The 130,545-nt window shown below is 43.0% G+C and overlaps 5 protein-coding genes across 7 annotated transcripts; 3 read left to right on the top strand and 2 right to left on the bottom strand.

Annotated features, from left to right (window-relative positions):
- Positions 1-14,852: 14,852 nt before the first annotated feature.
- LOC126394318 (zinc finger SWIM domain-containing protein 6) lies at positions 14,853-71,022 on the bottom strand. The gene is made up of 14 exons (XM_050051070.1): positions 70,530-71,022; positions 42,937-43,293; positions 40,173-40,321; positions 36,180-36,330; positions 34,403-34,582; positions 33,171-33,341; positions 32,894-33,040; positions 32,239-32,385; positions 30,272-30,532; positions 29,102-29,237; positions 21,230-21,387; positions 20,915-21,078; positions 18,701-18,782; positions 14,853-18,595 (listed from the first exon to the last, which is right to left on the bottom strand). The coding sequence occupies exons 1-14, from the start codon at positions 70,960-70,962 to the stop codon at positions 17,730-17,732; spliced, it is 3,402 nt and encodes a 1,133-aa protein (XP_049907027.1). The 5' UTR covers positions 70,963-71,022; the 3' UTR covers positions 14,853-17,729.
- A 3,442-nt stretch (positions 71,023-74,464) lies between these two features.
- On the top strand, positions 74,465-77,476 carry smim15 (small integral membrane protein 15). Its single transcript, XM_050051348.1, has 2 exons — positions 74,465-74,584; positions 76,794-77,476. Exon 2 carries the CDS (start codon positions 76,825-76,827, stop codon positions 77,047-77,049), a length of 225 nt encoding a protein of 74 aa, XP_049907305.1. The 5' UTR covers positions 74,465-74,584; positions 76,794-76,824; the 3' UTR covers positions 77,050-77,476.
- Positions 77,477-78,609: 1,133 nt separating this feature from the next.
- On the bottom strand, positions 78,610-95,990 carry ndufaf2 (NADH:ubiquinone oxidoreductase complex assembly factor 2). Its single transcript, XM_050051347.1, has 4 exons — positions 95,773-95,990; positions 84,300-84,389; positions 83,255-83,295; positions 78,610-79,248 (listed from the first exon to the last, which is right to left on the bottom strand). Exons 1-4 carry the CDS (start codon positions 95,885-95,887, stop codon positions 79,006-79,008), a joined length of 489 nt encoding a protein of 162 aa, XP_049907304.1. The 5' UTR covers positions 95,888-95,990; the 3' UTR covers positions 78,610-79,005.
- Positions 95,991-96,058: 68 nt separating this feature from the next.
- On the top strand, positions 96,059-114,702 carry ercc8 (excision repair cross-complementation group 8). 2 transcript variants are annotated; one of them, XM_050051489.1, is made up of 12 exons: positions 96,059-96,435; positions 98,026-98,121; positions 98,470-98,571; positions 99,072-99,195; positions 101,460-101,541; positions 104,096-104,164; positions 104,250-104,316; positions 105,032-105,135; positions 106,226-106,350; positions 109,412-109,609; positions 111,334-111,429; positions 113,119-114,702. In XM_050051489.1, exons 1-12 carry the CDS (start codon positions 96,359-96,361, stop codon positions 113,182-113,184), a joined length of 1,206 nt encoding a protein of 401 aa, XP_049907446.1. In that variant the 5' UTR covers positions 96,059-96,358; the 3' UTR covers positions 113,185-114,702. The 2 variants fall into 2 exon arrangements, with proteins under 2 accessions (XP_049907446.1, XP_049907445.1); XM_050051488.1 differs by lacking the exons at positions 111,334-111,429; positions 113,119-114,702 and having other exon boundaries at positions 109,412-111,324.
- A 1,437-nt stretch (positions 114,703-116,139) lies between these two features.
- On the top strand, positions 116,140-122,935 carry elovl7a (ELOVL fatty acid elongase 7a). Of its 2 annotated transcripts, none has more exons than XM_050051924.1 (8): positions 116,140-116,273; positions 118,702-118,791; positions 118,911-119,101; positions 120,186-120,266; positions 120,389-120,445; positions 120,618-120,723; positions 121,123-121,259; positions 121,385-122,935. In XM_050051924.1, exons 2-8 carry the CDS (start codon positions 118,728-118,730, stop codon positions 121,628-121,630), a joined length of 882 nt encoding a protein of 293 aa, XP_049907881.1. In that variant the 5' UTR covers positions 116,140-116,273; positions 118,702-118,727; the 3' UTR covers positions 121,631-122,935. The 2 variants fall into 2 exon arrangements, with proteins under 2 accessions (XP_049907881.1, XP_049907882.1); XM_050051925.1 differs by having other exon boundaries at positions 116,155-116,506.
- Positions 122,936-130,545: the final 7,610 nt, after the last annotated feature.

The raw sequence follows: 130,545 nt of genomic DNA, 5'->3' as shown, positions 1-130,545 counted from the left end.
TCGGAGCTGAAGGACCAGCGTTCTAAAAGTAACGGAAGTAACTGATGTCTTGTTTGAAAATGTACTTAAGTATTTGATTACTCAAACAGCAAACTAATGCATTAGGTTACTCGTTACTGCAAAAAGTAATCAAAGTACTCTAATGCGTTACTTTGTAACGCGTTATATCCAACTCTGCTCCTAACTATGGTTTCGATGCAAAAAATGCGAATGTACCCAAGTGTTTGGTTTGTCTGTTCTGGGCTACTGTAGAAACATGGCAGTGCAACATGATGATCTCCATGGATGAGAACCTGGTCCCTATGTAGATGTAACCAGTGGATTCTCGTGATGTCTGCGTCATGTTGATATGAAGACGCCCAGATCATGGATATCTTTGGAGGCGATCTTTGTTTATTCCTGAGAGCTCCGACAGCAAGAGGTAAAAACAAAATCCTCCGTCAATTACAACCATATTAACTCGAGCCCCTACGCAATTTAAGTGACACAGAAACATGTTAGCATATTATAGAATAAGTTCAGGCTGAAAAATGAACTTATAAACATAGCTTAACAGCACTGAAACATGGAAATTACTACAAGAGCAATGTCCCTTACCTCTCCCATGGAGTACAAAAGCAAAAGCAGAGCGATAAGGCAAGAGACACCCCTTTATGAGGGGTACTCTCAAAGGTGAAAGTAGGGGTACAGAAACTATCAAATGTTCCACATATTGAGTATGGAGGCCTAAGCGTGGTAATAACTGAAACAAAGTTTGTGTAATCATAATACTTAATATTACAAATGTACATTTGACTTTCTTAGACATATTACTGCTGTATAATCGACCCTGTTACATGGATATAAACAGTTAATTCCAAGGTAACTAAAACACAATTCTTATTTACAAGTCTTATTTCTACCAATATATTCCCCTAAATCCTACACACTGCACTTTAATTTCCACTTTATTAGGTACAGCTAACTAAACCTGATGCAGTCTAATACAGCAGTCCTGCAATAAACCCTCCCTTCATGCAGATTATAAGTTTTAATTTTTGTTGAAGCTGTTTCAGAGAGGTGTTGATCATTCATTTGGAAGTGGCAGTTATGGTGCTGTTGAATTGGATTGGATTAATATACTGAAGAGTCTTTCTGTCATTTGGTCATTGATATAGAAGGGATGGATGAAATATTAGAAACACAAGACATTTATTTGACTTATACTTTTACTTGTACTTGAGTATTTCTGCATTATGCTGCTGTTTTCACTTTCATATTACTTACACCACTGGCTGATGACACAGTTTCAGGTGGAAAAAGCAAGCATAACTGCACCCTCAGCTCCACCTGGTGTGCATTTGGTTCTACTGAGTTTTGCCTAGAACAAAGACATTTGGTTGTGTGTGTGTGTGTGATATAACAGGAAGGAATCTGTATGGTAAAACTTTTGCAAACTCCCTGAGAAATTTCATAGCTGAGATGATCAAGCCTACCCCATTGTGTCACCCAGTCCTTGTCTGCCACCCCCCACTGTGCCCGCATTGATATTTACACCACGATACAGCACAGGTTCTCTCAGTGTGCCCACTCGAAAATGAGTTGTGAAAAAGTACAATATATCAAGACTGCCAAAGCTTGCTGCTATCTGAACGCCCTGCTGATTTCCCAGATTATCAGGCTTCACACTGGCACCTCAGTTGTGGTAATAAACATGTGTAACGGAGGTGTGTTGGTGAGAAAAAGAGCAGCAACAAAGTGCGTCCAAGTGATTTTTTTCCTGTCTGAATTTCAGGATATAATTTGTAGCAATTAGAACAAAGATCGAGAACAGTGAGGGTGAGTTTAGAAACCAGATTTCTCTGCAGTTGGGTCATCGCTGGGTTTCCCTCCAACATCAAAAACAGATGGGAAGGAGGAAAAAAAGAGACTACAAATAAGCATGTAAAAGCAGCTGCATCTGAGGGGCCAACAGGAAAATATTTTTGCAGAATGTGGGCTTTAATCACATTGGAGACACTTTAATATTTGAGGTGTGGTGGAACTTCTGGAAAGACGTGGGCACGGAACAAACCTTGCTGGGTTTCTGCTTCAGCGCCAGAAGTTCATAATTTTCCATCATGCAGGGATCAGTAAGGATAATTAAATGCACGGAATATATACAGCTACATGGAATGCCCACACCCCCATCAGACAATATGCCTCTGCAGCCCATTATAGCTCTCCACAAATAAGTCCCAGTCATACACCACATACATCACATGCTCTGGATGCAAGGATGTAAAGTTCAAAGATCCGCAGTGGAGTCATGTTGAAGGCAGATGTTGCGCTGTATATCAAGATTTCCCGCATTACGTTCCTCCTGGGTAAGATGATAAGATGATAAGGCCAGGGCCGTCCTGCATGGGCCGGGGGGAGAGGTAATAATCGCAGCGTATAATTCAGGGTAATGAAGGCTCCGCCACTAGATCAGCCATAAAGAATGATAGGGGAGGCAGACGGGGAGCCGCTCACGCGTTTGACCTCCACTGGCATCCCTCCACCTTCTATAAATTTGTCCTGTGGTCTGACTTCAGGCGAAGGAAAGGAAGGGAAGGAGGGAGATGAGAGGAAGGAGATGGACAGATGTAGAGGAGAAGGAGGAGGTGGGAGAGAAGAGATGAGTGACAGAGTAAAAGAGAAAGAAGGTGTGCATGATTTAGCCTCAGCCAAGACACAGGTCAAATCTTATTCTCTGATCTCTGCAGATATATACTCAACTTCCTGTGTCCTTTGAGACTGCTGGTCCCAGAGAGCCGCTCCATAATGTATCGAGCCGCGTTGGAAGTCCTGTGAGAGGAGAGACAGATGAAAGGAAGAGCCTCCTTGTTTAATTTCTCGTGATTGCAACAGTTTAAGGATTCTGTCAGCTGTGAGTGACACATGAAAACATCCCCAAAATAAACTACGGCATCTATTACCATCAAACAAGCAAACAATGTGCCATCTCTCGCACAACTCTCTCCCACTCAGCTCGTCTCTCCCTTCTCTGTTTTCCCTCAAGTTCATCGGTATGCAGGCGGTGTGGTGGTGTACTGTGGGCAGACTGGGCTGCGCTGCTCTCCTCTACATGTCTGCTAAATGACAGTAATTATTTTCCTGGGCTGCAGGCGACTCATGCATGTTTTATTTCCACCTCCACCTCCCCCATCTGCCTGCATGGCGATGCATGGCACACACCGTGGTGGAATGAAAAAAGAAGAAGAAAAAAAAGAAACAGCAGAGCATTTTATTTCTCTCCATACCTTCCTATGGGTCCCCACTGGGTTCTCCAGCCTCGGTCCCTTTACTGAGGGGGCCCGGTCTTTTATGGCACCAGAGGGGGTTTTGCAGGGACTGACAGATGCTGTTAGGCTGGTCTCATGATGGTCTAGACACAGATAAAGGTGCCTAATGGTGGTTCACGTACACTGGCTGCAGTTGTAAGCATTTTGCCACAAAATGGCCACCGTGTTTCAATTCAGGTCCAGGTGTCACTTGGTGTTGGGGGTGACATCCATCAGTGCACTTTCTCTTGGACTCAACCCACAGTGGCTCCAAGATAGGGACTGTAAAACTGCACGACTTCACAAACACTCCTACTGAAACAATAGGAAACCAACGCTGTCAGAACTCAGTCAAGGTTGCCTGATGAATACATCCTATTAAATCTGGAGAAGGTTGTATCTTTTTCCCCCCTTCATGGCACCGTGTTGTGTGTCACGCCGTCCTGTGACATGCAGCTCGTTTGGTGCGACTCAGGGGATCTCTAATACCCCTGCAGCTTTCATAATGAACATGTGGCTTCTCTCTCTTGGGCACAATTTAGCGTAATTCATAAGCAGAGGACGGGGCATTAGCCAGATGGTGCTGTGGGTGGCATCCTTTCTCTGGCCATCCATTAGAACTGTGCTGGTGACAAAATTCCAATGTGAGGAGACGGACAAGGTATCCCATTTCCGTATCCAATTGTTTATGTTTGTGTGTGTGTGTGTGTGTGTGTGTGTGTATATGTGTGTGTATGAGCAGCTAGGATGTTATAAGAGGGTAACTGGGATCTTTGTACCCCTGGTTTTCTCAGAGGACACAAGTAAACTTTGAGAAATAAATAAACACACAAATAAATTCAGATGCAATAAAAATCTCTAGAAATATATGAGCAGTGTCGTAGCTAAACTACAAAATGTTTCTGAAGGAAAATTGAAAAATATATCTGCATGCCACAGGGACATGAAAAGAGTTTGAACTACCATTTCATACCAAATTAATTTAGGGACTGAAATGACTCTTCTTGTGTCCCACCTTTTTTAAATTGTGCTTATTTGTTTTGGTCACTGAAGACTTTCGCATCTTCACAGAGACTTGGTTATGTTTGGTTGGTTAGGGGGAAGGTATTAGTCAGAAATCAGCTCTTTAAAGCTGCATAAACAAATATTTCCTTATGAACAATGGGACAAATAAGTACCTGTGATGTGAAAGGGTCGTTTGTAGTGATTCACAGATAATTATGACCCAACTGTGCAGTTCCCTTCAGCTCTATATAGAGCGCTTTTACCATCTTCCAGCTTATTGTTAGGGTTTTGTTATGTGACTTTAATGACCGCATTTCTTACTGTACTACCTGCCAGCGCCAAACAGTTAACAGACAGAGGTAGCAACTAGCTGGTGATCATAGTGCAGCATTTAGTCACTAAAGAGCCAAATGTGACTCTCAGGAGTTAGTAGACTCAGTGCAGTTGCCGGAAGAAAATGCTGCCGTTGTTTGTGTCTGCAAGTTGATGCAGATACATTACATTTGCATATTTTATACGAATCATGTTAATGTATCTAAAGTAGCGCCATACCAGAGCATTGGGAGGTTTAGGGTATGGAGGATGGCATGACACCTGGGTGAGATGTCTGCCAACCTGCAGACCACTGTTCAAAACCAATAAATAACAAAACCGATTGTGATTTATCGAGTTATTGCTGTTTTTCCAGTGGCTAATATGGCTCACCCTTTTTCCCCTTTAAGAACGGTGGCCATGTGGGTAACCTGTGAGGGTGTGACGTGTACTTTATTGTGTGTATGGAGGGAAGCAGCTTCTCCATGTGTCATGGTGAAGACGCAGGCAGCAAAGGCCCGTTTCCACTGTTCCTGGTACTATTTGGGGGGCAGGAACTACTACAGGAACGTCCTCTTGCTCGGCCCTCTCAACCGCCGTGTCTCCACTGAGNCTGTCCCTGTCAGCTGATGCTTTCTAGACATCGTGATTTCCCAAAACTCAATAAATACCACACATATCAACACAAAACTGCTTTGCTAGCTCAATCATGTTGTAACTAAGATATAAAACTGCTTTGCTAGCTCAATCATGTTGTAACTAAGATATCCGCTGGGAAAAATATTTTTTCACGGGCCATTTAGTGAGTTTTTTTTAGATGGCGGCGGAAGCTATATGAACGAGCTAACCCTTGTCTGCTGAGTTTTAAAAATGCTGGCTATTTTGTTGCTTTGTTGTCGTCACATCCCGCCTTGAGTATATCCAATCAGCACCAAGTAACAGGGACTTGTTTAGCCCCTGTAAAAGTTCCAGAACTCTGTCCTTCAGGGGTGGTTCCTGCAATGGAGACACGCACCAACGGCCCCGGCCCTGTAAAATTACCCCGAAGTTCCTGCGGTGGAAACGGGCCTAAAGAGTGATGATAGTCAGCAGAGTTACTGTTAAACCTCATGAGAAGGCCATGTTTGTTGTTTTCTGGTCAAGACTGCAATAAAGCCACCCAAGCACCTCACCAAACTTCCTTTTGCAGAGTGGTCCAGAAGCTAGTTACCAGCTAATGACGAGCCAAGCTAATTTAATGTTTATCAGCCAACTACGGTTCAGAGCTGTCACTGACAGAGGTAACTCATTGGTCTTTTTCCTGTGAGGATATTGGTATAAAAAGCAATTTGTTCTTACTGAAACATTTCTTGTGACTGTTCCCCTGACATCAGGTATTTTAAGCCAAAACATGATCTTTTCCTAACCATGACAAAGTGTTTTTTGCGGTGAACCTAACCACACATTGAAACACAGTTGAAATGTAGCATAATAACATGGAAATATAACATATCCGTTGTTTGCAGAAACACACAATGCTAACATTTTTATAGCGATTGGGCTATGAGACAAGTCCAGAGCTAAAAGAAGGACTGTGAGAGTGACTATAAATGTTACCCTAAAACATATTACATTGATGCTAATGTTCCTCTGTGTCCTCTTGATGTATTACCTGACAACTGTTTGCCAATATGATATTCAAACTACATGGACATCTTGATTTTTAGCTTGGTGGGGCATTCTTTCATATGTTGGGACTAGGTGACTGTGCAGTTTCCCTTATGTCTGCATGGTAGCTGGTGTTTGACTTGGTTTTCTTTATTATTATAAACCAGGGGCATTGTCCATCCAGTGGCCCTCTTTCTTTCTTCCTTCCCTCCTTCTTTCTTTGTGATTGCTTAGGTATTTGTTTGTGGATTTTGCTCTAGTATTGGGGATTTTTCTGACTCAGTATACCATGTATTTCCAAAATGCACAATGTTGTATTTCTATTTTTATTATTATTTTTTTTTAGTACACTAAAGGACTAAGTATTCCTTTAGGCCTATTGGTTAATGGAAATTATCTGACTTTAAGCGAAATAGTCACTTTAAAAACCCATCTGATTATTTATAAAATGAAAAGAGAACTTTCAGTACTCATGAAAAGTTGACATTTTGGAGATATTTTGGAGATACAATGTCATATGTGTGTGTGGGTTGATTTGACCATATACCAGAAAAAGTTGCAAATAAAAACAATATTAAAAAAGCGAGGGGCTGATGAATAAAAATCAAGCACTTATATTAGACAAAGATTAGTAAAAGGCACCAATTATTTCAGCCTGTGCATAAATTTTGAGTGATACCTACACACACGCGCACACACACACACACACACACGCGCACACACACACACACACACACACACACACACACACACATGCACACACACGCGTGGGAGTGAATAGGCACACGTATCGGTAACAGACTAAAATGCATGTGCGCGCACACACACACACACACACACACACACACATTCTGATCAGCAACTCAGCCTTGCGTGGCTCTCACTTCGTCAGTGGAGGTGTCAGGGTCCCCATGGCAACTGTATAATGGGGCAGGCCTAATTCAATCCCAGGGGCGAATGGTGGGTCTGGCGGAGACGCAGAGGGAGAATTGGTCTGGGTCTGAAACCTATTCAAGTCAGAGCTGATGTGTTTTAGCTGCCGCATGCTCAGTCACCGAAGAGAAAACATTCTGTCTCCACTCATACCCAACTTTCTCATCCACTCTTAATCTCTTCTTTTGGCATAAGTCCTCTCTCCGCTCTCCTCTTCCTTTCACTCTCTGATTATTTTCACCATGTTCCTCCTCAGACCTTGCTCTCACTCTGTTTATTCACTCGCTTTTTGGTAACTATTTTCTCTCCTCACTTCCTTGCCTTTCTTTCTTCCTCCTCAGTCCCCCCTTCTGTCTCTCTCTCCCTTTGCTTTGGTCTCTATTCAATCAATACCTCATACACTCTCAGTCTCCCCTCTCTCTCTGCCGCTCTCTTTCTCTGACATTCAGACTCAGAAACCTGATAGGATTTCATTAGTACCTCTGGATCTTGTTGTATTATTGTTATCCCTCCCTGAAGAAGACAGGGATTAGCGCTGGGGCTGGAGACAACTTAAAGTAATAAGCCTGGAGCCAACAGTCCACTATCACACATACACAGATACAGCACACACACACACTCATACACCCACAAAAGGTGAGCGGGGAAGGGAAGGAGAGAGGAGGCGGCAAAGATCCACATGCAAAAGGGAGGAGGCAGCCGGCACACTATTCCCGTATTGTTATTACCGTACCAAACCAATCACACAGCCTCATACATGCAGCCCAGTGAGAGCGAGGCTCGCAGCTTGTTAGGGAGGGAACAGTTTGTTACAGGGGGAGAATGGTGCGTAACTCCTGTCACTGGTTCTGCATATAGAAAGGCCTGGGACTGGCCCGGGGCTATCTGTGTTTGCAGATGGGGGAGGGGAGGAAGGAAGTGGGTAGATTTGCATCCCTTTGACTCTATATCTCTAAGCACCAGGGGAAGAGAAAGAGGAGGAAGAGGAGGATGAAGAGGAGAGGAGAGGAGAGGAGAGGAGAGGAGAGGAGAGGAGAGGAGAGGAGAGGAGAGGAGAGGCTGTGTGAAAACACCAAAAAATGATACTGAGAAAACTGTTGGTTGGTAGCTGTTGCTGATTGGTGCCGTCGAGCTCTACTCATGCAAGCATTTAATCCAATCTGATTTACATATTGTAGTGTTCGCCACAGTTGCACTTGACATAAAGTGTTTTTCACTAATACAAGCCCAGCCACACTCATGAGAGGGAGAGAGAAGATGTAGAGCCGAGGCTGCGCTGTTCACACAACCATGCACACAGGCTCAGAGATTGGCCATTACATTGACTTGAATAGATTTCTTGTGTGCATGAATAGCCCAGTGAGAAAGAAAAAAAAGGACTATGTTTCCTCTCCATGGGTTCATATTGATATTCATAGTGGCTCTCCACACCGAGAGCACAAATGTCACTGAAAACGGCCTTGATATATGCTCTCATTCTCTCCTCTTCCTGTCGCTCCATCCCTCTTTCTCTGTGTCTCTCTTCCCCCTTCTTTGTTCCCCGTTCGCCGGACGCTCATTGCCTGCTGCTGCCGGAAAGAAGGAGGAGGAAGAAAAAAAAGAAGCAGACTGGATGATGGAGTGAGTGGGGGACATCACGCTGTTACTCATTTAGGCTTTTAATCAACCAGCGATGGAATGTTAAAGCTGTCTCTACCTGTGAAGCCCGCTAACCTTGACTATGGTGTTGTTTATTCCTGCAGTGCAGCCCCAGAACCTCTGTCCAGGCTGCGCTTGCTATTAAATGTCACACTACCTGGAAGCTCGTTTTTGGCTCTGAGGGCTACTCTGCAAGCCCTGAAAGAATGTTGAAGCTGGCACGAAGTCATTTTCAGCTCAAATTGCATCTCTATGGTGTCCTTATCAGAGTCTGTAACGTTTTTGCCATTGCCACACTGAAGAAAATTCACATGCATGCCCTCCTGTTGCATGTGTTTCACGTCTATGAAACATTTTAGGAGAGGAAAGGGGGAGTCAAGTGGGTTTTTCCTCTATTTCTCAGCATTCATTGTGACATTATAAACACTGGCAGGCAGATTTAGAGCCTTTGGACAGGCATCCGGCAGAGAGTTGGCAATAACAGTGAGAGATGAAGTGAAAGTATTTTTGGGTGGGAGCACTCGGGTCGCAGGTGCATAAATCTCTGTATATTTGTTAATTGTCCTTGGAAATCACTGGATGACAGCACTGTTGGCGCAGGTTTGTCGCTCAGCCTGGGAAGTGGGAGCAGTGTGGGGATTAGCGTTTGTTACAGAAAAAAAAAAAAATCCTAACTTGCTCATCAAGATGCTGACGTTCACACCAGAGGACGTTAAAAAGCTACAGACAAACTCTGCTCTAACAACAACCTGTTTGCCGTGAGGTGCATTTGGAGAAGAGGAAAAACGTTATCGTGCAAGAGTCACGAGTGTATCTAAGTTAAAATGATATGCATAAAACAAACACCAGATGAGGCCCTGCAGAGTAGCTGCATATTTCAGGGCACGGCTCCCCCGATCTGGTGGTAGTTCAAGTGACATTTGGCTGACTTGTTATACATAGCTCAATATCTTCCAATAGCTTATAATGATTACCGATATTGGAACCAATAAAACATTTGTGGGCCAGAAATTGTGAAAGAATAAAATTAAATGATGTGTGTAACTTTGTTCTAACATTTTATGTCCCTCCAAGGCTCGTTCCGCTCTGCCTGAAAACGGCGAGAATGTCAAAAGAGGTAAAAAAGATGGCACCACAGTGTGTGCTCAGGGTGTAAGTTATGGCCGTAACTTTCTCACTCTGTCAGGCGCTTTAACCGTCTGTCCTGGAGGACACATTAACTTGGTATCCTTAAATAAAGTCCTTTAAATAAAGCTGGGGGAGTTAAATAATGAGAAAGCTGCTCCCACTGTCCTTTCTGCTTTTAAATGAACCTCTGCCTTTCTTATTAATGTCCCCTTATCGCTCATCACGGCCACTGACCCGCTGCTGTAACCCCTTTCCACTCAACCACATGAGAAGCTCCGGCAAGTGGTCGCCGCAGAAGTAATTGAGGGCAATTTTCAAATTAAAATTTAAACCCCTCGTCCATCTTCATGCGGTGGGAGGGAGCGGAGGAGAGGGGTTTTGGGGCTGATGACTTGATCAGGTTTTGCGAGCTGGGCAGGTACTCAGGCTGGGCGAGGTGGGATGATGAACGAGGGGCATTAATCTCTGTGACAGAGAGAGAGGAGTTAGCAGCGGTGATAGCAGCGCTAACGGCTTTAATTAGCATTTAATCAGACGCCTCGGGGCCGATGGAGGGGGAGAGAGGAGATCAAACTCCAACGGCCTTCTGTAAGAAGAGGAGGAAAGGAAGACAGTCCCTGTGGTAGCCAGGCTGATGCTGCAGGCTGTGTTGAAGAACACATGCCTATGATCCTTTTTTTGTACTCCTGTAATGATAGCAAGCTCAATGCACCACAAAGGCCCTGGACCTTTTGCAGAGAGAGGTAGTGTTAGAAAAACATAAACCGCACTCTCAGATACTGTAAATGTTCAGGCTGGACTTTTCCTCGATAGTGTGACTCCACAAGATCATTGAAAGACTTATTACTGTCAGAGAGGGGCGATTAGAGAATGGGGATAAATAATGGGGTTCAAAGCATATTCATAGACCAGCGATTATAGAGTCTTGAAGTGGGAGGAGTTATATTTAGGATCTAGGGTCCTGGAAGTTTTGGTAATTTTCTGCACTGTTAGGTGACTTATTTAAGGGTTGGATGGATGTTAAATTTTCCGACTTAATCATTAGTACAAAAGATGAAAATATCAAATTAAAATTTAAAGGAATAGGCCCATATTTGCTAACAAAGACCTCGCCATTGGAGTTATGGATTGCAATTAGTTTATTATGTATAATGGATGATGGGGATGAGGGTTAAGGGGATGGAGGGATGATGGTCGAGGGAAGCAGGGAAGAGGATTGAGGGATGTGGGATGAAGGGTTGAGGGTCAAGGGATTTGGGATGAGGGTTGAGGATGTGGGATCAAGGATTGAGGGATGTTGGATGAAGGGATGAAGGAATGTGGGGACAGAGAAAGAGGGAAGGTGGGGGGAATGCTGGGAGAAATGAGGGTCGCAAACAGGTGGAGGATGGAATGGTGTTGGCTGAAGAGAGGAGGGCGCAACGGAACCAGGGAAGTTGAGATACAGTGGGGGAGTCATCTCTTCGCCTGCTCTAAAATGGATAGAGCCCCTTGGTGATTCCTGTATTCTGTGGAGGGAAAGAGAAAATGGAGAGATCACAGCTAAAACAACAACAAAGAAAAGGGGTTTTGAGGGAGAGGGATGTGAGAACAGAGTCAGAGGGGAGGGTAATGGAAAAGGTATGCTTAAATACTTTTAGTGCGGAAATAGATGAGATTGAGGCATAGTCTTTGTTTCTGAACTCAGTTGTAAAACTTCATAAAATGTAGGAAAAATCAATTGGTAGCTTTTAAAGAGCATTTCTGTGATCACTTAAAATTTTGTTGCATCCTCTAATAGGGAGCAAATGCCGGCGGAGATTGGAAGCTGAAGCCATTGCTCTATGGACACTAAAACAACATTCAGCAATCAGTCAGATCGCTTTCAGATTGCAGGTCAATTATGGATGAATTGTGCAGCTATGGTGCAGTGTTTTGTTACTAATTCTAACACTGAAGTGTGTAAAAGTTACAACAGGTCTGATTTGTTACTCTGACTGGTTTCTTCTCCATAGCAGTGCCGGCTCAGGCTCATGGGTATTGCAGTGTCTGGAGCCATCATGACCCACAGATGACTATCGTATACCGTGAAAATGGCATAAAATGAACATATGTTCCAGCAAAGAAGAAGAACAAAGCAACACATTCTGCGGAAGTTCAAAGTTAAAAGTATAGACATTTGTGAGATTACAAAACTGCCTTTGAAGATTCAACCTGCTGCTGAAAAACCAGCCTGGTCTCATTCCCAGGTCTTCAAATACAGACACTTTGTCACGTCCCCTCAGTGTCTGATACCAAAGCACGAAGCACCCTTTAGCATCTGTATGAGAGTCACTGGGCGTTCAACCGACTCCAATGTAAACACATCTGTGGTAATAATATAGAATATAGAGGAGAGTATAGAGGACCAGAAAGTCTGGAGGTGGGAGGTTGGGGTGGATAGATGGGTCAAATAAACACAGAACTTTCACCAAGGAGATCGCAGTTTGTGTCCCATGTGAAACCAAAAGTCAATGTTGACTTAATTTAAAGTTGTGTGATGTTATGCTACATCTAATCCTTACTCTGCAACAAACATCCTTATTTCAACCCAAGCCATGATCTTTTTTTACTAAACCTAACCAAGCAGTTTTGTTGCTTAAATTCAACTGTGACTGTTTCATGTGTGACATGTTTCACAGAGGAGGCTTCTGTGTGTCTAATACAGATGTTAAAGGGAGTCATGTCAGCATCAGACAACGAGGGGACGTGACAAAGTGTCTCTATTTGACGACCTGAGAATGAGAACAGGTTGCGAGTCCAACTATCTGCTTGGAGAGTGCTGTGTGATCAAATCAAGGAGTAATATCTGGAGCACTGAAGTCACAATGGGGCTAAAAAACTTTATCCAGGAGACTGTTGTGTTTTTATGTTGAGGAACATTGAGGATATCACTAAAAGAAAGAAAGGATAAATACATCCATATACAGTGCAGCTCTTTTGATTTTACTGTGTAAAGACTCATAGCTGTTATCAGGGGACTCTAAGAAACTGTACAGTAACACCCCTGTTTGCAGATCATGACTTTTAACATAAAGATAAAATGTAAGATACACTACATTTTGCATCGCGGCATTTGCCTGCCACTATAATCTGTCTTACAAAGCACTTTTGAAGCTCAGACTCAACACTTAGCTTTCTGGTTTGACTTGAAAATATGTTTTCTGTAGGTGAGACTATAAAGACTAATGGATCTACAGTTCTGCAGGAAAATGTCAAGGCCTTGATGTGTTGTGAAGCCATGGTGTGTGTGTGTGTGTGTGTGGTGTGTGAAAGAGATGGTGAAAGAGAGGGAGTGAATGCTCTAGATAGGAGTTTTGATGGTGATGGTGAGGAAGAGGGCTTTTGGCATGAAAGGGGCTGGTGTGTGATCATGATGTCATTAGGAGTATACAGTGAGACAGACCGGAGGAGGCTGCTGTACCGCGCTACACCCAAGGGACGTCATTACCAACTGGAACTGAGCAGGGACCTGAGCACAGGTCAGACACACAGGAAGTGGTCTCGCACACACACACACACGCACACACACGAACAAGTGTACGCTTACTTGCATGGATACACACATACATGTGTGCTTTCATGCTCCGACGCACACACACCATTTCTCATAGGCAGGCATCCGTCACATAACAAATGGACAGTCCTGTCTGGCCTCTGACAGCAGACGGCTGCTTTTGTTGCGAAACCTGACGAATTCCTCGATATCTAAGCGGACACCTCTATGGACAAATGTGCCTCATTAATGAGCGCACACAGATGGACAACGCGCACACAGACACACACACGCAGACGCGGACTGAGAGCTCGTGCTGTGCTAAGTTGCAGTGTGTATACCGGTGTAGCCGTCTGCGCTTCATTACTGTTCACACACAGACAGTTGCAGTGTTTTTGTGTCAATGTTTAATGAGGGGCTGGGAGTCTGGGGACCTTACTGCTGTCAGGAGCTCCTGTAGTCTGGAGCTACCACCTGTTCCCATTCACTCCCTAAAGGCCTTAACACACACATACACACACACACACGCACACAAGACAGACACACAGGCATGCAAACAAGAAGGAGCACGCACAGAAAACATGTCTATACAAACACACACACCTGACAAACTACATACACTGATTTAGTCATCCTGTGGCACCACTGTCAGTGTTAGACGCATGTAAACAGGTTATTGTGGTTGGCTGAGCCTGGCTGCCTGACAGAAGCTACAAAGACCATGGGAATATCAATTGATACATTTCATATTCCTCGTCAGCTCGCCTGAGATGACAGCGTGAAAGCTGCTGCCAGCGAGAGTGATCCCTCCCTGGCTTTTTCTGACACCGCTGTCTGATGGAGATCTGAGCGGTCCTGACTGATCGGCGCTCACCGATACGCAGGCCGGTGTGCAGCTTCAAGCTCACAGGCCGCGTCTCATAACAATCCATGACACACTTTCTGGGACAAAAGTGCAGCAGCACAAAAAATAAAATAAAATAAAAGAATTACCGCCTCCTGGTTGTATATGTCCAGAATCATATGTGTTTCGTTTGTCAGTGTTTTTGCAGAACAATATGATGTCACAGAAGTTTTGGGATATAAAGGTCATCACTATCATTTTATTCCTGAGACATCGGTGTGAAATTTTGTCATGATTAAGGCAGGAATTATTGACTTATGGCCAATATCATGTGTTGTGAGGTCAGTGACTTTTGATCTTCAGCTACAAAAATCGAATTAGTTCATTACTAAGTCAAGGTGGACGTTTGTGCCAAATTTGAAGCCATTACCTCACAATAATGGGACGAACGGACAGAGAAGGACAAACTGAAAACATGGCAATCCCTGGCGCAAAGGGATAAAAAACGTATGTCAGGGTGCAAAACAAAAAGCAGAGGACTTGAATATACATTTCAAAAAACTAACTTTTATTAAAACAAAAAAACAAAAACAAAAAAAAAATCAATTATTGACTCATTAACAAGATTATAAAACAGTGATTTAGTTACATAAATAAATTGATATCGGTGTATCAAATCTTAATTTCATAAGCATGTATACATGGGTCATTGTAATAAATAAAATGGGAGAGCAGAAGATTCCTACACAAACGAAAACAAACAAAAAAAAAGATAAAGAAAAAATAAACAGCTAGAAAGACTCGGAGGAAATTGTTTCTGAAGAGAACAAGAGACACTGGACAACGTATTTTTTTTTTCACCAAACACACGTGAGGAATTGCTTTGTTAAAGCATGAGTTACACAGCCATTCACTTACTAATTAAGGACACTAAAGCTGGGACCAAGGTGGGTTGTCTGTCACCTCTTAGAACGCGTTTGGTTGTTAGATAGATCTCCTGTTTGGTTACTTTAAAGCGTTAAGACAAGGCAAGAGAAAAGGCTGCTTTTATCTTTAATGAACACAAGATAGAAAAAAGATGCACAGAAAAAGAAAAAAAAAATCAGACATATAAAGAAGGTAAAAAGGCAAGTAATGACAGGACAGCTGAACATTGCAGAGGAGACACTGGAAGTTCTGCGGCGAATGAAAGGGAGAACTGAGGAGACTTGTTTTTGAATCTTGAGCCTGTGCTTAATTATCAATGTGTTGAGTTGCACGACTATTAGGTTACTCTGAAAAGGGTTATATCAATGCAACATGAGGACAGCCAAAAGATGTCCTTAAATGCATGTAAGGCCGGACACATAATACATGATTTTCAACCAGATTCATCCCCAATTATCTCCTGTATATAAAGCACATTACAGTTTTTTTTCTCCATAGCATCCTATGGAAAACTAGGCTAGTGCAACCGCTTACATGCATAATGAAGTCCTGTATTGTGTTTTCAAACATTTACCAACCAATGGCCTGAAGTAGTCTACCTCCGCCCCCTTTCTATGCTTCAGTCAGCAGGAATGAACAACAATTTTCTCCACCATCACCAATTTGACTCAACCTGCGTTTCACGATGGGATCCAGCGTCTCAAGCACGAGGCCTTGTAAGTCCAAAAAGCCGTCGACAAGGTCAGTCTAGTCCTTCTGATATGTTCTGTTTTCAACAAAAGTGGAAAAAAACAAACAGAGAAGACAAAAGAGAGAAGGAGAGCGAGAGAGAGAGAAAGAGAGCAAACTACAGCGGCTTCAAGTATTTCACATTACATAGAATACTCTGTATAAATTAGTTAACATATACTTTCAGATCCTCCATATTCAGACATATACTATGGCATATATACAGAGTACAATAAATGCTCGCTCATGTTGTGTCGTGTTTTTGTCTTTTTCCTGTAGTCAGTCGTTCATTTGTTCCGCCTTGTTTTTTTTTTCCTGTGTAGAGAAATCCCTGAGAACGTTCTGGTTGACAATTACTGAAGGTTCCACACAATGAACTTTAACAGTAGAGAGTCTAATTTCTATGATTCACATGCACAGAGGGAAATGACACTGGCCTAGTCTGAAAAATACCGTACAATGGTGGCTGTTGGGAGATGAGAGGGGACTGACATACTGACACATCTTGGAAGCGTGTTAGAGCCAATTGTTTCAGGGGGTGTAAGTACCGATGCCGGGGCAGTGACGTACAGCAGAGCCGAGCGCAGACACACTCAGCAGGACTCCACATCTCCTCATAACCTTGGTCTCACTCTCCTGTTTGATTAAAATGGTCAGCTATCATAGATGATACATATCATGATAGCATAAAAAAAGTAAAGAAAAAAAGGGAGCAGGTTCAATACCGTATCATGAGGTAGTCGTCTCCCTCTGGGTATCTACTTCAACTAGAAAACTTTAACGGTTATTTAGTCAAACTTGGGCTGTTAAAGATCACAGCTGTACTACATTACATTAATGTAACAATAATACTCATTATCTTTGTGTAATGTGCCGTCACTGTAGTGCCTGCGCACTGCCTAAAACAGGTACTCATTACGGAGGTGGGGGAGATTACAACAATAACAACAACACGAGTTAGCTAAGAGCATTGTTGTGTGTAATGAAGCTAATGCCTGGGACCCAGAGAAAACTAATGGCTGCTCAAGTGCTGCTGCTGCTGCTGCTGCTGCTGCTGCTGCTGCTACTGCTGTGTCTAAAGAAATGCTGATGGCGGCTTTCTGTCAGTGCTAACCCAAGCTGTGCCGAGCCGAGCCGAGCTAAGCTGTGCAGTGCTGCCCAGCGCCCGCCGGTGCGGGCCTGGACAGAGGGAGGTGCTCTGTGTGGTTTAAAGCCTTTAGTTTCTCTTTGAGGATGCCGAGACGTTTTTTTCTTCTTCTTCTTTTTTATGTTTTTACATGAGCGCTATTGTAGAAGGGCTTCAGCCACTTGACAACATATAACTCAATATACACTGAAAAAGGGAAAAAAGATGCTTTAAATCATAAAAATAAAAGGAACCAAAATTTAAAAAAAAAAGCCATTTCACTTTTCATTTTCCTCTCGCACACATGTAGAGAAATACACACAACATTCACAACGTGACAAATTTCCTCTCTTCTGAAAAATAAAAACACTTCTGTACACATAGTAGTAATAATATTATTAATAATAATAATAGTAATAATGTTTATAACAATAACAACAGCAAGAACAATAATACCGTGTGTGGCTCTGTTGATTTTTTTGTCATCTTTTCCTTTCTCTTTTTGCTTCATTCTACAAGTCACATCCCTCTTTTTACTTGTCTATTTTATAAGTCCAAAAGAAGTTCAAAAGGCAGACTCAAGTTAATAGAAAAGTACTAGAGTGGCGAGGGGAGCTTTTGGGCGACCCCCCGGCCTCACCCTCAGCCGAACCGCTCCCTCACCAGCATCATCAGTTTCTTTTTGCCCTTGTAGATCTGTTTCAGGTTGTCTATGAACTGGGTGAACTGAATGTGTCCGTCGTGCGCCATCATGAAAGTCTCCCGGGCCTTTCCCAAGAACTCGATGAACTCGCTGTAGTGGCGCGGGCTGATGTGTGTGAGCCGCGAGTGCGTGGTGTTGATGTAGGCCCCGATGGTTGCGTCCAGCAGCTGCCTGAGCGGCGCTTTGTCCAGGGACATCAGCTTCCCAGAGTTCCTGCGGCTGTGCAGCGCCGACACCATGCCCGGCGTGGTCAGCGTGCACCGCCGCAAAATGTCCGAGAGCACGGTGGCACACTTCACGCTTTTCACCACCAGGGGGATAACTGCAGCGAGCTCGTTCTTCCCCAGCGAGTGGCTGAGCGCGCAGGCCCAGAGCACGTCGTTGATGGCCGGGTGCGTGTCCTGGTTGTAACTAAGGTTCAGATGAGCCATGGCTAACGTCGCCAGCTTATACGCCCTCATCGGGTAACCGCGGTGTTCCATGTAGCGTGCTATAGTGAACAGCTGTGTGTAGCTCATCCCTGTCGCCGCCGCGTCCAGTACAATCTGGTAGGCTGTCTCGAAGGCAATGTGGTCCTTTTCACAGAGTGTAAGAGCAGAGAGGGCGCAGTTCTGGGGGTCCTTCATGGCACACTGCAGGGCGAGGGTGCGGGCGGATGAAGCCAGGTTCTCCTGCTGGTGGCAGTCCAGGTGGAGGCGGACGATGGTGCTGTTGGACATGACAGTGGTGGCCACGATACTGGTGGCTTCTGTGGGCGTGAAGAGGGTGAACCAGCTCTGCATGATGCTGTCCAGCGCGTACACACCTGGCAGATTCAGGTACAGAGTGAAGAGAAAGTTGGAAGATTAAGTGATTAGATCAAGTATATCTTGAAACAATCAGACACATTGAAGTGGCCGGGCACACTTACCCACTTCAGTGGCACATGTGACTAACCAGCGCACCATCTCTCTCCTCCTCCAGTTTAATGTGGACAGAGTTATTCTCATCACCTGCGGACGACAGCAAGAAAGGGGTGGAGGAGGGGAGTGACAGGTGAGTCTCTTTTACTTGAAACAAACTGCACAAAAAAACTGAAATATCTCTCCACCATTCCGATAGAGGACTATTTTATTTTCCTCAACAGTGTGGCTGAGAAACTGTAAAGGCAAAAACTGTATTACATTTTCAACAATCATTAAACAGGGACTCATTTCTCCGTGGCCGATTTGTCATCAAAGACACTCAAACTGTCTTTCTGTTTCACTTCACGTTTGTATCTTGTAACTTGGCTGAAAGACACAGCTGCTACGAGGATGACAAACCCTCGAGCAAACCTTCAAAGTAAATACTTATATAATGGAACGTATGGGAACACTACGAGGAATGTAGTCTGTCTAAGATCAGCTTGATTTACTGCAGCAGTACAAGTGTGCTTGAAAAATGTCGAAGGAACTTTTCAAGAATTCATCGTAACACTTTATGAAAAACAATTTCTGTAGGCTCACGCACACCTTCGATAACTTGTAGACAGGTGCATGGGTGGAGAATGTCCGTAGGTAAGAGAAGAGAATTCCCACACACTGTCCTATTACTTGTAAAAAACTTTATTTAAATACACATTACTTGATAAAGGTCTAAGGATGGAAACGTTGTGTATTTAAATTAGGTTTATTGCGAGTAATAAGACAGTCTTCTCATATTTTTTGCTTAAAATCCAATTACGCAATCAAGCTTTACAAAGTTCAGCCTTAACTCTACATCTTCATGTGCCCGTCTGAGTTTAATTCAGATTTTGGTCCTTCATAGAGTTCATTTTACAGAAGCTAGGCTTAGTAGGTGGTTTCCAGGTACAAGGGACACATGTGATAAGCGTGGCTTGTTACCCAGGAGATCATTCTCATGTTTTTTTTCTCCAAAAAAGGCTCGAGGTGAAGCCCACTCCTACCCGGCCCCTTGATAGCCATCTTTGGGGTACCTCTTTAACCGGGCGGTCTCACTGAGAAAGATTCTGATGTTGTTGCTTTTGCTTCACTCACAGCCTGTAGATGTATTCTGTTACAGTTGGAAAATCCCAAACCGAACTTCTTCTACATCCTGGCTGAGTGATTTAATGTATTTATTGTCATTAGAGAAAGGTAATATTTTCATTAACAGGTTCATCTGTCAATTTCTAAAAGAAGAGGGCAGCCTATTATGTCACATGTACACACTCTTACCTCTCTAGACCCCAACTGATTCTCAATGCATCCATTTTTCAAATAAGCGCCTTGAGCTTCCTTCTTATTGTATTTCTCTTCCCTATATTGTATTTGTGTGTGTGTGTGTGTGTGTGTGTGTGTGTGTGTTTCTTCTCTGTCTCTTTGGGATCAATTTTGTAGAACAAAAAATTTGGGGCACAGATATGTTCTTTGTATTTTTCATTTGTATAATAACGGTTGCCAACAAATTAAACAAAGTGCACAAACAAAATAAACACTCATTGCAAGGAACAATTATGTCATGAGGTTTTGTCTGTGACATAGAAAAAACAATAAAGTACCAAGTTTAAACCAGTCTGATGATCACTTGTATCCAACACCAACTCTCAGGGTGTATCTGAAGTACACAAAAGTAGACCATTAACCAGGAAATAGTAACGTGGTCCTTAGAACCACCTTCAACCCTTTTCCAACACCCCGTCAGTAAGGACAGAGGCCAAAATCATCAGCAAAATTATTGGAATGACCAAATGACGAACCGGCTACGTAACACAGTGTGATCCGCATCATACACTGCCTCCTGCATGCTCTACCCAGGTGCTACCCCTTGCCGAAACCAAACGGAGTATCTCAAGTAAGTGAGAATGTGTGAAAGGGAGACTCTAGAAAGGGAATATCTGTTCAAAGAGAAACAGTAGCATTATATCTGAGTATAATATCCCTATCACACACACATAACAAAGGGATGTTATGGAAATTTGTCGGGTTTTGTGTTGTCATTCTTCTCCAGACTAAAAGGGTGATTCTGCTGAACCTTAAAATTTACAAGGCCTGACGTAAACACGCATAAACATTTACAACCCGACCTGACAACCTCCTAAAAAGGTACCAATAAATAAACAGCGGCACCCATTTTGACAAACGATGTGGGCGTGTTTACTCACCTGCAGTCCCAGCTCCAGAGAGACTTTGAGAAGTGTGATGTCAGGCAGGCTGTCCATCAGAGTGGCGATCTTGAATGCATCTTGTGCCAGTTTGAAGATGTGAGACGAGGAGTGAATGTTTTTCTGGATGGACTCCAGGACTGTCTCCAGCCTGCGACTGTCACCTAGAAGGGATTCGAACACAGGGATTACATTTGTGTATTGCTATCTGAGAGTCTTCACTACCATCCAGTGAGCTAGCAGCATAGACCTTTCTCTGTGTACAGTTTGTGTTTGTGTCTGCTCCTGAGTGTATTTACGAATAAGTCTATGCACCTTTGGCAGCAGTGAGCATTGTGGAGGCCAGCTCACACTGCTGAGACTCTATGTGGCTCAAGGTGAACCAGCGAGGGTAGCGGTTGGGCACCACGGACACGATGTGGTGGGGTCGTGACAGGTCACCAGACGAGGCCGTCGACTCCAACACCGGCAACCTGATGGAGGAACAGACACAGATGATGAGATATTCTGGAGAAAAACACAATACCTTGAATAATATTTATTCTAAAGGAGCAGCGTTTTGGATTTAGTGGCATCTAGTGGTGAGGATTGCATATTGCAACCAGCTGAAACTTCTCTCGTGTGCTGTGTGAACTCCCAGTTAGGATTCCTTCAGTGTTCATTGTTCAGGAAGTTTTTAGTGAGAGTCCAATTATCCACAGAGATCTTTTCCTCTCCAAAAACAAACTGAACTGGTCTATTAAACTGGTAAAAACACTGAATTAAGCAGTTTCACATTAAAATTCAGTGTTTTTCCGACACTGTTTGGTTCATTGCAGAGGGGCTACTAACTACAGGGGCCCTATCTAGAGCTAGTGTTTGGTTCGTCCACTTTTGCCAATATAGCCCCTTAAATCCTACAAACCGGACCTTTAAGTGAATATTAACCAGAGTATAAGAAAAGAAATATCGGATAAGAACGACAGAGCGGCAAAGAAATTGAGTGAATGATAATCAGAGAAAGGCACAGAGACACCAAAGGTCCACGAATCATCCAAATCAAAGCGAAATCAGACAGACAGAAATACTGTACAGACAGAAAAAGTCTTCATTATGATGGTCTGAAAGTGACTTCAAAATGAAAATGACTTTAGTGATCACAGGGGGATTACAGTTAGCCGATCCCTGCAATTTACTTCCAACCTAGTATTTAATCACCTAGAAACCAAGGTATAATTAGTATTTTCTTCACTCTAATTGGTCATAATGAAGTCAGAGCCGCGCAACACCTGCTAGTGGATGAAGAGGCTTCACTAGTTTCTCTCTCTCATTATAATAATACTGACAGGGCCAAGTCTTCGCCAGCACCACGAGCACCACCACCATTACCACTGTGGCCGGCTCATCTCCTATTCTGCTTCACTTCTCTTCCCTCCGCTCCCACCTCAGTTTCAAAGGTCTTCTTTCCTTCAGAAGACAGCACAACCTGGCCTTCTCTCAGCCAATCACAAAGCTAATTGAGTCCATGGGGAAATTAAGGAATTCACCTTCCAGCCCCGTAAGGCTGGACACACATCAAACAAATACCGACACACATGAATGAAAAGAGCCAGCACACACACACACACACACACACACACACACACACACACACACGCATGCATGCACACACACGCTCAGATAGACACACACACACCTGCCCTTTTGAAAACACATCAAAGCAACCCGGTAAAAGCAATGCAATGCTAAATGCCAGTTTCAATTTCAGAGCAAAGTGCATGTGATACTGTTGCCACCTGAGTGAAGGCATGCACAAAAACAGCCTCTTCTTCACTCAGGTTTTGCCCAAGAGGGGCACAAGCAGGGCCCGTCTCTCGCAGAGAGGGAGAGAGCGAGGGAAGGTGACAAAAACCCAGTCGAGATGCGTGCAAGTGTGAACACTGACACTTGGTGTAAAATGGAGATGTTTGGAAGCCTTAGCAACAGCCGGGTTCACTCCACACACATCTAAAGAGCTGCTAAAAGCTTCCACCACACTGGGGCCTTCTGGAAGATTCCTGGGGTGTAGCAAAGCAAAAAAAAAAAAACTTCCCTGGGTAAAGATGGAGGCCTCATCAACATTCCTGTCTTTGTTTGGTTTTCACCAGAGAGCCAGAGGCCTCCATTGGATAGGAGCTTGAGAGGCCTGGGTTGCTGAAAAATAACCTCCTAAAAATGTTGGGAGGAAAATCCATACTGGGCTATTGTTCCATAAGAAACAAGCAACAAAAAAAATGGCCTAATGGACTGCTCTGAATCATTCAATCAAAGCACAAGTACAGTATAATTCCTGCTATGTGTGCGTTCCCATCCAATACCTTGTAAACTGCTGTAGAACCGCGCACGCTGGTTATAAACATGATCATCTTCTCCATGCAATAACACTATACAAACTCTCAACTCAATGTCGAGTGTGCTTAAAACATCAAATTAAACTCATATTTCTTTACAGCACTGCCATGGCTGGGTACAAATGTGCACTATCAATGATATATAAAACACTAACAGAGAGCTGGAAGAGGCAATCAATCCATGCATGAAGCAGTGAGGGGGGGGGGCAGCTCTGGTGTCAAATGGGTCCTGTGGCACTGTAGCACCCTGTCACATCTGAAAGGGACACAGCAATACTTAACGCACCAGAAATATTCAAGGGTGATGATGCGGAGGGAGTCTGCAAGGAAGGCAGACGTCTCATAATCAGTAGACACAGTTGGGTAATCAGATATTTAGGAATGACTCATAGTTGATTCCCCATTGAATTATTAAATGGACAGTTCACCCCCAAATCACCAATACATCTTTTTCGTCTTACCTGTAGTGCTACGTATCAATCTAGACTGCTTTGGAGTGAGTTACTGAGTGTTGGAGATATCAGCAATAGAGATGTCTGCCTTCTCTTGAATATAATGGAACTAGATGCTGACTCTGCTAACAGAGCTAACAGAGCTAACAGTGGTTGAAAGTAAAAATGCTAAAGGGGGTTTGCGGCTCAAGATTGAGCAGCTTACTCGGCAGGGTGACCTGAAGGGAGACGGGACGGACGGACATGTGTAACCTATGGAAAATCTGATCGACATCCCTACTCAATTACTTTCCAGAGATCATGACTCTGTTAATCAAGATAATCCACAGACCTTGTTGTGAGCAGTTTCACTCAGGGACTATTTTCTGTCTACCAAACTACACTTGCCAATCTCATCACGTAGAAGGAAGTGTGCATCTACTCATGGACAAGAAGTTTGTGCCTGACAGAGCGCCATGTAAACATTAATGGCATCCTTCTTGGCTGAGCTGTAGCTAGCTTAGTTGTGCTATGTGAGCTAGCAGTAGATGCACGCCTCCTTCTGTGCTGTGATACGGTTGGCAGGTGCAGTTCGAGCGACAGAAAATAGTTCGTATATGAAACAGCTCTCAACAAGGTCTGTGGATTATCTTGAGTAACCAGGAAAAAAGACATTGCTGTTGAGTTTTTCAAATGTATTTTTTTGGTGCTTTGAGCACCACAAGCCAAGAGCTATCTCTTCCCATTATATTGGAGAGAAAGCAGACAACTCTACGGCCGATATCTCCAACACTCAGCAGCTCACACTGAAACAATCTAGACTGATAAATAGCACTAAAGGTGAGAGGATAAATACGTATTCTTGATCTGGGGGTGAACTGTCCACATATGCGAAAGGTGCAAAACAAGTGAAAGCGAAGAAGTAACAGAGACATTGATGAAAAGCAGTCCAGCCAGGGTTATACTTAAATCCTGAGGCCCTCTGGGAGTTCTGGTCAGCATCACCATGACGACTGACCTCTCTACCTCATGCTCCTTTCCCCCTGACTGTAAACACCCGTCACTTCCATAATCTATCAAGCACAAATCCATCAGCTAAGTGTCACATCCGCTGGAGGACCTCCAGTCTATACACAAAGTTAAAAGTTGGAAACCTTCATAATGCCTGACAGGAGGGATCAAGTCGTACCTGACCCCAAACACAACCCCTGATTTTGGTTCACTCCTCTTAAGTGCCTTGGATGCTTGAAATGACATCTGCTTTGGGTGAAGCATTGTTTTCCACACAGCGAGTACCTCATCAGAAGCTCCTCGCTGACAGGTAATCTCAAAAAATATCTCAGTCTCACTTCTCAGTAATATATAAAAATAGCCTCATTTTTTAGCTTGACCTGTGTGTATTCCTTTTGTTTGTTTGCAGAGCACAGAGTATTGTAGGATATTCTACTACTTAGAGGTTTGTGTGCGATCCTTCAATTGAACTGAAACATGGATATGCACAAAGACGTTGAGCTATACAAACTGTGGTCAAATCCAAATGCTTAGATAAATCTAAAAAACACAGAAGATGCTGTATGCTATGATATGGCTCCACTGTCTGAGAAGTGGTCCAATTATTATCTCTATGTGTCTAAAAGTACGCTCCAGTTCACTCAAGTTCAATACCTAGGAACAATTTTGAGGTACTTGCACTTTACTTGAGTATTTCCACTTCATGCTACTATTTCTGACAACGCCACTGTATAAAACTCCACTGCACTTCAGAGGGAAATAATAGTTTCTGGTAACATATCAGATAAGGGTTCTAGACAAAGCAAATGATCAGGTTATAAAATATGATGCACTGTTACAGATGACACTACCCATGATTATGTATTAGCAACCAGAACACGACAAAGCTGCTTATGTTTATCACTAGCAATGATTAATTAATAATTAAGATTTTAGTTTAGTATTTTTACAGTGTGATATGGCTACTTTTACTAAGGGTAAATAATCAAAAGCAACTAGAACAACAAACTTTTGGAGCTCAGCACCAGGTCATATAAGAGAGTTGAGAGTTGCAGATTGCTGATTTTAAATTCAAGATGAAATCATGGCCAAATCGAACCCAATCACGTACCCATCACACATAACAGGAAACACTTGATGTGTCCTAATGTTGTGAAATGTTGGTGTTGATGATTTTGCAGTTGTAAAGTGAATATATACTGACCTATACTTGAGTTATTATACTGCAGTTAATTTTCCTGAAGCTACAGTTGATAACAAATGAAAAATGAATGTCCTCCTCCTGCTACTGCCTCTGATGCCATTTGCCAGAATCTACCACAGTACACTTAAAACAACCAATCAGAGCTGAGCAGTCTCTAACACAGCTGTCAATCATGTTGATCCCTGCTCGTGAACCAGGGTCAAACTCTCTAACTAGGCAGTGCTGATTAAATATGAATCAAAATTCTGTTGCTTCATTGCCCTTTTTTTGCCTCAAATGTTTTCAGAAGCATATTTTAGTGTACTGTTTAGCTGTAAAATGAGAAAGTTTGTGACCAGGCCGCCATGTTGGAGACAGTCCAGCCAAAACAAAGCAAAACTTTCTCATTTTACAGCTAAACAGTACATTAAAATATATTTCTGGAAAAAAAAAAACCCACAAGGCGAGAAATATACAACACAGTAACAGCATCTTCATTTCATTTTGATTGACATGATTGACAGCTGCATTAGGGACTCCTTGGCTCTGATTGGTTGGTTGGTTTCTTTCATGTGAAAATGCCATTTTAAAGCAACGTGAGAGGGCAGAGAAATACAATTTTTCTTCACAGATCATCAGTCTCAAATTTCTGTTTGGATATAGTGACAGTTTCAGCAAATATGACAAAATGTTATCTCATAGCTAACTCTGTGTGCAAAAACTGTGCATTGTCAAATAACAAATAAATAAATAAATAATTTCCCCAATACTGCCACTATGGATTTTGGTCTTTTTCATGTAAACATTTGCATGCTGAAATGAGGAAAATATTCAAAAATTACTGGTGGGGATGTATGCCAATTACAAACTAGCGGTCGGTCAATCAGTCTGTCAATTTACGGCTGGTTGGCAGTCATCAACATACACGTGTCTATGATCAAATCCAAGTTTTCCACGACATTCATGAATCCGGTGTAGGTTTTAGTACCAAAGTTTTGTGCAAAAACATTTCATGAATAAGACAAACTGTATTTTCAGGGGGTGTCAGACTGTGTAGGGCTACACAGATTGACCTAACATGAAGAGAAAAGGATGTCATCTACCTGTGAGTGTCACTGGTATGTTCCAGTTTATCCTTAGTCCACAGTTATGATATACAGTGCTGTATATATTCAAAGATTATGGATTATGCAGAGGACCAAAGGTTGTGGATTACAGCGAGCATCTACATTCATTAGCATTGGAAGACTCCTATCGCATATGGAAATCTCATATGATAACAGGCGGCTGGGATTTTGTCTCTTTGGCTTCCAAAGAGTTGCGATAAGGACAGTCTCCGGAGAGGCAGCGAGCGTCTTCTTCTTCTTCTGTGGCTGCAGTCAAATTCTGGGCAGCCCGTGAAACCAGTAGGCAGCTCCTCTGTTTTTGTGTTGGCCGCTCACACCAAGCCATCTCACAGCATATGCTGCTCTCGCACGCTTTAATTAACTTCATGCGCGGCACAAACACACACACACACACACACACTTTAAAATACTGGATATGCATTTGTGTGTGGAGGCAGTCCAGACTTCCTCGCATTTAAAAAAAAAAAAAAAGCTGGTTTGAGAGCAACTGTGAAGGAGAAGACAAATAGAGAAAGCAAGTGGAAAGTGAAAAAGTGTGTGTGTGTAAATGAGCAAGAGCGCTACTTTCTCTCTCTCCTTGTATCAATGATAGTGTTATAATGGGTCCATTAAAATAGCCCTGGTTCCTTTACCTCCTCCTCTATATTTAACTGTCCGCCGTCCCGTGGGAGCGGGGAGGTATATGCTATCATATTACACTACGCTACATTACACACATTCATTATGTGCTGAGTAGACACCCCTGGCTCCCAGGAGCGCCCATAAGTGGCCATATTATTCTAAATCGCCGGTTTCACACCACAGGAGTGAGGATGGAGGAGGTGAGGGGAGGATATGGGGAAGGTGAAGGGAAGTAGCGAGGGAGGGAGGGGAGTGGCTGACTCAGGGAAAACAGGTTTGGGACTTGGGTTTAGAGGCAAAGAGGGGACACTCAGCGGTTGGATGTGTAACCTTGAAACCACACAGCCCCCTCAATGAGAAACCCAACCATGTTGTTTTGGTTTTGTGAGCACGTTATTTCAGTTCCCGACGCCTCCTGACTGGTTAACTGGGAGGAAAAGTGTGAATGAAGTGTTTGTTGTCTTTTTGTTCTCCGTTTGTCCAACTGTGACACACGCCGGTACGAGCCAGAAATAAAAACTCACTTCTCATTCATTCACTAATCATTTGCCAGTTCCTCAGCGATGGACTCTGAGAAGCTTTGTAGAAACACAACAAACATCCTCCCCACACTGCCCTCTCCCTGTTGGCCCTGCATATGTGTGTGCTTCCTCCTCATTACAGCCACACTAATTACACTCTCATTAATGTAATTAATATTCACTGATCCAGCTCCCACTAGTCACAACATCAAAACACAGCAGCGCAGACTGATTAACACACATACACATGTACACATTGTCCACAGATGAATACACACAGGAGCTTAATATAGAGAGATCACATGGAAAACACAGTCAGACCCACAAACAGGATGGATCGCCGACTAAACACAGACCCACACGTGAAAACACAGACAAAATGCTCTACATCTTAACCATTCTTGCATCTCTAAAACCCTCTAAAAATAACCACGTTTTCGCAACGGTGCCTGACTTTAAAGTTCAAGGAGAGCGTGCATTCGTCTGCACAAAAAAGGAGAGATCGCTACTTCAGTCGGAGGTCGCAATACCGAACATTTTTACAAGTTTCAGAGTTGGAATCTGGACAAATCTGTGTGTGTGATCCTCTGGTTTCAGATGGTTAACAGCTACAATCTGCCAAAGTAACAAAACAAACGATGCAGAGTCTATGTGCAGTCAGATGATTACAATAAGTCGAGCTTCTATTCGCTGCTTTACTGTAGAGAACAGACACATTCTGCGAGTAACCCTCCCGTTTACGAGTTTTCCGTTGTAATTTTTAAAAGGCTCCATTAGCCGAACTTGGGAGGATTTTCTTAATCCAAAGATCAGCATTTAAATCTTCAAATGAAAATCAATAAAATGTGATTTACAAGGTTTTGACATGATTACAGGAACACACTCACACACACACACACACACATATACACACTTAAGACCTACCGCATGGCTCTCAGTGCAATTTTGTACGCCAGTTCAGCGTCGTGAGGTAGGAGAGAGGTAAAGAGATAGCGGGCGAAGGTGTGCATGGGAACACTCTCTCTGTGGACGATCTCTCCGAGGCCAGAGTACGGACCAGCTGCTCAAAAAAACACAGAAAACACACACACACACACACACACACACACACACACACACCCACACACATAAAAAAGGGGGCTTTTTTTAGTGATGGAACAAAGAGTAGGAAGACATTCAGTCATAAAACAATTATCTGTCTCATCAGGTCAATAAATGTTATGGTATGGTATTTAAATTGATAGTATATGCAGTATAAATAGACAACAGAAAAAGCAAGTGCATTTTTATTTTGCTGTATATTGAGTTGTGCTTTTTCTATGGCCCACTGAGGACAGACCTCTCCCTCCCAGCCAGGAAGAAGCAGAGCCACGCGGCATTAAAACAAACTGTGACGTCAAAAACCATATGGTCGTGTGTGTGCAGACTGCCTCGCGCTCCCTCCTCCCATCTCTCCCTGCACTTCCTTTAGTCTCTGGTGGGTTATTTTAAACCCCAACAGGCTCCTAAGCCACAGACCACATCACACAGTGGCGCGGCTGCTGCAGCCTCCAGGGGCCCGCAGAGGCCTCGGAGCCCGGCGCTGTATTAGTAACGGAGCCAGAGGTGGGTGGTCGCGCAGGGGCCGAGGCAGGGCTGGGGTTTGGGTGGGGACTGGAGTGGAGCTTGACTGGGCCAAGCCCTTCAGGATGTGTCGCCCCCCCCTTCTCCTCCTCCACGTCCTCCTCCTCCTCCCTTTCCCATAACCAAACCTCATTCTGCGCCAGCCCCAGTCCTGTAAATGTACACACTGTTGTGTGTGCACGCATGTGTGTGCTGACACAATACCCCTGGTGTTACTGTGTAAAGAGCTCATTTTGGTCTGGCCCAGGGCAGCCGAGCCTCTATTTGCACCACAAAATGAAAGGATAATAAATACTGAGACAGAGTCCAATGTGTTTTTTCCTGTTTTAGCAGGAATGTGTAGGTTCTCAGAGCGTGGGAGGGAGAGAAAAGAAAAAAAGGAGGCGTGTCTTTGTGTGTGCGTGTGTGTGAAGACTGCTGGGAGATGTAAATGGACAATAAGGAAGACATATTATCTGTCAGCTCCCTCACCCTCTAGCAGAAAGACGGCCTGTTTACGGAAGATTTTGACCAGGGAGTCGTCCAGTTCCACTTCCTGCAGCTTGGCCAATAGCTGCTCTTCGTTCCGACACACCTTCTCTTGAGCGTACAGCCCGTCAGGCATCACCCGCTGCTGGCCTAAGCCAATCAAAGCCGTCTCCACCGCCAGCGCCACGTACGATTCACCGTCTCCTAGCAATCGCTGCACGGGCATTCGCTGGAGGTCTGCTCGGCTTACAACACTGGAGCAGTCTGTGAAGAAGAGGGAGAGAGGGATACATAGGAACTGAGTTGGCATAAAGTGGTAGTCTGGGTTATTCTCTGAGGTTTTGGACACTAGATGAGCCTGTCTCCTATGGAAAACCACTGTGTCAGTCACACAGCAGAGGTCTGGACCCAACGACCATCCAAAATAAAGATCAACGCCTCAGGAGCATTCCTCCGTTCGCTTCTCTACCTCAGAGGAGAGGGCTATTTCTGTGAGCAGAGGAGGCAATGAGGGACAGAGCGATCGCCAAGCGTAGGAGAGGAGAATTGAAAAAAGCACAGGAGGAGGCATGATAAGATAAGACAAAAAGACTGAAGGTGAAACTGCAGTTAAACTGCGCTTCCTCGCATCTGTATGCCAGTAATATGAAAGACCTGAAAAATACGTCTTATTATGCAGCTACATGAGCTAAAAAAGACTCAGCTGTAGTCAGCAAGGCAGGAATGTGAGTTTAAATCATGTGTTTTGTTGTCTCATTAAAAATCAATCTCTGTGAATAAAAAAACAGCATGTTTTTATTTTGTATAATGTTATACTCACTGTTGTGTGTGTGGTAGCTGAAATGCAATCTCAGAACCAATCAGCTATTGCCTGATGACTAGTTAGCTTTGTATTAGCCTTTTAGAAATATTACTCCTTTCACATGTAGATATTTGCTTTTTAGAGATTAGCCGAAATGACCGCTGTACAGTACAGGAAGTCTTCGCTTAGATACCTGCAGGCTACACCGGATCAGCCCTAAATATTGTCCCTCGCCCCCAGAGGCCTCAGACAATAACCAATGGGCTCTGAGACTGAGAAAACACATTTTTATTTAACCTAAATTCAACCAGGAAGTCCCATTGAGATTGAAAATCTCTTTTACAAGAGAGACCTGGTCAAGGTAGCAGCCAATCAAAACACATTCAGAATGTAACAAATAAAACATATAATAAAAAATCCACAATAAAACAACAACTATTCAAACATAGTGACCTCTCAAGAAAAACAAGCGTGTGTCACCACATATTTACATATAGATATAGGCTACAGTATCATCTTTTTGGATTTGTGTCAAATTAATTTCATGTGCTGCCATAAAACCAGAGCTAAATTTAAGGATATGTGCACATTTTATTCAGGCTGCAAACAGAGTTGAAACGATTAATCAATTAGTATTAATCTTTTCAATAATCACCAACTACTTTCCTTTTACCGATCAATCGGTTTGAGTAATTTTTTACGTAAAAAAAAATCCAAACTCTCTGATACCAGCTTCTTAAACGTGACTTTTTTCAGACTCTTTACTCCTCTGTGGCAGTTCACTGAATATTTTTGACAAAACAGGACATTTAGGATGTAAACTTGGGCTTTGGGAAACAGCGATAATTTTTTTCACCATTTTCTGACATGTTATAGAGCAGTGGTTCCCGACTGGTCCAGCCTCGGAGTCCATATTGCTCCTTAGTCACTAGTTTGAGGTCCCACAGTTTCATACATTCAGCGCCATATTTGCATTTGGCCATGTCATTGGTCTAGTTTGCTATCTCTGTCAAGTAGCTGTCTGTTAGTCACTCACTCTACAGCAGGAAACGGCACTTCAAAATAAAAGCTCTATAGTGGAAATTTACTGTACTTAGACCTAACAACTAATCGGCTATGAAAACAGTTGGTAGTTGCAGTCCTAGCTGCCAGTTACGTCAGCAGGTACCTGAGAGGTCTAAGCAGGTGTTGGAGCCCTCCTCTCCCCCTCGCCCCGACTCTGTCAGGGTGCTGAACAGGGTGCCGATGGGATCCAGGGGGTGTCCCACCCAGCCTTCCATGTTGGTTATGGAGGTATGGCCTTTATGGAGCAACTCTGAGACAAGACAGAGCAGATAATGACACAGTTAACGAGTGCAAAAAGAGAGATTCTGTCAAAACAATGAACTTTAAAACACAGATATTCATCGATGGCCACCAAACAGAACAGCTAAGACAACACTATAAAATGACCCGCACTAGGCAAAGGAGCAGTTCTTAAATCAAATGATAATGGCAGTGAATAGAAAATAAATGAAAGATTGTCTTTTGGAAAGAGAGAAGAGGGGTTTTTTTCAACAACTACAAAACATTTTTTCTTTGCTGCTAGCAATTAATTACTCCAGCTTCCAAAAATTGATGAGTCAAAAACAAGCTTCACAGCTGGAGGATTTTTGGAGAGTTTTCTCCTCCTCTCTTCTGTCCACGCTTTTATTTTCCCTTGATATTTTAGAGTATTTCTGTATGGGATGGATGAAGGATGCTGGTGTTTGTATGCATAATAATTTGTGAAAATGGTTTGCTTTCTAATTTGTATTCTGTCAATTAATAGGAAAAAAAAAAACCTTTCTTGTGCCGACGGAAATGCTCCAGTTGCCTCTGCTGTTGCCGCCGTAACGTGTTCACCACGGCTATGGCCAGTCGGAGGGCTTCTCTCGGGTAACCATGCGAGCGCAGAGCATCCACCCTGGCGCAGGCCGTTGGGACATGTTCTGAAGAAAAGACATTTTTTTTTTAACTCCAGCACTCTACTGTGCATTCTCAGCCCAACTTATTGTGTATAAATAACTCATCTGACACACGGGCTCGCACACGCATACACCTACATACACACAGCCTCACCGTGCCACAAGGGCCAGCCACGTGAGTCAAAGAGGGAGCCCTCCTGGTTGTCATGGTAACAGTAGTTGGCATAGAGGTCACTGGCGATAATGTGCTGGAGGTGTCGGTCCTGCCAGTGCAGGTCACAGGCCTCAATGGCCCGTGTGAACACAGTCCTGTGGGGGCGCATCTCTGCAGAAGAAGAAGGAGAAAGGGGGGGTGAGAGGAGGAGGTGTGAGAAGATTTAAAGTGCGATCACCTTCACGTGGTGAGAAAGGCCATTTAGTTATTTTTTTATTTTAAAGGTCCAGTGTGTATGATTTAGGGGGATATATTGGTAGAAACCACTGCAGTTAGCAGCCCTTCTGCAATGAGAGCATCCGAAAAACACAGATTTTTTAAACCTGAAACTGCTTCATTCAGTGGCTTTACCCATTTAAATCACTGAGTCCACTTCTTTTGCAAAGGAAGAGACCTCGGTGAATAATTTGGGGGCACACACATTTGGGGGCACTGGGCTAATGGCTCATCTGCAACATGCCGAACAATGTAGGAGAAATACTAATTTATAACGTGAAACTACTTTACTCAGTGTTTTTAAGGGTTTAAATCACCAGATCCGTTTGTTTTGGAGAGGAAGAAATCTCTGCAGATGATTTAGGTCCTGGTAAAAACCTCCTGAACACTGAAGGAACTCTAACCAGGAGAAGTTTCAGCTGGTTGCCCTCTGGAATCCCCACGGCTAGCTGCCACTAAATCCCCTCAAATCTTACACACTGCTCTATTAAATGCCTGGGCATTTTAACATCTATTAATAACATGTTAATTTTTGGGGACATTAGCATAATTACCATCTACAAACACAACCATCACCTACAAGACTGGCAGCCTGTACCAAGCTTCTACGCTGTAGTTATTCTGCTCGAGTGTTTTGAAGAGAGAAAGACAGTTTTCAGCCAAACTGCATGAACACTTTGAAAGTGAGGCTGTGTGTGGCTACATGGAAGAAAATCACCTCCAACGGGTGGATTGTTTTTTGATCAGGTTTGTTGAAGCTAAAAAACTACTAATAACAACAAAAAACATTCAGAATGATGCTTGGGATGAGCAGAAGTGTTTCATGTGTGTGAGATCAAGGCTTCACCACTGATGTTTACAAATGCTACACGCACTGTGGCACCTCTCACCTTGAGATGCGTTATTACAAAGTAAATATGTTATTGACAGACATACAAAACCTGTCAATCTCTGACCTTGGTTGCCATGGGCACCCTGAGGCAGTGAGTGGGTGAGGTTGGGCAGCTCGTTGCCGTGGTTACCGTCCTCCCAGGGGCAGACGTCCACGCTGTTCCATCTGCGCAGCTGGCGCAGCCACGATGACTTCTGCTCCGCTTTGCAGTGGGGGTTCAGTACGATGCACATCCACAGGGCACCTGGACACCCACACAAACGTAAAACACACACACACACACACACACACACACACACTTCAGTCAGCTGCCCTACTTCCCAGTGTGTGACAGTGACGTCAGCGATGAATCATACAATGCAGGTAGGTGTGTCTTTTGAGGTTTTAAAAAGATCCTAAATGTAGTTATCATGCAAGGCTGAAAGCTGGAGGCAGTTTTCAAAGATGCGCAGCGTTCATAACATTGTTTCTTTTTTCTTTTAGTGCACATTTTGTATGCTGCCGCCATCTTGCACTGGAATACAAAAGTCTGTGAAAACAGAGAACTTAACTAGTCCCGAGGCAACGCTGACTGCACACACATCATTTTGGAGTAAATTGGAACAAACAGAATATGAAAAGTGGCTACGTCTCTGGGGAGGCGAGCACATTCAGGGATTTTACTCTCAAGACTGCTGGAGATATGTACACTCTACAGTGGTGTGTGTGTGTGTGTGTGTGTGTGTGATTGTGTTGTACGTATGCATGTGTGTAAAGGCAGAGAGAGTTTGGGGAGGAAGGACGAAGACAAGGACAGAGACAGAACATGAGGAGAGAAAAAGAATACAAAAGGTACAGAACAGAGGGAGAGCAGAAAAAAGGGGATACAGAAAATGAAATGGGAGCGGAGATGATTTGGACGAGGAGACATGGGTGAGGACAAGTGAATGAGGCTTGGCTTTGTGTCTGGAGGAGAGCAGTAGCTGCGGCTCAAAGAGGAGAAAGACAAAAGAGGGGGAGAGAGGGAGAGCGAGCGGCGCCAAGAGGCAGCATTCACCACACATCAGGGGGAGTGATAAGGACTTGGGAAGAAGGGTTTGAAGTGTGGACTTCAAAGAGACCGTACACACACTTCCAAAAATACGTGGGATTGAAACAGATGAGATCACTGCGCTGTCCTCACAAAGTGCAGAACAAGACCAAAGGGAGAAAACGAACATCATCATCAACAACAGCGGCGGCGGCAGAAGCAGCAGCAACATCAACCGAGACATTAGAGGAAAACAACAAAGACAGGAGACAACACGACTGCTGTCCTGGTGACGGGTTTGTTGGTTTTGTGGTTTGCGGGGAAGTGTTTTGCTGTAGGTACAGTACATCTGTCAAAAGAACTACACACTATATCAAACCAAATGACTGCATGGTGAGCAGCACTCTGTCACATCAACTAAATATATAATGTGAAGTGTTTGAAAACATTATGGAGGTCATAATATTGGGGGTTTGATGGGGCGCGATGTGCTGCATTAAACGGCTTGTAATCCACAAAGACACTCTTGCTGAGCTGCCAAACCTGCATTCACAGTGAGAGGGAGAGTCTGGGCTGTCAGTGATGAGTGTGTGCGTCTCAGAGTGTGTGTCTATGTGGGCTGTCTTGGACACAAAGGACAAATAAACAAACAGGAAAAAAAAATATGCGTGTGTGTGCCTTTGTCTCCATGTCTGGGTTCGATCGCCCACCTTGCTAAATCTGTCCGTGCCTGTGCATACTGGGAAAGAGGCACGCGCGTGTGTGTGTTTGTGTATGTGTGCACATTTGTAGGACAGTCATTGTGTGTGTGTGGTGTGTTTTTCCCCCTCACCTAGCTCGTCCCAGAGCTGTCTGTACTTGTCGGTCATGGTGGTGCCCTGCTGTCTCCACAGCGCCAGCCGAGGGTCGGCCATGAACTGTTCTGTGATCAGTGTTAACATCCTCGCTCCGTTGGAGTCACGCATCTTCAGCATCTCCCTCACCTGCAGGAGGAGAGAGGAGGAGACAGGGAGGACGGGTTACGCACACAACCGCACACGTACGCATAGTTTGTGCAAACAGATGCACGAACAGAGAGCGATGAACACACAGGCACAGAGACGAGCTCTCACAGCTCAGAGATGAGACATACAGAGCTACACTGGACTACACACAGACAATAAATGGCAGATACACAAGCACACACACAGAAACACACACATTCAAGCCTTGCTTTTATGCCTTTGTACATCCTTATCACATATGTACCTGTCATCTAGTTACAATTTCTATTTCATTAAGTCTTTTTTTTAAGCTATACTTTGCAGGATTTTCCCCAAAACAATGTATAGACTCATATAAAAGTAATCTCTCGCAATCGTCATGTGTGTGGATGTGTATTTGTCTGCAGAGACTCTGACCTCTGCCCTCTATTTTCTTATTTTCCTCTTATTTTGCTGTGTTCTGAACATTTCTAGGAGTGAACCCCCCAGCCAATAATGCTATGAAAATTGCGGACACAGCGCCATAAAAATGCAAATGTAGCAAGGCAACACACCAAGTGGACAAAGCTCGGTCCAAGCTAGAGTGGATCAGGGGTTGGCTTTTACTTTAACTTTCACTGGTGAGCACTGAATGACTGGATAAAGGTGCTGGTCTTTTATCAATATGTGCCACCTATCTTAGTGGTTCTGCACATTCCTGCAGTGTCCATGGAGTGAGTAGTGGTGTAATATGAAATTCTTGCGCAGTCTGAGCATCATTTGATAGTGGATATTGGTCTACTGAAGTGCGCTATTGTTGAAATCTCAAATAAAAATGTTATAGTAGAGTATTAAAATATGCTCTCATATTCCTACAGTACAGCTAACTATGTTTGTAATCATTTTTTGATAGAGTAGCAAGACTCTGCTATCTATTTGTTTTACAGTAGTATTTTTCAACAAGGCCGCATAAATCGACAGAACACCAGCGGTTAGCTTATTGTTACCGGCTCACCCTTTTTCCCTTTTAAGGGCGGTGGCCTTGTGGGTAACCTGTGAATATGCGACAAGTACTTCGTTGCATACGGAGGGAAGCAGCTCTCTCGAGGTGTCATGGTCATGATAGCAGTAGAATTAAGTGTCTGGATAAATTCAGGGCTATTGTTGAACCTCACGAGAAGGCCATGTTTGTTGTTTTGTGGTGAAGACTGCAATAAAGCCATCGCCATCCTTCCTTCCGATCCGGACCACTAGAAGCTAGTTACCAGCTAACAACGAGCCAAGCTAAATGATTGTAAATAAGTCAGCGTGTTCCCAACTACGGTTCGGAGCTGGTAAGCTGTCACTGAGAGAGGTAACATTAGCTAGCTTGCAAAAATATCGAATATTACGTCACAACAAATGTGAAGTTCCCACAATAGAACAGTAGCTTGAATGTACATACAGTACAAGCAGTGAACTATAACCCACAATTCCTGCATAGTATACCTTGAAAGATTACTCTATACTTCATCTTCTCCTATCTATTGTGCATGATCTATTGATCTGGGTGGGGAGCTGCAGCATACAACTGTCCTTACAAGGTTAAAAAAGTTGTATTGAATCAACTTTTAAAAAAGTCTTCAAAAGGAAAGCATACAGCGTTCCATACACACCTCATATGGTACTTTCTAACAATGCTTGACCAAAGCGCGATTCACACGGGACCAGTATAACCAGGGGACCTCATGTGATTTAGAAATTAGCCCATTAGTTTTTGTTTTGTGTGGTACACTGGCACGGGATAAGCAAAGTCTGTATTTCAATCAAATTTCCTGATATTATCTCCCAGATATGATGCATCTTATTATCTTTTGAGCTTTTGCTCCTCTGATGGATTTGAGCTTGTTCTCTCTGCGTATAGGTTTCCATGCTGAGTAGCAAGACGAGCCTCCTGCGCCCAAACTGCTGTCAAAACTTTATTTTTAAGTGCAAGAAAAAAGGCGCAAAGAAAACAAAAAACCTAAATATGACATGATGTCTGTGTTTGGCAAAATACGCTAGGTAATTTGCTGTGGAGTTTAAACCTGACAAATTACGGACATGGCAGATTCACACAGTATTTAGAGGACAGACAACCTCTGCATTTATTAAAAAAGTCTAAAGGCTCCCAGGTAATAATGGTCCCGTGTGAATAGGACTTCACATGCTTTGAAAAGACAGGCCCAAATCCACTTGTTAGGGTTTAATCTGTTTAACAGTTACTGTACATCTGTAGACAAATCACACAGTCAGTGCTCCAGACTGGGCTGTGGTCTGTTGTCACTTTGAGGATGGTGTCTAACATTAAACTTCCACGGTCAAATCAAGTTTGTCTCTAAGTGGTATAAAATGGGAGCTGGTAATGTTCGCTCAAACCAGGACACAAAATACCTTTCGTACTGTCCTTGCTTTCTCTCAAATGTTGTTTTGAGCACTCACAAAGCATCTTGACTCGGACGATCGATTGCCATTCAAACTAGTTTTATGCCCTCTGAATAGTTCTGTGATTTCACTTCAGAAATATTCTTCAAAACCAGAGGTCAAAAAAGAAAATCTATTCACTTACGCACAATACAATCAGCTACATTTTGGGGCTAAATGTTTTCAGTATTTTCTTATTCTTTAACTTAGAAATATGTCTGTTTTTTTTTAAAAAGGGTGAAAATCCAATAAAATTTCTGTAAAAAAAAAAAAAAAAAATCTGTGTGAAAAACAGACTGTTTGCAATGCACCCACTCAGTGCTTTAACCATTTATTGTGTTCCTCTCCGGTGCATAACCAGCAGCTGAGTTTTCTCCTTATTTCCCCTTCACTTTCTCTCACTGGAAGATTTTCTGTGCCGTCCTAATCGCAACAGGGACTCGTTTATTGTAAACTACGGTGGTCAGCATCTTCCAGCAGCAGGAAACACAACCGCTCTTCGGTGCATTGGGGGGATATAAAATCCAGGAAAAAATTGTTTTAAACTGATCTGTTGCTCTTAAAAAAATCTGGGTGCTTTTTGGTGAAAAGCAGTAATAGTGATTTTTAACTGGGCTTCATGGAGGTGTGCACAAAAAGGGTGTTTTTTTTTTTGTCTTTATGACAGGAGAAGTGACATTTATTTACAAAAAGACATCAAGAAAAAGCCACACAAATGCACACACAGCTCAGTGTATGCACCAATACATGACTCGGCGTGGGTGTGTGAGTGGACAAGCGTATATGCGGCTGTCAGTGGGTGTGTGTGCTGAAAAGGATATAACAGGCATCAAAGAGCGTGAAGCCGGGAGACATTCTAAAAGCCGGGCAGGGTGGATGATAATGGCCTTGGCTTGCAGTCTTTACATAGCGCACAATACATTAATGCTGGTCGAGCTTTGCCACTGTAATACACAGGCAACAGAGACAAGCACACATCTCTCATGTAATCGTTTAATCGCGGGCACAGAGTAGCACACAGTGCAAGCTTTTCCTCTTTCTATAGCTCCTTTAATGTTACACTTCCTTTTTGCAATTAGCTTGAGCTAAGAGGCAGCCTGGCTTTTAATGTATGTGCCAATATATGTAAGTTGTTTTGTCTGGGATTGCTTTGAACGGAGAAGGGCTCTTTTCAGAAGGGAATAGAAGAGAAGTGCACTAAAGAGGAGGAGAAAATATTTATTAACAGGATGCAGTGGTGGAGGATCAGGGTGAGGCCGCATTTGTAGAGAGACGAGAACACCTAAAGGGAGGAGGCGAGGCTATGCAGGCAGGATGAACCATGTGCCTGTGCCTGTGGCCGTGGCGGTCAGGGCCGGTATGTGTTGTATGTGTGTTGTTATGTTCTGCATGTGGATGAGTGAATGTTTCTGGCTCCCGACCTTGCTGAAGAGCAGGTTGAGTTGCTTGCCCGAGCCGTGGTATCCTCCCTGCGACAGGAAGAGCTTGACTTGCTCCTGAACCTGCTCTTCATCCAGATGCCAGCAGTTTTCGTCGTCCACGCTGGCTCCTGCCGTGGGGTCCGGGGCCCCTACAAAAACACACACATTTGGTCACTTTATTCCTGATAAAAACCATTTCGTTCTTTAATCAAAATCTGAGAGAACTCAAGGTTTTTAACACATGTAACGCAACGGCTGAAACTGAAGCAGGCCTCTGAACACTGACTGTGCAGGCCACAATCTTTGATCACATGCACACAAACACGCACTGACCTCATACTTAAATAACATAGCCATGGTTGATTGTTTTTTGTCTATGCTCTTATTGTGGTTTTCTTTTTGACTTTGTCTTTGTCTGTGTTTTACTGTGTATGTTCTGTTGTATTATTGTATGGAATAACTCCATGCTCATTAATCTTACACTTACTGTTTTAATTCTAACAGCCTAACCAGGGACAGGGGTTGCATATTAGCAATGGCTAGAACCTGTATACTCTGCATCTACTTTGTATTTTGGATTTGAAACAATGTCTTATGCATTTGTCCTTGTCAAATTAACAAGTAAAAAAATAAAATAAAATACGATTGATTTTTAAAACATACAGACTCATACTCAGTGTATTACACATACATAAATAATGTAAAAATTCATTAAACTTACAAGGAATATTATTAAGTATATCTTATTGTTCTCGACCACAATTAAACCTCATTCTAACCTTAACAAAAAGACTAACCATTAACCCTTAATGTTTGAAGAAGAAGTTGTCTTAACTTTATAGAGTTTAACTCCTTTTTTTACACCCATAAGAACATTTATTTGTTTCCTCACACACTTATAAATACAAGAACACAAGCACATGCACTGCGAGAAGATAATTAACTGATGAGAAACTCTGATGATGATCTATACATTGTTTAAGTCATTTTTTTCCAACCACATAGACAAAGATTTATTGATTCCAGCTTCTCAAATATAACAATCTGCTGATTTTCTTTGTCATATGTGATGGAAAACTGAGTATCCTTAGGTTTTAGTTTGCTAGTCGGACAGTGATTTCATTTTTTATGACCTTTTATGCGATTATTTCAGTAGTCAGAAATACTATATTGATCCCCAGAGGGGAAACTGGGTCACGTTGCAGTTGCTCTTATACACACAGAGAGAATTAGAATTAGAAGAAAAAAGACAATAGAAAAATAAGAAGCATGCAAAAAAAAATATGTGCATTATGCTACAATAAATAACACAATATATAGATGGAGGGAAGAGAAAAACGAGAAATAAAAAATTAAAGAAATGTGCACAAATATATGCATCATATTGTGATGTAAACTAAATAAATAAATAAGAATATCTGAGAAAATAATTATCAATTTAATCGATTATGAAAATTACTGTTAGCTGCTGCCCCAATACAATGTCACTATGTGCAGTAACATAAATGACTTTAGTGTTTTTCAGCATTTAATAAACAACTTTAACACTATGACAATGAATATGGGAACAATTTTAGAAACAAACAGCAATGCTTCTCTGTAATTTCATTATGGCACTTGGGAAAAAAAGCACTGCAATAGCAATTTAATACCTTCTTCTATAAATACTACCCTCTTTTATTTTGCACTATAAACACGCCTATTTTGTGAAAGCAAAACTAAAGAAATGATCCATTGCTTGCCACAGAAAATGATAATGTAACGTCCCAAACACCAAAACCAAATTGGGAAGACAGTAAAGTGCCTGTTTCTTAATGCCTCAAAACTACTGCAATGTTGTTTCCTCCTATGGAAAAAGTAAACAAAAATAAATAAGGACTGCAAGTCTGAAAAAGCCTAAAAGTAAATAAATAAGAGCGTGCACCTGAAACTTGACACTGGAATAGGTTAATTGAACGGGAGTAATTCAGTTAGATGATTTAATCCAAATGACATGTTTTAGTTTTACAGGATTATTGATGGGAGGGCAGCGAATCAATAAACTGTCAGTGTCAAATTAAGAAACCTCCGATCACAGCACTTTTGTGATGAAGATCTCTCTCTCTCTATCGCTTATTTATTTCTGTCCTCCATTCCCAGAAGTTTCTATCTCTATTCTTCTTTCCATCTCTCTTTATTTCGTAACTGTCTCCATCTTTTCAAAATCCTTCTTCTAATTTTTGCCTCTATTTTGGACTTCATTTCTTTCCCTCTTTTTGCCTTCTTCTTCTATCACTACTCCTCAGTTACAAACCAGTTTGACCATAACACATGTACGCTTCCATGCCTTCCTCTGGTCTCTGTTTTCACCTGTTTCTTTCACCCTGTGTTGTTTGCCCTTCAGTTTTTCCTTCTTATATTAGGGTAAGCAGCGAGTACAGTATTGATAACAGGAGATATGCACCTTTCTTTATCTCTCTGCTAACCTCTCCGTCTCTGTTTCTGTATCGTTCTCTCATTCTCAGAGGTAAATAACGGGTCTATAGTGTTGATTAGAAGCACACAGTCTCTCCTTTACTGTCTGGATCTCACTAATGAGTAACATTGATCCTGCCACGCTTTACCTTCATCGTGCAGTCAATACACGCATGCATGTAGAGGCAAGAACACACACACACACACACACACACACACACACACACATACACACACATACACACACCTGCATGGTCATAAACATGCCAACAACCTTCTCCACACTCGCTGACACACACTCTCCCCTCACCGTGGACCTGGTTGATCTCCGAGTTCTGCGACAGAATCTCGTCGGCCAGTTTCTGCGCAGTCGGCAACACTTCGGTGTGGTGGACTGAGATCAGATACTGGACGAACTTCTGCAGCTGGTCTCTGCTCATCTGGAACAGGGTTTCCGAGATGGGCAGGTGCAGTTTGACCTGCTCGGGCTTCCGTACTCTGTAAAGCGACAGCGCCACTACATGGGCGCAGTAGAAGATGTCTTTGTTGCCGCAGGTGCATGTTACCGCCGTGATCTTGCAGCGGTCGAAGCTGACGCTGACGCTGCAGACGAGCTCTGGGGTGGAGGGTGTGGCGGGGTCCGTCACTGTGCCGCTGAGATGGAAACCTGGAGATGGCAAGATGAAAAGCAGAAATTAGTTTTCAAGAAAGATCTTTTGAAAGAGTTTTTCAATGTATGTGCAGGTATCCTTCCTTTAATCATCTCTTCCTCACGTCTCTGCTTTAGAGCTGAAACTTTTAGTCCCTCAACTGAAAATTAAACGGACATTTTTGATGTCCTAGGTCATATATTTTGGTCATGTCAGTCTCTAGCCAATTCACTTTCAGCTATAGGTGGTGAAACATTAACTCCTATCCCTCGAACTGCAAAGACAGGAACAAGAAAGAGCTTTTATTCCTCCATAAAAATGCAATTGCGTTTACATCACTGCTTGCTCGCTGTCATATAGTGTTTAATTGGAAAGGAAGGAGCTCTCCTCCTATACTGAATGGATCAAGCAGGTAATGCTAATACTAAGTTTGAAAGAGTTAGGTACCTTAGAGTGTGGATTGGAGGAGAAATACAACAAAACCTGGTCATAATTTATTAACCATGACGAAAACTTGTCCCTGACATAAATTATTTTGCTTTTGTCATGTCTGTTGACAGTTGCATTGTCTGAGAAAGGGAAACACATGTAAAACTGATTAAGACAAATACGAAAACTTCATTGTCCACAATGTGAAAATTTTTCTTTGGTTTCAACATAACACATAAAAATGTGCATTCAATATAGCACATCACATGAATAACACATATGACAACATATAGATCTGCGTAAAAGCGGAAAATACAAAACGTTATAAGAAGTCTTGGCAGTACACATTCATAAAAACTACAACTCACAACAGACAAGTCACTAATACACACACACAATATATAAGTGTTCAGACTAAGGAGCTATAAATGTCACTTATTTCAAAATCTTGCTGCTTGTGTGTAAATCACTCTGTGGCTCAGCGCCCAAATACATCTCTGACATGCTTGTGACATATGAACCTTCTAGGACCCTGAGGACATCTGGGGCTGGCCTACTGACCGTCCCAAGAGTCAGAACAACACGTGGTGAAGCGGCATTTTGTTATCAGGCAGCACAAACCTGGAATAACCTCCCAAATGATGTCAGACAAGCTGCAACTCTTAACACTTTTAAGTCAAAGCCAAAAACATTCCTGTTTTACACTGCCTACTCCACCCTGTAATGACTGCAAACACATTTTTAAACTCAATTTGAAATAATTTTAAATAATCTTTTGATCTTTGCAACTCTTGTCTGCACTTTTGCTATTTTTAAAGGAGATTTTTTTTAAATTGTAAATCATTTAGTGATTAATTTTACCTTTTATATCCTGTTTTCTTTTTACTCTTTATTCTAAATCTGTATCCTTTATTATATTTTATATTTCATTGCTCTGTAAAGCACTTTAAATTGCACTGGTGTATGAAATGTGCTATACAAATAAAGCTGCCTTGCCTTATTCTTGTAACATCAGTTGCTAAAGTCTATTAATATTATACATGTGATTATGTATTTAGGTTTGTTTTTGTTATTTTCAGTACATCTTTGTGTCTATAGATTTTTTTACTACTATTACTTTACTTGTTTACATATATTTTAGTCATTATTATTATCATCATTATTATTACTGCCACTACTTTTGGATATATATCCTTATAAATTTATTGTTGTAATTTACTTGACAGTCCTGATGACGGTCACCTGGCAGGAGGGTGGGGGTCAAGGTGACAGGGGATTACACTCATGTCATACCTACTTAAACATTCATATTTCTGCATTCTTGTAACGAGAACTTCGAAATAAAATTAAAATTATAAAAAAAAAACAGATTTTCTCTGGTTACAGCTTCTCAAATGATTTGCTGCTTTTCTTTTTTTAAATGATAGTTAACAAAATATCTTTGGAGTTTGGACAGTTGGCTCTTTTAACCATTTTTCAACATTTTATGAGCAAATGATTAATTTATTTGTAGAGAAAATAATCCTCAGACAAATCAATTATGAAAATAAATGTTCATTGCAGCTCTACTTAACTCATTTAGAAATAAAGGAATACAGCTATTTGTCAAGTTTTAAGCTGAGCAACTTTGACTGCTGAGACAAGATCAGAGTTATAACTGATCGTTACTAAGTAGGACAAGAAATCAGGGATCTGTGGTCTCCATACAGAGCCAACGACTTGAGGTTCGTTTGAAACATCTACTAAATGAGAACTGGATGACTTGATCAACTCATTGAATGTGCCCTTTAGTAAATGACATTAGCAAATAAATCTCTCAGGATGGAGTTGAACTATTCTCTCAGTTGGCCTCAGTCACCTGCCAAAGGCCGCATGTTTCCCTTATCATGAGAGCATGATCAGGACCAGCTGCAGACCACTGTTACGACTCTAAATGAGAGTCAATGAGCCTGACAGAAATCTAGATGCAGGAACCCAGAACGGGGATCCACTGCAAGAGGAATTGAGAAAGAGATGAGGAAGTGAGCAGTGAGCGCGGCTGTTACAGTATGAATTATACAGCCTCTTGTTTGAATATAACGTTTGATCTTATCCTGACTGCGCTATCCGGAGGCGCGGCTATAGTTATTATGCGAGGATGAATATGAATGAGCAGGGCGGGGTCCCCGGCAGTGGCCTAAAACACACACTGATGAGCATATGAAAGAGACGCACATGTACGCTCACACTGAGCCGCTGCGTGAGATCATGCATTTATTAATAATGGGAGTGGTTAGGAGAGATGGAGGGTGGCTTATGAATGCATTTATGTGCACAGGAGAGACCTCTGAAATGCATGTGGACCAGGGATAGACATACATCTCTTAAATACGTTTATCAAAGGGCTGAGCGCACGCATTGCTGTGATATCAAGCATGTGTTAACGCAGATATCAAAGCGTCTCTGGGCCTCAAGATTAGGTAAGGAGGGAGGGGCATGACTTGAATATTTCATAGCATGTAGATGGAGGTGGGGTGAGGGGTGCACAAGCAAGATGAACAGTGGTCCGGTTAAAGCTCTGATGGTTAAGGGGTGCACTACAGGGCCAGACACACTAGAGCGACATCAAAGAACTAGTGGTGATGAAGGCCGACTGTTGGGTTGACTCATGCCACCTATGGCTTGGCCAAGAAGCTGCACCTGAACATACCACAAAAACTACATCCAGTGGCCAACTGGCATGTATGTTCCGCTTCTGCGAGAGAGGAAATAACTCTGCATACCAGCAGACGGCAGTAGTCTGTAATCATCATCCATAAAGGGAAACCGGAAGACAGATAGGACGGATTCAAGACACTGGTTAGCCAGTTAGCATGTTAGCAACACAACCCGATGTTGAAAGAACTACAGATATTTACTGTGGGCTATTGAACATTTTCTGCTGAAAGGCTCAGTGGCTATCTTATATTACAAGTTTGTTTCTTTCTCACGCCGTCTTGTCTTCAGCTTTTTGTTTACTTTCCTCACTTCCATGTCTTTTCTCGTACACTGAGCTGAACTGCCAATCAGAGTGACTTCACTCACAGATGGATACTGCCATCTTTGATGCCGATTCTGAATGCTGAATCAGCTCAAAAACAGCCGACAAGGGCCGACACACTGCAAAAACTAGGGCAACAGACGCTCACCAGCGGCTTGACACTGACCAATGGCCGACTCTCAGCTTGGTGTGTCAGGGCCCTGAGAATGCAGGTGAACACGAAGGGAAAAAAAGAAGGAAGTAAAAAGGGTCACAACCCTCGGTTACAGTGTTACCGATGCCCTCAGGAAGGATATAAAAATACAACAAGCTGGTTATAGAAGCCTTATATTTCTCTCTGCAGCCTCCCTAAAGCAGTTTGTAGAAAGAAACATTCAGGAAACCCATTTAAAACCAGCCTCACCATGAGTAAGACTCAGTACAATTTTATCAATTCAAAACGGCTCCATTAGCACGGATGTTGCAATCCTGCAAAAAATGTGCAAGAGCATCAAAACAGGAACAGCAATGTTTTGTTATTGTATTGTAGAGCTAAGAAGTGTTGGCTGCAAATATCCAACAGTGCCGAACTGCAGAACATTGCCATGGAGATATGCTTTTCCATTCTGGAAGCCAGCTGGCAGAGGAAGTACATGTTCGTTAACAATATCCACAGAAGAGGGGTGTGGATCGAATATGGCAGCCACTTGCATCTGCAGTGATCAAAGCCTATATGTCTACAGCTGTGAGAGAGGAGCAGGGAGAGAGAAACAGACTGAATCACTCTTAAACGAGACAAAAAGGTTTACATGGTGCAGCTGGTTGTAGAATGGAGAGCTAACTTATTTAGCTGTGTAACAACATACAAATGAGCAATGGCTGTTAATACTTGCTGATAATTTTAACGTGTGTGTGTGTGTGTGTGTGCGTGTGTGTGTGTGTGACACGAGCTTATGTTTCAAGAGTGGCCCCTGGTCCAGAGAGGGGAGAGAAAAAGAGAACATCAAAAACATGTGGGGCTGAGAAAGCTCAAAGAAAAATCAACCTCTGATACAAGCACACACTCTCTTACACACTCACACACACACACACACACACACACACACACACACACACACGCATACCCATATCAGACTGTCGTAAAAGCAGCTGCAGTTTCTTTTGCAAATGTTTCCCTTTTTCCCATAGGGAAAATTAACAGCAATACGTTTCTTTTTTTAATTCAAAACACATGGAGTATGAAAAACTACATCGTGATAAAAGACTTATCCTCGTTCAAAAAAGTCTGCTGTGTTTCCCTCCGCTTTAATGGACACTCTCACTCTCTCCACTTCCAAGCCCTTTTCATGCGTCCCTCCCTCCATCCACATTCCCACAGCTCTTTCTCTCTCACTCTCTGACAGATGGGTAGGTAATGAGTTTCGCCTTTCCCCGTCCAATCGTCTGGGCACCGAAAACTGCCCCCCCACGCCAAAAATGCCCTTTTAATTTAGCCAAGCACTGAGTACAGGGCTATTACTGTTTAGGTACACACGCGCATGCACGCACACACACAGACACGCACACCTCCCATGACTCCTGGTTGGGTGGGTATGAAACCTTCAATGTCTCATGTGCTAGCTATTAAAGAGCCTGGTTTCCCCCTCACCCAGTCCACCCAGCTCCCCTCCCCGAGTGGTGCTCAGGGCTCTTTTCTGTGCATGTTCAAGAGGCCAGGGTTGGCTTTCAAAGTAACCATGGCGGCCATTTTTAGAACAAGGCCTCTGTGAGGTTGCCCTAGAAACCCCTTCTGACCGCCCTGGTGAAATCACACTTGGCCCGAGGAGCTGTGTAAGGCAGCAGGAACAGTGTGTGAAAGAGTGAGCGAGAATTAGCGTATGTATATATATATGTTCAAATCCCACAAAGGCCTGCGGACCACCCACACTTTTTTAGGGGGACCCACATCAAAGCATTCCCCCTCAAACAGCACTTTGCTCTATCTTCCTCTCTGGTTTTGAACTTGTATAAGTGCCGATAAGCCAGCATGCGCTCTCTTGACCAGCGAGGACCACTTCTGTCTATTCAACAACAAGGGGCCCCAGAAATACCGGACTCCTGCTCTTATTTCAGGGAGGAAAGGCCAAGACTAAGACCTGCAACTCCTTCAACATACATCTGCTGTGACGGAAGAATGCCGCCTTTATACGCTCCCTGTAAAACAGGATTTAGCTTCCCACATGAAGGCAGGCGGCGGGTATCGGGGCCGGGCCCTGAAAGGTTTGCTTGCCTAAGCACAAAAGTGCTCAGTGTTCCAAAATCACTGGAGTAAATTAGATTGAGCAACATACATATATTTCCGCAATCAAATTAAGATTCCAAGTCAATGGAGAAAATTCAGGCCCAGCAGTGGGGAGGTCATTAAGTTTATTGGCTGAATTGGTCCATGAGTGACTGTCACCTAAATCTAATATGGCACCGTGCAGTTCAGACAGCACTCATCCGTTGTATTTGTGTGTGTGTGTGTGTGTGTGTGTGTGTGTGTGAGAGAGAGAGAGAGATTCTGAATACATGATTGATTTCAGTGCAAGAAATAAGATGAAACAAATGGGCTGGTGTGAAAGCGAGTCAACAAAAGCAAAGAGGAAGAAACAGAGAAAGCAAATAGATATTTAAGGCCCATTCGCCTGCGCCGATTCACTTTAGCCTTGCGCATTAATCAAATTACCTCATGAGCTGCAGACAGACTGAGAACAACACCTAAATCCAACTCTGCCCTGCCTGCTACAGCTTCTCTGATCCACAGGGGACCACCCGCAGTAGTAGGAGCTTTAACCTGGGATCCTTCCCCGTGTTGACCATAGATAGCCGGCTAAAAACCTCACTGAAAAAAGGCCACTGGACTGGAAACCAATCCGTTAGGTCGGCGTGAACTGAGAGGCCCTACTGAAAGGAGATCTGAACCACAACTGAAGACAAGCAAGGCCCCGCAGCGGGTCGAGGAAGGGTCGAGAGTTGTTGGGCCACCCCCACCTCTAACAACACCTCCATCCCACCCACAGCCAAAGGACGGTTTTCTTCACTGCGGCTCCTTGAAGTGGCCCAATTAATAAGCCTATAAAGACAAATACAAGGCCGCTCAGCATCTTAAAGGGTAGGTCTGCGTGAGTAACAATGAGCACATGCGTGTGTGGTCCTATAAGGAAGCACCCATACAGAGACTGTAAACAGAGATCAATGCTATTCTGCAGGAGACCTTGCTCCAGGCGTGTGTGTGCATGTGCGTGTGTGTGTCCTAGGTGTGGGACAGGCTGGAATAACACAGCTGAGCTCCAGTGGCGGCCATATTTATGCCTTAAACCCTCTGGTAGACCGAAAAGCCTTTTTCTCCCCGGGTGTGTTTTCATCACCCACACATCCACACACACACACACACACACACACACACGCACCAACACTATCTCCCAGTCTGAATGCTTATCCCGGCAGACACAAACGAGCATGAATTAATGTTTTGAGATATTCTATGAATTTCAATGCTTTTACTTCCGCTTGAGATTCTGACAGCAAAATATGCATGCTAATCATAGGGATGGGAGGGAAGGAATATCTGTATGGGTGTGTATCTGTGTGTGTGTGAGTATGTGTGCATTGACGGCTGTGTGGGTGATTGGAGTTGTCATCAGCTGGCGGTTGAAATGACAGTCGACTACTGGGCTGCTGCCACTTAGTTGCCATGCGGTACATCAGGAATGACTTGCAATTTTCTAACTATCACTTTCAAAATGGATTCTAATTTTGCTGGATTGGGCCTGTCAGGCAGAGCTGGTGTTACTGCTCCGCTGACTGATCCCAAAGGTTGGCGTTCAGAAGGCTGACCAGTACGGAAAGACAGTGAAGCCTCTGTTCAGGGACGTAATAGACACAAGACAAAAAGAATAAAGTGATGAGAAAATGAGTTAGTAGCAGATGAAAGAGCCAGTTGCGAGAAACCTGAAATACAGTGGGGGATAAATCTGTTTTTGGAGGATCAGCTGGGGGAATATTCTGTTAAAGGAACAGTTTGACATTTTGGGAAATGCGCTTTCTTGCCAAGAGTTAGATGAAAAGATTAATACCACTGTCATGTCTTTACAGGATGTGTAAAGCTGGAGCCAGCAGCTGGTTAGCTTAGCTTAGCACAAAGACTGGGAACAATTTGAAACAGCTCTGTCCAAAGTAACACAATCCTCCTACTAGCACCTCTAATACATATCTTTTTTTTATTCATTTGTACACAAACCAAAGTGCAGACATAAGAAAATTTGGTTTTACAAGGGAACATGTGCCCAGGAGCAGCGACTTCCTGGTCTCCCTGCTGGTAGGTAGATTTTATTACCTTTAAATGTTGCCAGGCTAACTGTTTCCCCACTGTTTACAGCATTTATGCTAAGCTAAACTAACTGGCTTCTGGCTGTAGCTCCATATTTACTGTACAGATAAAAAGTGGTGTCAATCTCTTCATCTAAGTCTCAGCAAGAAAGCACAATGGGAGACATGCCTTGTTCCACCGGCCCTTTCAGATTCCCCATCAGTCCAAAAAATGTCCAACTGGACCAAAAGCCCTTTCTTCGGACAGCCTGTTATCCCTAAAACAAACGGCCATGGCTCCAAAAATGCACACTCCCTGCAGTTAGTTTCCCAGAGGCATTTGAGCCACTGATCCTGGATGTTTTACTGACCATGAAAGGCATTTCCCAGCCACGTTTGAGCTACCAAACCAGGGGTCTCATTGATAAAACACCATGTAGGATCCATACTAAAAATGTATGTACAGACAAAAGCCAAAAATGGCTTTCGAAATTTTCTAAAAATCAGGCTTCCACCTCACCATCTGTGTCGCCAATTTCCCATCTCCAAAATGTTCACAAGCATGGGTCAAAGTTCCTCCCATCGAGTCTGTTTTTATAGATCACAACTTTTGCGTGGGAAGTGGCGTACACCTCCTTCAGGCCTCGTTTTATCCGTTCGCAACGTTTATAAATTAGACTCCAAGGATTTTTCACCAACCCAACCTACTTTTCCAGCGACATTTCTGCTACTAAATGTGGGTGTTTTAATCCACAGACAGTCTCTGCAAAATGTCTCCAAAATGTCAACTATTCTTTTAAATGCAGATAACAGTACATTTTTAACATAGGTACACACCAAATGTCACAGCTATTGATAACATTTAAAAAGATAACAGCATTTTTCAATCCGGCTATTGCAAGATAAAACTGGGACACCCAAATTGAAGTGTCCCTTTAGCTGCTGTTCAACAAATCTCTGTCACTGGAGAAGCCAGTAGCCTGCTAATTCCGTCTCCTGGCTGTACATTAACTATACATTATCCCAATCCATGTGCAAGGTTCATTAGTGTGAATGAAATTACAGCTGGCTGGAAATGAATGTGTGTAATTAGCAGAGGCCTGTCCCAGTAGAGCCACGCAAGCTATAGACGGAGGTAATGGGATCCATTGAAAAGCCATTGTCTGCTACTTCAGGGCTTCAGTATCTTTCTAACGACAAACCCATGCAGTCGAGACGTTATAGCACTAGCGTCCTTGTCTTTATGAAAGAGGAGAGTCTGGGTCAAGATGAGCCAGTCTGTGTCGGTCGAGAGGATTGCACACATTGTAAAAAAGAATAAACAAAGAATATAGCGATGCATTGTTTTATCATTGTTTTATTGGATTTTAGTGCGTTTGTTTGTGAGGTGGAAGCTGTTAGATCTTGCGCATAATTTGCACGCAGAAAGTGTGCCAGAATGACATTTGCTGTGCCTGTCAGAATTGATTACAGATGTGTTTCTCTTGCTTAATTTGAACTTTGCCCCATAAATTCTTTTGAGATTAAGCTTTTTAATAAAACAGCTTTCAAAAATTAGTCTCAACATCAAAGCTAATATAAAACAATAAATGATTAAAAAAAAAAGGAAGAACAAAATGTAGCAAAAAGAGTCTGTAAAGCTAGCACACAGCACACAGACAAAAAGACTGTGGAGGCTAACATGGCTGAAAGTGAACAGAATTCATTTGCATATGAAAATAGCCGGGCACGAACAGCGCTGGACTGAAAACCACCGCATGACTGTGTATTCACATGTGCGAGTATGTGTGTGTTTTTAGGTTCACTTATCCACGCCAGGAAATAACCTTACACTCTTTACCCTTCCCATTTCGTTTGGAAAGTCACCCGACACACTCCAGCACACACACACACACTACCCCACCCTTTGACACACACTCATGATGCCTTCATGCATGCACGCATACTGGCTTCAGTGACTCCCTGCAGTCAACCTCCTTCTGCTCACAAACAGCCCCTCCTTTTTCCTTTTTCTCTCTCCAATAACTGACTCCTCCCCTGTTCCCCCCTCCCATGACACACACACAAACACACACACACTCACACACACGCATACACACACACACACACACACACACACAGAACGTTGCCTAGCCCTAAGCTGACCCGTTGTGTGTACTGACGTCACACACTAGACAAGGGGAGGCATCATTCCAGACAGACACACACACGTGCACACCCACACACAAACACACGCACACGTGCACACCCACACACACACACACACACACACACACACACACACACACACACACACACACAGGCCCCAGCCGAGGGGGAAGCTGCATTCCAGCACAGGCACACAGACACACAAACACACATCACCACGCCTGGCGGTGGGAAGCATGGGGAGCGCTCAGCTGTAGCGGGGAGGTGGGGAAGAGGGCCAGGGGAGGCGAAGAAGGGGGAGGAGGGGGGGGGGGGGGGGTTTCAGCGGAGGGAGGAGGGAGTGATGGCTCTGAGCCAGTGTTCCTCTGAGCTCAGCACTTCCCCTTTCAGCTCCAGCCAGCCGCCAGTTTGCGTAACGCAGCCCATGCAGCCCTGCCGGCTCGTGCTTAACCCCTTCCTTCCTGGAGTCACTGAGGTCACACCCGCTGTTCTCTGTTCGCCGGCGCATGCCACATCCTGGCGTAAAACCTGCCCCTGCCCAACATCCCCTAACATCCCCCCTCTCAGGCTGTCCCATTATAGCACCGGGCGCACTGGCCCACTACTCATACTTTCACATTATTACCTGACACGGATGGAAGCAGATACACACACGTGTGCTCACACACACAAACACCACAGAGAGATGATACATTCACCCGGTAATAGGTTAACCTTTTACATGCCACTTTCCCTTTTCACTGAAGTAGCTGAGCAACTGTGTCTTTATCTTTCATCTAAAACACAATGAACATAAGCTTGTGTCATGATCTAAATGCGCAGGTAGCCTGTCTGAGAGTGACCTGGATTTACAGCAGCATCTCTCTTGAAGACAAAGACAACACTGACACACTGCAACCACGAAAATACACACCCTTTCATTAGCAATTACCAAGCAATTATCACTGCCACAGACAAATATGTAGCGCACACACTCACCACCTTAACACAGCTTTGTTTAGATTATATTACAAAGAGCAAAGCACGTGTAGCGTGGCGTGAGTATAGCATGTTTGCATTGTATCTATTCAGCTGCATGTCCATTGACCTTCCAAGAGCTTATGTAGGCCAAAGTGTCCACTCTACCAACAGAGATGTGAGGCCTCGTACATCAGACGTGGCGCCTTCCCCCCTAAAAACCCCACTGAAAAGTGTCATAGCTCACACTAACCACAGCAGACACAGTCCACGGCGGCGGAGGGATGGGCAGAGCGGGGGGGGCGAGTGAATGAGGGAGGAGGGGAGGTTCTCTCACATTTAATATCACTTGACACGCGTCATCCAGCATCTCTCAAACAGCCGCTGAGCCTGTGTCAAAGCCGTGGTCCTGTCGAAGATACTGCACATGCGTTTGCAGGGTGCACCTTGTACACGCACACACACACGCAGACACAAAACAAAGGCAACCCAAAGACAAATATCTCAGCCACCTGGCGCCGTGATCGACGGGCTGCTGCAGAGAACAGGAATTACCAGGATGAAGACAAGTGAGGGAAAGAGGAGAGAGGGGGAGCGAGAGAAAGGTTGCATACGTCTCTGCTGAATCGTGGTGGTCGATTCTCTTGCCTGCGGGCTATTCCTGTAAATATTGACGTTGATGTTAGGACCACTCTCTTAAGGATAAGCTATAAAGCAAGGGGGTTAGATTTACTCTGTGCAAACTGTAAGCATCTGAAATCACACGCTACGCTTGGCCTTCTCCAAGCGTGTTGAGGGGAAACGGTGAGAGACTTTCAGGGTGAAGAGCTGCAACCACATGAGGGAACTGAGCTCCCTCGGTAGGTTTCCACCTCGCTCCTCTCCCTCTCTCTCCCTCGCTAGATGGTTTAGGTTTCCACTCTCAAGCTAAAAGCAGGCAGCTGACATCAAAACCTTCAGAGAGACCCCTATTTCCCAGAAACAGCTCTCGTTTCATGTAAATAGCTGCCTTTCATGGCTACATTGAGATAAATTGCACCCTGCTGGACAAGAGGGAGACAACGTTCACCCCCGGAGCCTCTTTTGTTGACATCTGTATGCGTTGCCATGACAACACACGTCTGCCCTGTGCGAGCGTGTATGTACATGCGTGTCTGCATTCATGGGTTGCATTCGCGGGGGCACACGTCGTGCATACATGTAGGCAAACACAGGCGAGTGCGCAGGAGAGCGGGCAGGTCCACACACATAGAAACAAAAATACAAATACCTCTCTCATTCTCTCCTCAATCACACACAAGCACGGCCGCACAAAAGCTTGCAGAGAATAACACACGAGCGTGACCAAAACACTGAATCAGGTTAGACTTGCTTCCAACGACCAGGTCCTCGTGGGAGGCTGCAGGCAGAGAAGTTTATTACTAATCATCTTCACGTTAAAAAGGGCAAAACTAATCCAACTATGACAAAGCCCTTTTCCAAAACCCTCCAGAGGACTGCATGTGTCCAGTCGACTGGGAATTAATCTGCTAAAGGAACACAATGATGCATGACTTCATTTTAATACAAGTAGGTTAAAGATGCCAATCCTCCTATGGGATCACCGCTACTCCACAGACAGTCGTCTCTATCTGTCTAACTTTGTAAAGGAATTACTGTGATTGTCCGTACACGCAAAGCATCTCCACATTGCTAATCAAATTTGCCCAAGTTACCGTTTTCACAGATGACAGAAGAATAATCATATCCGTGTGCAATTACGCTGATTATGTCTCTTCAGAGACTTGTGAACTGGAGGACTATGTCACCTCTGAGACCACATGAAACAAAGGCCAACTGCTTTGTTTATATTTCACCACGTGTCTGTACTTTGAGGTCCTCATTACGTTCATTTGAGTGGCGAAAGAGGCTACGGCAAGGGGTTCGACGGGGGGGGATAGAGGAGGGTGCGGGGCACAACTGAGGGGGCACATGCCCAGCGCCATAGCAACTGTAAAGGAGGTTGAGGGTCTGCATATTAATCATAAGGATAGAGAAGAATATGTGTGCATGTGTATGTGTGTGTGTGTGAGAGAATCCCCTCCCGTGGGCAAGTCAGCATTCACCCATGAAGTAGGTCAGTGAAATTTGCCCAAATTAGGTCAGTGGCAGTCAATGGGTGCCATCCTGGACAAGAGAAAGAATAAAAGGGGGAGAGAGGGAGAGCAGGACGGAGAGTCTATAAGGTTAGGAGAGCAGAACCAAGCGGCTTACTTCATCTTAGCTTCAGCACTTAGTTAATTACTGTTGCGCTGGTCCATACAAAACACACACACACTCCAACCACACCAAAAAAAGCCCCAGTGAGGTACCAAAGCTCCCCCCAAAGCAGACAGAGTTCTTTACAACTTCAAGCCGTCACTTTTTCTCTACTCAAACATCCCTGGTATCAGAATCAGTGCGCATCAAAAGCCCGTTTTGATTGAAAATGCTTTTGAAAAGCAGTCCGATTCGGTTACATTGCTTAGGTCTGATTATTTAGCACCCCTCCTCCTCCCTCTTCCCCCTCTAGCTGTTTGGATGGTAGCTTCTTTGTCATCTGCCTCTGTTTCGTCGAGCTTTTTTCCCTCCCTATTTTGAAGAATCCACATCGGGAGAGAGGTTGTTGTGCGTTGTTGCCAATAAACGGAGGAACACAGGAACCTTTGAAGTCTGTGGCACGTTGTGATTTGCTTTCATCGTCCCGTATCTGTCAGTCAACAAGAGAAAACGTGACTCCAAAGGAAACTTTTTTTGCTGCTTCCCCCCCCCTCGCCAATTTCCTCTCCACACATACACACAAAACCAAAACAAAACAACAAAAAATGACAACAAAGACAGCAAGAACGACAAAGGCTGTATTGGGCATTAGACAGACAGGGAGTGGGCTGAATAATAATCTGCGAGGAGTTGCGAGGTGTTCCAGAAGATTCTGATGTTGCTTCAACTGGCGCAGACCGACTTCTTCCTGCCTGGGCTTCCTTGGCCCACTTCCACACAAAAGGGAATGTGTGTGTGCATCCCACTGTAGCTGTGGGGTGCTCTCTGAACTTTATTCTGTCAGCCCTCTGTCGCTCATCTCGGAGCAGTTGGGTGTCAGAGAGGAGGAAGAGCATTGACAGGTGTCTTCTGTGGGCAACGTCTGCTCAGAAGAGTGATGGCGGAACCTGGGCCTGCACCTAATCACACAAGCCTGCAGTCTCACTGTGACAGCCACAGAGGTTGGGGAGGGGCGGGGGGGGGACAAAGGCTCCCTTCCCTGGGCAGCGATCAAACTCGAGCCCCCGGCTTGCCTGGAGATGTGACAAGGCCCACTTCCCCTTTCGCTGCTTTTCCCCATCCTCCCCCTGCTGCCAATCATGTGTCATATGCTTCACACTCTCGCACGCGTTTGTGTGCCGACCGTATGTGTTTGTGCCGGGGCTGAGCCTGTCTACGCAAGTTAAAGAGACGTACAGAAGCGAGAGGCGAGGAGACAAAGAGACACACAAAAGAGCTTCTTCCCAGGAAGTGTTGAGCCAGAAACGACCAAATGTACAAGCCGAACGTGGCTTGGAGTAAAGCGAGCCACAATGAGTTACAGTGACTAACAGTACTAGCCAGAGAGAGAAAGATGCCTGGCTGGAGAGGCTGGGTATAGGAGCCAGAGAACTGAACTGCAGCCAACCTGGATAAGGCCTCAGTCCAGATAAGTTGGGACAGTACCAGGGGCCCAGCTACAGCCCGTCAGAGCAGGGAGGAGGGGAGCAAGTGAATTAGCAAGAAATACAGAGGGAGAAAGAGAGAAAGAGAGAGGGCAGGCTTATAGGCAAAACAGGGAGAGAGAGAAAGAGAGGGGTTTTGAGGCTTTTCAGCTCCGAAGTGGGATGGAGGGGGATGGTTGGAGGGAACTGCTGAGAGTCAGGCAGAGCTGGAGCCGAGGCTCAGAGGCAGGGCCAGGGCTGAGCTGGGGCTGCTGAGAGAGGAGCCAGGGCTGGAGGCCAGAGGAGGGAGGGATGGAGGGAGGGAAGGGGGGCTGAGAATAGGAGGAGGCTGTGGCAGAGCTGGAGCTGGGGCCAGGCCAGAGCCAGGGGCCCCAGCTTTAGATTTAGTCAGCTGTTCCCCTGGCCAGCAGCTGGAAGGACGTAGCGAGAGAGAAGGGGGGGAGGCAGCAGGGGAAGACAGCGCAGAGACTTTCGGGAGGGAATTTTAACGGAGAAACGGAAAGTGAGAGGAGATGGAGAGGCGTAAGAGAGGAAAAAAACAGCGCAGCAATAGAGAAGGAGAGAACGAAGAGAGGAAGGGGGTGGTGGAGGTTTGGAAAGAGGACAGTGGAAAAGCCATTAGATTCCTATGAGAGAGAAAACAGCGCTGAGAGCAGACAGACTGACAGAAGGTGGTTAAGGCTCACTGGCTTCGCAACCGCTCTTCCCTTCCTCCCTCGCTGGTCCTCCTGCTCCCTCAATCCTCTCTTCCCTCCCTTCATCCATCCATCCATCCCTCCATCCTCCTCCTCTCCTTCCGTCACTGGTGCGCTATTCTCTGGCTACCTCCGTCTCGACCAGTTGTGCCTCAGCAACAGCCCTGCTATTCATTACGCACGACCTGCAGGCATGACCCTAAACACACACCGAGATCCCAAACAGGTGCCCCACACACACACACATATACAGCAGCAAAGGGATCACACATGACTGAAGGGGGGGGGGGGGTACGTGGAGAGTGCAGACAGAAGGGCTGAAGTGAGAAGAGGGAGCTCTCTGTGGCTGCCTGAGAAGCACTGCAGGAGGAACAACAAGGAAAGAGGGATGGAAAGAGGAGAGAAAACATTTAAAGGAGGAGGAAAAAAAACGATGTAATTAAAGCAGGGCGCGTACATGCTTTGTTTCCATAAAAGTGGTGAAATGAGATTTGGAGTAGGGGAGCGAGGGGCGAGGGTTTGCCATGGGGCAAGCAGCCGCTGCTAGCAAAGCACTTATGGCTTATTATATTCCATTCAGATGGACCAGGCGTCTGGGATAAAAGCATTTAGTCTGTGCGTTAGTGAGTGACTCAGCACTTGGAGCCTTTACAGGTGGACCCCCTCATAACTACACAATGCATATCAATGAAGTGGCCTGCTCTATGCATATGGATCGCTCACTCCCACACCTCTGCCTCTTTTTTTTCCTTCTCCTCCACCTACACCACCTTTTTCCACCTAAACCTCTCACACGTCCTTGTGGACACACTCTACCTTTCCATTGTTTAATCTGTTTTCAGCTGAAGTAATTCCACCTGCTCTTCTTTATAAAAGACTTGATCGGGGCGACATCCAATAAGGCAGGAAGGTGAGTGAGAATGACTGGGAGGCTCCGAAAATAAACACAACGCCAAAATGCATCGCTTTGCACATTTCTCGCATTGCATTTTTTTTAATTTTTCCTCAAAATCAGGGGGAGACGTTTTTGTGCACGGCTGGAATAGCCGGCCCACCTCCTCTCCTCCCTTTCCCTCTTATTTAGTGTTGAGACGGTAGACAGCCCCCACCTCCCTCTATTGCATCCTCTCCATCACTCTCTTGTCTCTCTACAGCTCTCCCTCCACCCATCTGCCCTTTCCTCTTCGTTCTACCTCTGCGCCTTTCTATCCCGTTCTCTCCTCCCCTTGGTGGTGGTTAATGGCACAGGGATCCAGCGTGGAATATAGATCAGTGCGAGATGGATGGGGCACCAGGAGCTCTGGCCAGTCCCGTAGGTCCCAGACCAAAGATTAACTAAATATTAGCTGACAGGAAGAGAGAGAGGCAGGGACACAGCTGCAGCTGCTAGTGCCAGTGCCGGCAGAACAAACGACAGAGACTGTTTTTAACCCCCTTTGCTCTCAGGAGAGGGAGAGGCGATAAACACACGAGAGATGCAAAAATACACACGTTGGGGTGTACATACTGCCGTGTACGCGTACGCACATGCTATCAGAGGCACCCTGGGAGAAGAAGTCCACTAATCACATTCTCTCTTCCCCCCTCTCTGCCCTGCCAAGGCGGATGGCGAGGGGAAAAAAAAGGAATAAATCTTTATTAGGCGATGTGTCCCTGCTTTATCGATCGCTTCGCTCCTTCCCTCCCCTCCTCCCTCTCCACCCCCCCTCTCTTTCTCTCCCCTCCTTTTGTTATTTTAGGCGTGTGTCTGCCATCCAGTCCAATTGAGTCAGGCTGTACATCAGAGAGGACCATTACCCATGTCTCCCTGGGCTGGGCTGTCACTGGCTGTGAGGGGGGTAGGAGGTGAGGTGATGTAGCCACCCAGGAGGGACAGCTAGCCGGCTAACAGCTAGCCAGACAACCAGGCAGACAAGAGTTTTGGGGAAGAATGCAGACAGACAGGGTGGCATTAACACACGGTGGCAAGCATTCGCAACAATGCCAAGTGACAACAATGCTAGATCTGTACTTCACCTAAATTCAAGCCCTGTATGGCTCCACCAGCAGAGCATGGCGCAGACGCTACGTTGATTTATGGTACTAATTTTCCCACTAATGATAGAAAGTCCTAACAGCCTTTTTTTTCTCCGGCAAAATCCTACAGCGGTGGATGTATCCCAAAATACTCATATTCAAACCCAGCACTCTGTTAAAACATAGTGCGGGGTATGGTTTCACATTTTTTGGTACTGATGCTGATGCCCCAGTTTTGGTTCAGATATAAAAGTAATACTTTTTTCCACATCTTACTTTGTGGAATAAAAGCACAATTTTCTGCAAAACCACCTTTGTTCGAAGGAAAGAAGAAGTTCTAAGGTGTTTAATATTGTGTAACACAAGTAGCTATACAAGGACTTTGACTATATAAAACGGAGCTTTTATTTTATTTATACGGAGTTTATTTATGCTCACAGTTAACAGCTGAATGGATGCAGTATTTACATTCAGAAAAGCAGAACTACATCTATATATGATTTAACATAGCCCAATAAAAAATATACATATATATATAGACACCCTCACACTCATAAATCATACACTTACAAGCAACCATGCATACAATTTAAATGCCATGAAAACAACAACATACAACAGATGAAGAACTTTGGCTATCTATCTTTTGTTTCATTCAGTTCTGTATTGCACAGCCTGATTGCTGTAGGCAAGATTGCTGCTTTAGACTAAGATTTACATTTAAATCAGGATCTATCTGATCTAATAATGAGTAAAGAAGATTATGAATTGAACCAGACATTTGATGCCAGCCTTCGATACTTGACAATCTTCGATACTCTGTGCTACAAACACATTTCGGGCCCCAACAACCCAAACATCTCTCAGGTTCAATATCCAGCCAGAGTTAAAATGTTGACCCTGTGACATGAACTGTGCAAAAAGCACTCAACATGTCAGAGTGCTTCATTCAGGGGTCTTTATCGGTTTTCATGCCAACGACACGTTAGCTAAAAGGGAGATGGAGCAGGGACCCCCTACTACATATATTAAATTAAGTTGCATATTAAACTGGGCCTACAATAACTTGTAAGGTTGCCTTTAGTGCCACGTATAAACATCTTTGTATAGTGCATACAATACTACCCTATCAAAATAATAATTACTGACAGATTCATATATTTTTACAACATGGATTCATCTGACAAAGACTCATGGGTAACAGCCTATCATCAGCATTGTGTACTGTACATTTATTGTACAAATAGGACAATTAATCTTCGCTAAAATATGTTGGATTCATGTTAATGTGCATTTTCAGACATATTTTCTCTGTGGATGCCCTACGAGGTTGCGGCCCCCTGTTGAAGACCCATGATCTAAGTGACGAATTTGTGAAGGACAGAGCATGCCGAACTCTGAAAAGGTTCCAGGACGATCCTCAATACCTGGGAAACATCAGGATGAGGATCATTAAAAAACATCGGGGAAAGACACCACAGCAAATAGGCCAAGTCCTGTACCTCTGCTAATTCCAGACAGTGGTAAACAGAGAGCTTCTAAATGTAGAAAGAGTGATAGCCCCTGAGGTCTGGATGCAGACTGCTCGCACTCAGCACAGCACTGAGAGCAGGAGCTAGCTAGCCGGCTAGCCTTCCTTTGGGACTTCAGACACAGGAAACACTATGGAAACATGCTGTATCTAGATAGGGGCAGTGTAAATAAGATATGAGTTTCTATTGCCTGGCTTGGGAAATGAAACTGGAAAATTGAGAAGGGGAGAAAAAGAGATCATGAGAGCTTATAAACACAGGGAAGGAATGCACAAAAGGAAGGAGGGTAGGCACAGGTATAGAGTGATTAGGAGTCGAAGAGCAAGAAAATAAGATGATGGGAAGATGAAGGGCGGGAATGAGGTTAAAAAAAACAAGCAAGAAAAGAAATGAGCAAGAAAAAACTCCTTCAAGACAAAACTCTTTAGAAGGACAAACTAGATTCCATAGTCGGTTGAAAGCCGTCCTCTCCTTCCCTTTGAATCTCTCTCATTCTCTGTCTTTGTCTGTCTCTCATGCCTGGAGAGCCTTTCTAGCCCTATTCAGCCCTGCTCTGCCACAGAGCAGTGAATGCATGTCTCACATGCCACACAGCCACGACATCGTTGGACCAGGCACAGCCAGAGGCACCTCACACTCCCAGGACCTCCTCCTCCGCATAGCTCACACGGCACTTGAGCCTGCCGGGCAAGAAGAGAGAAGGGGGTAAATTCCCCCTCTCAATCTGGCTCAGATTCCCAATTGTTCCACAAAAGGACAAAAAAAATGGGCATGTACTTTGTCCTCTCTGACTGATCTCTCAGGTGAGAAATTGGAACATGCAAAAGACACAAGTATTCAATCAGGCCGGCAATCTTTTCCTTTGGTCAGGTGATGTTTATTGGAAAACAATAATGTGAGCATGGGCCCGTCTTTCAAGCACAGCTATCGGCCACTGGAGGGACAGACTGACCAGATTGACCTTTGGCTTTAGTAAATCCCTGGGGGTCAAGTGAAGAGGTCAGCACTGGGCCAGCTCAATGCTGAGGGAGGGACCAGTCGATGAGTGAACACCTCTGTTGGTGTATGTGTGTGTTTGTGTGTGCGATAGGGGTCAGCGGCAGGTAAACCCTCATCCTCTGCTGTTGTTTACTCTAAGGCGCCTAGTCACCGGCGCCCTGGCACCATGGGTGTCTTAAAGCATGTGTGCAAGCAAGTGTTTGTGCGCGTGAGCACATGCGCAAGAATGGAAATGGGATAGTGTGGGAATGATGACAGACGGGAATGTCATCCAGCCTCTTATCATTAACATGCCTCACCTTTATTCAGCCTGAAACACACAGCCATAAACAAGCTCACCGAGCCATTAACACACAAAGTCAAACACGCACATGCTCATATTCACACACTGATAAGAAAGAAATAATCTAGCTCTACTTTAAGTCCTGTGTATCTGGTGGAGAATATTTTTGTCCAGGACACAGCTATAAGGGGTGAATCAACACTCCACAGATTTAAAGTTAGCTTGACAAAACACTGAAACCTCCTTGCAGCCTTGTTGGCCTCTTTTCGGTGAGCAGCGTCTAAGGTTTAAGTTAGTTTTACGTAGACTGAGCACTACACGCCAAAGTCGAGATATTCTTTGCTGTACCCTTTGTTTTGTTGGGGATAGATCAAAAAGATTGCCCTTAATCTGGGACAACAGCAGGTAACTTTCTACTCTCTCAGCAAAGTATACAGTGATTATGTGCACACACACTCACACACACATACACACACACAAAATATTGTTTGTAGCCTTTGGGCTGATCCAAAGCTGTTTGGCTTCTGGGGAGAAACAGCTGTTGACCAAACTGCACAGAGAGACTCTGTTCTGAGGCAACACTGAAAGTATGTGTAGTCTTTAACACATATTCTCGTACTCATGTAGTAACTGCACACACACATTCACACACACATACACACACAGTATACATACATTGAACCTTCTACTGCAGTAAGCAGAGTCTTGGCCTGCTTTGTGCTTATTTCAGCAGCCCATTGGTGCAAAGAGGAATTCATTAAAAAGAAAAAAAAAGTGAAAGGGAGCATCAGATAGGAGAACGCTGAGTGCTGCATTCCCCTGTTGTTATTATTGCCAAATCGAAGAGAGAAGGGCGGCTGGTAATAAAAGTCATTAAATGAAATAGAAAAAAGATCTTTTAATAGGGCCTTGTCATTGTGGATTTAGTAGCCTTTCTATCGCCCGCTCCCTCTGCTCCGTTCCCTGTGCTCACAGTGAAGAGAGGGGCAGGAGCTCTGTGGAAGAAGCACTGGATTCCTAGACAGAGTCAGCCAGCCGAGGAGCTGTGCTGACGCACACCCAGCAGCCACAGTCTGGGACAGGAGACAAGTCAAGCTGGAACGGGGACTGGGGCAGACGTTAGAGAGCTCACACTGGAACTTTATTACTTTAGCTAGTTTATTTTAACAGGAGTGATGCGTGCTGATCTTGTATATTGAGCGTCTGTGAAAAGGAGCCAGCATTAGCACGCAGGGTAATTTTGAAGTGTGGTCTTGGGGCGACTTGGTAGGAGTGTGGCAGAGGCAAGGTGGCCAGAGCTGGAACTGGGAATGGTGATTTAAGAGGGGCGGGGAGCAAACAGCTATGTCTGGGACAAGGAATGGGACTGGGAGGGAGGCTGGCTCCAGTCAGGTGGAAGGACTGAAAATGAAGCAGACAGAGCGAGCTAGAGACAGCAGAGGGGCAGTCTAATGGTACATCTTGGGTACAGTCTTGGAAATGAGAAGCGCAGGAGACCGTTATGACTGGGTGTAGGAGATGGAACATGGCTGGCTTGAGGAAGTTATGGTCTGTGGTGGGAATAATCTATCTAGAGGCACATCTGGGTCTGGGAATGGGGTTGGTTAGAGTTTGGAGTTTGGGGCTGTGACAAGCGCTGGGACCTTCTGGAAACTTCTGATGTGCTGGGAAGATGACAGAGCAAGCAGAAGAACCAGTGGTCATCTATCACTCGTTGGGTACAGCACAGCAGCATCAGGGTTTGCTTTATGGGTTTAAACCTTGAGGGGGCCACCCAGACTGAAAGCACGCTTGGGCTGACTGTCTGTAAGTAATCGGAGACGGAAACTGAGCTCGTGCTGAAACTCATTACGAGTAGAATGAAAGTAATTATCATGTAAACACATTTGAGATTTACAGCGATGCTTATTCTGACTTCAGTTTACATGGAAGATATTGTTCGGAGCTAGAGGTAAACAAAACCTCATTATCTGGACGATTTGTAATACCAGGTATTATTCAACACCACTGATACATAGGAACTGAAAACATTTAAAAATAAATATAATATTTTGTCTATTGAAACATGCACACACACTCACACACACTCACACAGAGAGACGAAGCTAACGTGTCTCCATTAAACAACAGCTGAAATGTATCCTATCTTTTTTCCATTCAGCCAACATAATGGGACAAAGGCCTGGAATCTGCTTCTCTCCGTCTCTCGGATACACACAGTCAGTCAGAGGGAGAGAGCACTTTCCCCAAAGACTCAATGTCTCTTCACATGGATGCGGTTGCTGCCCCTCTCTCTCTCTCTCTCTCCCTCTTGGACAGCCATTTGTTTACACTAGCTCTAGGCTCAGCCATGTTTCCATGACGATACAAGCCCAGGGATGGTCACGTGGCCGGGGGTAGACCTGAGGCACCGGATCCAGGATCACTGCTCCTTCAACACTCTCACCTTAGAGCTCCATCCAATGAAGACATCTGATTAACTGACTTTAAGGTTTACTTTGCCAGATTCCTCTAAAAAAAGAAAGAACCGCTCCTTAGATTATCACTTAGAATAACATCAAACGATTTTTGGGAAATTATTTTTTAAAAGTCCTGAGTCATATAGTGTCAGCGTCTCCTTAAGTCCTGAGTCACAAGTTGAGCCTCCTTACACCATATTGGTTTCACGCAGTTAAACAGCACATTCGGAAGCGTTCTGTCTCCGTCTCTCTCTCGTCTCTGGTGGTAGGCATGTGGGCTCATTCTCGACGGGCATTGTAAAAAGATAAAGGAACTCTCTAACCTAACAGGAAAAATAAAACCAGATCCACCCACATGAAAAGAAACAGCCCACACACAAACAAAAAGAATAAGCCCTCACCCACCAGAAATCCAGCTCAGCCTGATAGCGTCTCGCACAGACAACATGCTCATGCAAGATTTACGTTTGGCATCTTAAATTCTGCACCTTCGTGGATGAAATGCTTGAAATGTCGACGCGGGTCCTGAGGAAGCCCTTTGAAAAGCCTTGTGAATTCTTAGTTCAAAAAAAGTCCAGAGTACAAATGTGTGTGTGTATAAGAGTGTGTTCTTGCACAAACATGCTCGGCGTTACTCCACCTTTGTAAGCGGTACAGATTTCTCCTTGGCATTTGGCTTACCGCTTTGTCGCACAAACAATAACCTACTAGTGTGTGCAAATATCCTTTGTTGTTTTATCAGCCCCTTTGTTTTGCGGGTGTTGTCTGCGCCTATGTGTTGTATTGCTGTAAATTATGTCTGATATTGCCACGGTTCTGTCTGAATGCTAAGCACACGTGTGATATAAAGTCACTAGGAAATGACATATGGTTCTGAAGCTCCTCTACTCACACACCTACAGCGTGCTTCTTTTTTTTTCTTTTTTTTACGAGCTAAAACACAAGGTTCAGGAGAGTCTGTGTTATGATTTCCACCATCTGTGTTACAAAAAAGGAACAGGTTAAAAAACAGGGAACCACCAGCCTGGTTGTTATTTCACCGTTTCATTGACATCATGATAAAAAGAGGGTGAGAGAGAGAGTAGATGACGCAGAAACCTAATTAAGATTCTCCAGAGCGTGAACAAATTAACCTGAGTTATGAGCATGCAGAAGCACAAGACAGACACACACATATGTGCACGCACACACACACACACACACACACTCTCTGAAATAGGTGGAGCAGAGGAGGATGACATTCACACTCAAACAGGCATGACTGCCATGGACATTCAGTGATATTTTAAGCAGGGGAAAGGCAAAATATTATAGGCTATCTAGTCCAACAACACCACCATGGAAAATACACCAAAATAGGCTACAGGATATGCATATCTGCTTTCATTCTAGCTGAATTTAAAGCAGCCTCAACAACCTCATCACTCAGATTTGGGGCAGCAGCATGATAAAATGACATGTAGCTTCATGTGAAAAATTAGCTTAACAAGGGGGGCTGGATAAATAGGCTGTAGCATGTAGCCTGCGCTAATGACATTGCAGAGAGCGACATATGCCAGGCATCAGTATGTCACTCCATAGGGACATGGGGCTTACGGTAAGAGGATAGTAAGAGTGAGGTGGTGGTGGTGGGGGTTATGGTTTATTTACCTCCTGGCACAAAGCCCTGAAGGCAGACAGAGGGGGTGGGAGCTAGAAATGCAGGGAACACGGGGTCAAAGGGGGGAGGAGCAAGACAGGGCATGTCATATATGAATGAGAGGAGAGGGGATGAACTTGACCCAGGCTGGAGGACTAAAACAGGAAGGAGGGTAATGAAGTGCAAACATGCTTTGTCATGCCATGTTAGAGCCATAGGATTAGAATTCTATAATTAGAGGACGGGGCACCATAATACTAGCCTTCCTTTCAGCATGATGAGCTGCCGAGTCTAAATTACACAAGGGGGCCGGAGAACAGATGCTGTGATCAGAGCAAGCAGCTCTGGAAGTTTGTCTATACGGGTAAGTGGCGGTCCGTTAAGGCACGGTCTGATTGACAAGCAGAAGAAATTCTAAACTTGGCACATGGCGGAGATTTACTGATATTTCTGTGATCAGCTCGTGCCACTGTAATTTTCATGACAGACAGCGGTTGTTATGGGACTGTTCTCCGAAGCAACATGCATATTTCATTACATTCATTTGCAGTTTTTAATGTATTATTACACACAGAGCCCTTTCACACAGGTTGAGGGTTTGGTATGTGCTCCACTACCTGTTCAGCAGCTGACAAATTCATCACTGGTTCGACAGCAGAAAGAGTGCAAGAGGGCCGAAGCTGGGTAGTTATAGCACCGCTATAACAGGAGAGGCAGCGGACTGCTAGATAACACTTGCATTCATATATGAATATTTATCTGGAAGGCTGGCATTGGAACAGATGAGCTCGCATGGGAGAAAGAACAACCCATCCATCTCACTCTCTCCCATTCTCTGCGCTTCATTCTTTACTTTCAGACATCCCCTTCTCTTGCAATCACCATTTCAATGCCTCTTTCCTCTTTTGCATTTTCCTCCCACTTTCTCCCTCTAGGCTTCCCCTCTTTTTCTTGATATCACCCGATCTATTGCTCTTCCCCTTAAACGCCATCCCCCTATCCGTTCCCTCCGCAGCACTGATGTATGGAAAGAGATGGAGGAAAAAAAGAAAAAAAGCGTGTGATTAATGTCTTTGAGAAAAAGATAAATAATCACAGGAGACTGGGGGCTGGTAGTTGGCCTTAGGGGAGTAAATATGGAGAGTTTTATAGCTGCTCACTTGGGAGAGAGGGAGGTGGAGGAGATGAGAGGGGGAGGAGAGGAATACAGCGACAGCAGATCCATTCAAGTATATTAGCTTCCCCCCCCATACACAATAACCTCCGCATCTATTCTATTGCTCCACTGTCTTTCATCATCAACACTGAATCCCATCCCACTGACAGCACACACACACTGGAAGCCACACAAAGCCATGCACGCTTGTGTGCACACACATACACACCCTCGCAACCACCCTGCACTTTTTTTTTCCAGGCCAGACCCACTGTATGTGTTTGATGGGCCAATACATGTGGTGTGTGATGTGGCTGACAGCCCCCTCCCATGCTGCCCTGCTTTTAAGCCCTCATCCTCCAGTGGCTGCCTGTCCCCTGGAGTAGATTGCATCTTTTATTTATCATTTTCTCTTCCTTGGCTTTATTTTCCCCAGCCCAAAAAAAAAGAAGAAAAAATTCTGGGGCGAAAATTGCAATCAGCATAACATGCCCTCCTCCTGCTGTGTACTCGCCTGTCATCCTCCACTCTCTGTGAGCATGCAGGATGAGACTGACAGCCCGTACAGACGAAGACACACACATGCACACACAGATGCATGCACAATCCCCCTCTGTATTTATCAAAACCCCCCACACATAATCTTTTCTCCCTCTCTCTCTCTCTTTCACACACACAAAAACACATGCATGGCCAAAGAAAATGACCCCATTCCCCTCTTTGTCACACACACATACATCTCCTTCTCTGACGCCTTACACTATTTTACCCCGTGCTGGGTGTTTAGCTTCCTAAAGCCCCAAAAGAGTGAGCACATAAATGAGTCTAATGCTGGGGAATCTGGTAAACAGGCCAGAGAGGGAGGGAGAGCTGCCTGCCTGTCTGCCTGCTCCATGGCTACTATTGTGCACTGCACATTCTCTGAGCCCACAAGAGCTGAAGCCATCTCCACACAGATTCTTTGGAGGGATAGTAAGCCAAGAAGTGAGAGAGAGAGAGAGAGAGAGAGAGGAAAAGGGAGCAGGGGAGAGAGATAGAGAGAGGGTGAGGGTGGGAGGAGGAAGAAGATCATGCATAAAATCTTGTTTGCAGAATGCATTAAGATTCAGATGAACTGGGGAGGGTAATGGGATTAGAATCCTGAACCGTTTCCAAGGGTGGGGAGTCGGATTGACAGCTGAGTCTATTGCACTGACGATTGCAGTGAAATATTGTGGCTCTGGCAAAGGCAGCCAGCCAGGCAGGCAGGGAGGCAGGCAGGGGGTTGCTGAGCCTACAGCACCTCTGTTTACTCCCAGCTTTACCACAAATAATGCAGCGGACAGAAAACATGCATCTTTCCCTTCTACCAGCTGCACATACCCTGGGCTTTAACTGAATGCTGGGAAGACAGCAGAAAAGCTCCAGTCTGCCTCACAAAGGTGTTTGGCAAACAAAATAGAAGCACTGTGGCTTTAAATCACCGTCCCTCCCACCCTTTCTAAATATCGTCTATTTAGCCAGCGGTGAAAAGATATAGGGGGCTTTTGTCTGCGTACCCATTGGTGGGGGCACGGAGAGCTGGAAAGACATAAAAATAGGAACAAAGTGCTAAGCTTCCAATTGGGATGGCTCTGGGCAATTCAATGCGCGCAGCTCAGTGGGCAAAAACAAGGAGAAGTGGGCTACTATTACGGGCTTATCTGAAAATAGGCTATTCTCACACAGCTATAGGGTAGACTGGTGTGGAAATACCCTGCATTGTTTATAATACACAAGGCTATGGACGGCGAGCACAAGCCCTTTAAAAGTCTGGCACGGTTCCATAGAAAAAGGCAAACAGTGCGAGTTAGATGTTTTGTTTATTGCAGGCTGTTTTCCTGCATTTTTTGTAACGTTGTGGTCCACTCACCGACTTGCAATACGTTGTCCACCCAGCCACCCTCTAGCAGAGTGACACCCCGTAGGAAAGGCAGCTGGGTCTCGTCATTATTGTCCCCGCTAGTTCCACTTTCCTCTCCCCCGGCGTTGAAAGAGGAATACATACAGATCTCCTTCTCGCTTCTCGGGAATGACCAGTATACGATCCTCCGCTGGACGGGCTCCGGGATCCTCTCGAACCGCTCCTCCACCCTCTGGAACGGCCACTTCTCCGCGACTCTGCGCGCCGCGATGTCGAGCAACGACTCGGGGTTGTGCGTTTTTCCATTCCCCGACCCTCCCGGAGCGGACCCTGCGCCGCCACACAGGACTCCTCCAGCCCGCTGCCCCTGCCTGCACGCCGGGTTGTAGCCGGGCCTGCAGCAGAGCCGCTTGGCTGGGGGCTGCTGGACTCGCTCGGCCATGATCGCACCGCTTCCAACCTGAAGCGCAGTTCCTCTCCGATCATATAAACGGGATAAGGAAGAGAAAAGGGCAATCTCGCACCGATTGTTTGCCGTACATGGAGAGACTGCCCTTATTTGGAAAGGGAGGCGGCGCCTGCGAGTTCCGTGAAGTCCTTTGTGTTGTCAAAGTAACCGGGATGGGCGGGGACCTGGAGAGCTGCCAGCGCACGAGTGGCGCTATAAAAGGAACTGGAGGCGGAATTCCCGAACGTCGGCAAATCCTTTGTGAAGCCGTCCGGGAGCGCGAGGGCGGAGCCCCGGCGGCCGACGGCCTTTGAAGTTTCCTTCTTATTTGAGTTTAAAGGCGGGGACTTAATCCAGGGGCGGTCTCGCAGTTTCCCACAGGGGTAAAAGGGGGCAAGAAAACTGACTTTTTTCCTTTGGAGCCTGTGCTACCACCCCGGGCTCCAGCTTCTTCAATAACAACGTGATGGTTGTTTTCAAGGCTTAAGTCCAAAGGACTCTCAGCTGTCAGAGACAGAGAGGGCGTGGGAGGAGGAACATAAAGATATGGAGCTGGACATGCTTGTCCTCTGTAGCCACTAATCAGTCATTTTGGTCAGCTGTTTTGGCGTTGGTTTACTATGCTGCAGTCTGTGTGGACGGTTTTGCACAAGCACACTCTTACAGACAAGCTGATCTCTCTTTTTCTCTTTCACACACACACACACACACACATGCACTGATCATTGAATTTTTAAAGGAGTACTGCACAGATTTTACAAATGAAGATCAAAGTATAAATAAATAACCCTGGTAGGCTAATGTTATCAGAGTTACCTTAGATTGGGAAATTTCAATTTTAAACAGAAAAATGATGCTCTCTTCTAAACTGTTTTATCACATGAACTCACAACAGGAGATTTTATGTGTAAGAAGCATTCTCACTGACTGGAAATACTCTGATTGATTTGGGCAAGGGGTGGCGCTTGCATGCAGGAGACATGACTTGCACTGCAGTCACTTAGCCAGTTCGTAATTTGGTCTTCAAAATCAGAGTTTCTCGTCATTCCTTTGATTTGTCTGATGATTTCGGCTTCGGCCCCTATAGACAGAAGTTACCAAATCTCGTCATCTCTCCAGTTAGACATTTTCGTTGCTGTCTTCGTGGAAATGACTCTCTTCCTAACCCCCAGATGTCTGTCATTTTTCAGTTTCACGTGAGCTCAATGATAGATGTGTCATCAACATGCCTCTTCACTCATTCAGTATGTTTACATGACAGAGAAAATCGATTTATTGTGTTAGTCCAATTAAAACCAGACTTTTAAAATACATGTTAACATGTTAGCCCGACTGAAATCGTACTGAATTGAATATCTCAAAGTTGGACTAACACACCCAGATAATGCGATTTGGAGTCCAATTACTTCTGCATATATAGTCAATCAGACCCAAACTAGCCTAGGTGCTGTAAGTATGCTCCACAGTGTCGCCACAGCTTTGACCTCAAAGTCGAAAGTATTAAACGGGTGACAGAAGTATAAGACGGTAACAACATGGTGAAATCTACATCCAGAGCCATGCATTTTTGGACAGACGAAATGTACTAAGCTGTAGAGTTGTCCAAAATGGTTGCTAACCATAGCTAACTTGTTTGTCGACTGTTTGGTCCACTAAGGTCCTGTACTAACAAGATGAAAGGGGACATATCGCCACCTATTGTCGTGGAGTCTGACATACTTCGGTCAATAAATCGATTGCCTTCCCATGCTTGTATACTGGGACAAGGACAGTAGTCCAGTTAAATGGCCCAGCTATAGCGATACCTTGACTTAACTGTGCATGTTAACGTACTGACTGTGAAATCCCCAGATAATTACCTGCTCTGTTCACACATGGGCCCGATCCGATATTACACAGACTTTTCACTGGGGAGCTGGCAGGATAAAGTCCTTTTAATGTCCGATCCAACTGATTCAGACATTTGTGTTCTCACATACAGCTCCTCTGGGTAATGTCTAGATAATTTCAGTTTTGCTGTGCATATGTGAAAGGGGCTCCATTTACTCACTCCAGTAGTTGAGTCTATCAGCTTGCAACAGAAAAAAAGTCTAAATCAAAGGATGTTGGAAATTCCTTAAGGTCTGGCTAGACCAGTGGGTTTTCTTGTAATCATTATGACACACACCACTAGTGGAGCTGGTTAACTGTAAATTGTGGTGCAGTCATTTTATGGCCCTCCTTCCTGTCTGTTGATAATGCTAGTTCTATAGCTGCGTCATGAAAAGGGGGCCCACTTCTGTAGGAGTAAAATAGTCATCAGGGGTTTAGGGTGCGGCTGCATTGCCCACCCCCCGGGGTTCTCGCTGCCTGGTGAGACATGTAACAGAAGCCAATAATTATAAGGATTTAACAAAAAAGCCGCCAGATCGGGGATGTGTTTTTAAATTGTCTATAAAACTTGGCCAAAACTATGCTGGCAAACCAGAAAGCGTGTTTGCAATGTGTTTGTCCTCCGCATGTGTTCCCAGCTGCCCCTCTCCTTCCTCTGTGAGTAGGTCTAAAAGGCTGGCCTTTGAACCGCTCTGAAAGTGATCCATGCCGTATGGACAGAGCAGATGTGGCCTAACCTGATTTGGTTTCAATACTTCCCCACAGGAAGTTCACAAAGCCAGCAGGTCCTTCTTTGTTATGTTAGTCATCTTTCCCAGAGGGCCGGTGGAGCCTTTGCTTTTTTTTTTGACACAGCTATTGCCTTATCGTTTGTTTTATTCCTCAGACTGAGCAGTTCCAGACATGACCAGAAGTTTCAACAGCTAGATGTCATCTGATTTTATATCCAGTAAAGGAGTGTACCACATTGTGTTTTGCATTGGTAATCAGTGTCCAATATTTTACCATAACAATTGTCCAGCAGACATTGTTTTACTGCATTTTCATGCCACACATATGCACAGTCTTTCTGTGGGGAACCCTGAAAAACAAGAGAGTACTATACCCAAACTTTTACAAGTAATCTGTGGATTTCAGCTAGCAACTGTCTGGTCACAGGTCTACTCTCCTGTTATAATCAAAACTGATCATAATATATCAAACACCTTTATTTACTCACAGAGACATTTGATTTATTTCACTGGAATTCACATTTTAAATTCTGCACCCTAAATAATAAAAAAAACAATCTCAAAAGTTTTAGAGTAATTCAGAATATGACTAAAAGTTCTTTCAACTCACATTATGCTACATGTAGATCTTCCTAAAACACCCTTGTTAAAGAATAAAAGAAAAGGAGCAACAATACAAACAGTTATGAATGTTTTAAATCTTATAGCCTATTTATTAATGTTACTGCTGCTTTCATTCACTCTTTCACACGCAATTCTCTCTTGTGGGTTACACAATTTGTAGGCAATATTATAAAATTAGCAAAATTAGAGCCAGAGCATTGCATTAATTACTGTTTTTTGCCCTGTATTTTGATAATTCATGATTCAGGTTAAAGGACTACATTTCCCATCTTTGAAGGGATACGTCATATCCAATCACGAGCGAGCAGTGGGGGCCACAGCGGTTACACTTCCTGGAACAGGGAGTAGCTGGTACTTACCGTGGATATAAATACAATCTCTGCTTATTGGTAAGTTTATTCTGTATGTACTGTCTTTTTACCACTACTTACCGAAATGAAAATAAAGATTTGTTGTTTTGTCACGTTCATATGCGATGTTGTTTCGCAGTTTATCCGAAAGTCAGTGCTCTTGAGTTTAAAGTTAGGCCGTTATTGATGGGCGGGTTAGCTTGCGGTGCTAACGTTTGTAGAAATGTAAATCTTTCATTCGCGTTTTAAATATTCTGATCTAATCTCAGTGGCGGACATGGTGAATTTATCATAACAGGCTGGTTGTGTGAGACTGTAGCTAGAGTACACAGTTGTAACGGGTTTCCGGATACAGCTAACGGATGTTAGCCGAGCCTCGGGTTAAAGCTAGTTGAAGCCGGTGGTCATTAGCAGTTTCACAAGCGACTGTCAGGTCGGGGCGATCAACAAGTAGCCATAAGCTATAATACATGGCTTGAGAAGAGAAGAAGATACTGGTTTGTCATGACAGCAATGCCAGCGGTTAACCGTTTGTTAACGATGGGTTATGGTTTGAAAACACGTTGCAAAATGCTAAAAGCTGTCTGTGTTAACCTTAGTAAGTTAATTGCAATTAACAACCGTTAGCTAACGGCACTGTTAACTATAAAAGGCCAGCTGTCATTTTGTGTGACAATAATCGCTGGACTTGTTGTTACCCAAAAGATATTCATTTCTTATCAACTTCTATTGCAATGAAATATATATAGTTCTTGTTTCATATTTAGTAGCCTATCAAACTATATACTTAAAAACAGAGATTTTAAGTCAGAGCAGCTTTGCTTTCTTTACACTCTTAAAGATTTGAGCATGTTGTTTGGTATTCATCTCAGATATTATATTAGCACTCCCATGAATGACAGAAAACCTCCTGTAAAATAATACAATAAGTCAATTTGCCTTTGACTCAGCAGAACTGCACATCCTCTGATCTAAATGACCGTTTTACTCAAAAGAGTAGACTGTATCCTGATGAGATTATTGTAGATTAGACAACATACATCTAGCTCCCTGTAAACATTGAGATTATATCAATGTATTTGTCAGTACAATATAGACTACTATAGTACCACTGTAAAAAAGTATATATTTATGCTATACTTGTAGTGTCTCTTGGTGCATTTTATTTTATTTCATGGCCATTTTTGACTCTATCACATGAGACTGTAAAGAGTAAGACTGGAAACAAGAGAGACGGGTGTGAAATGTTGAGGTCATGTGGTATGTGCCGTAACCATTAGGCCTTCAGAAAGCTCCAAAATACTCCAAAGCTCCAAAATACTTATAATAAAAGTGTTTTTCTTCCTTTTCTTATTTTATTTTCATGCATCAGTTTTAGAAAGTACTTGAACTTTTGCCAGGACCCTGTGGAAGAAAAAGATCTTTTTATTTATTCATTTATTCAACCTTCATTTAACCGGAAGGTCCCATTGAAATTGAAAATCTCTTTTACAACAGAGACCTGGCCAAGGTAGCAGCCGATGAAAACACATTTAAAATGCAACAAATACAACATATAATACAAAAATCCACAATAATACAACAACTATTCAAACATAGTGGCCTCTCAAGAAAAACAAGCACATGTCTCTGTCACCACATTCCTTATGATGCCCTTAAATTCCTCAATGGATATAAGTGTTTCTAATTTTAAATCATGTTGAAGATTGTTCCATGTCTATGGTGCATAGTAGGAGACTGCGCTTTTCCCCAGGTCTGTTAAAACACGGGGTACATTAAAAAGCAACCACCTGGAGGAGCGTAGCTGGTAACTACCAGAGCTGACACATCTTGTTGGTTATATCTAATTTAAAGTGAACCCAGTGTAACTTATGTGGTACATTTTGTGCAACCAGCAGTCCAAAACCCAAATATATTGACTTTACAGTGATACACAAGATAAAAGAGAAGCCAAGCCTCACATTTGAGAAGTTTCAACCAGGAACATTAAATGACTTTAATACTGAGTTGATTATCACAATTGTTTGCAATAAAGTTTTGTTGATTAGACTTAACTGTTTCATCAATCTGATTGTTTTGTCTGTAAACAGTTTCTCACTGTATGTGAAAGTAGATTGTATCCATGACAACCAATTGCCCACTCTCAAATATCATTATTGGTTGAAGGTTCTCTGTTTATATTCTTTTCTTTCTATGTATAACGATGTGCTGGCTATTCACTGCATTCTCTCCTGGTACCCTCTCTCAGGCTTGGTTGAGCCTCACCGTTGCTGACCAGGATGATTGACGTTCGGGCATGGGCAGAGTATGTGGTGGAGTGGGCTGCCAAGGACCCCTACGGTTTCCTCACCACTGTCATACTGGCTCTCACACCTCTCTTCATTGCCAGTGCACTGCTGTCCTGGAAACTGGCCAAGATGATTGAGGCACGTGACCGGGAACAGAAGAAAAAGCAGAAACGTCAGGAAAACATAGCCAAGGCCAAGAGGACCAAGAAGGACTGAGCCTTTGGGTAGAATGAGGGCATAGAAAAAAGGGAGGAGCAGCCACCATACTCACAGCCCTCCTTATTCCAAATAATGACACGGTGCCCTTCGTTGTCCCAGCCCTTCTGTCAGCACAGGGCCACTACGCCTCATGTCCGGGGTAGGAGACTGGCCCCACAGGCCTAACAGTGCTGAGATGGACAGTACTGCCCGAAGGAGGCTCGTCCCGGTGGGACTTTGGTCAGCAAGAGCACGGTGGTCATCTGTGTGACGACGTTATACAGAAATCCGCTGATAATATTGTGCAGCTGCTGCAACACCTTGCATTCCATTGTTAGCATCCATGTTCTGCTGAATTGACGATGTAATGAGCATACTGGAACTTTTTCCAAAATATCCCAAATACTACTTTCTAATCAATAAAAGTTTTCATGGTTGATAAGAACATGTCCTCCTTTTGGATTTACTGTCAGGCTGAAAAAGTATCACAGCTGCTTTAAATTCAGTGTACATGAAAAATATTCATCCCCAAGTTTTATTTTATTGTAACATTGAGCCAGACTGTGTGCTTAGACTTTGATGTACTGACTGACAAAAAAGACTCTCCTCAGATCGATCAAAAATAATCACATCTTATCTGGAACAGCCAGTTGTCTTTTAGAAGTTCTGAACTTAGGTAAAATGCTGCTGCATCTGCGAGGTCCCACTCTTAGTTACTCAGTTTGAAAAAAGAAAAACTACAATATGGAGACAAAGGAAGATCCAAACAAGTCAGAGGAAGGATAAAAGAATATTTCCAAGGCACTGAATATCCCTCGTAGTAGGGAACAGCTGTAAAAAACAACTCGCTGCCAAAGGTGTCTTTATGAAATATTGACTGGGAGGGAGTGAACAGAGATTATTTTGGCCAGGTTTTATAGTTATGCAGACAATTATTTAGTTTGATATAGTGTATGCTCTTCATTTAGATCTATTTGCAAATAGGTACATTAAATGTGGTAGTTTTTAAAAAGTTTATAAGTATTAAAAACTAGTTACATTGACTGTGACACTAATGATTCTAAAAACAAGTAGACAAGCACACATGTTTACATATCCCTCTTCCTCCCTAGGCTTAGGCTACTTTCCTAAACCCTGCTGAACTTTCCTCAGCAACTCTGGTGCCAATGTGCCCTCTGACCTCGAGTGAAAGCACTTCTTACTGTGGATCAATACACTGTAACATTATTCATTCTGTCAGCTTGTGATTTACAAGCAGCAGACACCGCCTCCATGACAAACAGAAACATTAACACAGTTTTAATAGAAGCACAGTTTCATGGCACCATCTTCAGGCCTGAGCTGATGTCAGACTTCAGTTTAGAGTTAAAAACTATGAGCTTATCTGCATATTCCCACAGGATTTAACATATGCTTTTCCATGTGCTCCCTCAACGAGTAATGCTTTTCATCTTTGATGTTGTGCTCTGAGGGATATTTAAATCTACTGCACAGTTTATTTGGTCGTGGCTGAATACTTGAGGTCAACATCTGACTTATATCTAAGATTTTTTTTCTTTTAAGGAGTCAATGCTGATGTCATGAAAATAGTCACAGTTTATTAGACATTATTTTTCACAATATTCCTGATGCAGTGTATCTATAGTTGACTACTGGAAGTAGAACCATTTCCAGTTTTTCTTTGTTTTATTAACAGACCTTAGAGCGACATTAAATCATTGTGGTCACTTTTTGTCAGCTTCAGAATACGTGGTACTTATTGTCATGTGTATACACAATATACACAGAGCAACTAGAAAACTAGAAACTCATATGATGTAACAAAGTCCAGTAAAACAGCCTTGAAATATATACTACCTCCGTGAAACAGATTTGGTTGAATATCAGTTTCATAAACGTAGTATTTATTGCAGGACTTTTCTAATGGCTTGTATTACATAATGCAGCGGTCTCAGTGTCTATAGATGTCTCAGTCTATTTCTTGGGATTGGGCATCCACGAGCCGGGCTGGAACGTGTTCGCAGTGCTGGTGGGGTCCGCGCTGAACTCCTCCTTGCCGAAGCTGGTGCTGGCTGCATGGCCCTTGGCCGTAGTCTTTAGAGGAGTCGCCACCAGACCGTCCTCGTACTCCTTGGCCTGCAGGGCCAGATCTCTCTCCTCCACCTCCTTGCCCTTCAGTTTGATCTGCTCCCTGTAAGCCTCATTCTTCAGCAGCTCCTGGAAGACACACAGGTGGATGTACATGCATATTCAGGGTTTCTGAAACATTCACCAAATTAACTTTTTAATACCACATAGAATACAAATGAACATGTTTTTCATGGTCGTATTGGTTAAAGAATGATGGGAAACCGGTGGAAACGATACGGCCTAGAATGATTTATTAAGTTTAGTAATTTATTGACATTCATATCACATTTTTGTAAACAAGCTATATGTATCAATAATTCCTATTAATATAATTAATCAACCAACATGGCCTGGATCCATATATGTTGAACAAGGTTGGTGTATTAACTGATAAAAAATTTAATTTTTGCTGAAATCGACACTTCCCCATTATGAATCAATGAGCTTTCTACCTACTGTGGCTAACAGTGTTAGCTATAGGTTTCATGATGCTGACTGAAACTCCACCTCCTCCTGCACATTACAGTCCACTGTCACAACAAACCACTTAGGGTTTATACTTTAGATGTGTAAAATCTACCAAAGGTCCACAACCACACGCAAAAAAACCCATTATAATTATGTGGCAGGAAAAATATTCAAGACCCTTGTAATTGAAATTCAAGATGTTTTAAAACTGTCTTGCAGGTGTTGTCTGACACTATATTATATGCTGGGCTTTCGAGTGTGTGATAATGGGTAAAACAATTTCTCTTTTGTGGTATATTTACTTATCATACATTTCATACTATCTATATATTTTATATATTAAATAAAGCAGCCATGCAAATAGAAAAGGGAAGTCCCTCCTCTTCCATTGCACTACCATGTGACCTTATTAAAAAAATATGTATGGTACTTTTGATTCTGTTTGAATTGTACCATGAATTACAAAAATAATGTTTGTAAATTAGATTTGCAAGTCGAGAGAGTCACAGTTTATCGTAACACTGTTGAAGTATTAGACAGTAAAAATACACAATTAGAAAGATAAATCGCGTAGGTGACATCCTACCCTGAAGTGATGATGACTGTGTGTATCGTACTGGGACTTACTCACACAAGCAACAGGTCTTGGCCTGTCCTACGAAGCAGGATTTTGAGTCAGCGAGGTAACTTCATGGTTAACTCTGGGTTTTCAGTACTACAAAGCTGGTTCTCTTTTCGTCAGGATAAAATCACCGTAGCAACTCATGCTAAACAGCTAACCTGCCCCAGAGCAGGTTAACTTCAGAGTATTGGATCACAGCCTGTCAACACCCTGACCTCTGACCAATCAGATCGCTGGAGAAAAAAGTATCCATGGACAAAAGTCCGGAGTCTCAAGTAAAAAAAGAGTAACCTACATACTGTTACAGGTCAAGTCATTACATTGTTTCAGGTTATTTCCACTGGTTTTAAAGCAGAGCATCATTTACAACACTAAACACATGATTTTTAGCAGTACTTTAACTTGTGCAAAGTGACACTTATGTGATGAGAACGAGGAAAAAAGATAATATTTTATTAGAAAAATAACCCATACTATGTTAATCAGCTCCCGTTATTACCTCCGCCAAAGAGGTTATGTTTTCGCCGGCGTTGGTCTGTTTGTCTGTTTGTCTGTTTGTTTGCCTGCAAAATAACTCAAAAGGTTCTGAACAGATTTTGATGAAATTTGGTTGATAATGGGACAAGGAACAGATGATAAAATTTTGGTGGTGATCTGTTGAGGCGAAGTGGATAAAATACTAAAATGGCAGGAAATCCGAGCTGCTTGGCGGAGGTCTGCATTCTCCGAGTGCTTTTCTAGTTATAAATGCAACATTTCTGTCAGATAGACCTCATCAGTCATTGACTATAGGCTACTTTTCCAGTCTTCACTTCAGTAGCAGAAACAGTCTGGCATCACTTGTAAATGTTTTATGTGACATATTCATCATCATCCAACTAAACAGCAAAAAAAACTCTATACTAATGTCACATATAACCTAGTGACACCTACATGTAATTTAAATCTTGGCTGACATTGCATTTTTGGATAGTATTTTCAATATTTCTGCATTTTATATCATATGATATTAAGCAGCCTACTTCATTCATGGTTCTGAGGATGTCGCTCATAATTAACACCCCTGCTCTTTTATATGAACGTGCTTGTGGTTGGATAGGAAAACTCACAGTTGACTGAACTAGTTGATAACTAGCTTTCTAGTACCGGTTATCCAGACGGTCAATATATGGTTAGTCAAGCCAGATAATGAAAAGATATCGTGGGTAAGTTGAACTGGCTTTGTAGTACAGGCCTCAGGAGTCGCTGGTAATCACATCAGGTAAGATAACGTTACACTTGTGCATGTAACATAGGTAGGTTACCCAGCTAGCTGGTTGTTGGTGATGTATAATGTGACAGGAAATGTAGCTCACTGAGCCATTTCAGGTACTGTGACAAACCTATGACTAACTGCGACTTTCCTGACTCGCAACATTATGTTTTAAATAGACAAACATCATGTGTGGCACAATTCAAACAGGATCAAAAAATTATTTGTCTCCGGCCATGACTACTGCCGTATTTTTATCCAAAACAAGGTCCCATAGGGGACACCGGAAGGGGAGGGACTTGCCTCTCCTTTAATTAACAAACTATGGCTACCAAGATAAATCAAAGGGACAGTATTAACAGTATGGCAAATTTATCGTAATATTGCTAACCTCTACACACATCATATACCAAGGTCTGTGGTGCTGGAAATGTTGAGGTGGCAGTTTCCTGATGATTTGAGAAAATGGAGTGTGACTACAAGATTACTTACTGGAATCTTCAAACTGTCCTGCATACGTAAAACAATGGTAACTCCCCCTCTTTAAACCGACCACCTCTGTTTGTCTTAGAGCAAGGCACAAAAAGTCACTAGTCAGGAGTACAAGGGACATGGAAGTTGCACTGGGCAGCTTCCAGGAACAAATGTGTGTGTCAGTGGAGTATGAAGCGAGACATTTACTAGAAACAGAACAAGCGTGTTCAGTTAACCTCTGCTGGTCCAATAAACCCAGGTTAAAAATGTAGTGCTTGGAACGGCCTGGTAAACTAACATGACAGGAGGCATCCACAATATAAACAACCATTCCAGCTCATGGAAACAATTATAACCTGAACATAGTCCACCAGTGGAATAGTTACCCACTTGAGCCACAGCTAGTGTCCAGTGATGTTAGCCTCTCCCTAGCATGAGAAGCCAAAAGGGAAGGGAGGACTGGGCATAATGCTGTTGTGTGTTGGCAGAACTGAAGGACTGGAAAAGAGAGGGGAGAGCCGTGGCCAAAAAGCCCTGCTTTGGGGAGGGAGACAAACATACTGAGCTGCTTTTCCAGCCTGTTAATGACAGGATTTAATCCAATCAATTTATGTCGGCTTGGACCGGGAAGAGAGGGAGCGTGACAAGGGGTAGGGTAATGTGCTGGGAGTGAAGCCTTGGCCACATCAACACTGTCCAGCTGTCAATGGCAGCTATTGGGCAGACGCAAGGCAGAAAATTGGAAGAGAATGTTCTGGCAATAGAGGCAGGGGATGGCATTGGCCACTGGCAGGGAGAGAGGACAGAGAGATAGAAAGAGTGCCTGGGCATTGGCCTTCCAAGGGATTTCCTATAGACCCACATTTCACCGGCCAAATAATTTCCAGCATTCTCACATTTAAAGAGCAATAAACCCAGTGAGAGGTACACGAGGGGAAAAACTGAACTCCTTCAGCATTCCCATCTTGGAGACTGCCAGAAATAAAACACAAAAAGCCGAGATGCAGGCTTTTGCTGGGAAAAAAAGAAAGTAAACTAGGACATGGTGTCAGTGAGCCCCTTGTTCAGAGGCTGTCTTTGCTCTCCGCCTCACCATCAATACACTTCAGCTGCTGTTTATTTTAACACCTGTCCCCCAAAGTTCCTGGATTCAGTTCGAAACTGTAAGATAAAACAAATCAAAGCCTCTCCTCTGCATCTTTGCTTCTTCCCTCCCTTGTAACCAGCCCCCCAGAGTCCAACCATCAGCTCAGCGGGGAGGCTAGGGGGAGACGTACCTCGACGGAGGGGGGCTCCTTCCGTCTGCCTCGGATCCAAGCTGTAGGAGGAGGAGAGAGGAGGGAGGAAAAAAAAGGAGAGTGAGAACACCCACACAAACATATGCTGCACAAACAAAACCTGCAGTCATATTTAAAGGCTGCAGCTATAGCATCGCTGAGTTTCAGGGCACTACAGTGGCTCGGTGCAAAGACTGAGTAACCGAGCCAGTTGAGGGAAAACGCATCCAGGGTTTTCGCTTTGTTTTGTTTCGTTTCACTTAGCAAACTATAGGGAAACATGCAGAAAAGTTATACACACGATAAACTCAAAACACTAATACTGCTTTAGTCTAGGCAGAGCAGAGCCACTGAGTGCTGCGTCTCAGAAGAGACAGTGTGGATCTGCTCTGATCTTTGAATTTGAAAGTACACACTCTGTCATTCTCCATCAGTAGCTCTGTCCTTCTTTCTCCTCCTGAGTAGAACTGTGTCTGTCTGTCATCTTTTTTTTTTTTCCTCCTCTTTTTAAGGAGCTCTATTTTGGCTGAGCTGGCTGCACAGCGGAGCAGGTTAAAGGGAGCCAGAGAGAGAAAGAGGGAGAGAGAGATTTTCTAACTCTTCCTCCAGCTAGCGCAGGGATTCTGGGCCTCTTTTATCCCTTTCTTATTTGCATCCTGATGAAAATGCATGAGGGATGGGGCGAAGCAGGATGAGGGGTTTAAGGTGGATAAAGCCAGTCTGAGACAGAGGGAACAGTTTGTATCCAGTTGTAAGAAATTTGAAACACTATTTTATGATACGGTTGTATAACACCAGCAGAAGGCGTCTTTGATAAACTCATGAATACGCTTCTCCCAACCCCCATCTCGCAGTATGAAAAAAAAAAGAAGGAAAATCAATGGATTAGCCTAGAACCCAATAGATGCAGCCATGAATTTGTTATTCCATTTTATTTGTGCAGCACTTTGTGTACTCTGCTGGGTAGCCCTCTTGTTAACATTGTCATTTATCCATGATGGTGATAGTTAAAGCATGTAACAGTGGTGCCGTGGTCCAGACTTACCGTCCCACTCCATCGGTATGCTGCCTTCTGTATACTCATATTCTGAGGGATTGGCTGCCACTACCATCCGCTTGGCACGGATGAGCCTTCCTGGGAAGCCACACACACAAAAAAAAGTAGAGGATAAGACAGTGAGAGTGAGATAGAGATGCTCAACAATGATGCATACAAAACGCAAAGGAATACAAACAAACACAAAGAGGCGCAGACACAATGCGCTCTGTCTCCCGCTCGCACAGACACACGGACGCAGACAGACGCACAGACACACAAATACACAGAGGGATGACAGCACTGTGACAGGCCATGGATGATTACCTCGTGGCCCTCGGGCCCTTCTCCTCAGATCTCGCTGAGTGGCTCCAAATCTGGGCTAAGCCTTTATGCAAATCAGCCTCCCTTTAACCCAACCAACCACAGCCCCCCTCACTCACAACCTCTTCCAATCACAGCGCTCTGGCTAACAATGCCCTCCAAAATCAACATCAAGCCGAGCAGGAGACAAAAGAGGTCAGATATCACAGAGAACAGGAGAGGCACGGGCTGCGTGGAATATTAAGTGCTCCTTTCCCTATCTGTATACAGCACGACGCGCGCTAGCAGCAAGGCCACCGCCAATTATTTTTGGTCGAATCTGCTGATTAGACAAGTTTGGCTGGCACACAATGACATGGAGACGGAGGTAGATGGGTGGGTGGAGGGGAGGGAGGGAGGGGGAGGATGGAGTGAGATAGAGACAGAATAAGAAGGGGCGAGAGAATTGAAAAGAGCCAGTTGCGTTGTGTCTTTGTGTGGTGCTGCTCCAGAGCTTCACACAGTGCTCACTAATAACAAGTGTTTCCACAGTTTTCTCCTCGCAGGTAGCCGGATGTCCATCCATCGCTCCCATCCCCTCTGAGAAATGATGAGGCAAGGAAGGAGGAGGTGGAAGGAGGGAGAGGGAGTGAGAGTGATGATGCATGGCAAACATGGCTAGGAGAAGAGAAATGGATGGGCAAGGAAAACAACACGCTCCAAAACACAGACAATCTGTCAGGATTCCATCACCGTTTCTCCGCAGCTGACTGGACATGGACAAATGGAGGCAACCACCTCCATGCACACCGCAGACTGATGGCCTTAATGTTTATTTCAGCCATAACAGATAGCTACGGCACAGAGATGGATGAATGATGGCACTCAAAAGTGGCTAAGTGTATGTACTGGGGGGCTGTGTTTGCTTCTTAAAACCAGTTCTGCTTTCTTCCGATGAAGATGAAAACATTCTCATGCATGTGCTGTTCTGTAATTATGCCTTATGAGGATGATTCCTTTTCCATACTTTATCCAGCCTATATAGTAATCAGGTCAGCTAATTAGGCTAGTATTGCTTTGGTTCTGCTTTGGTTCCCACTAGATTGTCACTATAGGGCCTCACACGCTCCAGCTCTGCAGCTTTTAGTTTTTCTGATATTCAGGTCTGACAAAAACACTGCATTCTCTCAACTTATCTGCAAAGCTGGCCCCGGCAATGTGTAAAACACATCCTATGATCCTCACATTTGTTTACATGTATGCCTTAAAATGTCTTCTGAGGAATGGTTTCCTAGAAAAAACCCCCATGATAGCAGAACAAAAACAACTGCCAGCTAACAAAAGGCTGTGTTCTCTAGGCAATACTCACAAATACATTTAACAGGTATGCTAATTATAAACAGATCCTATCCATATTTGCATTGGTGTGGGTGGCAGCAGACTGAAATGGTACAATTATGATACAGTCCCCACAAGCAATGCGCTTAACTACAGCTAATGCCTAACTAATAAGCATAAAGAGAGGCACCCACTTTTTTTTCTCCTCTCCATCTCTATCTCTCTCCGCTAGGTTGCATCTCCCCCTCTCCTCTCTGTCACACTCCAACATGGCTCTCCTCTTGTCTTGTTGCTTTTGCAGCATGACTAAACCCCTTCCACCACGGCTTTTATCCTTGGATTTGAATAACAAATACAGTATGTACATATATTTATGAAACACGGCTGATCCTCCCACCACATACACATTGGGAGGAGGCTTGTCAGTCTGATTGGGGTGAATCTCGCTCTCTTGGTAATCTCTGAGCTGGGACAGAAAAAAACACACGGGCCAAGGCTATATACTTTACCATGCTACAATAATACTACTAAAGTTTGAGAGAAACACACTTCTTGCAAATCTGATTTCCTCACAGGAGCTGGCACAAAAATGAGTAAAAACAAATGCTAAAGATGCAATTACTGCATATGGGCCTCCTCCTCATGTAATGTAACGTAGCATAACAGAATTGGCCTGGCACATTGTTTGCGTAGTGATTTCTCAGCTCAGGGGGCTGCCTGCAACTAACGATTACTGTCATTACTAATTAATCCATACATTTAAAAAAAAAAAATCTAATAAAAAAGAGCCCATAGTGATGTGTTAAAATGCCTACTTTGACCAGCAGTAGAAAAAGAAACAACAGTATTGTTTACAATGATATAAAAAGGAGAAAAGCAATAACTCCTCATATTTAAAAGCTGTAGCTCTTGTAAATGTTGTAGCGGCTCAAATCATAAAACAACACAGAGCGCAAACACAAAAACGGCATGAAAAAACCCCCAAGACATCCTACCATTTGTATATTCCTTTTCACATTAACTGACTAATCATTTAGTCTCTGAAATAACAAAAATAATTACCAATTACCAGAGTCTGAGGTGATATCTTGACGTTCAAGCTAAGTCATGTCAGCTTTATTTATGTAGCTTAAAATCCCACTGTCAACATAAAAAAGTTGCCTTCTTTGTCTGCCCAAAAGTTTAAAAAGTCCACAAGTATTTCATCACCATTATATGAAACTGAGGAATGCAATCAAATATTTTGTTTATGGATGCACAATAATATCATCACATCATTGGTATTGGCGTATAAAGGCTTTAAAATTAGTGTGAACTTTTCTGCCTAAACAACAGGCTGACAAAATGACACTTAAAGCATGTGACTTTATTCAGTAGTAACAGGTCAAATGTGACCTGGTTGTGACTACTGACAGGAGTGTCTCAGGGACAGCATCATCCAAGCCTGCTGAATTTCACAGTTTTGTTTGGAAATGTTACAAAAAAGTCCTTTTCTTACTTTGCCCAGTACATGTTTACATTTTAAAAAGCATTTTATTTTATGTCTGCATCTGCCAGTGGGCCATCACAGCAAGAGCAGACATAACGGTATGCTAATTCCACTCCAGGAGAGACTTGATGTTCTCTGCAATTAGGTGAGAACAAATATGTGCATATATCGGCTAGGGGTGTAACGATACATCGATCCACATCAATACATCGATTCATTGATTAACGATCAGATTATATCGATGCAAAATGAAAACATCGATCCATATCGTCATCTTAAAGATACACATTTATTTTGAAATTCACATAGCACGTCTGTGTCACCATTTCTGGGCAAGCGAGCCTTTGCTCAAACAACAAACAGAGCTTGTTTTTGTGAGTTGATGTAAATGATTGTGCTAGATGGGCATATGGTATCGCGTCATATTGATCGCAGGCTCCTGAATCGAACTGAATCAAAATTGTATCGTGACAGACTTTGTGATATCGGCAAACATCGTATCATCCAAACAAATCGATATAATATCGTATCGTGACGAAGCTGGTGATTTACACCCCTAATATCGGCATCTGTAATAGACTGAAATGAGTTATCACAGAATATCGGCATATCAGATATCAGCAAAAATCCAGTATCATGCATCCCTGATTTTGGTATCACGCAGAGTTTTGATAAGGTCAAAAAAGAGGGAGCATATTACTCCTTTTAAAATCCGTTTAGTGTTAAATGGTTTCACCCCCTGACATTACAGAACTCCTGTCCCCATATCACGCTGTCAGAGAACTGAGATCGTCTCACTTCCATCTGTCCTGACTGAGATTCGGGACGGGGCCTTCTGTACCGCTGCCCCAAAACTATGAAATTCTCTCCCTCCTACCATCTCACTTTCCCCCACTATTGAGATATTCAGGAGTCATCCTCGTCAGTTATGTCCCTCTGTAGGTGTGTGATGTCACTCTGGGCTCTGTGTGACCATGTGCCTTTACTGCTTTTCTTATAATTATCATTATAATGGATCAGCACCCTGATTTTGCTTCTCTTTTATTGTGTTTTTTTCCTTCTTTTGTTTTTGTTTTCCTCTGTAAAGCACTTTGGATCAACTGTGTTGTGTGTAAAGTGCTATATAAAAATAAAGTTCATATGATTTGACATCTCCACTGTAAGATTTAACTGTTATGTTTTGTATAATAACTGGAAGGGTATCAGTCAAGATCATTTGATTATCAATATGGTTACTACTTCATTTTTTCTCATTATCGACTTACTTAATTATAAAGTCGTTAATGTTAGCTTCATGTAGACTATACTTAAGGATCCGTGATACAGACAGTCAGCAAATTGGGTGTTAGCTATCTTTCTGCTTCAGTTCAGACCTCAGAGAGACAGAGAGAGAAAGAGGTATGAAGGTGTTAGGAGCTCTCGATCTCAGCGGGCCCCCTTGTGACAGGTCTGCCTTCTCATCACTCACTTGGGGAAACCTACTTACCAGTCACACACACACACACACACACACACACACACACACACACACACACACACACACACACACACACACTGGCTAGAGAGCAGGCAGATTAACCTGAGGGACAGGAGCGAGGACGCTGCCTCTTACCGTGAAGGACAAACGCAGCACTGCGTTGGAGAGGGGGAGGGGCCAGCGGCAGGAGGAATGAAATCCCACCGCATAAATATTCATGAGCCATCTCACCTGTCTGAGCGCGACTCATCTGTGAGCCTAGCTGTGGAACTGGGGAGGGGAGGAGGAGGGGAGAGGAGGGGAGAGGAAAAGGAAGGAAGGAAGGGGGAGACAGGGAGGAAGAAGGATGGGTGAGGGGTTGCCTTGGCAGCCACATCCAGAGCCAATCAAACAGCAGGTACGCCTATCCTTCCCGTTCATTAGAATAAGACGTGATGCGCTCCGAGGGGCTGCTCTTTGAACCCTGAACACACCCCGCTAAACTCCATCACCTGCTTCAACACACACACACACATACACACACAACCCCCAACTTCACACATCAGCTCCCAGGTGAGTGCTGCTGGGGGCGACCTGAGAGGTTTTTCACCTCCACAATGTCATTCTGGGGTGTCTTGTGCTGTCTCTCTGGCTGTATGCCTTTCTCCCGCACTCTGTCTTTGATTACAGAAGCAGATGTCAGGGGAACACACTACGATCGGCGACATCCGGGTATGGAGAGCTCTAAAAACTCAGATAAAAACAACACAGAATGAGTCCCAACTGGTGGACCTATGTCTCACGCTCGTCATCATCAACACCAACACCAACGTCTATCGTCTAAAACACCACTTGCCTCTGAACAGATTGCAAAAAGCTCCCACTTGCATCTCCGGCTCTGCGTCTCTAAAGACAGCAGAAAGAGCATCGTTCTCAGTCTTCATGACCGTGCCAGGTAAAGCATTGCGTTTCAGGCCTGACACTGTGGTGGAACAAAAAGCAGCCTTGAAGCAGTGAGCCCATCAGCCCGGTTTGAGCCTAGTTTATTCCTCTCCAGCTGAGCTGTGTGCTGGAGAGGGATGGGGGACCAGTACCTGCATGGTAATGGACAGCTTTATGAAGATGGAGTGATCCGATAAGCATCAGTGATACAAGGGCAACCAGGTACCAATACCGACACCCTCTTTCTCTTGCTCTCTCTTCCTTCAATCTCTTTCCCTGGAAAAAAAAATGGAGGGGATGTGTGAGGCCTGTAACCATGGTTACCCATTAGCCCTGAGCCTAGTGACGCGGGATGAGGTTTAGAGGGAAAAGGCCAGCCGTTGTTTTGCATCAGTTCTGGTGAAAGGAGGAGCTTACAGGCGTAAAGTAGGCCTGCTGCTGCTGCTGCCGTTCGTTTTTTTATTCAGCCCTCACTCTGTTTGTCCCTGTTGCTGTCGATCCCACTGAGGCTTGAGCGACTCACGGCAGAACAGAGGAGAATAATTCATATAAAAAAGTAATAACATGCGGAAAAGAATACTCTGATTTCCCCCGTGTGTTACTTTTAACTAAACACAGGCATACTTGAGGGTGGAAGGGATACTTTACCCCCTTCCACTTAAGACCACCCATCCTCTTGAAGCCTCTCCCCTGCCCGATGGGTTATAGAAAAGGACCGTGGCGAGCCAGGAAGTCAGCGTCCTTTGTGAGGCTGTGGAGCGGTGTGGACCCCCTCCTCCTTCCTCCCCGGCTCCTCTGAGGCCCATACGTGTGATGTCCGTACACCAAGCTGTCCACCCCTTTCTATTCACCTCCATCACTCTCATCCAGCCCTCTTCCTTCTCTTTCCATTGCACCTTCAGTCCCCCCCCCTCCTCCTGCTCTCTTCCTCCATTAACCTACCTCCACCTTCCCTCTCTCCCCCTCTATCTGTCTGCCTGTTCCACCCACTCATTTCACCCTCTTTCTGTCAGAAACCCTCCTTTCACTTTCACTCTCTCCATTCTTCCCCCACTCTATAATTTCACCCCATATGTCAGCATCCCCCTTGTTCTTTGTCAGTCACTTTCTATACCCCACCTTCTTTTCCACCCTCTGTGAATCTCCCTCGGCCTTATCTTTCCTCCCTTACTCCTAGCCTTATTTCTCTCTGCCTGTCTGCTTTATTAAAATATTCTGAATTGAATAAGCAAGCGGCAGGCTCCAGGAGATGTCTGCTTTGTGTCGGTCTGTCTGTCAGTCTTTCTGGCTGAGTTTCTGACAGACAAGGAGCCCCGAGGTGTCAAAACATCTCGCTGGCCATCTGACCAGAGAGAGACACGAATGCACCGGACGGTGAATCTCATCCACGCCAAATGGAAAAATTAATCTGATTAATTTGTTGTCCTCCCTCTGCTGGCACCATCAGCTGCCTACGATTGCTCACCACATCACATTCATATAAAATTTGTAGGTTGTGTGACGAGCCCGAGATGTACACAGCTCTACTGTAGCAGTGTTTAATAGACCTGCAAGATGCTTAAACTACTGATATTGGAGCTAAGCCCGTTTGTAATGCTCTACCATAAGAAATAAATGTGCCTGTTTCTCATTTTCAGCATCTATCTCCTCAAATGCCTTTTTAATGAAGTAGTTAAGCCACTCCATGATGCTCCACCACATACACATACAAAGACACACTTGGCAAACAGTATAAAGCAAGATGAGCTAAACCCACTTGGTTTCCCTATAATGATTAAACAACCTTCATTTAAACCCCATGCATTGCAAAGCTGCTGATCAATTAACATGATTTACTGAGGCGGCGCCGGACATAGCCGTTCCATAGTAAACACTGACTTGGTGTCCTACTGTAGGATAGACCTTCCTTCATCACACCCTGGGGATCACTTGTGGCAGAATAAACAGCCATTTGGACCCTCGTCTCTCTCCGCTGTGACTCTTTCCATGGAAATATGCGGCTTGAATCAACGCTCTGATGACACACAGCCATCTGTTGTTGTGTTAAGTGTGTTTGGGCATGAAGTGGAGAGAAAACACACAATCGCAGTTTTTCCTTTTTTTTTGCTTATTTTAAATACAAAGCAGATACAAATGCGCGCGCACACTCTGTGTGTAGTTGTTGTGACACACAAATGCATGTACACAATCACAGATGCACACACTAATACGACAACACACACACACACACACACACACACACACACCTCCTCCCTCAGTCCCCAGAGTCACCCATCCTGAAATAGCAGAACTGAGGCCTTTTCAGTTTTTCACTTCATAGAACAGAGCTGGGGAATCAAATAAATAATAGACAAAGAGAGAGGGATAGTGATAGGACGACAAGTCAATGCATCTTTTCTCTGCAACAGCGTGGCGCACCTCTGAAGAACCTCTGAATCCCCTCCATTCTCCACACAGTGGAGAGGACCAATAGATTAAAACTGCATGGCACACACTGCTAAAATGAATAGCGCTAAAAATACATCCTTTTCACCGAGACATGAAAGGAAACTGCCTTTCCCCTGTCCAGTATTGAGCAGCCATTGATTCCAAGACAAAGGCTACACCTCCTCAAAGAGGTAAGAAAAATAGCAATCATACAGGCAATTATTTTCAAATGTGCCTGCAGCGGCCGATAATGTCAGTGCGCCTCTCTTCCTAAATAAAGGGAGGGAAGGCAGGCGTCAAAGCTGCAGGCCCACTGCTGAAGACGAATGAGCCCATCCGCAGAATGCTTTGCTTTCATCTGGGCAGCATGACATGGCGCCCCATGCAGTGTGAGGCAGAGCTGGGCCTGGGGGACAGGCGCACACAGAAAGAGAGAAGAATATAGATTCTCTATTCAGCTCTATGGAGCCAACACCAAGGCAAAGACCTTCTAAAGACCAGTGGCCAGATTGCCGGTGGCTTTCTCTTGTAGTCCTGCCATAGACAACAATCACAGGGGCTCCGCAGCCTATAGCACAGTTCTCTCTATGGGGCAGAAGCACACAGTAGGCCTCTTTAGCTGGACCCTTTCTAAAGACAGAGACAGACATTCTCCCTCTCTAGGCGTGTACTTCAGACTCAGGCCTTTTCATTTTGATGTGCTGCAGCATCTGAGGAGAGGGGGTTATAAAGCTCTCTGCTGGGTCTAGCCCTCCGCACTGCTGAACTGCTCTAATGTTGTGAATAGAAATCTTCACTGGACTGGCTTCAAAGGAGGAAAATCGAGAGGCAGCGATGAAGGGGAGGGGCAAGGGAAGGAAGGACTAACTGGAGGCAAATAAAGAGGTCAACCTAAGGAGAAATCTGGGCAGTTGCTCAGATCAGATAGGACAGAGTCACATAAAACAAGCAGTTGCTTCCTTTTATTTTTCCGTCTTAGCGACCATTAACGTCCTCATACTTCGCCTGCCACACACACAATTGCTTACGCCCCAGTTTTCTAAAGTTAACAGATTGAGAGAGGTAGAAAATGGGAGCAGCAAAGCATGGATAAAGGTAGAGAGGGATTGACTAAACACTAGGGATGGACAAATGAATAGGAGAAGTAGGCAGAGTTAAGAGAGAGAGAGAGAAAGAGGAAGAGGAGAGAGACTCCTCACCTACTTCAACCACTACTCGTGTGCTGCAGTGGAAAGCCCTGCGGTCCATGCCTTAAGGCCCTGAGCCCACGCTTGGCCTATCAGTTTAAGATCAAAAAGAGCCCGCTTTAGCAAGACATATGGACTGAATAATGCATCTGCTTTATTTCCACAAGGCTGGACGGGGTGAGTGGCAGAAAAAAAAGAGGAAAATATGTGCGCCGTATATTTCTATTTGTTTATTATGAACGTATGCATGGGTGTGTATGTGCATGTGTCTGTCTGACGTTCATGAGTGTGTTTGTTCCAAAACCAGTTTTTCTACAGGCCAACGAGCCTCTCCATAGTGTCAGTCATTGTGATTGGGCAGTGAATACGGTAGCCCGTAGCGTGCTAGAAAATGGGCTTCTGTGATGTCTCATTTGAATAGTCTGACAGCCAAGGGTGGAGGAGCAGCCTTGTAATGAATTATAAATACGAGGTGGGCGCAAGTTTCCCCGCAAACTGCTGAGAAAAGGTGAAGCACAAAGTCAAGTTCAGTCAGAGAGAAGCCAGGCTTGCAACCTGCCAGAGGTCGGCCCTTCTCCGGAAAAACAACAAAACAAAAACAGTTTGGTTTTACCCTCTGAGAATGCTGCTGAATGTATGCACCGTTATGCACTGCATGATATGTAGTCAGGCTATGTCGAAGAAAGGTTTGATCTTAGTTTCATAGTGTGGGGCCAAGAGAGGGAGACAAACACAAGCATGTGTAGGTGGGATAAGATCATTCCCAAATTACTGCTGTGTCGTGTAGTTCCCATATTAGACAAATAAGGGGAAGTCAACTCTGCTCAGGTATAATAATTCTGGCAAATATCACAAGGCAAAACCCTTTGTTACTAACAACCAAAGGGTCCATGGCTGGTTAACCAGCAGTGTCATGTCTGGTGCATGCAAAGGTTGTACTCTTTGACCTGTGACCTTTGACCTGTGGCCTTTAGTCTGGGTAGGAACCCTGCTGGTTATAATTTAAGGTGGTAAAAGGGAGGGGAAAATGGGATTAGCCTGGATTCTGCTAATGATTTAAACTGGGAAAGACTTAACACACACATAGTGCATCACTGTTTCCCCCCATAGTTCATATGCAGGTGTGGATATACTGTCACTGGAAATTTCCAAAAACTGTTTTTGCTGTCATTAGGTGAAAGCGACAGTCAGCTATGCCAGAATCTCCTCTGTGTAAACACCTTGCAATAACAAGTGTGCTGCAGTTCTGAAATTAAGAAAGGCCCCTGATGTCACCACAACTCCTTTCCCTTTGCTGAGAGGTGACCCACACCTCTCCATCTTCCTATCCAAGACACACTACTTAAAAACACTATGAGAAGACAGGACATCTGGAGAAGGACTCACAGTAAGCCTCGGCATAGAGTCCACAAAACCATCATACGTGTCCTTGGCCTCCTCACAGTCAGTTGATGGTGTGAAGGACACCACTGGCATCCCACCATGGCTCAGCCTGATGACACAGTTCTACTGCTTGGCTTGAGCATGACATACTGTAACACTGCCATGTCTCAGTAGGGATATATGACCTCCTTCTAAATCCTCATCACAGACAAGTAATCTTTTTTTTTCTTTTTTTTCTTTGCAACACTAAAGGACTCTTTCCGCTTTGATGGACCGTGACAGTGGAGCTGCCACAATTTTGGCCTCCCAAAATTAGTGAAATCTTGACTGCAGAGAGCTGCATTACATACACACCAGAAAATCTTATTAAAAACAATAAAAGGGGGGGGTGTTCTTCTTTAGGGGGTTGCTCCATCTAGTGGCAAACTCTTTATACTACAAGGGTGAAGGGTGTAAAGGGAAAGTCATATTCACAGCAACACATTTTAGGATGAGAGCAGTGGCACATGCAAAATACACATCTGGTATAGATGTTTTGCAACCAAAATCAGAATCAGCTTCATTGGCCAAGTAAATGTACATACACAAAAGGAATCTGACTCTGACTTTTGTTAGAAATAATAACAGCTATATACACCAATCATGCCATATTTCATGCCGGTCAGATGTGGCAGTATATACAGCATGTTTATATTATATATGCAGTGATGATATTCAAATGTTAAAAAGCAGTGAGTATAAACTACAAACATATGTACAGTACAGGTGCAGTGAAGATCACAGTAACCACAGTACAGTATCCGTACCCAGCTACATAAAACAGCCAGGGTCAGATACAGAAAAAGGCTACACTAAGTTTAATAGCTTTTTTTCTAATGGCCTTCATCAGTCTGCAGGGATCAATGTTGTAAGTGACTTCACAGCTTGCTAATGTTAGCATAACAAGACTTAACTTACCTGTCCATGTCTTCTGTTCTGGGATTATGTAATATTTATTCCCCAAAGTATCTGTCCCGACGTGCTCGCGTACTACTCCAAACGTACGCCGTAAAACTCCAGCAATCCTGCTCATCTTCACAGGTTTGTTGAGAGGTTTTGGAGTGTATTTCGTGTCCCCTGTTAGCTGTCTGCCCTCTCACTGAGTTGTTTATGCAATGGTTCATGGGCGGGGAAGAGAACGAATAAACTGTTTTGTGATTGGACGGCTACACTTCACCAGCCAATCACCGCCCTTGTCATAGAATGGACGTTGCGTTCCAACATGGCGGCACACTGTATCGAGCTTCTGTGAAGCTAGGTGAAATAAATGTAAAATAAACAATAAAATATCAAAGCATAGTACGCGGATAATATTTACATAGCGTATGAAGCTATTACGGAGCTCTGGGCACAACACCATGTCTTGTTGGAGGCACAAAATTTCGGTTTTTATGAAAAACGTACTTCAGCGTAGTTAGCATGCTAGCCTGAGCTAGGTTAGCTAACGGTAACGCAGATTGACTACGAGCTGACGTTAAGGGCAGTTTCTCTTCAAGTTGAAGCAATGTTGGGGTTTCTGACAGCAAGGCAGGCTGGTCTGGATGACCCTCTGCGACTGAGACGTGCTGAGTCAACGAGAAGGTGAGAGACAATAGAAATATCTCAACCAGACAGGACAATAAATACTGCTATGTATGAGGTCATTTATACTCACTATTAACTACTCAGAAAGAGTATTAACCTAAATCTTCCCATTAGGCTCAATAATTCATGTCTCTGTGGGGGACATGGCTTCAAACACCATGCACGTAGAGTCCTAATGTACTGTGTAAGCACATCTTGGGCTTTCTAGTGATGTAACCCACATGGGGGTGTGACCACAGACTGTACATATAATACACGTCTATGGGTGAGAGTTGCAGTCAACAAGTTTTATGGCAGTAAGGGAGATACGTGATCATATTCATGAAGCAATCCTGTTTTTATTATTCAAAAGGACGTTTTTTATTGAGAATCTCAACTATATTGAAATTGTATGTTAATCTTAGACCTTTAAAAATACCCATGTCCTTTGTGGGGGACAGAGGGACTTGCTTCTTTTCATATTCAACCTTTTTTTCCAACCTTAAGGAAACAGAGCGTTGAGTGAGACAGGGAAGATTTTGTTCAGATTTACTGAGAAAGAGTCATACATTGCTTTTTGTGTTATACACATGTAAACACACACATGCACACACACGCTATGCATAACATGCACAATACCTTTTAATTTTACAGTTATAAAAAGGTGAATTTAATTATATAGTGTAATAACTGACAGCATCTATATGAAGAGAGGGTAACCTCAAAAGCTTGGTCTGTCCCCTCCATGTTGAGTTTCAGATGCCTACATCAGGGCGGAGGTTTTGCCCCCTAAATGTAGCACAGCGTTACAGATCGTCCTTTGTCCCGTCTGCTATGGCTTATCTTAGCCAGCAGTGACCACTTATTATTCATGATTTACCCCTGACAGTGTGTGATACTGGATTCTGTGTGTTAAATATTGTGCTGTCTGTTTTGTTGTATTCATGACCATTGTCAGTATCTCAAATTGCCCCTCAAGGACATTAAAGTTTTACCTCACCTTGCCTTACCTCATCTTACCTTACCTTACCTTACCTTAAATGTACTGTACAGTAGTGCACTTTTTGTGGAATGATCGACCCAATGTCCGCTTCAAGGGATATGTCATAAAAAATATTTTTTTGAGAAAAAAAATCTTTGCAATGTGTTTATTACATCCCAATTACCTATTAGTTAAATTATGTTTTTTAAAAAAAGTCAAAATACTTAAACCTGTTCCCTCCCGGCTGTCAGGAAAATATCAAGTCCCATTTTAGGATGTATTAAGTTGTTCCATTGACAGTCTTGTGAAAAGACAAAGAAAGCCTTGAGGTGTAAGGTGGCTAATGCTTGTAAATCACTAAATAGATTACCCTTGGGATCATCCAAAGATCAAAATTTGTCAACAACAGTTAATTTTCTATGGATTAGCTGACTAATTAGTCAAATAATGGTTTAAATGATTAGTTTGTCTCAATGACAGTGTATCTCTTCGTTGTTTATTTCCTTTCCTCAACATTATTTTCTACTTAATGTTATTTTGATAATCTACTCAGGCTTTAAAGGTCTGATATGAATTAGGCAGTTGTCCAGTGATGCTAAACACTTCTCCTTTCTGTATCTCCAAAGGGTCCTGAGTCTGACGTTGAATCCTGACAGAGACGTGGACAGAGTCCATGGAAATGGCATCAACACCATTGACATTGAAGTAATAGAGGGCAGATAGTAAGTCCACTCAATCTTAATTTATTATTACTGATTTATAGATTTCTCAGTTACAATCCCAAAACTGTAGTGAACTAGTTTTAAACAACCAAATTTATGAATTGGCAGCTGCAGGTTTAACCAAAACAAATGTTTGTGATAAGAGCCCAGTGCAATGGAGGTGAATGTCATTTAGTTTTGGTTGGGCAAAGCATGGGGAAATACCATTTGAAAACTCAAGAGTGTGGACCATTCTGTGATGAGTTTTAATAGGGAACTATTGGTAGTCATTGTTTGGTAGACTGACATTAGAAAGCTGTGTTGGAGGAAGCAATGCCATCTGTAAAGTGAACCCTCTCTGTTGTTTAGCATGTTGTCTGGCGGAGCAGATGGAGTGATCGTCATCTATGACCTGGAAAACTTAAGTGGGAAACCACAATACACATGCAAGGCAGTTTGCACAGTGGGCAGGTGAGTGTCACTCTATTTACTCATTATGTCCACTAGAGGGCAGCATTGCATTAAGCGCTCATAGGATCGTGCCCTCCCAAGCTTGTTCACAGCCATGTCCTCTAGGCCACACATTATAAAGTGAAAGTGCTTGAATGTTTCCTCTCTTATTTGTTAGATGTGTCTGTTTTTAATGGTAATGTGAACAGAAAAAATCCTACTAAATTTTATTCTGTGCACTGTAATAGAAAGCTCTAATTCTGTTGCAGATATAATTTGTGGCCATGACTGAACAGTCATATCCGATTTTTTTTTTTTTTTTTTTCTGTGCCTCCATGACACATCTGTCATTAAAGCATGCACCTACATGGCTGAACAGAGCTCTAGAGGAACGTAGCATTATGGTTTGCAGTGTGAATATAGCTTTATGTTGCACACAGGACAGATTCAGTTACTTAAGCTGTGTTTATGAAGTTGTGTATTAATATGGTCCCATTTTATGACTTTCCTTTTTGATTTAGGTCGAGTCGGTATGTCCACAAGTTCAGTGTAGAGACAGTCCAGTGGTATCCCTATGACACGGGCATGTTTGTCTCCAGCTCCTTTGACAAGACCATGAAAGTCTGGGACACTGAGACACTGAAGGTAAGGAATATCACCCACAGACTAGGTTAGTCCATGCTACAGTTTTCCTTCGTTGGGCGTGTTTCCTCACTATGTTTGCAGGTTGTTGTTTTTTTTTGGCACTGTGTGTCTTGGAGGCCTGCTGCTTATTGTCTGGCACCTGCGGACAGATGCATAAACTGTGTAGACTCACAACTAAAACTATGTGTACGCACAAAAGCAGAAATATGCATACATATTCTTTTTGTCAGATTTAAATACCACGCGTATGCCTGATTCTGTTTTCTAAATATGGATCACTGTGCTGCTGGGCACCTGTACAAAAGCCTTATATCCACACTGACAGTTAGCCATAGATGGATGTAGAAATGCTCTTAAACATCCATTTGCATATCAATACTTGCACCCGCTCCACCATTTATTAGACCTGTCAGTGAGAAATACGGAGAAGAAAGTGCAATTTAACCGACTGTGTCGCATCAGAGAGGTTCTCCAAGGTCAACTGATATTGTGCCTACATACTGTTAATGCATCTGGCACTTGGCTGCTACTTTTTTATAAAGTCCCAAACCTCACTTGAGCGCTGTAGGGATACATGCCCATAAACACCCCAAACACAGAAAATGAGAAAATAGACCAAACTCAGATTAAACTATAAAACTAAGCAGTGCTGATCTAATATAAACCAAGACTCTGTTGCCGTATTGCCTATGTGTCACCTGAAATGTTTTCAGAAACATATTTTAGTACATTGTTTGGCAGTAATACAAGAATTTGTGAACAGGAAGTTGGCGGCGTACTGTTTCTTGTATTGTGAAAAACAAAGTCTGAAAAAAACGAGGTCAAACGGTGTAACCACGTGGTGCTGATAAAATATGAACCAAGATTTGGTTTCTGTGTTGCCTATTTCTCGGCTAAAATGTTTTCAGAAACATATTTCTGCTTACTGTTTACCTGTAATACGAGATTGTTTGTTACCAACCGGCCGCCACATTGTGTTTTGGACAATCAACTCGCATTACATCACCCACCAGCGGGAGCAATTATTGGTCTGGTGCAGCACAGTGCATTCGAGGAGTTGTATGTTTTCTACCTCCTGTGCAAAAATGCTACAGCTCTTTTCCTCCAGTTTCCTCTGATCATATGGCACCACATTTCAAACTATATGTGTCTTTCTACTGCATAGACTGCCCAGTTTTGTAAGAAGACCATTCTTCCAGTGGTGAAATAGTTCTTTAAGGGTTACAGACTCTCTCCACATCCCTGCATTTATAGTTTGAGTGTATTTAATTCGCCAAAAAAAAGAGGCAAAACACACAATGAGCAAAGTTAAAAATGATCAAAACCGATCCCCACAGTATTTGTTGGCGTGAACTCTTTTGTTGTTGATGGTCGTGTAGTGATAATTCTGATATCGTCTAAGCCCTACAGTCAAAAAATGCTGTATAAACTTAGTTAGAATAGAGCTGAATCAATATATAAACTTAAATGGATGTCATTAATGACATTTATTTTCTCATAGCTTCACCACCCTTTCTCTCTTTTTGCTCTTTTCACTATCTCTTCCCCTCTCTTTCTTATTTTCTGCTTCATGCTTGCTACCTTTCTATGCCACACAGTCCCATATGGCAGGCCGTGAGCTGTGCTAGAGTTACACTGGCACCGCGCTTACCTCAGAAGGTCAGGGAAGGGACAGAAAAGAACCACCGACCTTTCGTTTGTTTTACTCTGTGCGTTTCTCTCTCTGCGTCCCACACAAACACACACACACACACACTCATGCCTATTAAATAATTTATTGTGGTCGTGTATTTGCTCATTAGTGTGTGCTTTGCATCGGTGTGCACATAGTCCGTGTGTGCGTGTGGTATTTTTATGCAAACAGAGCCTCCTCTGTGTGTGTGTGTGTGTGTGTGTGTGTGTGTGTGTGTGTGTGTGTGTGTGCGTGCCCATTGGCCGGTGCTGGCACACACTGACAGATGGGACACAGAGAGGCTTTTTATATTTGCTGAAGAATTTGCATTGTAACCGCCAGTGCTGCTCGGGTGAGCTGCCTTCTGAGCTCTGAACTGTGGTACGCTCCCTCTCTGCTTTTACCTAGTTCATACTCCTGCACTGGGGTGAATTTATACTACAGATAAACTTTAAGGCCAAGGCTTCATTTAAGGTCATGGCTGCATATTTTACCATAAAATCAAGACTTTCATTCCGCGTACATACACAAGTATACTGACCCCCTCTGTGTGTCCATCTCCCTCTCTTTCTCTCACGTCCTTATTCTTCAGCCTGCTGAGGTCTTTGAGTTTGAGGGCAATGTCTACAGCCACCACCTGTCTCCCATTGCCAGGAAGCACAGTCTCATTGCAGGTATGTGTGACAATGCAGCCACAGTTTTTCCTGATCTCAGTGGTGAAGAGCAAACGAGCTGGAGTATTTGTTGGCATGTCTCTCAGCTTAAAGGCCGATGATGAAGGCCGACTGTTGCAACACCTCACGTAACCTGTCTTGGCCAAAAAGTTGCACTTGAACGCACCGGGAAGACTACAGATCAAGGCCAGCTAGCACGTACGTTATGTGCGTACATGAGAGGAAATAACCAGACATACCAGCAGGCAGTCTGTATTTGTTGTTCAAAAAGGGAAACTGGAAGACTGACAGGATGAAGACACTAGTTAAGCAGTTGGCACATCAACAACACAACCCCATGTTCAAAGAACAATGATATTTAGCATGCACTGGTGGACAGTAACACAAATAAACACAAACTGATTTTGCTAAAGAGATTGATTGTTTTAATTTCCATTTCTCTTCTTGTGCACTGAGCTGAACTACTAATCAGAGTGATTTGAATCACCGACGGGCTCCACCGTCTCCGACACAGATTCAACATGCTGAATCGGCCAAAAAACAGCCAACAAGGGCCAACTACAAAAACTATGGTGACAGACGCTCAACGAAGGCCCGCAATTGACCGACAGCCAACCGTCGGCTTGGTGTGTCACGGCCCTAAGACAAAAATCTCATTAGTTACCCTATCTGTCCTCCATTTCTTCCTCTACATGCTTCCTCACAGCACACCGCACTATCTGCCCTCTATTACTTTTACCCTCAGATACGAAGTGACGTGTGCCTGGAGGGGACAGAAGTGGGTCGGATACTGGTAACACATAGTTTCAGGTTCAAAGACAGTTTTCTGGGGGGAAAAATCGTAAGAATTCTAGGTGCCACCTCATTACGTCACCCAGCAGGACCAACAGGTTTCTCGAACCTGCCGAGTATGTGCCCATAAATGTGCATACACACACAGTTTCTTTGACACACCTATTTTTTGAAGACAATGACAGTCTCAAGGAAGTTACAGATGCTTGTCAAACAAGCTGCCAACATCCCTGGAGTTTTCTCTTTTATCTGACAAGACATTTTAAAAGGATCTGTTACTAAAAAGCACCAACAGCTCGTTCAGTCTGCTTTATTTGGGCTATTCAGATTTTAAGGGCATCCTAATTATGGTCTTTGTTCTGTTAAATTTCACTTGCCCTCTTCCCATGTATAGATTGGTATGTTAGATCATGTTTATCAGAAGCTTATATCATTAAGTTTCCATATTTACCACACCTTATCTGTGAGAACCTGGGACTACAGGTTTTGCCCTTATGAAGCACCGCTCCCTTTTACACACATTGTAGCAGATTAAGCTCACAAATAAGCATGATCTGTAAACTCTGACAGTATTGATTAGTAGAAATGCAATATTGAAAATGTAAAATTGAGTGAAATTGTCAAATTTGAACGTCTGCCTGAATACACCTGTATTCACTCTCTGTCTGAGATGCTCCCTTTCAGTGGCTGTGTCTTAAAGGCCCTTTCCGAAAAAGCCCGGTCTGTTCTGACTGGCCAGCGTTTACATGTCTTCTACATCTGCGCTCTCTAAGCCCCCTGGGACAGCACCTGGCTTTGAAGCCAAATTAGCACAGAGGCCTCACATGGAATTACAGCTTCCTGGCCCGTCACATGAGGCCATGGGGCCCAAAAAGGCTTTTTGCCCATTAACATTTGGAAATGTATGTCAGCCTCAAGACCCCGTGAAATAACTTGTTTCACTATCACAATTTGATCCATTCGGTCTTCTAATATTTATAATATACGCACAGTATGCAGGATTAAATAATGTTTATATCCGTTCAAGTTAGCATAGGGCTTGACCGGAAGTGAGCTGCTTGGCAAGTGAAAGTTAGCTGCCCAGCTGCCGTAATTCTCCGGTGAGCTTGCTCTTTGGGCCTCACTATACAGAAGATCCGGGTAATTTCATGTCATGGAAATAAGCCTTTTTTTCTGGCTTCATACGCCACTGAGAAACTTTTAAAGGAATGAAAGCTGTGTTTAGTTCTCTTTATATATTCATGCAGGCAACTCTGCTCTGTCATTGCAGCCGAGGACTGACTGTAACGGAGTACAGTGGCACGTTTACCGTGAAAATCACAGATAAAAGCTTTTAAAACCAAAAGCTTTACAACTGGAAATGTGCCAGCAGGAATCTGATGTGAAATCAGGGAGAAATTTACAACATCAGCAACTCAGATTACACGTTTCCCTGATGTTAGCATGTAGCTACATGTAGCAGTGTGTGTAATGTGAACACTTGCAGCGTGCCCTGAGTAGATAATCATATTAAGAAACCCATCACGATCTTAAAAGTAGAAAAAAACATTGTAAACAGAGTATTCAGAATGGTCTGAAGCCTGAGGTTTTTGCTCACAGGGGTTAGTTTTACGTACGTTTACCTCGTTATTTCAAACTTTAATGTTTAATATGAACAGCTGACATTGCAACATTATGTATATGACTGAAAATAAGGAAAAGAATAATAGGTCCCCTTTAAAGATCTTGTCCATCAACTGACTCTTTGTCTCTACGTTTTCAGTTGGCACCAAAGACCCTAAAATCCAGCTGTGTGACCTGAAATCTGGTTCAAAGATTCACATCCTTCAGGGTGAGTGAACCTTTCCACAAATACACACATATATTTTTGCTGCTGTTTTTCCTCACACACATAAACAATAACTTTCCCCCCTCAGGTCACAGAGCAGAGGTCCTGTCTGTGCGCTGGTCACCGAGATACGAGCACATCCTAGCCACTGCCAGGTAGGCGCTGTTTTAACTGCAGGCCTTTCTGTGGAGAGTCAGCCTCACCTAGTTTGCCCTCAGAGCCACATCAAAGAACAATGTCAGGCACAGGACAATCCCCGCCATGCTGTGTCCCAGCAGCTCTTGTCATCTTAGTTCCTGCCCATCTGGCCACATTGCAGCCCTGAGTCAAGTATAATGCCACCACATCGCCAGCACTGTGGAACTCTAGTAGCCCTGTCAGTATAGCATATGGTAGATACAGTCCCCACCTGTTTTATGCTACATTAGACCTGCTAATTAACCTATTGGGATCCGTGTGCTGCCTGTCCCTGTGGACTGTAAGTGATTTTGAAAACAACTGGCACAGAGTAGTGTATGGTTTTGTATTGTGGAGCTGCATGTTAATTCCCAACAGAAAACTGACCTTTAAAAACAAACACTGGTGGATATGAAGCTCATCAGTTTGAGCATTTATTGTGTCTTTAAATCTCTGTATTGGAATTAAAAATTAAATATCGCAATATTTTTGACCAAATACCTCTGTATTGATAAGGCATCAATACTGTAGGGTTGACTACTAGTGCTTTCACAAAATATTTGCACAGTAAGATTTTTGATGAATAATCATCAGTAACTATATATATATAAAAAAAATCAATAAAAAAATCTATTTTCATTAATTAACCTAGAGAGTGTAAAATAAAAGTATTTCCCTCATTTTCCCTCTAAGTGCAGACAGCAAAGTGAAAGTCTGGGATGTGCGTCGGGCCTCTGGCAGTCTCCTCACTCTGGATCAGCACAATGGAGACAAGTCAAAAGCCTCCTCTGAGGCAGGTACTGTGACCTCTCCCCTTCTCTTTATTGTCCATTGTCTTTTTCCTCATTCATGCAGTGGGTTGGGCGCTTGCCACATGTTTCAGCCTTTATCTATGGAACGCTAAATACAGACATTGAAGGGCATTAGAGCAGAAATTATCGTCAGACGGCCTCCTGGGGTGAAATGTTTGGTGTAAAAAGTTGGGGTTTTGCCTATATGCTGTTGCAAGGCATTTTCCTGTCATCTATTTCCCTTCTGTCATCCATATCAGTGCCAAATACTGTTAAAGATGGCAACTCAACGATATCGCATTAAAAACTTAAAGTGGTGCTGCACAGACTTAGGGCACATGCACACCAGGATAGTCCGGGAGACTCGGTCTGATTGGGCGGGGAATGTGTATGTGTACATTTACTCACCCCCAGCCTGCTCTGTAACATTTATGGTCCATGTTCACACCATCTTCATGATTGTAATTATATTTTCTGTAAAAAAGTAGTGCAACATCTAATATGTAGCTCTTCCTGCCTGTTGTCCACCATGTCTGTTTCCTCTCAAGTACCGTTTGATCACAAACAGATTTGAGAGATTTCCAATTTTGAGAGTGTGGTTGCTCATGAATGGAATCTGTTAGTGTGTGGTGGACCGTTTCGGCCAAATAGTTGCTCTCCACAAACTATAGGAACAAAACTGTTGAATTTATCATTATATATAGTCTCTCACATTTTCAGCATCTGTTAAGGCTTGAAAAATCTTATAGTGTCGGCCAGTCTTTAGCTGGGATTTCTAATAACGTCCATGTTACTGCGGTCAAGTTCACTGAGTGTGTCTCTTTGGAGGAGAGGTCAACATTCTGCACATATACAATCTGTTTATCCAGCCTGAGGCTCTGTTCGTGTGTGAGCCAAGGTGGGGTGGGGGATGTCAATGTTTCGGGGAAACCAGTTTGCCAGTTTATCGTAACTAGTCTAGTGTGATAAAAGGAGACAAGGGATTTTAACAACAGTTACACTACAAGCATGCCTTTAATTGATAAGTGAATAGAAACATAAAACAACAAATAAAATGACAGATGCATGTGACCATGTCTCACCTGTGTTTAACCAGTGAACACAGCTCATAACGGCAGAGTAAATGGCCTGTGCTTCACTGGAGATGGCCTCTACCTCCTCACCACTGGGACAGATGACCGTATGCGACTATGGAATAGTGCCACTGGGGAGAACACACTGGTAAGGTCTGGACCATGCAGATGCAGCAGCTGCAGACCCCTTTTATTTATCTTTGCTAAACTAGATCCGTGAAAGAAGTGTAAAGAATGAATTAAACTTGATACCTTTCAGGCTGGTTTTAGAACCTGCAGAATCTGTTCTCGTTTGGTCATCAGCAGTTTCTGACATACAGGTTCAGTCCAGCTGTCTGTCCTGCCCCTCAGTGCTTCTTTTTACACTTGTTTTAGATTTATAAATGCTTTCACTTGGATGATGTTCTGTAGAAACACAAGTAGGAATACCATAATTATGCAGATGACATGGATTCTCTAAGATTAATAACTTTAAACAGCATTAGCATTAGCATTAGATTTATTTTGCCACTGGGATCAGAAGAATGTCACAGAGCTATCACGTTATCACTGTGTTAAAGGATGTCATGGATAACATGATGGATAGATAGTTAGTTTAGACAGTCCGTCCATGTGCAGGCTGGTAAACCAAAACAATAACCTATAGGAAACAAACAAGGACTACTGGTGTAAACTTCATTGTTGTAATCCTATAAGTTTTAGTACACTGACATTACCAGCAGATTAGGTCTGTGTGATGGCTTCTCCTCTGGTTTACGTAAGGGTGCAAAGTGTCTGCAGCGAGAGAATGCTGCTGCACGAGTTCTAACTAGGACGGGAGACTACATCAAAACATGTTATTGAATCTGTTACAGCAACCTCCAGGGATTTCTGGACATGACTCCCACTGTTTCTTGTCATCTATCACTCATGAACATTTTGAAGTTTAGGTGGGGATGTGTTAAAACTGTGGTGAACATGAAAGCCATACTGAAATTTGCAAACCGAGTTTTTTAAAATTATTCGACAAAAACATGTCTTGAATTTGGTTTGAAATTGTGAAATTCAGAGGAAGAAACTGCTGTTTCGTGTCAGTGCCAGATGCATCAGTCAACTCGAACTTGGTGCATGGGGTGGACTCAAAGGTCTGGACCCAGGATTTATATGGAAGCATAATGGATTCATTTTCATTGGTTTATTATCTAATTTTATTTTTATACATTTTATATTTTAGTTTATTATCTTGTAAATTCCTGTTTTTCTGAATCAACAAGATTATTACCTCAAAAACAGAGCGACATTTTTTTGTCAAGTAAATGCAAATTGCTTCCTTAGAATTATTATTAACAACGGTACTTTCTTTTCTCAACTGTTTGATTTTCTCTGGTAGTATTAGCATGTAAGTGAAATGGGAATTAATGTTTGGTTAACAATTACCAACCGCTAACCAACAAGCCACTGCTAACCAAACTGAAAAGCTTTGTTTACATCACAGCTCTTTCAATCTCTTTAAAGAAAATGCTTTATATCCTAGGGTCTACATAAAATAATGGAAACAATTTATATCCAACCCCAAACCACAGAAACATAGCCTCAGAGAAGCTGTGCTCATGGCCCCAGGCTCTCACACACTCTCCTGCTCTAATTTCCTGCTCTGCTGCTTCATGCTGCAGTTGCCATGGTGTGCATTTTTCCATCTTTGGGCTGTAGCACAAGACAACTAGTGACTTCAAGGGTAGATGACCTTCTCTCTCGGGCAAAGATCAGAGCTGGATTATAGATGAGGCAGTGGGAATGTATGGTGCACATTAGGAGGTGTTAGAGGAATGCATTGCACAATAAACCTGTTTCACAGGCATGTGTGAACCCTAGTAACACGACACCATCAAGGTGAAGTAGTTTGCTTGTGCCTTTTTGTCTTGATTCTAGGGTCTCTGCAAGTCCTGGAAAAGAGTGTGTGACATTATATTATCAAAGAAAGAAGTCGAATCCCACACACACTTGTCACCTCTACAATAATTTCTTTGAAAGGAGCCGACACAATTTCTCAACACTTATCAACAATTATAAAGTGACACAGTGCTTAAATACAGCCTATAATTACATGATAGCTGATGAGGTGTGTCAGTTATCGCTTCCAGTGCGTTTGGGTGTTTACAATGATGATTTATCGCTGTGCTGTTCTCCTGGTGCAAAATTAAAGGTATCCTAAAGAGTTTTCGACCTAAATTAGTGCTATTAAGCTGTTTTTCTTTTTCTATTGCACCTTCTTTCTGCTCCTTTCCTGTTGCCAGTAGACCAAAGCCATGTGCATAGCTCAACAATTAGAAAGGTATGCCTCTGCTTTTTGTTTTTTATGGTGTGTCACGTTCAATGTCACAGACGCGTTGGAAAACAAGGTTAGTAAACAGTAGAAAGTGCATGGAGGCCAGTAGGATGGACGGTATTTTGTGGGAGTGCATCATTTTATTATAGAAGCACATCCTCCTGGGTGTCATATTTCCATCACTGACGATTGGAGCTGATCGGAGCTGGAGCTAAGAGATACTACTAATACTACTATTGCAGAGTCATTTGTCCTGGGAGTGAATACCGATCGTAACCTTTCCTACTGAATACAAAAGCCAGATATTGGTGGGTGTCTGTGGGTTTTTGTGCAGTGGAAAAGGGGCTTATGAGTGGGTCCCTGTTTTATTTATCTTGTATATGTGCATAAAGACCTACAAGCAAGGATACACAGTCCTGCCAGTGCCAGTGGTTTCACACTATTCCAGGTTTCAGGATATAAAATACTTAAAAAATTGTCCTTGCAAATGTTTTGTGGTTTGTTAGACCTCAAGCATACACATGCATTTTGGTGGGTAACACTGATTATAAACATAACTTTCTGTGTATTTATGAGAAAACTCCACAGGGCATCTTTAAGCCTTAATTAAAGTCTTAGTTCTGCAGTTGCTTTCATTTTGTTTATGTTTTTTATCATTCAAAATCTGTATTATGTTAAGTTAAGAGGAGCATTAAAAAGTCTTGAATACAGCTGGAGAAATTGTCGACACCCTGGCTTTTTAGTAGCACCTTTGGGGATTAATGGTTGTTGCTTTAGTGCTGTGCACTGAATGGCAAAGGACAAAGCTTCATACCCATGTCACATTTAGTGTAAAAAGTAGTTTATATTTAGAATTACTCTGACATGATCTGAACCCTGTGTGCCCTCACTGTTTGTCCCTCAGGTAAATTACGGGAAGGTCTACAACGAGAGTCGTAAAAGGCTTCAGTTCACAGTGTCGCGTGGCTGCAGCCCAGAGTTTGTGTTTGTGCCATGCGGCAGCTCAGTAGCTGTGTATGCCCTGCACACGGGAGAGCTGGTGACAATGCTCAGGGGTCACTACAACAACGTCGATTGCTGCGAGTTCCACCCAGACTTCCAGGTGAGACACACTGAAGTCCGAAGTGGTGACTGTTCCCTGCATCCGGCCAATAGACCCATCCGTCTGCACTGCAGCTCTGCCTTTGTTTGTATTTCCATCTATTTCTGTTTGTTCTGCCAGTCAGGTATAGCTGGTCTCTTGTGCGCTCAGAGAATTCAGGTCTGTTTTTTTTTTTTTTGTCTCTTCAACTGATACAGTGCAGTAAGAGCTATTAGAAATTTGCAATCACCATGGTAGTCTCAAATGAGCTACTTCCCTCAGATAGATAACATGGTTAGGTCAACATTGCCCGAGCTCTACTGAGTGTCTATAAATTCAAATACAGTCACCTCTTTCATTTTCATGTGTGAGTTTGTGCTCTCTGCCTAAATGTTGACTGTGTTATTTTCAGAAGTCACAGTGAAGGTCTAACTGTCATTAGGTACCCCTGTACAATATAATGTGGCCCAATACAACAGCTCTGCCATAAATTCTGCCTATACAAAGATAATTATGTTTTGATTGACACTGCCAGAGAGGTTTATTTAAGTACAGATTTATTTTTCAGGTTGCATTTTGCGGGACTGCATTACATTGAGAGGTGTGCCAAATATTTGTCCACTCCGTTTACAAACATGAGAGGGACAGAATATTATGACCTCATTAATAAACATAAAATAGAATTACTGCCTTTTCATCTTTATTCACCTCACTATTTTAATTTTATAGGCTGATTTGACATGCACTCTTTCTGTCCCCATATTTGATGATTTTAATGTCATTATACTTATTTTTATAAGGAAACTACCAAACATAAGTGGTAAAAAGCTTAAAGACCTGGGCACACGAAACTGACATCAAGGTGAAGACAAAGACCAACTGTTGTGTTGCCTCATGTTGTCTGCCTTATGGCTAAAGAGTTGCACTGGAACACACTGCAAGGACCACAGCTACATTCTGTTCCTGCGTCAGAGGAAATAACTCAACATATGATAGTCTGCATTCATCATTTAAAAAGGGATCGCTGATTTTACAACGGACACACAAATATGCCAGTTCCACAGTTGGGCACATATTGACATAACAGTAATATCTGAACAAAATCAATATTTGTTTTCACTGAAGCTGTTGACTGAGATCAGTACTCTCCAAATACATCTGTAAATCCCTGGTTTAAACATGTTTATCATTCTTCTTACAGTATAAGCAAAACTGGCACTTAAAAAGTTTATCAATATGCTTGTTCAGTTCTTTATTTCTACAGTGTACGTAAATAATGACCTTATATGATGTGATTAGGTACATTTAGTTCTACATAATCATTACAACGCCCTCTTCCTTATTAGTCAATGTCAACATCCGGTGTGGAACACTGGGTTTGTGTTTATAACAAAGGAATGCAGTTTGACTGCTCGTCATTCCCGAGAGTTTCCTAAGAGAAGATCTAGTCCTGAAACATGTGTTTTACTGCTTTTGGATGCCTTTTGTCTGATGTAATGACACTGACCAGTCCAACGGCACTGAATATGTGTCCCATGTGTTCGCTTGTGTTGTGTGGAAGGTTGTATGCTTATTAATGATTTCAATCTTGGTCCCAATTATGCTTGTTAACACAGGTGTTCCCCTGGTGCTGATGTCATTGTTTGGGAGTTCCATAAGGTGGAGGTTGTGCTGCAGCAGCAGCTCTTCTTTTATGTCCTGTAACACTGTATGACATGGTGTGTCCTTGTTGTTGTTGTATGTAGGAGTTGTATAGTGGAGGTAAAGACTGTAATATTCTGGCGTGGGTTCCTGTCCTTCGTGCCTCAGATGTGGAAGAAGAACCAAAAAGTGCCACTCAGGTATTCAGTTCAATTCAATTTTATTTATAAAACCCAGTAGCACAAATCACAATTTGCCTCAGAAGGCTTTACAATATAGGACATCCCTTCCCATCCCATCACAAGGACGCCCCCCCTCCCAATGATAATTATATTTGTATAATAATAGCACACATATGACTACTAATAATAGCACCAGTAGTAGGCATCAGACAGTACCACAGCAGCAGTGCAACCACGCCCCACGATCCAGGCATAGCTGCGATCTGAGAGAACCTGCGAGACAGGAGAGCACAAAGGCTCTGCAGAAAAGCAAAGTTAGTAAAGTACTTTATTGGGACATAAGTGTTTGCAAATGGAGAGAGAGATAAGGAGAGATGAGAGAGGTGTATTATAGGAAGTCCCCCTGCAGCCTAGGCCCAGCCTAACTAGGGGCTGATTCAAGGCATGCCTGAGCCAGCCCTAACTACAAGCTTTATTTAAGAGGAAAGTCTGAAGTCTTCTCTTACATGTGGAGACAGTGTCTGCCTCCTCGACCAAAATGAAAGGATGTTTCCACATAAGAGGAGCCTGATGGCTGAAGGCTCTGGCTCCCATTCTATTTTTGGAGATTCTGGGAACCACAAGTTACCCTGCATTCTTGGAGCGCAGTGATCTGGTGGGATCATAGGGTACTATTAGCTCTGTAAGATATCACAGAGCCTGACCATTTAGAGCTTTACAAGTGAGAACAAGTAATATAGATATCAATAGTCCCAGTCACAGGTAACATAGTCTGAGTGGGCGGAAGTTTGCTGCAGAGATCAGCCTCTCATTGGGCGGAACGAGCCACCCGCTGAAGTCCCGCCCTACCACCTCCGGTTGTGTAGCAGTTTTCAACCGTTTTCAACACGTCCTTTACTAACTTTTGCAGTGTTTGATCTTGTGGCGATGGCCATTTTTCTGCCATGGTTCGCGTCCTGTAGGTGATATTTTTGTGGGCGTGTTACACCAAAACCTGTTTCCCCCCGGCAATATTTTTGCAAGCGCACCGTTGCTGCGGCACTGCCCAGAATGATTGTGATTGGCTGAAAGAAGCACAAGCAGCCGGGGCGTTTTTTCCTCCAATCTCAAAGTGAGAGTCGGCCCAGCCAGACCTTTCTTTTCTTGAGAAAGGTCTGGTGAGCGAGACTACAGGTAACAAGATATGCAAAAGACATATTAGGAAACAATATGGACCTAATTAACGCTCTAAAATGTAAGAGGTTAACTCTCACTGTCAAGTGTTTCATGTCATCATGTTATCTCAGTGTGAACACACTGGTTTACTGATGTCTTCTTAACTTTCGTTTCTTTTATTTTGTCTGTGTGGTAGAAATGACATCATAGACAAGCAGCCCATCATCTTAGGAATTGAGATGATGACACCTCAGTATTATCCAGCACATACCGATACACAAACAAACACTGAAATACTCGATCATCATTACTCAATTCTGTCATGCCCTTTCTACATTCCAGTAGAGCTGATCAAATTACAAACAACAAGAGTTAAAATGGAAACAACAGTCAGTTATGTACAAATTCAAGTCAGGCAAATTTAAAAAGTGTATATCCATTATATACCCATGTGATGTGTTTGCTTATGTGTTGTCTTTGTAGTGGATCTATTTAAAGACAAGTATTTCTATTCAGAGATGATATTGAGGCAAATGTTTTGATTTATTGCAGGCTGTGGCTGACCGGTCATCAGTGAACCCAGCCTTTCAGGACGCGTGGAGCAGCGATGAAGATTAATGCTGGTGTTTTGTATATGCGGACAAAGTGGACGTGCAGGTGTCTCACTGTGCAAATATGCACACATCCTTCACAATTAACTTGTCAAAAAATGACAGGTCGCGGGACACATGTGAAGATAATGACAGGTTTAGGAAAATCACTCCTGTTTCATCATTGCAAACAAAGATGAAGGCCTTAAAATGAACTGTTTAAACAGCTGTATGACATAATTAATGTGCACAATGTTATAGATAATGTTTGTTTATTGTACATTTGAGATAGCATTATCATTGTTATCGTGCATTTTTATTTTATTTGAATATAAAGCCATCATGGTCCTTGGTATGCATAGCAAGTTCATGTTGCTAAAGTCCTCATGACCTGTTCCACACCATTTTTTTCAGTAATTTATCATAGTCATGGAAGATATCTGCAAATTACAATATGCTGACTGTTTACAGATTTGGAGGTTTTGAGACCAGCAAACTTTCATTTCTCAGCACTCACACACCTGTTATGATGCTGACACTGTATGAGGTTGAGATAAAGGGACATAAAAGAGCTCAAAGTGACAAAGATTGCAAACTGGTTTGTAAGCAGTAGTGCTGACAGTCTTTTGGTTTGTGTGTTTCTGCATCTGTGTTGAAAAGAGACTACCCATAATCCTCACATGGGAGTAACCAGGTATTCAAAAACACTCTTGTTGTCATTCCTGGCAAAATTTGCATTTGTTTATAAGTTCTGCTGTCAGCCCCGGCTGAAACTAGCAGCAAGGAGTGATACTGAGACCTTTCTCTCTGTCCCACCCTCCTCGCAGTTTTACATATTGCCTTGTTAACCATGTGGACACCAGGGACCCAAACAAGGCTTAAAGGGACCCCCAAATCCCAAATACAGTACAATACAATATATATATTTTTTTCTTACCTGTAGTGCATTAATGGTGTCCTCCTCAGCTGAGCTGTAACATTAGCTAGCTCAGTGGTGCTAGCAGTATCGGACTATTAGTTAAATATTGCTGTCAATGAGTAGATGTGCAGTGATACAATTGGCAGGTGTAGTTCGGTAGAAAGAAAATAGTTCCTGCATGAAACTGCTCACAAAAAGGTCTGTGGATTATCTTAAGTAACCGGGCCATGATTACTGGAGACGTTGGTGTTGAGTTTTTCAAATGTCCATTATATTGGAGAGAAGGCAGACATCTTTATAGCTGATATCGCCAATACTCAACAACTCACACCAAAACAATCTGGAAAAATGTGCATTTTTGATTGTGCACAATCCCTTTAATACTGACCCCACCAAAAACACATCACAGTGATCGACATTGTTGTCCTTTTGAAATACACATTATTTCTGGCATATCAATCCAGTGAACACTAAATATCGAGGATACTGTTTCCTGTTTCTGTCTTCATCATTACATAATGTGCCAGTCAGGGTTTTTTTTTACCCAAATTACTTGAAGTGTCTTGAATTGTACAGTTTTTAACTTGTGTTATAATAAAAGCAGTGGGAATGCTACCAGATAGAGAATTTTCTGTGTCCATTGGGAATTTTGTTTCGTCTTCGGTTCCACTGACGTGGGGGGTGCCACAGGGATCTATTCTTGGTCCTATTTTATTTTCACTTTATATGGTCCCATTAGGACGCATTATCAGTCATTTTAATGGAGTATTCTTCCCAGTTACACTGATAACATCCAAATCTACCTGTCCTTTAAGCCAGATAATGTTAGCTGTCTAAGCGCTTTAATGGACTGCTTTAATGCTATTAAGAAATGAATGACTTGTAATTTCCTGCAGCTAAACTCAGACAAGACAGAAGTAATAGTCTTTGGCCTTGATCACTTAGCGAGGAAATTACAACCCTTTATTGGTCCTGTGGCAACTAATTTAAAATCTACAGCAAGAAATTTAGGTATAACTTTTGATTCTCAATTGAACTTTGAAGCGCAAGTCAATAATCTCATTAAATCCTGCTACTTCCACCCAAAGAAATATTACCAAAACAAATCAGCTGTGTCTTTTCCTGACCTACAAAAGCTTATTCATGCTTTTGTATTCTCATGCCTCGACTACTGCAACGCACTGTTCACATGCCTCATTAAACCTCCAGTAGCTTGGCTTCAACGAGTACAGAATGCTGCTGCTTGTATTTTAACTGGGACAAATCGTAGGTCACATATCAATTCAATTCAATCAATTCTCGCCTCCCTCCATTGGTTGCCAGTTAACTTGATTTAAGATTCTTTTAATAGCTTTCAAAACTCAACAAGGTTTAGCACCGAGTTATATAGCTGAGGTTCTGACTACCTATGGTCCAAGTTGCGACCTGAGATCCTCAAGGCTGGTAACTAAAGGTGACCAGGCTTTTGCCATCAAGGCCCAAAAACTCTGGAATTCTCTGCCATGAGATTTTATATGATTTTATTTTTATTTTTTATATATATATTGTAGGAGAGTTTTCCCTTTTAATGCCTGATTTGTACTTGTACTCGTGAATTTTTTGTTTTATTTCCTTTTGTTCTATTTTTGCCTCTGTACACACTATTCTTCTTAGCTCTTAACATTTTTTTTTATATATTATTATTTTATTGTCTTATTTTTATGCACTTTGTGACCTTGTTTGGATAAGTGATATACAAATGAATATTATTAATATATATATATTGATATAAATTATTCATTTCACCTACTTATGTCATCTTACTGTGTTTTTTTATTTTTTTTTATTTTATTTTTTTTAGGGAGGTTATGGAAAAAAACAGCCCTTTCACTAAACCTGCTTCTGAAACTAATTATTGCTTACGTCCTGAGAGGATATCATGTACTCTGACAAAATCCTGACATAGCTTTCGATGAGGCATCTCTCAGGAACGAACTCTTTTTGGGAGGGGGACCACGAATTGGCCAATCAGTGACGGCGGAAGCGGAGCCCAGACCACGCCCACTGGGACTCCCATAAGAAGGGAGGAGAGCGAGCTGTGTCAGCGTGAGTAGAGCAGGAGACACACCTGTTGGGCACCTGCAGGTGAGCCGGGAGTTTGGACACAGGTAGTTTGACAGAAGAAAAGGATTTTCATCGCGTGTCGGCGGTAGATAAAGGTCAGTAAGTTGACTTTTTATTAACTAAATCTGGGTTAAGTGATAAAACAACTCAGTAGTACTCCTAAAGGTGGACGCAATTAAAATCTGACAGCACCTGTGCGTCGAAGCAACGCGTGCCCGTGATTACTGAGACATTTCCTGTCATTGTGAGCTGGATGGGAGCTGTTGGACCTGTTTTTCATCAGTGTCGTCACCTGGTCCTCATCATGTTGAGGATTACAGCGATACTGGTGGATATGAATTTTATATTGGCTGAAAATAATTAATTTTGATGCTTTAAGTTATATATGAGTGTCTTAACATGACCCTGAACTTCAATGGCTCCTACACACAACACTTAAATTTAAAGTGGTGTATTTTTAAGGTGCATGGTGAATGTTGGTGTTTGTAATGCTCAGGTGTGTGTGTGTGTGTGTGTGTGTGTGTGTGTGTGTGTGTGTGTGTGTGTGTGTGTGTGTGTGTGTGTGTGTGTGTGTGTGTGTGCGCGCATAAATGTGGCTAGATTGAGATACGTCACTCACAGGTGGATTTTATCTTCTGTAAACTGTGGGTGTTGACACTGCAGACACTAAAGATACACAAAACGAGAGTGTGTGTCCTGGGAGCAGCAGCCTTTACATCAGAATCCCTGACTACAACGTTAATTGGCGTGTCAAGGCTTGCCATGCACGTCTTCATTAGTGTAGAGACTCCAGACAAGCCATTCCTTTTTCCAACATCCACCCAGTGATTTACCCATGCACCTTTCAAGTTCTCGTTGCATTCAGGTAGACACACCTTGAAAACCTGTCACGTAGGGTTAAGACTCTTATGTAGGCTACACTTGGAAGACATGGGGTACTGAGTGTTTGTCATTTACACCTAATCACAGATCCTTACAAATGGCACATCAAATTTACATTTTAAGAAAGTAATCTAACAGGTGTTATGAGTTTATAAGATTTAGTTTGACTTCAGGTTTGTCAAAGTGAGGCCCCCGGGAAGGGAAGTTCACTTTGGCATAGTTCTCCAACTTCAGACATAGTTTACAAACCAGTCAAGCCAGTCATTGTGAAGCTTTATCTCAATGGACCCTGAAACTGCGAGACACCACCCTGTGTTGAGAAACTGTTACACATGAGTTGCATCTTACACAGTTGCATTAAATGTGGGGTTATTTTTAATGACTGTAGTACTGATGTCAGAATGACTGGAGAAACTTTATCCCATTCACCTTCAATTTTCAAAATCGGCCAGGTTAAGACTCTTACAACATTGCATTGTGTAATTATAAACCACTGCAATAGATTTTTATTTTTTTATGTAATTTTACAAATTTCTTGTCACATTGTGGAGTTTTTTTTTTTTTTAAACCTTTTTAATCCACAGTGATCCCTGCTAACTCATGTAAAGCCTTTCCCACTGAGAAAACAAGGCCAAGTTGCACATGTGTATGTTGGTATCATCATGAAAGGACCTTAAACATTAACTATATTGTAACTGGAGCAAGGTTATTATTGTAAACTAAAACTAGGAATGTAAAAACATTTTAGCTGAAATTAAAAAACTTCACTTTAGAAAAAACTAATTTAATTAATATTGATGACTTAAACTCACTGAAATAAAATGAATATACACAGGAACTGCCTTTTAGTTTTAGTCTTTACCTACACAAGAAGAATGTGGAGGCAGTGGTGCACATGTTTGAGACTGGAATGTCTACATGACTGAGTCAGTAACCGTAAAGTGCTGTCTGTGTATTGTAATGTGTAATCTAAACGTCTCATATCTCAACAAATTATTTTCTATACGTTAGCCATGCATACATGGAGGCTACATACATCTCGTCACACTGTTGTTTGTTCTCTGTAAGCTGAAAGACACTACTCATTGTACTCTCCATACACTCTTGGCTTTGTCTGCCTCAGACACTCGGAGGAGCAGCAAAGAAGTGCTGTGTGGCCTTTTTTTTTTTTTTTTTTTACCTTACCGTCCCGTTTCTCAGCCATGGCAGCATGCTCTTAAAGTATGGCCATTCTTTTGCCTCCGACTACTACAAGAGTCTAAAAGCGTTCAGATTTAATTAGATGAAAAACCGGTTGCACGTGGAGGTGTTTATGCAGCGTGCTGTCGGTTTCAGTGAACTTTTGCAAGAGACTCACCTCCTGTTGGAGCTCATAATAAAATTGGAGGAAATAGTTGCCATTATTAACCTTGATACTTCCTGAAGGTGAAAGTTTATTGTGGTTTTTCTATTCAAAATCACCTGAATGCAGTGCTTTCTTTTCAGTGTGTTTAGCAGCTTTTAAATATGTCCATCTGTTTCAGCGAACAAAGACCCTTTTTGCTGTCGGACACAAATATCCAACTGCTTTATATTACAATGACAGTGAACACGTGTCCGGTCCAAACTGACCTCCTTAACCTTTGCCTTTCCTCTTTTTAGGTAAAAAGCAAGGACCCTGTCTGAAAATGGAATTTTATGAAATAAAGTCCTCAGCTGCACTCATTTATGATGAGTTCATCTCAAATGCAGGTAAGTTTTTAAATATTCAAAGTGACTTCTTGGTCAATTTATATTCCTACGTTCTCATGATACACTCTTCTCTGTATCTGCACCTCCTCACAAACCTGTCAACACTCTTCTGTTAACAGACAAGCGGACGGATACCTGGTTCCTCATGTCGTCCCCTTTCCCCCAAACCCTCATCATCGCAGCGTACATTTACTTCGTCACGTCGCTGGGCCCTCGGGTAATGGAGAACCGCAAGGCCTTCGACCTCAGAGGAGTTCTCATAGTGTACAACTTCAGCGTGGTGGCTCTCTCGCTCTACATGATCTATGAGGTGCATCATGTTATCTTTTGCTTCCATTAGTTGACATGGGATTCAAGGAAGTGAAATGTTTTGACACAGCAGTGCGTATCACAGACCCGTAGTGGAGTTGGTTCTTTCTGTTTCGTCGAGTTCATTGTGAACCCCGAGCCATGACACATGCCATTGGCAGTCTTGGGCAATACTCTCGTTCATACTTTTTTTTTTCTTCTTTTTTTCAAACTTGACTAATGATGTGAAGTTAAACCAGATCTGCAGGTGTGGCTCATTGTTGCCACACACTGTATTCTGCACACGTTGCCTAAGAGCCGCATAACTTTGACATGACTTCAACTTTGTGCTGCATCTTACTCGTCGATGTACTCAACTTTTTTTTTTAAACTTTATTTTTATTGCGTTTCCATTGCAGAAACATCACATACAAAGGGAAAAAACATTACATTGACAATTTGTTCTTTTTATCTCATCTATGTTGGCTAAACATCGTCCATTTCCCCCATTTCTCTCGATCACTTCTCGAACTCCTATTCTGAGATAACAGTTCCATAAAATATTTCCAGACATACTCAATTTTAATGCTGTACGCCATTTCCAATTTATTTATCTCGGCTTTAATAATTTGTTTAATTTTTTTTCAATTGGAATAATCATGTTACTGTGAACACTACCTCGACACACTGCTGCTTTAGTGTCTAATGATACAACTTTGTCAGCTTACACCGAAATTCATTTTGCATCCTCAGACAGCTCTGCTCAAAACGTAACAATCTAAAGACTCATGCTAATTTTTTATTTTTATTTTTTTTAAAGATTTTTTTTTGGGGGGCAGTTTTGTCTTTAATTGATAGGAAAGTCAAGTGTGAAAGGGGGAGAGGGGGAGAGAGAGAGAGAGAGAGGGAGTGACATGCAGCAAAGGGCCACAGGCTGGAGTTGAGCCTGGGCCGCTGCGGCAACAGCCTTGTACATGGGGCGCCTGCTCTATCCACTAAGCCACCGACGCCCCACTAATTTTAACATTTTTAAAGTGTTTATGAATTGGATATTTTATTCCTCATTGCGTTACTTGTGACTAACCACTCTGCTCTGTTCTCTCCAGTTTGTGATGTCAGGATGGGGAACCGGATACTCTTTTCACTGTGACCTAGTCGACTACTCTGATTCACCCCAGGGTGTGAGGGTAAGCCACTCCTTTAATAACCGGGATGTAATTGCAGCATCTGATTGCACATGTAGTAGAGCTCTTGATTTATTTTCTTTCTTTTCAATCAGTACTGAAATATTCTCTTCTGTCTCCTCTAGATGGCGGCAGCGTGCTGGCTGTACTACTTCTCAAAGTTCATAGAAATGTTGGACACGGTAAGTTGAAAGATCACTATCATTTCCTGGTGTATTGTGTTGCAGTAGATTCTAGATTGTATTGAATTTCACAGTAAATGTATCACTGTTTAATCAGTACATGTAGTGTGGGTGTTTTTTCTTGACTAATTATGCATATAAACGTTCCTTTTTTCTTTTTGTTTTTTAACAGATCTTCTTTGTGCTGAGAAAGAAAAACAGCCAGGTGACATTTCTTCATGTCTACCATCACTCGATCATGCCCTTCACCTGGTGGTTCGGAGTTCGGTTTTCTGCAGGTAGGATTTCCTTCCGTCTTTCTTGGATATGCCAGCAACAGTTTTGACATTATATTGATTTCTTTTTACATATTGTGATATTGTCCCGGACATCCTCCAGGGTTATTGTAGCTTTTGTGTTTTTTGGTTCTTATCTGATTTTTCAGTTTTTATTTTTAGTTCAGTTTAGTGTCCAGAGTGGGTTTTTTTGTTTGTTTTGGGGGTTTTTTTGTTTAAAAAAAAACAAAAAAAATAGTAGTTTAGTTTTAATTACACTTTACCACTGCCTCCTGATGCTTGTTGAGTTATTTAAAGTTAGTTTTCATACAACTAAAGTTGTGTTTTTTTCCACACCTAGTTTTAGTTTTTTTGTGTAGTTTGAGTTAACTTTAATAAAATTGATACATTCCTTGTTTTCAGGTGGGATGGGAACATTTCACGCCCTGCTGAATTGCGTCGTCCATGTCATCATGTACTCATACTATGGCCTGACTGCTTTGGGCCCCAACTACCAGAAGTACCTGTGGTGGAAGAAATACCTGACAACCATTCAGCTGGTATGTAAAGCAGTCTGAGCAGTCCTTTTTATTTGTATGTTTTGTATTCTCCAAGTGTACCCTTCTAAAGTCCTGTGGGAATCTTGACAGCAGAATCAACCCCTCCTTTCCTTGTTGCTCCCCAGATTCAGTTTGTTTTGGTAACAAGCCACATCTCCCAGTATTTCTTCATGGACTGCACCTACCAGTTCCCCATCTTTATCTACATCATCGGCTTGTACGGCGTGATTTTCCTGTTCCTCTTCCTCAACTTCTGGTACCACGCCTACACCAAAGGCAAGAGGCTCCCGAAAGTACTGCAGAATCAGACATGGGAACACCACAGCAACGGAGTTATGAATGGAAACGCCAGTCATGAAAAAGACGAGTGACGCAGGACTCGGCTTGTCAGGGGGTTTCGGGGTTGACCTCAGTTATGTAAGCAAACCACGGCATTCTGCGGCTGAGCTCCCCCCCAATTAGTCTGGACTGTGTTTTCTGATGTTTTTCTATTTGCAACCGCAAAAGACAATCTTTAAAGTTTGACCAAAGCTTTATTTAAGAGGTTTATTGACTCAAGCTGAAGGGTTTTATCTTTATATTATATATATATATATTTTTTGTTTACAATGAAGGTAAAGCCCAAGTTCTGCTATGTAAGTTTCCAAATATCCCTCCTCTCTGCTACAGTGTAGTTTTTAATTTCAAGTGTCCGAAATCAACTCCATTATACACGCTGACTGTCGGGCTTCACCCTCAGTTATACAATCAAACTGGACTTCCTGGAAAAAGCCTCTAATGATGAGATCGTTTTTAACTCTTGTGGCTTGATCTAATTTCTCAGAAGAGCTTTTCAGGAAATCCAGTTTCTTTTAAAGTTGTGCACTGAAAAGTTGTTTATTTCACCAGGCGTAAAATTACATTTACCGTTCTGGGTTTATTTTTTAGATGGTGTTGAGGCTGCACATGTCCTGTTTGTTCAGGTCTTTGTTACATGCACGCAGAACAGGGTGTTTTGAATACTTATGCACGCCCACTTCTCTATGGTTTGAGTCACAACTGCTGCTGATGGCGGACATTCAGTGAAAAGAGCGATCTTTCGAGTCAGTTTAGTCCCCTATGAAGCGACGATGTGACAGAGATGCCAGAGAGGAACGGTGAACGATCACTGTGGCTCTTGTAGGATCCAGAAGTTGAGCTAGAGTTTTACTCCTTATTGCAAAATAACACTGTATTACAGGATACGCGCAATTACATGGATTCACCAGTCAGAAACATAAGCAGCCTTGCCCGCCTGCTTTTTAGTATTTTGCCTCATGTGTCGAAGTGTGGCTAAGGAGGTCTACAGGCAGCTGATGCGGACAGTGCCTTTGGACTGAGGCCTGTGGAGTAGTTTTATATCAGGTTATGATGATCTTAAACTGAAGGGAATGTAACTCTCTGCTCCTGTGGTGACTGAGGACATAGGATCGAGCTCGATGTGGAAAAGTTCACCTTTTTTTTTTTTTTATTGAGGTGCAAGCCCATGTTAACACTAAAGCTTTACAGATGCGCAATGCAGAAAAATTGAGGGTGAACTTCTTTTTTTCCAGTTCCTTGTCAGATCCCTTATTACACCAAAAGTTAATATTGTAAGAAATAATGTGACATGTTTATATTGTATTTTATATGTATTTATATGAGAATAAATGATCAATGTACTTTGAAAATCTTTTGCTTTTCAAGTTCCTTGAATTGTGGATTTTTTTTTTTTTTTTTTTTTGAGCATGTGACTAAATTACATGGTGGAGTGCTACATTTTTAATTTATCAGGAAGTCCCATTGAGATCAAATCTTTTCCAGGAGGGGCTTGGCCAAAGCAGCTGTGCAAAATCACTATTAAAATACAACATGATACAAAAAAATTCCCAAAAAACAGAACGGCTATTTAGCAGAGTGGCCTCTGGAAAAACAACAGCATGCTTTCATCACCCCATTCTTTATTATGCCTTTAAATTCATCAGTGGATATAAAACTTTCTAATTTTCCACGCCCAAAGTGGATAGTAAAAACAGTTTTCCCAAGAAATTAGATTTTAAAATGCAATCTCAAGTCAAGTTTAATAAATTACCAGATTGAAACTTTAAAGCAAGTTAATGGTACAGTTTTAAGAATTTCAAACGATACTTAACTTTCAGCTGCAAGTTGTGTTATGAGGGTGCAGGGTGGCCAACAGACCATTTTCTAATTCACCGTGAAAATAATTTCATTCACACTGGGAATTTATTTTGCACTTTGAATGTAAGGAAAGTGCAAGAGTGCACTAGAAGCATGAAAACAGAGCTTGTTAGTTTAAAAGAAAAATTGCCAAGGGAGGATCCCAGGGAACCCCCAACATTGGTCCAAATGGCCTCCAATCCTTGAAATGCTCCTGCAGACACCTGACCTGCATGGAGCTGCTGCAACTGGCCCCTGGCCTCCTGTCATTTTGCAAAAGTGGCCCCCTGGCAAAGTAAGTTGAGTATCCCTGTGCTAGAGTCAATGGCTTTGTGACATTCCTGTTAAATTTGTTGCTCAGACCTGACTGTAATGAGCTATCTTCACCAGTAGGAGGTGCTGTTACACTGAGACTAAAGACGGTTTGCTGTGTGAGACGGATCACCACACACCACTGCACAAGATAAAATTATTTTTTACATTAATGGCAAAGCGTGGCGAATCTGGTATTAGTCATGTGGCAGAATGTATTATTTTAATCTCACTAAACACTGACTGTGTCTGCAGGATAATGAACTGTAAATTGTTTTGCTGTTGTTGGGTAAAAAGCTGGTTTCCCCTAACTGTTTTAGGAACAGAGTATATTTTTCTCCTACAAACCATATATTATCAAATTTTGTAAGGATTTCCATTACATCAAATGCATTTTCTCAACCTGTATAGAAGCATATACATGCAATTTATTCTGAGTTAAATCATGGAAACTAATTAAATGCATGCTGGGAGATGTTTTCCATCAGACAATGAGCCCAAGCATAAAGCCAGAGCCACACATGACTGGCTCAAGAACAACATGCTGATGTCCCATAGAGTCAAATCACGACATAGTTCACTCATTTTGTTCATGCAATTTTAGACAAACATGAAAAACTTTAGAGCAGGGTAAATACATCTTAGAGGCAATCTATATCCTCCATAATGTTCAATGTACACACACTTATTTTAGATATAGAACAATTTATATCTTATACTGGGGAAAACATTCAGCTCTTTTTCTGTCTACCCACGCCTCCCCCTCTCCATCACATCACACCCAGCAAACAGGAGAGCACAGTGACCTGTCTATTTGATATCAGTGCGTCCTTCTGCACTTAAGTGGTACATAATGACACCGCCACCAAACAACAGCCCCCAAGCTTTATTATTGAATGACACTCAGCTGTGTGATGGCAAATATGAGAGCTTTTTATCCATAAAGAGAAGCTGACGTCAGTGTAAGACGCAACTGCAAATTACAGAAGTCATTTTAAAGTCTGTTTTCTTTCAATACATGAATGTACTGTGGTGTGTGTGTGAGCGCTGAAGCTAACCGGTTGAATGGAGAGATTAGAGCAGGCAGCAGGACAGCCCAAGCCTCGGAGGGCATGGATGATCGCTCTCCACTATGATGAGTTCCAACAACCCCTGTCTGTCTCCAAGCCACCCTCGCAGGTCCTTCCCTGGTTTAACTGTGGGATAACAAGGTCATTATCAGGCTGAATGTGTGAGACAGCTCATCACTGCAAATTCGTGTAACACAAATGAGGTGAGTCAGTGAGCAGGGTTTGTTCCTGCCTCTCACCACAAGATATGCGATCAGTTAAAAATGTCTTGATGTTAGAAACATCGTTTAATCCTTTCTTTGTTTTTTCAAATTTTCTTAATGGGGAGCAACAGAAGTGGCTAAATCAGACTGATCGTCATCTGCTGTCTCCATATTTTAGAGACTTGTCTTGTTTCTAACAAAAATGACCTCTGATGTGTGAAATAACATCTGGATCAGCAAACTGTTCCCTTACATCAAACCATTAATTACGTAGATATGTTCTAACTGTCAGTCTCAATTTGGTCTCATAGTGGAAACAAACATTATTTAATTGTATCAGTGCAGTGACCTTTTTTTCTGCATTATAATCCGTTTGAAATATAATTGGACCACTGACAGTGGTGTTAAAGGGACAGTCCACCCTCAGATCAAAAATACATGTTTTTGCTCTTACTTGCAGAGCTATCTATCAGGCTAGATTGTTTTTGGTGTGAGTTGCAGAGTGTTGGAGATATCGGCCACAGAGATATGATTGACTTGAATATAATCAAACTAGATGGCACTCGGCATGTGGTGCTCAAAGCTCTAAAACGATACATTTGAACAGTGTTGGGCAAGCTAAAATGTATGGAAAAATGTAGCGAGCTAAGCTACCAGTGTTACTCTACATTAGGCTGACCAAATGTCCTCTTTTGCCTGGACATGTCCACTTTTCACGTCCTGTCCGGGGCGTCCAGGGGGTGTTTATAAATTGATGATAATGTCCGGTTTTCCTTGTGTGTGTGTGTGTGTGCGGCACAGGCCGCATATTTCTGTCCGAACCCGACAGTCATTCTGTTTTGTTATGTCCGAAACCTAACCAAGCCCGACATTATTTAATGACTAAAGCACTGAGTTTGTGTCACACAGTTGTTATGGTTACAGGCTATTTAACAGGCTGGGCGTGCGCAGTGGGTGCTCCGCGGAGAGGGAGACCTCTGTGTTTGAGACGGGAGCGGGCGGCGGGAGGTCCGAGGCTTCCAGCAAGGGGAGAGGGAGAAATATAACAAAATTAGATAAAATAGGAAAAACCTGTCTCCCTCTTTTATTTTATTTTCAGCATTTAATCAAGGCGGAGGTGGGCGGCTGGAGGTCCGAGACTTCCAGAGAGGGGAGAGGTAGAAACAAACAGCCAATGTGTGTCTGTGTGTGTTATGTTCAGGTGTTGTCACGTAAATAACAGCGCCCAAGCAATAAACAGGACAGACAATAGGATTTTATTTATTTTTACACTACATTTTCACTGAAAGCTGACCGAATCCGACCCGAGCCCGAATACAATTTATACATTTTTGACTGAACCTGGAACGACCCGTCGGGACCCATTGGGCTTGGATCGGGTAGCCACACTCTAGTGTGTGTATGTGTCCCCTATCTATAGGGGCCTATCTGAATTTCTGTCTTTGAGAGATATTATTTTGTAATATAACTGAATTTTCTATCCATACATATAAATTTTAAATATATTAAAATTATAAGGCATCTTTGAGTAAACTGCGAGTATCATTTGAGTAGGCTATCTCGTGGCCAGGCCGAGTGTCCTCTTTTTTGGAAATCAAAATATGGTCACCCTACTCTACATCAAAATAAAGTTTCACTACATTGAAGCTATCACCAGGCTAAGCTACAAGAAGATGGCAGAAGAAGCTTTTTACTTTGTCAAATCAGCGTTATCTCAGTGATAAGAAAAACTGTAAGCCAAACAAATTGGCAGCAAAAAATGTTCAATTTAACTGTTACTATAAAATAACACACTTCAGTTAAAACTTTCCTCTTTTATTTTTTTGTTTTGAAGACTTTGTAACATTTGAACATGTCCTCCAATAGAATGACATCATCAGTCAACCTACTGCGCTCTGTCTGTCTGTCTCTCCTCTTCCTAATTACTGCATTTCTCTGTCTTGGCCTCTGTCAGTCTGCTATCTGGCTATGTTAGGAATTCAAAAACAGCATTCCAAAATACATTTTCAGCCAATACAATCATGATAAATAAGAGACAGTAATATAAACAATAAAAATCCATCCATCCATCCATTTTCATCCGCTTATCTGGAGCTGAGTCGCAGGGGCTGCAGGCCAAGCAAAGCATCCCAGACGTCCCTCTCCCCAGCAACACTGTCCAGCTCCTCCTGAAGGACCCCAAGGCGTTCCCAGACCAGATGAGATATGTAATCTCTCCAGCATGTTCTGGGTCTGGGTCTGCCCCGGGGCCTCCTACCAGTGGGACGTGCCCCGAACACTTCTAAAGGGAGGCGCTTAAGAGGCATCCTGAACAGATGCCCGAACCTTCTCATCTGACCCTTTGCGACACGAAGGAGCAGCGGCTCTACTCCGAGCTCCCTCCAGATGTCTGAGCTCCTTACCTTATCTCTAAGGCTGAGCCCACGCTTGTATCTGCGATCTCATTCTTTCGGTCACTACCCAGAGCTCATGACCACACGTGAGGCCTATGAGGTCACCTCACCTCAACAATAAAACTAACAGGCCTAAATTAAAACTTTTTTTAAGGGATATTAGAACCTGAACATGTCCTACTGAGAAATGTAGTTAAGTTAGTAACGTCGCTACTTGTAGTGACGCTACCATCATACCAAACCACACTGCATTTGAAAAACCCAACAGCAATGTCTCTTTTCAGAAATCATGACCTGGTTACTTACTGCTCACAACAAGGTCTGTGGATTATCTTGAGTAACCAGGTCATGATATCCGGAAAGAGACATTGCTGTTGAGTTTTTCAAATGTACATTTTTGGTGCCTTGAGCACCACTATCATGGGGGAGAATAGGGGATGCAAAGGAACTCTGCAAATCTTCAACAAGTAAGAGAAAATATATCTTGGTTTTAGGATGAGCTGTCCCTTTAAAGTGCAGTGTAATTCGATTTAAAGCCTTTTATCTGAGCGTCCTGACCAATAAAAACTAATTTTGCCAAATAAGATTTTTTTTTATGTCATCAAAAGTTTCTTGCTATGGGTTCTGACATGAACACAACATTTCCTGGCGAAGTTAGAGAAGTTTCAAAAGGAGTTTTTCTGTACTAATGTTTTTCTTGTTGCTTTTCTGTTTTAAGTGGGATCCAGCAGATATGGAGCACAGGATCATTCATGTAGAGTTGTGTTCCTAACAACCTGTTGAATAGGGTCTGAATCCAATTTTCACTCTCTTGCTTGTAGCTCTGTTTCGGTTTGGTTGTAAACTTTGTCTGTCTTTTGTGTGGTGCTGGGCAGGTAGCGTTCAGCAGGATTTGAGTGCTTTTTTGCTTAAAACAGCTGCAGTTAGATGTTGCTATGAGAACAGTGAGACTGAACGCAACCGTCAAGCTGTGTGCTGTAAAACCAAAAACAATTAACTCAAAAAGCTGAGGGATAATTATCTGTGTGTTCATAACTTTCTACCTTTTATATAAACGCAGTCGATTGTTCCATTGTTAATATGAACATGATGATTAGATCTGCTTTGATATTATAGAGAAATACTTTAGTTTTGAAACCAAATTTTCAGGTGCTTTGATAGTGACTCTCCATACAGGATACCACAGTTGTCACACGTGACGTAAATATGAAATGAAATGCGTTGCTGTCTACCTCAATGGCGACTGTCAGAGGGACTCGTGAGGCTTTTGAAAAGCAGAGTCACGGTGCACAGGAGGAGCTGATGGCAGATAAGAGAAAGAAGAAAAAAAGCTAGATGGTAATTGCTTTTGTGGACACTGTAATTCGCCAGATCACAATGCTTCCAGGCAGTGGCACCATCGTCTGAGCATGTCTGTTTCCTTAACAGTACTTGTCGTGACACGTGATGACGGTTCAGAAAAAGTACATCCATGTGTCTCCTGATTTTCTGTCTTGCAGAGGGGGTGACAGCACCTTGGAAACTTTCCAGTGAAGGACAACAATGGACAAAGAGGAGTGCTGCTCAGTGTATGGGGGAGAGGAGGGGTGGCTGGAGGGGAGAGCAGATCACAAAAACTATGACAGGATATAGAAAAGAGAGGAGGCAAAACATCCTCTGTTCCATTTCTGTAGATGTTATAAAGCTCTGTGATAAGAGAAGTGTAAATGTGTGGATAAATGCAGTGGCTGAACTCATGAAGGAGAATCGAATTTTGCTTGGTCTCATCTCTTGAACCTAAATGGTGATTATGCAGGGTGAATTTTACCAGAGCTTTCAGTGAGCAAAGTGTTAGCCAGGTGGTCTATTAAGGCTTTGATATTAACAGAGCACGATACCGTGTGTGTGTGTGTGTGTGTGTGTGTGTGTGTGTACTGCTGAGTCCGTCGGCACAGAGCAGATGGCTCTCTGAGAATAATTATTGGTATTTTAGATAATTGTGGTTATTTAGCTGCCCTAATAATAACCTAATCTTCCTCTGTCCCTTTCTCTGTCTGTCTCTATCCTTCCTTTACAATCTTTTCAGCATTAAAAAAAAGAAGAGTATGATTTGGCTTATTAAAAATATGAATAACAGACACCACAATTAGGGTGGCAGAAAAATAATGTGCCGCTCTTAACAGAGTCTGCTTTCATTTGTTTAAATGTCCGTGTGAATAAATGATCTTATTAGAGTTTCTGAACTTGTGTTTTACTTGCAGTACATGCAGTATGGTTTTGACATCATTCACTTTCCATTATTGCCTTTACAATGTTTCCAGCTGCCTTGGTACCTATCCAGGTCCTTCAACCAAATATTCAAAAACAGCGGGATGTACATAAAATCAGAGGAGGGAGATATAGATTAAAATGATCTCAGAGGAAGATGAAAGATGGATGTGATCTGTTCCATCTAATGCAGTCCCCATACCTTGTTGTAGGTTCAAGTTTCAACCATCTGACTGTGATACATTTAACTGAAACTCCCAAGAGTATTTGTAAGAGATAGATTTTTCAGGAAATGCAATGGGGAGGACTACTTTTTGATCTTTTGGACGATGTCTTGGTGGAAAATTTCCTTCAGGGCATCTAATGTGTCCTTCCAGACATTACTTAACTTAGGGCGAGGCTTAAAAATATGTGAGTAGTTTCCATTCTGTGGTCCACAATTTCTCCAGTGCTTGTCTGAACTGGTTGTAGTCTACTTTGCTGTTATTCGCGGGGTCCAGAAGTATTTTGTTGACTTTCCGTTTGGACTCCCGTCAGATATTAGAGATGGTCATCAAATGTGCCTCTCTGCAAACGTCCTTCTGGGTATCTTTTACATATTCAAGTGTTGTGTGGGGTTATTGAGAGGAAAATTGAATAACCATTAACCTCCTGTGACCCTGTGTCCACATAACATTTTGGGATTGCTGCACCCAGAGTTGGGTATAACGTGTTACAAAGTAACGCATTAGAGTACTTTGATTACTTTTTGCAGTAACAAGTAACCTAACGCGTTAGTTTGCTGTTTGAGTAATCAAATACTTAAGTACATTTTCAAACAAGACATCAGTTACTTCTGTTACTTTTAGAACGCTGGTCCTTCAGCTCCGAAACAGCAACGGCTGTC

This window comes from Epinephelus moara, chromosome 8, assembly GCF_006386435.1.
Source record: "Epinephelus moara isolate mb chromosome 8, YSFRI_EMoa_1.0, whole genome shotgun sequence".
NCBI lineage: Eukaryota > Metazoa > Chordata > Actinopteri > Perciformes > Serranidae > Epinephelus > Epinephelus moara.
This window is presented reverse-complemented; position numbering and strand designations above follow the sequence as displayed.

Bases quoted from the DNA above. Each gene is read 5' to 3' on its own strand.
- ndufaf2 (XM_050051347.1), bottom strand. From the start codon at position 95,887: ATGAGCAGGATTGCTGGAGTTTTACGGCGTACGTTTGGAGTAGTACGC. The intron at 84,390-95,772 runs GTAAGTTAAGTC...GTGGCTTCCCAG, and splicing joins AGAACAGAAGACATGGACAG to GAAGGCTCATCCGTGCCAAG. The intron at 79,249-83,254 runs GTACGTCTCCCC...TGTGTCTTCCAG, and splicing joins AGGAGCCCCCCTCCGTCGAG to GAGCTGCTGAAGAATGAGGC.
- LOC126394318 (XM_050051070.1), bottom strand. From the start codon at position 70,962: ATGGCCGAGCGAGTCCAGCAGCCCCCAGCCAAGCGGCTCTGCTGCAGG. The intron at 40,322-42,936 runs GTGAGGGGAGAG...GTGTTTTTGTAG, and splicing joins GGAGATCAACCAGGTCCACG to GGGCCCCGGACCCCACGGCA. The intron at 36,331-40,172 runs GTCGGGAGCCAG...CTCCTCCTGCAG, and splicing joins TCAACCTGCTCTTCAGCAAG to GTGAGGGAGATGCTGAAGAT.
- ercc8 (XM_050051488.1), top strand. From the start codon at position 96,359: ATGTTGGGGTTTCTGACAGCAAGGCAGGCTGGTCTGGATGACCCTCTG. The intron at 104,165-104,249 runs GTGAGTGAACCT...TTCCCCCCTCAG, and splicing joins AAAGATTCACATCCTTCAGG to GTCACAGAGCAGAGGTCCTG. The intron at 105,136-106,225 runs GTACTGTGACCT...GTGTTTAACCAG, and splicing joins AAAAGCCTCCTCTGAGGCAG to TGAACACAGCTCATAACGGC.
- smim15 (XM_050051348.1), top strand. From the start codon at position 76,825: ATGATTGACGTTCGGGCATGGGCAGAGTATGTGGTGGAGTGGGCTGCC.
- elovl7a (XM_050051924.1), top strand. From the start codon at position 118,728: ATGGAATTTTATGAAATAAAGTCCTCAGCTGCACTCATTTATGATGAG. The intron at 119,102-120,185 runs GTGCATCATGTT...TGTTCTCTCCAG, and splicing joins CGCTCTACATGATCTATGAG to TTTGTGATGTCAGGATGGGG. The intron at 120,446-120,617 runs GTAAGTTGAAAG...GTTTTTTAACAG, and splicing joins TCATAGAAATGTTGGACACG to ATCTTCTTTGTGCTGAGAAA.